General features: G+C 44.0%; 1 long non-coding RNA gene and 2 gene segments (V, D, J or C); 1 reads left to right on the top strand and 2 right to left on the bottom strand.

Moving 5' to 3' along the window:
- Positions 1-41511: 41511 nt before the first annotated feature.
- Positions 41512-124179, top strand: LOC109264355 (immunoglobulin kappa light chain-like). The segment is given in 4 exon segments: positions 41512-41581; positions 41706-42001; positions 120101-120134; positions 123651-124179. Coding segments are annotated over 4 exon segments (711 nt in total).
- LOC128773652 (uncharacterized) lies at positions 84632-119767 on the bottom strand. Its single transcript, XR_008418003.1, has 2 exons — positions 119409-119767; positions 84632-84833 (listed from the first exon to the last, which is right to left on the bottom strand). It is a non-coding gene; the product is annotated as an uncharacterized LOC128773652 (long non-coding RNA).
- Positions 103185-103990, bottom strand: LOC109264405 (immunoglobulin kappa variable 4-1-like). The segment is given in 2 exon segments: positions 103185-103676; positions 103880-103990. Coding segments are annotated over 2 exon segments (526 nt in total).
- Positions 124180-144179: the final 20000 nt, after the last annotated feature.

Below are 144179 nucleotides of genomic sequence, written 5' to 3'. Positions count from 1 at the left end.
CAGAAAGAGAAGGAGAAAGAGAATCCCAAGCAGGCTTCATGCTATCAGCACAGAACCCAACTCAGGGCTCAATCTCACAACCATGGGATCATGACCTGAGCCGAAATCAAGAGTCTGATGCTTAACTGGCTGAGCCACCCAGGTGCCCCTCTCCTCCTTTTCTTATAAGGCAACAGTAGGCACTAAGTGTAGGCCACCCAAAATGTGCCACTTAGGCATATTGATTATTTTAAGTAAGTTACTTGAAGGACAGCCTATGTAAGAAGGACACCTAGACCCTCTTCTGTTTCCCTGAAAGCAGGAAATAAATATCTCATGTGAAATGTATCCTCCCTGGACCAGGAGACTCCTTATCATCAGATACAGGAAATTTCTAACTGAGAGGGCTGTATAAACAACCTTTGTTACTTTTTCCTAAGTTACTACCACTGCCCAAGTCTTGTTTAGAATTCCTTACTAATCAAAGTTCTCAAAGTTCACTTTTCTTTGTCCTGTCAATTCCTCATAGATTTGTTGTTTCTTTGTCTAAGGGGTATGAAAACTGTCTGTCTTTTTTTCTTAGGCCTTTCTTAGGGCCTCAGTTTCATTATTGGGCCTCTGTGCACACGTAACAAAAGTTTTCCCCTGCTTTTCCCCATTTTTGTGCTTACTGTGTTTTTCTCTTGTAAATCTGTGCCACGTAAGTTTCTTAGTCCAGCTAGAAGAACCTTGAGCAGAGGAAAGGCTCTTCCTCTCCTCTGCCACCGATCATATTCATTGAGGGCCCAACGTACTATAGTATGACCACATCCAAATTAATTCTATCTGCAACGCTTTTTTTCCCCAAATAACGTCACATTCTGAAGTAGTAAGGGGCTAAAACTTCAACATAATTTTTGAGGGGACACAATGCAACCAATAATAGTGTATAAAAAGTTTTTAATTTCATACATTTAAAAATAGTCCAAGAAAACTAGCTTTATGATTTTCAATAGAGACCACGCTATGTTTCTTTGTTACTTTTTTTTCTTCAGCTGCTTATCTTTCTTTCACTGGTAAGATTCATGAAGAGATCTGGAATTTTTAGGATGGCAGCCTGTTACTTAGCAATAGAAACACAAGTATTGGTACCATCAGAGGCCAGGAGCAAGACCCAAAATTGTTTCGTTGAGCATCATAAGAAATGACCAGGTCCAAGAAACAAAAAAAAAAAAAAAAAAAAAAAAAAAAAAAAACCTCAAAATGGAATAAAATAAAAGGGTAATAATCTTTTAACTAGTGGATTATGGGACATGTGTAATTCTACATCTAAGTCTTCACCATGATTTATCTGAGCAAATGAGATTGCTACCATAGAGTTCAGAGTTAATGATCAACACAATTGTTACTCCATTATCTTTTTCAGCACTGTGTTAAAATCTTACTCTTGTAGATTTCCCAGAAGATATTGTCAGCCTAAGTAATGAGGTAAAAACTGAGGCAAGCTTAAATGACCAGAAATTGAGTTTTTTCTGGAAGAACGGGGAAATCACAATTTGGACCAAGCTACTGGTGAGTCTGCTGAGGGTTTGGGGTAAGCTGTATTTATGGGCAAGAAATGGAAGAAGGGGTAAGGCCATCTGGAGTCCCAGCAGTGAATTCATTGGCTTGAGGATGGGGAGAAATTCTTGGTGGATGTTCACTGGTCAGCAGATAAATCTGGATCTTCTGTAAATCAGGCATTTAATGAAAATCTGTCTCTCGGTTCTCAATTTCCATTCTTCTGAAGGCCCATATGTGAAATTCTCCATTTCATATCCCCGGTTCTATATTAAATTGAAATCCTTTCACAATGTTCAAACCAAATATTCTTGTGGAATCTTACCTAGATTAGTATTTGTTAATTTGTTTCCTTGGTCAGTTCAGTCTGACTCTGGATTTAAATTACCCAAACTATAATAAGATGGCCAAATGGAGTTTTTCAACTGCTCCAGAATTTAGTTTGCAGGACAAACGCAATTTGACACAGGCACTGTTTATCAGGAACTGTTCAATTCAACGTGATCTGTTGACACATGAAGAAAAAAAATGGGTTATTTCCCTGTTTGCGAAGGGTGGTGGGATAGATTGACATCCCAGAGCAGCTCTGACCCAGCACCCTAATCCATAGGGATCACATTTAAATGAGAGCCCAGGAATGGATCAGTGCCCTGAGATATTAAAATAATGGAGGTAGTCATTGCTCTTCTCAAATATGGGATCTCCTATTGAATTGTACAATCATAGCTATGGCTTCCCCACATACAAGCCAGGTGAGAGCCTAAGGTTCTCCCACAGAGCTAACAAGAACTTCGAATATCCTGATAGGGCTTTGCTCTGTTTGATGGAAAAGAGCATGAAAAGAGGTTTTCTGGTTTTCTATCCAGGAAAAAATAATATAAAATCATGCCTTTTTTATTAGGTCCCATCATTCCAAGGGAATTATTTCCTTAAGAACTCTTTGATTGGCCTACTATGTGTATATGCGTGTGTGTGTGTGTGTGTGTGTGTGTGTGTATACCACATTGTAACAACTAGTTTCTAGGAATTTCATATTCATAGCCAGAGACATGAATTTTTCACCCTTACTATTCTCTGTACTGGGCTATAGGCTGTCTCTACAACAGACACATTATTTTTTTCCCTGTCTACTTCTTTCGACCTGGGTGCTCTATAAAATTCAATTCACTGAGTCCGAGGGCAAGACCATTTATGCCATGTGATTCTAACATTCTTAAACAATTAGCCTACAAGAGTAGATACCAGAAAATTCTCAAACTAGCTCAACTCCATGTTGCTATTGGGGAAAAATTCTAATGAGCAGTACTTGTGGGGTGGGAGCTGTCTCCTTAACTAGATTAGGTGGAAGAACGGGAGCGAGATGGCCATTCGTCTCAGGAGACTGACCCTGGACACACATGTGTGCATTTCAGGGTCTCTGATTCCTTCTCAAGGGGCAGAGCCCTGTGTGCTGTATCCTTACAATACATTCACACTTGCAGAGTGAGATTCGTCTTTCCATTACTGCAGGTAGTATGGACTTTAGCTTTGTATTTTCTTCCAAATGCAGAAGACCTTTTATTTCACTTGCTTGAAGGTAGGCTCCTCCCACCCTCTCCTTGGCTCTTTGCACACTGCTGTACCCACCAAGGGATTTGCATATTGTCCCCTAAGGAGGACCTTCCCCTTAAAGTCTAGATAAAAGGTCAGCTTGAATCTGGCTTTGACTTGTTAGGACTCATAGGTTCAACTTCTCAAAATGAGGTTCCCCGCTCAGCTCCTGGGGCTGCTAGTGCTTTGGTTCCCTGGTAAGGACAGACGGGGAAAGAAAAAGGAGAACCAGGTGGGGAGGGTGAGCTACAGGGGTACCACTGTCTCCAGGTGTATTCTTTGTGCATGTCTGACATGTGTGACTTGTCCTCCAGGGTGGGGCAGGTGACATTTAGATCTGTGAGTGAGGAAGTTTCCAGAAGGAACAAGGGCTTGTGCTCTAGTGAGGACTGTGACACAGAAGGTGGGGATGGTGTCAGCGATGGTTAGAGACCTCTCTCCTCTTCATCTTCATAGATCTCAGGTTCCTTATTGTGATGGGACATTTTTGGTGGATGCTGGACATCGCAAGTACTGGGAGTAAAACAAAGTAGTATTTTAGCTAAAGTAAATGAGAAGGAAATAATGAAAGTTGCAAAGAATATTTGTATGTAACTTAGCACTTCTCTCTCCTTAATTTAGGATCCAGTGGGGATGTCACGATGACCCAGACCCCTCTGTCCCCGCCTATCGCCCCTGGATAGCCGGCCTCAATCTCCTGAAGGGCCAGTCAGAGCCTCCTGCCCAGCAATGGAGACTCCTACTTAAGTTGGTACCTGCAGAAGCCAGGCCAGTCTCCACAGCGCCCGATCTATCAGGTTTCCAACCGGGCCTCTGGGGTCCCAGACAGGGTCAGTGGCAGCAGGTCAGGGACAGACTTCACACTCAAAATCAACAGAGTGGAGGCTGAGGATGTGGGAGTTTATTACTGCTTGCAAGATATACAACTTCCTCTCACAGTGATTCAGCCTTGAAGATAAACCTCTGCCTGAGTGGGTCCAGCTGCCCGAGCATGTGGCTTCTCTGGGGAACACACGGGACGTTCTCTGAGTCTGTGAAAAAGGAAGGTGCTGGAGAACCCGAGGAACGGCTTGCAGCTGGATATCGGGCTCCACATGTCAAGGGCCCGTCAGCTGCACAGGCTGGCAGGCAGAACCAGCAGGGAAAGGGAGGGTCCTGTCCCGTGAGGGACCGGTTACGGTGACAGAGCTAATGACAGCTCTGCCTGGTCCTCCGTGTCGTGCCCGTGTTTGTCAAATACACATAGCCAGTGTAGTAATGAGACAAGTGACACAGATGTGTGGCCAAAAAAGTTAATACCTTTTGGAAATGAATAGTGTGGGATGTATTTTTCACAGGACCATATTTGTTAATCTTGGTATTTTCTCACTTTCTCCTTTTCCTACTTCTCTACTATGTATACTTTCCCCTCCGTTAATATGTACAAGAGAGCAATCTACACAAGCTGCCCTCACAGAGAGAATGGGTGAGAAAGATTAGCAAACATGTTTAATTCTGCTCAATCCAAGGACCTTTGCAAATTTTTAGTAAATATAAGATTTCGATGCCAAGTGTCTTTGATTTGCCTCCACCACATTTGCCTCCATTTCAAAAGTGGACTTCGAACTAAACAGAGAAAAGTAATGATGGAGACAAAAGTTGCATTTCTACACCACAGGAAAATCCAGAATATATGAGGTATTCCTTTCTCTCCTCAATGGTAAGGATGTTAAGTATACTGAACCCAGACATTGCTTTAGATATGATGAATTTGGAATCTATTGCTGTGAAAAAGATTTTAAATAATAAATAAGTGCATTTTTTTCACATGACATTGTCATGGGTTGAACATGACCCTGAACAGTATGTTTTTTGGAAATGTACACAAAATTCATGCTTTGAATAGATCCCCTTCAAAAGAGTGCCTCAAAGGGACACGTGCCATAATTACTAGTCATGCCCTTATGGCATCACATACCTGATAAAAGCAAGAGTGATTAAATTCACAAAATACACAACTTTGTAGGTAAGAAATAAAGTGTGTTGGGGATGATCGCCTATTCTAAGATAATGAATATCATGACAAGTGCAATTCAGTCTGATGTGTCAATTCTGATAGTTTTGATAGTGTGTGGAAAATGTCTATAGAAATCAAGTAACCAGGAGCCCACAGATCATGGGACTTTGGAATATTGATGAATGCATGATTGAGATGGACAGAGATTATGCAAAGCACTGGGAGGAAACGCAGTGAGAGCAGGAAGACCAGGCTTCAGCAATGCCACAGTCATCTTACTCCGCATGATTCATAGCAACTTGTGATCTGGGTGTTCTACTTTGATGTCAGACTGTAGAGAAAGCCAAACTCACTCCGAGTGTTGAGATAGTTAAAGGAATCCACATGATGCCCTAATCCCACAGGTGCTATACTCAAAACAATAGTGAGAAATAAATTACCCCCCACCCCAATTGAAAGGGGCCACCAAAAAGAATCAGAAGACAATCTAATTGGCTGTTCCAAAGAAATCCCAAAATACTCATGGTTGAATGTGGCAAGATGACTCTGTCTCTAATGAAACAGTCCCAAGGTGGGCAGGCTAATTTGGTAACGTAAGCGGCTCTGCTCCATTAGGTCATTTGGGTTTTCCCAAACTGGTCAATGTGTGTAGTGATTAGTGACCCTGCTTTTTATTTCACTCCTTGGCCTCAAAACCTATTCATTCCTTTTCTTTATTACATGTATATATATTTTTATTTTGAAGTAATCTCTACATCCAACATAGGGCTCGAATTTACCCAACATAGGGCTGAGGTCGCGAATCGTATGAGCTACTGACTGATCCAGTCAGAAGCCCCAAACCTATTCATTCTTAGGCTGATGGTCACTATTTCAAAATACACGTCTTGAGAGGCTAAGAGAAAAATTACCAAGTGTACTCACAACTGCAAAGAAAAGATCTCCCCCCACCGCCGTTCCCGAAACCAGCCAAGGCGTGCCCGGTTGTAGTCTGACATAAAGGCGGGAACCAATCAAGTTCTGCTGAATGGTTTAAAATAAAGGCGGGAACCAATCGAGTTCTGCTGAGCGTTCAAATTTAAATGTTAACCAACAACAGCTCTGTAACCTCTAAAAAAGGGTCCCTAACTTGTTTGTGAGGGGCTATAAAAGAAGCTGTAAGATCCTTACTCGGGGCCTCTTAGCGTCACCAGCAACGAGTGCGTGGAGGACCGCGTTCGAACCTGCAATAAACGACCCTTGCCGCTTGGCTTTGACTCTGGACTCTGGTGGTTTGTTTTCGGGGGGTCTTTCGAATCGGGGCATATCAATCTCACGATAGCACATCTCAAAGGACAGTCTTTGAAGTCTATAGGATTTAATACCCAAGCAGTCCTCTTTGTGCGTTGTCGTAGACAGTGTGATTGACGGAGGCCACAGTCCTGTGTCTATTGTTACTCGATCTTCATCACAAAATGGGTTCCCTTCCCAACCAACTCTCTCCCGTGAACTCTTGGATGTTGATAGCAGCTGAGCCTCAGTGGACAGGGAGGGCTTCACTGTATCTGGAATACAACGAATCCCGGGAATGATGCATGACACTCTCTCGAGGGGAACTGGTATGAAGTGTAAAATTACCAAGTGGTTGGTAGTGTTAGTCCCTCGGTTTGAGAGCTCAGATACCCAGAGGTGACAATAATTAGCTCTACACCAGTAGAGATGGCGGTGGTGGGCTCATGCCTTTGGGCCTGTGCATAGCCTCCACCCGTGTCACCATGGCTATGTCTCTCCTGAACAGAATGAGCAAGAACTCTGGAGCTTGAGACAAAGGTTGAGGCCTGTTCATCTGCTCAGAGGTATAAGCTTGTGTTTGTTTGTTTGTTTGTTTGTTTGTTTGTTTTAGGTCTTATCTGTGGTGGATTCTCTGCTGAATTTTGCTATGACATGAAGTCCTAATGACTGTACATCCACGATCTTTTTTCCAGATCTCATAATTGGTGACCTTCTGATTTTCTCTTCCTAGGCCCTTCATTAAACAGTCACCCAGGAATCCATATCAACCTTTATCTCAAGCCAGTTCTCTATCCAGACTAAGTTCTCTGTGTGTGTTTGTGGTAGACAGAGGCATAAAGACAAGAATGCTTAGTAATGGAGGATTCCTGGCGTGGTAATCATGCTGCCTTCGGCTAGGGAAAAACCAAACACTTGGAAGAATTCACGAATTCTACTCTTTTCCTGTCAACATCTCTCTTGTCATACCCTCAGGGCCAAAGCAGCCACATGTTCTCCTTTATTTTTCTCACCTCCAAGCACCTTAAAATAGAATTGTATGCAAGAAAAGTCAGCTACAACATAGAGAGTAGGGATTCCCTGGGTCTCCTCAACCCCAACCTGGGTTTTAGGTTTCCTTCCTTGTTTAGGTGTTTTTGAAAAGGAGGTGCTGTCTCATCCAGCTGGGTTGTCACCTGAGGGTGCACTTTGAGGATTTACAAAGAAATAGGATGCAGGACAATGGCTCTGGATTCCCAGCAAAGAGGCCAGAGTGAGTCCTGAGAGGCTGTGTATGTGGAAAACAAGAACTTGGCCCTCAGACCTAGGGCCACAGCCTTGGAAGCCTGAGGGTGAGGACTTCTTATCAAAGAGCCACAGGGGTCTGAGTTGGGGTCTTATCAGGATACCCGATTTTATCATGACCATCACAGCCTGTCATACATTTGGGGACCCACCTTCAACAATGCATCCATTAGGCCCCCAAAACAAGGACTCTCAGGTGCCTTGGTTGAGGTGGGATGGACCTCACTGGATGAAGCAGGTTCGCGGTGGGAGCCTGTGGGTGAAACACCATAGTCCCCATTCAGAAGGCTCATAGTCACCCGAAGTAGGAAACAAGTTTCTCCTAATTGTACTGATGGCTCTTACACTTGAGGGCCCCTCACTTACTGACAGAGGTTCTCCTCTGGAGTTATTGACGTCCAGCATCTGGAGTGGGTCTGTGCAATCCAACTAGAAATGTATCATGGAGAGAAGACTCTTCCTTTCCCTCCAGGAACAGCTTCATTTTCTGTCTGGTCCTTATCAAGGATAAGAAATTCCTTTCATGACAGCTCTGATTTCTCACCTACAATTCCAGTCCCCTCTCAGGTCAGAAGCTATTCCCAGGAATCCTTCCCTGGGAGCCTTTTGCTCTCATCTCCCTCCCCATCTCGTCTCCAGCACCTCCAGCCCATCTTTCCTAAAGTCAGGAAACATGGACTCCGCTAGGAAGTGGTCCTCTGAGTTTCTGGGTCACTGAATCCTCATGTTTCCCCAGTTCTGTGATGTCAGGAACATATGAAACCTGCATTTTACCTCTTTTCTGTTTTATTTTGTAACTTTTGCAATGGTTGGGACTCTAAAGTGTTCAACATTTAACCTAGGAATGAAGATTCCTTTCATTTTTTTAATCTAAGAATTGTTTTGGGGGCGCCTGGGTGGCTCAGTTAGTTAAGCGGCCGACTTTGGCTCAGGTCATAGTCTTACGGTTCTCGAGTTCAAGTGCCTCATCTGGATCTGAGCCTAGAGCCTGCTTCAGATTCTGTGTCTCCCATTCTCTTTTTGCCCCTCCCCCCCCTCTGTGTTTCTCTCTCTCTCTCAAAAATAAATAAACATTTAAAAAATTTAAAAGTTGTTTTGGAGATTACAACCTTGGTACTATTTTGTCATAAAAAGAGATTTTTACAAAAAACATGTACTGTTTTCATGTATCATAGTCATTACCTATGATTGAATATGATACTAATGTAATAATATTTGTATAGAAAATATATACTTTGCCTAGATACCATTTATTTAAATGCTCTAAAATTATTTCTGAACTAATACTGGCATGTCATTTACATATCATAGTACAAAAAAAGGAAACCAGTGTTTGGATAGCAAGGATAATACAGACTTATTTATGTTACAGAAATAAATCATATTAGACATTATTTCCCTTTTCAAAATGTCGATTCCATAACGAGTGCAATAAAAATGTATTGTTAACCGAAAAAAAAGGAAAGAAAGCAAGCAAGCAAGAAAGAAAAAAAGAAAAGAACGAAAGAAAAGAGGAATGCTTTACGTTAATGAGTTTATAACACATATAAAGAACGACAAGAGGGGCGCCTGGGTGGCTCAGTCCGTTAAGTGTCCAACTCTGGATTTCAGCTCGGTCACGATCTCACGGTTTGTGAGTTCAAGCCCCACGTTGGGCTCCGTGCTGAATTGAGAAGCCTGGCCGTGGAGGCTTTGAGGAGAAGACCACGGAGGCCTCTGACACAACCACCGGGTCCTCTTCTGTGTAAACAGGGGCCAGGCCATCACAGGACAGCCTCCCAGAGCCTCTTCCTCCCTCCTCACATACAGAGTTCATGCCCCACAGACCCTCCCGGGAATGGCCTGCCTGGTCTTCCTGGAGAGTCCGCTACCTGCTTTCACCCGGTCCTTACCCCAACGGAACACTAGGGGGCGGCCAAGTCAAGGGTTCAACTCACACAGTTCTCCTGGTGTAGGTCCTGGTCCAAAGTTGTTTTGTATTTTCCTATCACATCGAAGATTATTGCTGTGAGGGTGTTTATTCAAAGTAAGCCTCTCATATCTCTCTCATTGTCTCTCATTCTCTCCCTGTCTCTCTTTCTCTGTAAATGTTAACTGGAGACAAATTTGGTAACGGCTGGTGCATGATCTTTCTTTTGTCCTTCATGTTCTGTTGTTGAACTGCTGTTGGGACCAGTACTACAAGGATAGTTGGAAACAAGGATACTGGCGGAAATGTTAAAACCTTGGAATTAAGGCAAAAACAAAGGCTGTTGCTCTCGTCTGCCCAGGCTCATCCTCAGGGTTGTCAGTGACTAGCAAATATTTGCTTTATTTTTTCCTGAAAATCAGTAGATTTCTCCCGTTTATTTTGCCTTAAGTAAATCATCTTGGAACAGAATTACCATTATACTAGATTAATATACACCCTCATAACTGGTTTCAAATTCCATCCAGGCCTGCTGGATTTCCAGAATATGAGAGAGCCACTGTCTGGGTTGAGGATGTTCCCAATTTCCTAGTCTAAGAGTGTGAGATGCGAGGAAGCTGTGTCCCAGTGAGTGCCTGACAATTGTCATAGCCTTGAACTTGTTGTTCAACTTTGAGATTTCATTCTGTGTCTGCTCCAGGCAGTTCAGAATTTAGTTATATCATAACATTTTATTTTGCTAGTGATCCTTATTCTCAGCTGGGGATACTGGTGATGTAGAGGAGTCAACGCACACATTTCTGGAAGCATCGACCCCGACCCCATCATGACAGGTGATACTTCCAACAGCATTTGCCCTTGGGGTTATCCTTGGCTCCAAGTCAACAAGAGACTGAGGACATGTGAAGTTCACACTGAGAGGCTGCTGCTCTCCTAAGGCAGAAAATCACCATTTTCATTCACTAATTAAAATTCGCAATGACCCTTTGTTTGCAAATGTCACGTCTGAGGAACTGGGCGCTAAAACTTTAACCCTACTTTAAGGCGGGTAGAAGACACAATTCAACCAATAAGATTGTGTAGAAACAATCCACACAACTTTTGAAAATAGTCCTACAAAACTAGCTTTACAATTTCTAAAGAGTCTTTTGTTTCTTTCTTTCTTTCTTTCTTTCTTTCTTTCTTTCTTTCTTTCTTTCTTCTTTCTTTCTTTCTTTCCTTCTTTCTTCCCTTCAGCTGTTAATGTTCTGACTGCTTTCATTGGCATATTTCGTAGGAGGCTGCCATTGTCAGGATACAGACAATAATACTGGTAATACGTGTTTGTATAGATATCGTCAGGAGCCAGAAGGAACACCTAGAATGACTTTGCTTATAATCATAAGAAATGACCCGGCCAAGGCAGCTCCAAACCTGAGCTAAGGTAGTACAATGAATGGTGAACAATATTGTAAGTAGTGAAATACAAGGCATGTATGGTTCCACATCTACTCCACACGCTTACTTTTCTCTGCAACCAGGATTCTTGCCCCGAGTTCAGAGCTGAAAGCTCTGTAATGCCTGAAGTTCCAAAACCTCCCACAAAAGACCACCAGAGTCGTAAGTCAAAGCCAAGCGGCAAGGGTCGTTTATTGCAGGTTCGAACCTGGTCCTCTGCGCACTCGTCGCCGGTGACACAAGAGGCCACGATTAGGGTTGGTATAGCGTTTTTATAGACAGAGACAAATAGCACAGGGGAGGTTTTTTTTTTACTTGTGGCGGGAGGAAGAAAGGGGGAAGGGGGTAGGTGAGGAATGTGCTAAGCAAGCAGGTTTACAGAAGCGAGAAATGCCGGTTAGTTTGTATACAATCACTCATTCCATTACATATCAGACTACATTTAGGAAGTTTTACAGCCCATTCTACAGTGGGTTACAATCAGGAAAGGTCTCACAATGCTCGTAGCAAACAGCAAGCAAAACAAACTTCTCAGCAATTGTATTTCTTATCAAAGATCCATAATAAGCAGAAAAGAGAACCTAGCTTTAAACTAAGGCGGGGCTGTCATTTGGATTCAAAGCTGTTCCTTTCATTCCCCCCTTTTCCTTGTGCCTAAAGAGCCAATCTTGGATCTTCAGTTTTTTATTTGTAATGTCTCGAGCGGTTGGTACTGAGTTCGTAAGACCATTAATTGTACAGCATTGAACCTGTCTTGGATAAAATTAATAATTTTGTTTATGATGCAGAGGCCTAACGTGAGAGCGAGAAGTAGAATGGCCAGAGGCCCGAGTAAAGCGGAGAGCAGGATAGCATTATAGACTTTCTGGGTTTTTAAATTAGAAACCTCCCAAGTTAAAGTATAGGGTATGTGGGGGTTGCCTGCAATACTTATGAGTCCGTAGGAGGTGAACAGGAGCACGCTAATGAGTGTTCCTCCGATTATTGTGGGTCCAGAGCTGCTGCAACAGTCTTGGTATGGGACACCCAGGCCTTTGGTCTCAGCTGGTTTTCGGGGTCAGGTTTTCGACGCAGAGTCAATTTTAAAGGATGGGTCTTACTCTGGTCAACCGTCCAGGCGGCGTTGGCTTCCGGCACGAAGTCTTCTCGAACCGCAAAGGGATCAGCTGGTCGGGCGTGGGTGTAATGGATCCAGGTAGCAATCCTATCGACTTTGAGAGCAGTGGGTGTGGTTAGGATCACAATATAGGGTCCCTTCCACCGTGGTTGGAGGGTCTCTTGCTTGTGTTCCCTGCACGTATACCCAATCTCCGGGTCGGTAGTGATGCGGCTCAGGAGGGGGCCCGTTTTCATAAATGGCTCTCAATCTGGGCCAAACTTCCTGGTGGGTGTGCTGGAGTTCCCTCAGGGAAATAAGAAGTTTATGATCATCAAATTCAGTTAACACATTAGACTGTAGGTTGGGAATTATGGGGGGGGGGGCACTCCATACATGATTTTAAAGGGGGTTAATCCCAGTTTGTAAGGGGAGTTCCGCACCCTGAACAGAACATAGGGGAGTAAGACTACCCAATTAGCGCCAGTCTCTATGGTCAATTTAGTTAAGGTCTCTTTTAGAGTTCTATTTATTCTTTCTACCTGTCCTGAGCTTTGGGGTCTATATGCACAATGTAGTTTCCAATCAGCCCCAATAAACTGTGCTATCCCTTGTATTACCTTTGAAATGAATGCTGGTCCGTTGTCTGATCCTATTAGGGTAGGGAATCCGTACCTGGGCATGATGTCTTCTAACATTTTCTTTGCTACTACCTGCGCAGTCTCATGCTTGGTGGGGAAGGCCTCTGTCCATCCTGAAAAGGTATCTATAAACACTAACAAATATTTATATTTATATTTTTTAGGCTTTACCTCGGTGAAGTCTACTTCCCAATAGGCTTCCGGCCTGGTTTCGCAGGTTCTGGAGCCAGGGTTTTTCCCGTGGTTGGTGGCGTTAGTTAATTGACAAGCTTTACAGCTAGTAACTATCTGCTCAATTTTTGTCCTGGAATCTTTAATGGTGATCCTAGCATGTCTTATTAAGTCTTGCATTTTTCTTGTGCCCATATGAGTGGCTCGGTGCATCTTGGATAAGACTTTATTTCCCATTTCTTCTGGGTTGATTATGCTACAGTCTGCTGCTCTCCACCATCCGTTAAGGCACTGAGTTAAAGGTAATTTTTGGATCCAGTTTAGGTCTTCTTTACCCCAAGTAGGTTACCTCGGATCTGCAAATTTGGGCTTTCTTTGCTGAAGCCCGGTACCCCAGGGCACCAAGTGTCCGGAGATTTTTGGTGCCTTGCAAGCAAGCTTCGGCAGTCTCAGCGGCGATTAAAAGATCGTCAACGTACTGCAAGAGAGTCGCTTTGGGGTTTTGATTCCGGTACTCACCCAGATCCTCGTGAAGTGCCTCATCGAACAAGGTGGGTGAGTTTTTAAATCCTTGGGGGAGCCGGGTCCAGGTCAGTTGCCCATTTATGCCTCTCTCAGGATCGGACCACTCGAAGGCGAAGAGCTCTTGACTTTTGGGGGCCAGAGGCAGGCTGAAAAAAGCATCTTTTAAATCAAGGACAGTATACCATTGTCTTTCTGGGCTGAGGGCACTTAGGAGGGTATAGGGGTTGGGTACTGTTGGGTGTATGTCCATGACTCGGCGGTTAACTTCTCTCAGATCTTGTACCGGACGATAGTCCGCACTGTTAGGTTTCCGTACAGGCAGCAGGGGGGTGTTCCAGGCTGAATGGCAGGGACGCAAGATGCCTAAGTCTAGGAGGCGACGGATATGTGGCGTGATGCCATTTCTGGCCTCCATTGACATCGGGTATTGTCGGACCCGAACTGGATCTGCCCCCGGTTTCAGCTCTATGAATAGAGCTGGGCGATGTTTAGCCAACCCCATACCCCCGGTTTCAGCCCATGCTCCTGGAAACTGTTGGAGCCAGGGCTCTATGTTTTGACTTTGTGAGGGTGGCCCCTGGTGGAGTCGATATTCATCTTCTAATCTTAGAGTAAGTGTGGTAATGGGCTGGTTGTGAGGGCCAGTCACTTGGGGGCCCCCTCGCGTAAAATGAATTTGGGCCTCCATTTTAGTGAGTAAGTCTCTTCCTAATAAGGGGCATGGGCTGTCGGGGATGACTAGGAAGGAATGGGTGACCTTTCCATTTCCTAGATCCACAGTCCTCTGGGTGGTCCAGGGATATTTTTTATTCCGGTAGCCCCTTGGACCCAGGAAGATTTTTTAGAAATTTTTCCATGGGGCCTGATCAAGACCGAATGTTGTGCTCCTGTGTCAACTAGAAATTGAACTGGGTTCCCCTCCACTTGTAGCGTTACCCTAGGTTTCGGGGAGGGGATCCGAACCCCGTCCCCCCTATTCTGCATCTTGAGTGAAGAGGGCGAGTGTGGTTTTTGGCTGCCACGGTTTTTGATCATGACGTGGCTTTTTCTTTCTAGGGCATTCTCGGGCCCAATGGCCTTTTTCTTTGCAATAGGCACATTGGTCCTGATCTAGGGGCTTTTGGACAACAGCGGCCAGGACTTTGGTCATTTTCTCAGTGGCTTTAAGTTGCCTGTCCTCTGGAGTCTCTCTATTATTAAAGACACGCTGGGCAATGCGGACTAAGTCCTGAATCTGTTTTCCCTCCAGGTCCTCTAGTTTCTGGAGTTTCTTTTTAATATCAGTGGCTGCCTGATTTACAAAGGCCATTACAACAGCAGCTTGATTTTCGGGGGCCTCGGGGTTCATGGGGGTATACTGTCTAAAGGTTTCCGTTAATCTTTCTAAATAAGCGGCAGGGCTCTCTGTCTTACCTTGTATCACTGAATACACTTTTGCCAAATTAGTGGGCTTGCGTGCAGCAGCCCGGAGACCCGCCATTAGAGTCTGGCGATAAATGCGTAGCCGTCCCCTACCTTCTGCCGTGTTGTAGTCCCAGCCATCCTGTGGGGGTCGGGTCAAGGGAAAAGCTGCATTAATGAGATCAAGGTTAGCAGTGGGTTGGCCGTCATCTCCAGGAACCAGCTTTCTTGCTTCCAATTGAATTCTTTCTCGCTCCTCAGTGGTGAACAGGATTCGGAGGAGCTGCTGACAATCATCCCAGGTGGGTTGGTGGGTAAACATAACGCTGTCTAAGAGACTTATTAAATCTTTAGGGTTGTCAGAAAATCGGGCATTCTGGGTTTTCCAGTTATATAGGTCACTGGTAGAGAAGGGCCAGTATTGAAGTCGGGGGTTCCCCGTCTCATCGGGAGGCCCTTTTTCCCGTAAGGGTAAAGCTACGGTGGAGTCAGGAAGGCGGAGTCCTGGCTCATGTGGGGCCCGCCTACGGGTATGTCCGGCAGCCCTTGGATTTTGCCCCCACTAGGCTTGGGCGCGGGTTGAGCCTCCCTATTCTCTAGTTCTCCTATGGGCTGGGCTACGGGAGGCTCTGCCAGCGCAGCAGGGATAGGGGCAGCTTGCGGAATAAGGAGGAACCTGGTAAGGGGGAGGGTCAAGGGAAAGTAAATCTTGGTTGTCGGGGAGAACAGGGGGTGCAGATGAAGTTGGCGGCTTGGGAGGGTTGATAGGTTTAGCCGCTAGGATTTGGCATGACTCTGCTATTAAGGAAGTGGCCATCCAAGGAGGTGGGTTTTCTACTAAATCTTGCCACACCAGAAAATAGGGAATCTGATCCGAGTGACCTTCTTTCCCTGGTAGGAAAATTTTTTATTTTACTTTAAGGACCACAGGGAGGCAGAAGGTTCCCTCTGTAGGCCAATTGACCCCAAAGGTGGGCCATGCAGAGCGCCAATAGGTGATCAACTTCCTTTTGCGAATGTCTAGGCTTAAGTTGTGTCCTCTAGCTTTTACATCCCTGAAGTTGGCGAGAAGGAGGGAGAGAGGGGTGCTCTGCGTTTGGCCCATGTTATGATTCTGAGGAAGAGGAGAAGAGAAGGGGGCGGCACGGAGGGGGCCCTGAAGCGGCTGAAATCAGCGATGGAGTTCGCACAGGCGACCTCCGAGGGTGAGACCCCTGGCGGCCTGGCTGGGCCCCGGGGGGAGGGGCGGGAGGGAAAGCCGCAGGCAGCTGAGGAAGGAGGAAAGAGGAACAAAGGATGGAATAATTAATTCTGATCAGCCGAAAAAACACTTAATTCCAATAAAACATCCGACGCAAGAAAGAAAAACAAGAGCCAACAAGAATCTCTGACAGTGGTTTCAACTTTCTGGGGCCGTCTCGGCCAGCCCAACAGAAAGGGTTATGGCTAGGACGGCGGTTATTACAAGGGCCCAGGGGTGACAATACATTTAGACTGACATAGAAGCACTCGCGTACTCGCCCGTCCGCGTCCCTCGCGGGAACTTAGGTGCCTCTTAGCATGGGCGGGCAGGTATAAACCCCCTGCTTGGATCAAAATAAATTTTGACCGCCTTAAGCCGTATGAGGATCACCGCGGAAATCGGGTTAGAGCCCACTCGAATCCCGTAGCTTATGCCATGGGACTACACATAGGGTAAGTCAGGCGCGTGCCCCTGACTCCCAACAATCATTCCAGTCGATTTAACAGACAGACACACAGACACACATCACATCAAAATACGGGTAACAATTGGCATGCCTAGATGGTTTTTTTTTTTTTTTCTTTTAGACGCCTAGAGATATTTCTTAGCACTCTGGAAGTTCATAGAGAAAATGAAAGTATTTAGTTCGCAGGCGCGTTGGGCATAAGCAGCCCACAGAAAAGAATCCTGATGGGCCAAAAAGGCCCCCCGATGGACCAGGAAGGTCCCCTGATGGACCAAGAAGGTCCCCAGATGGGCCAAGAAGGCCCCCAGATGGGCCAAGAAGGCCCCCAGATGGACCAAGAAGGTCCCCAGATGGACCAAGAAGGCCCCCAGATGGGCCAAGAAGGTCCCCAGATGGGCCAAGAAGGTCCCCAGATGGGCCAAGAAGGCCCCCAGATGGGCCAAGAAGGCCCCCAGATGTCAGTGGACGTCTCCAACTGACCCCGGCCGGGTGCCCTATAGCGCGTCCGCCAGGGTCACACCAGCTTCCAGACAGAACCGGTTCTCCAGAGAAGAAACACAGATCAGAGAGAAAAGGAAGAACGTTAGAGCCCGCTTACTTACCGATCGGAATCAAATACGACCCGTTGACCAGAAGTCTGGTGGGCTCGGGGGAGATCTCGGTGGGACCTCCAAATGTAATGCCTGAAGTTCCAAAACCTCCCACAAAAGACCACCAGAGTCGTAAGTCAAAGCCAAGCGGCAAGGGTCGTTTATTGCAGGTTCGAACCTGGTCCTCTGCGCACTCGTCGCCGGTGACACAAGAGGCCACGATTAGGGTTGGTATAGCGTTTTTATAGACAGAGACAAATAGCACAGGGGAGGTTTTTTTTTTTACTTGTGGCGGGAGGAAGAAAGGGGGAAGGGGGTAGGTGAGGAATGTGCTAAGCAAGCAGGTTTACAGAAGCGAGAAATGCCGGTTAGTTTGTATACAATCACTCATTCCATTACATATCAGACTACATTTAGGAAGTTTTACAGCCCATTCTACAGTGGGTTACAATCAGGAAAGGTCTCACAATGCTCGTAGCAAACAGCAAGCAAAACAAACTTCTCAGCAATTGTATTTCTTATCAAAGATCCATAATAAGCAGAAAAGAGAACCTAGCTTTAAACTAAGGCGGGGCTGTCATTTGGATTCAAAGCTGTTCCTTTCAGCTCCACAGAATTGTGGCTCAGTTGTGTTCTCAGCTTGTTTTAACATATGATTCCTGAAGATTTCCCGGAAGATATTCAGGCCAAACACCCCTGAAGAATCTTACATAATACCGTCAGGTTAATCTGTTGTCCCGATCGACTAAGGCTGAGTTTGCGATTAATATTCAACATAGAATAACATGGCAAATGTGTCTTTTTCAATTGGTCCAGAATTTGATTTGCAGGGAAAAGCAATGTGACACGAGCACTATTGTTCAGGAGCTGTTCATTTCAACGCCATCTGTGTCGGGCTGATGTGAGAAGTAAAATCACATCATTTTCCTATTTAATAAGGCTGGTGTGGTAGACGGACGCCCCAGGGCACCTCTGACCCAGCACCCTATCCCCGAGTGATCTGATTTAGACAGAAGCTCAGGAAGTTGTCAGTGATAGGCTGAGGCTCCGTGAATAAAATACTGGATATAGGCATTGCCTTTCTCACACATGTAATCTCCCTTTGAATTGTAGACTCATGATGTTGGATCCCCAACCTTTAGGGCAGGTGAGACCACAGGGTCCCACACAAAGCTAAGGAAACTGGGATGTCCTCATAGGACCTGGTTCTGCTTGATGAAAAGGCATCAAAGGGTACCATTCAAATACAATTATTGTAAAATCATTTCTTTTTCTTTATTTCCCATTATCTCAAGGGATTTTTGTCTCTGAGAAATCCTTGGAATAATTCTATCCAACTATCTAGATGTGTGTGTGGAGTGAGAAAATAAGATAGGCTAGACACCGTATTGTAAAAATTGCTTTCCCAGAATTTCATGTTTTCACATTCATAGCCAGAGATATAATATTCTTTTACCTTTTCCTCTTGTCTCACACTGGGCTATTAACTCTCCCTACAAGAGACCCATCATTACGTCCCTGTCAAATTCATTTGTTGTGAGCACATTTGGGAAATTCAATTGCCAGGTTTCAGGAAAAGACCATTTCTACACCTGATTCTTCCATTCTCAACACTTCACCTGATGACAGCAGCTACCAGACAATCTGGAAAGAGCTCAGCTCCAAACTGCTATTGGGAGAAGTGCTGATGACCATACTCATGGGGCGGGAGCCACTTCCTTATCCAGACCAGGTGGAAGAATGTGAGCAGATGTCCATTCACCTCCCAGAGATGGACCCAGGGCACACATGTCTTCTCCCATCTCCGTGCTTTCTCTAGTGCAGGCACAGTGAGCGCTGTGTCCCTGCCGTGATTCACCCTTTCACGTGGGATTATGTTCCCACTCCAGCAAGTTGCATGGACTTGACTTTATAGGTTTTCTCCCAAACACAGAAAACCTTATATAGCACTTTGCTTAAAGGGAGGCCCCTCCCACAACCTTCCAGCCCTGTCTGCACTGTTACACCCACAAGGGGATTTGCATGTTGTCCCCTCTGGAGGACTTTTCCCTTAAAGTCTAGATAAAAGGTCAGCTTGAATCCTGCTTTGACTTGTCAGGACTCATCAAGCCAACATCTCAAAATGAGGTTCCCTGCTCAGCTCCTGGGGCTGCTAGTGCTTTGGTTCCCTGGTAAGGACAGAAGGGATGAGAAAGAAGAACCGGGTGGGGAGGGTGAGCTCTGGGGGCACAACTGTCTCTGGGTGTTTACTGTGCACATGTCAGACATGTGTGACCTGTCCCCCAAGGTGGGGCAGGTGAGGTTTAGATCTGGGAGAGTGCGGAAGATTCCAGAAGGAACAAGGGCTTGTGCTCTAGTGAGGACTGTGCCACAGAAGGTGGGGATGGTGTCAGCGATGGTTAGAGAACTTTCTCCACTTCACAGATCTCAGGTTCATTATTGTAATTATGCATTTGTGGTGCCTGCTGGAAGTCACAAGTAATGGGAGAAAAACAAAGTAGTTTTTTAGCTAAAATAAATGAGATGGAAACAATGAAACTTGCTAAAAATATTTGTATGTAACTTGGCACCTCTCTCTCTGTTCCTCAGGATCCGGTGCGGATGTCGTGATGACACAGACCCCTCTGTCCCTGCCCGTCACCCCTGGAGAGCCGGCCTCAATCTCCTGCAGGGCCAGTCAGAGCCTCCTGCACAGTAATGGAAACACCTATTTACATTGGTACCTGCAGAAGCCAGGCCAGTCTCCACGGCTCCTGATCTATAAGGTTTCCAACCGGGCCTCTGGGGTCCCAGACAGGTTCAGTGGCAGCGGGTCAGGGACAGATTTCACCCTGAGAATCAGCAGGGTGGAGGCTGACGACGTCGGAGTTTATTACTGCCAGCAAAGTACAAAGAAGCCTCCCACTGTGGTTCAGCCCAGAACACAAACCTCCCTTCCTGGGGGTCCAGCTGCCCGAGCATGTGGCCTCTCTGGGGAACACACAGGACGTTCTCTGCGTCTGTGTAAGAGGAAGGTGCTGTAGAACCCGGGGAACAGCCTGCAGCTGCACAGTATGGCCCCGTCAGCTGCACAGCCTGGCAGGCAGCATCAGAAGGGAAATTCAAGAGGTCCTGTCCTGTGAGGAACCGGTCAGGGGGAAGGGAAGAGCCAATGACAGCTGCACCTGATCCCCGGTCCCCGCCTGTGTTTTCAATTAAATGCAGCCAGTCTAGTCACCAGACAAGTCACACAGATATTTGGTGACAAATTCATCCATAATGCAGATGAACAGTGTGGGGTATGTTTTCCACAGCATCGTAGTTGCTAATATTGGTAATGTTGGTATTTTCTCACTTTCTCTTTTTCTTACTTCTCTGTGACTCCCTGTCCCCTGCATTCATATGTTCAAGAGAGCACTCGGCACAAGCTGTCCTCACCGAGAGTACGGATGAGAAAGGTTCGTAACGATGTTTAATTCTGGTAAAATCAAATTAGCCTTTTGAAAATTTTCTGTAAATATAATAAGATTCCAGTGCCAAGATTCTTTGATTTCCCTCCATTACATTTTTCAGAGTGCAAAGGGGGTTCTCGCAATTTCAAAAGTGGGTTTTGACACTAAACAGTGAAAAGGAATGATCGAGACAAAAGTTACCTTTCTGTATCACAGGAAAATCCAGAATACATGAGATTTTTCTTTCTCTCCTCTATGGTAAGGGTGTTAAGTATCTTGAACGTAAACACTGCTTTGGATATGACGAATTTGGAACTCTGTTGCTATAAGAAAAGGTTTTGTACAATACATGAGCGCATCGTTCCATATGGTGTGCTCATTAACCAAAAATGACCCCGAATAATATATTTTGGGGGAATGTGTATTAAATTCATGCATTGAATACATCCCCTTCAATAGTGCGCTTAAATGTGAATCCTGACTAATCACGGGGTCATACCATTGGTTCATGGCACATACAACAGAAGCAAGAGAGATTAAATTCACAAGCATCTAATCCTATGCCTAGTTAAGAAAATAAGGTGTACTGGAGATGATCGACTCTTCCAAGATAATGAATATCATGACAAGTACAATTAAACCCAATGTTTCAGTTCCGGTTGCTTTGACAGGGTGTGGAAAAATGTATACAAAAATCAAACTGACTGGAGCCCACACATCATGGCAGCCTGAGTGATTGGTGTGAAACTCCTTTGCTAGCATGCATGTTAATCGTTATCAATTCAGACCTATAAACCCACTGCTTTCTTGTCTCCCGCAAAGTTTGGTATACGGTATATTCTTTCAACTCAAAAGACGTTCCAGTTTCCCTTTTTGTTCTTTCTGGACCCGACTGTTGCTTGGTAATTTCTTACTTGGTTTCTAAATGTTTGGGGATTGTTTGATAACTTTCTGCTACTGACTTTGAATATACGTGTTTTCATAGAATAACATTTTATGGCTTGTATCCATTTTAATTTTATTGACATACCCTGTGGCCCCCACTTGTGGTTTATCACAGCGAATGCTTTGAGGGAACATGTATTTTATGACCTTCAGCACAGCATCCTCCAAGTGTGAATTATGTCCCTGTGGGTGATGTCACTGTTCGGGGCGTCTGTGTCCTCACTGGCCCCAGGGTAGGGCTGTCTGCACTGGGGACTGGACCTGCTGAAGCCCGTCCCCTGCTGTGGTCCCCACTGGAAGCCACCTGACTTCATGTCACCTGGTCCCCAGGCCACACCAGTCCTCCTAGAAGTGGATGGTCTTGTCCCAGAGTCAGGGATGCCAAAGGTGATTCCTTCTTAAAGTCAAAGATAGACACTGAACACAATGGAAGGGAAGGTACCCTCCAGTCCTGTTCATGGGGTGCCCAGGCCGGGGTCTCTCACCAATGGGGGAAAATATTTTATGAAAATAAACATTCTGCTGGAATCCAGAACTCTGTGGGTTGAGGTTGTTCCCCACTTACTAGGGTAAGGATAGGAAATATGGGGGAAATGTGCCCAAGGAAGTTTCTCCTAAATTATTGTACCTAGTAGTTTTTTGTGAAATCTTATGCTTTCATCATGTGACTGCTCCAGGGGACTCAGAATTCATTCATTCTATTTTTATTTTATTTTTTTATTTCATTTATTGTATTTCTGATCCTTATTCTGCGCATGGCCGAGAGGTGCTTTAGAAGAGTCGATACGCAGATTTCTGCAAGCCCTGCAGAATGAAGGCAGTTGAAGTTTCAAACAGCACTTGAACCTTGGCTTACCCTTGGCTCCTGCCTAGAAAAGGCCACATGGATGTGTAGGTCACCAGTGTGCAGCTGTTGCTCCCCTGGGGCCGGAAGTTACTATTTTCACTTACAGATGCGGACAGAGACTGTACTTTATGATCAGGCCAGGAATGGCCACTGACTACTCCATTCAGCCCTTGCCTCTTTCTTGTTTGGTACAATTCGTGTTAACAACTGGAATAAAAAGAGGGAGTCAAAGGGAATTTCAGTGAATTAAAAAAAATCAGCTTGAGTGATTGAATTCTGATTTTGTTTCTCCCAGAGGGTATAAAATTCTCTTGTTCAAAATTTGTGTAAGCATTTTGTAGATTCTTGCAATAGCTGAATATGGAAGCAACATTGAATTTGGGATTCTCAGGCTCCATTTTTCTGCGAGTAGACTAGCTTTTCTAAATAAAAAAAAAAAAAATCCAAAGAAAATTATTTTCTTTTTTCTCCTGGAATATTAAATTCAGTTTCTCTCTTTCAATTCCCACATTGTATGTTCAAAGGCAGCGTCGATTTAAACTTAAAAGACTGGAATGCCCATGTCTCAGGAGAACCAGGCTTTCTTACAAGGTCAAACGGATTATGAAAACAGCGATTAAATTTGCAGACAAGCTGTGGCTTCTAAGAGACCGTTAGAGCAGGGACTCCCATTTCTGTAAGGGCGAGCCTAGGGAGGGTCTTAGAGGAGGTGAAAAACTTACCAGGCAGAGATGCTCAGTAGGCAATAGAATTATTGTCTCACTTTGTCCAATCAGTCTGGACACGGCAGCGAGTTTCACATTGACAGACAAAATGCCTTCATCTCCAGCACATGATTTTCTCACCTGAGAGATGAATCGTATATCTCTATAGGATTTTTATATTGATTTCAAGAAAAAGGAAACAAAACTAAATCCAATAGTTGGATACAGATTCATATGAAGCCGATGAAAAGTGACATCTTGAGAATTCAGAAAAGTCAGGTATGTAAACATATCTGGTTCTCAGTGCTTTCAGAGAACCTATACACTCAGAGGATTAAGCACATGCACTGAGCCTTCCCAGACCTCCCTGTACATCGGGAGTCGTCCTCTCATGGGTAAAACATTGTAGTTATTCAGAAGAGATGGACACATTTAATCCCAGGGGCCTCAGGGGCAGGAATCCCCTCTAGTTCACCTATGGTTGGGGGTGCTCCTCAATGGCTGGGTTGATCTCAGTGCTCTGACAATGACATCACTGGGTCTTTAATCAGGAAGAACCTCTATTCGTGTCCATGGAGGGAAGAGGCCTTTGTGTATCTCTAAGCTTGGACAAAACAGTGTGGGTTTGGACTGTTTGGACCGACAAAGTCTACAGAACACGGTGCCCACAATGTGTGGGAGTATCTTACTCCCCACCTGTGACGGGACCACAGACTCAGAAGTTCCATCTGCAAGACCGCCTTCCCACATCACCCTACCTCCACACCAGCTTTCAGTTTCACTGAACCCAAACTAATGTCCTCCGGCAACACAGACAAAATTACAGTAAAAGCCACCCGTATAAGTTTTCTTCTCATTCAGCTGATGATGGTCACATATAGAGATACACAGAGCCGCTCTGTTCCCCACTCAGACCCCATATGTCCCTTCACCAGATGTTATTATTTCTGTCCAGGCTGGAATGACGGATTTGGTTCAAGGGCCGATTTGTTGTCCAGGGCACAGAATGGTTTGTTAGAATTCAGAGTGTCACCCTTTCTGTTTACAGGTAGTAAAGGAAAACCGTGAAGCCTGTGTGACCAATTCTATAGGATGTTACATGTGTTGTGTATTTCAGAGCAACAGACTATGTGACAAAACAATCAGCCAGAATCAGAGACTCTTAAAAGACTTTTTTTTACATTAATTTCACAGGAAATGACAAAACTCTCTGATACTGAAGTATCGCAAAGAATACTTTATAAAAGTAACCTTTTCAAGAATTGCCTTGTAACAAAGAAAACACATGTTTCTCACAGTTACTACCTTTCTCACAATGCAAGTTTCAGTTTGGGTGATCAGTTTCCAAGCCTGCCATAGCAAAGCTCCACTAATTTGGTGGTCAAAGGGGCAACATTCTCTGATGTTGGAGCCCTGGTGGCAAGAAGTCTGAAATTAATGCTGTTGAGCAGCTCTGACCCAGCACCTAGTTCCCTGGTGACCATCTTCCATGAAAGTCCATGGAAATGTACAGGATACACTGAAACTTGAAAGGAATGCTGTTTCTCTTGTTCTAACATCATGGAATCTCCTTTTAAACTGGGAACTCATGGCTGTGGCTGCCCAAAATACATGACAAGAAAGAGTAGATGTGGGAAGAGATTTTCTAGAACTATTCGGAAAAAAATAATTTAAAATGATTCTTTGTTCATTTGAAATATCATTTCATCATATTTACTGCTAGAAACACATTTCTTTTGCCCTTTTCTCTTGCCTTAAACAGTCAATGGAAAACACTTTTGCACTTTTGGGGGAATTCAGACTGGTGCAGCCACTGTGGAAAACAGGATGGAGTTTCCACAGAAAATTAAAAATAGAGCTGCTGTAAGAGGGAGCGATTACACTACTAAGAATTTATCCAAAGGATACAAAACTGCTGATTTGAAGGGGCACATGCATCCCGGTGTTTATAGCAGCACTATCAACAATAGCCAAAGTATGGAAAGAGCCCAAATGTCCTTCAACTGATGAATAGACAAAGAAGATGTGGTATATAGATACAGTGGAATAGTACTCAAACATCAAAAAGAGTGAAATCTTGCCATTTGCAACAAAGTGGATGGAACTAGAGTGTATTATGCTAAGCATAATAAGTCAAGTCAGAGAAAGACAAATGTCATATGACTTCACTCATATGTGCAATTTAAGAAAAAAACCAGATGAACATAGGAGAAGGGAAGGAAAAATAAGATAAAAACATAGAAGGAGGTAAACCATAAGAGACTTCTAAATGTAGAGAACAAATTGAGGGTTGTTGGAGGGTTGTTGAATGGAGGGACAGGCTAAATGGGTGATCGGTATTAAGTAGGGCACTTGTTGGGATGAGCACTGGGTGTTATATGAAGGGATGAATCCCTAAATTCTACTCCTGAAACCATGTAACACTATATGCTAACTAACTGGGATTTAAATTTTAAAATAAGTCGGGGCGCCTAGGTGGTTCCCTTGGTTAAGCGTCTGACTTCCGGCTCAGGTCATGATCTCACAGTTAGTGAGTTGGAGCCCTGCGTTGGGCTCTGTGCTGACAGCTCGGAGCCTGGAGCCTGCTTCGGATTATGTGTCTCCCTCTCTCTCTCTGCCTCTCCCCCACTTGTGCTCTGTCTGTCTGTCTCTCTCAAAAATAAATTTTAAAATGTGAAAAAAACTTTTTTAAGTTTTTAAGTAAAACAAAGCCTTGTTTTTGATCAAAGAAGAATTCTTATAGTATTTTGCATTTCCTGAATTCTTAAGGGCAACAGATTATGAGATAAAAGAACCAGTTAAAATGGCAGACTTTTAAGGGAGGTATCAATTAATTTTCACAGGAAGTAGCGATATTTTATAGAATTCAAGCATCTTGAAAATATTTTGTAAAAATAACATTTTAAGAATCAATGTGTAATGAAAAGGAAACATGACAGGTTTCTTGCTGGTACTCATTTTCCCATAAATTGGGGTCCATACTGGAGTGTAGGTAAAACCGATTAATTTATACCTTTACAGAATGATCCTTTAAAACTAGGTTAAGGTATATGATATTGTTCTTTTTCTGTTTTTATCTTTGTTTTCATGTTCAATTCAATTGTTTTTTTCTTTTTCAACTGCATCTTTTTGACTTCTTACTCCAGGATGGTTAATTAGGAGTCTGACATATTCTGAAGTAAGACCCAGAATTGAAGTAGGTAGCATAATAAATAAAAGTCAAAGAAATACAGAAGTTCCAAAAGGTAATGAAAGAAAAGATAAATAAAATTGTTGGTAGTGAAATATGAGACATTTATTGTAATCCTGTCTCCTTACCATAATTTGTTACTGGCCACCCAGATTCTTACCATAGAGCTCAACAGTGAAAAAACCGTATCATTTTTACCCAAGATATTTTCCAACCTTGTTAAAAATTCTTATTTTGTTTATTTTTTCAAAAAAACCAACTCTTGCTTTCATTGATCTGCTCTACGGTTTGTTTAGATTCTATAGTGTTTATTTCTGCTCTGGTCTTTATTATTTCTCTTCTTCTGCTGGCTTTGGGGTGTCTTTGGTGTTCTGCTTCTATTTCCTTTAGGTGTGCTGTTAGATTTTGTATTGGGGATTTTTTTTGTTTCTTGAGATAGGCCTGGATTGCAATGTATTTTCCTCTCAGGACTGTCTTCACTGCTTCCCAAAGCGTTTGGATTGTTGTATTTTCATCTTCATTTGTTTCCATATATTTTTTAATTTCTTCTCTAATTGCCTGGTTGACCCATTCATTCTTTAGTAGGGTGTTCTTTAACCTCCATGCTTTTGGAGGTTTTCCAGACTTTTTCCTGTGGTTGATTTCAAGTTTCATAGCATTGTGGTCTGAAAGTGTGCATGGTATGATCTCAATTCTTTTATACTTATGAAGGGCTGTTTTGTGACCGAGTATGTTATCTGTCTTGGAAAATGTTCCATGTGCACTCGAGAAGAAAGTATATTCTGTTGCTTTGGGATGCAGAGTTCTAAATATATCTGTCAAGTCCATCTGATCCAATGTATCATTCAGGGCCCTTATTTCTTTATTGATCATGTGTTTAAATGATCTATCCATTATTGTAAGTGGATTATTAAAGTCCCCTGCAATTACCACATTCTTATCAATAAGGTTGCTTATGTTTGTGGTTAATTGTTTTATATATTTGGGAGCTCCTGTATTCGGCGCATAGATATTTATAATTGTTAGCTCTTCCTGATGGATAAACAAAATTGATAAACCTCTAGCCAGGCTTCTCAAAAAGAAAAGGGAGATGACCCAAGTAGATAAAATCATGAAGGAAAATGGAATTATTATAACCAATCCCTCATAAATATAAGCAATTATCAGGGAATACTATGAAAAATTATATGCCAACAAACTGGACAACCTGGAAGAAATGGACAAATTCCTAAGCACCCACACACTCAAACAGGAAGAAATGGAATACTTGAACAGACCCATAACCAGCAAAGAAATTGAATCAGTTATCAAAAATCTCCCAACAAATAAGAGTCCGGGACCAGATGGCTTCTCAGGGGAATTCTACCAGACATTTAAAGCAGAGATAATACCTATCCTTATCAAGCTGTTCCAAAAAATAGAAAGGGAAGGAAAACTTCCAGACTCATTCTATGAAACCAGCATTACTTTGATTCCTAAACCAGACAAAGACCCAGCAAAAAAAGAGAACTAACTACAGGCCAAAATCCTTGATGAATATGGATGCAAAAATTCTCAATAAGATACTAGCAAATCGAATTCAACAGCACATAAAAAGAATTATTCACCATAATCAAGTGGGATTCATTCCTGGGCTGCAGGGCTGGTTCAACATTCGCAAATCAATCAATGTGATACATCACATTAATAAAAGAAAAGATAAGAAGCATATGATCCTGTCAATCGATGCAGAAAAAGCATTTGACAAAATTCAGCATCCTTTCTTAATAAAAACCCTCGAGAATGTCGGGATAGAAGGAACATACTTAAACATCATAAAAGCCATTTATGAAACGCCCACAGCTAATATCATCCTCAATGGGGAAAAACTGACAGCTTTCCCCCTGAGATCAGGAACACGACAGAGATGTTCACTCTCACCACTGTTGTTTAACATAGTGTTGGAAGTGCTAGCATCAGCAATCAGACAACAAAAGGAAATCAAAGGCATCCAAATTGGCAAAGATGAAGTCAAGCTTTCGCTTTTTGCAGATGACATGATATTATACATGGAAAACCGATAGACTCCACCAAAAGTCTGCTAGAACTGATACATAAATTCAGCAAAGTCGCAGGATACAAAATCAATGTACAGGAATCAGTTGCATTCTTATACACTAATAATGAAGCAACAGAAAGACTAATAAAGAAACTGATCCCATTCACAATTGCACCAAGAAGCATAAAATACCTAGGAATAAACCTAACCAAAGATGTAAAAGATCTGTATGCTGAAAATTATAGAAAACGTATGATGGAAATTGAAGAAGATATAAAGAAATGGAAAAACATTCTGTGCTCATGGGTTGGAAGAATAAATATTTTTTAAAATGTCAATACTACCCAAAGCTATCTACACATTCAATGCAATACCAATCAAAATTGCACCAGCATTCTTCTCGAAGCTAGAACAAGCAATCCTAAAATTTGTATGGAACCACAAAAGACCTCGAATAGCCAAAGTAATTTGGAAGAAGACCAAAGTGGGAAGCATCACAATCCCAGACTTTAGCCTCTATTACAAAGCTGTAATCATCAAGACAGCATGGTATTGGCACAAAAACAGACACAAAGACCAATGGAATAGGATAGAAACCCCAGAATTAGACCCACAAAAGTATGGCCAACTAATCTTTGACAAAGCAGGAAAGAATATCCAATGGAAAAAAGACAGTCTATTTAACAAATGGTGCTGGGAGAACTGGACAGCAATATGCAGATGGATGAAACTAGACCACTTTCTTACACCATTCATAAAAATAAACTCAAAATGCATAAAGGACCTGAATGTGAGACAGGAAACCATCCAAACCCTAGAGGAGAAAGCAGGAAAAAACCTCTCTGACCTCAGCCACAGCAATTTCTTACTTGACACATCCCCAAAGGCAAGGGAATTAAAAGCAAAAATAAGCTATTGGGACTTCATCAAGATAAAAAGCTTCTGCACTGCAAAGGAAACAATCAACAAAACTAAAAGGCAACCAATGGAATGGGAAAAGATATTTGCAAATGACATATCGGACAAAGGGCTAGTATCCAAAATCTAGAAAGAACTCACCAAACTCCACACCTAAAAAACAAATAATCCAGTGAAGAAATGGGCAGAAAGCATGAGTAGACACTTCTCTAAAGAAAACATCCAGATGGCCAACAGGCACATGAAAAGATGCTCAACGTCGCTCCTCATCAGGGAAATACAAATCAAAACCACACTCAGATACCACCTCACGCCAGTCAGAGTGGCCAAAATGAACAAATCAGGAGACTATAGATGCTGGCGAGGATGTGGAGAAACGGGAACCCACTTGCACTGGTGGTGGGAATGCAAACTGATGCAGCGCTCTGGAAAACAGTGTGGAGGTTCCTCAAAAAATTAAAAATAGATCTACCCTCTGACCCAGCAATAGCACTGCTAGGAATTTACCCAAGGGATACAGGAGTGCTGATGCATAGGGGCACTTGTACCCCAATGTTTATAGCAGCACTTTCCACAATAGCCAAATTATGGAAAGAGCCTGTATGTCCATCAACTGATGAATGGATAAAGAAGTTGTGGTTTATATATGCAATGGAATACTACTTGGCAATGAGAAAGAATGAACTATGGCCTTTTGTAGCAACATGGATGGAACTGGAGAGTGTTATGCTAAGTGAAAAAGTCATACAGAGAAAGACAGATACCTTATGTTTTCACTCTTATGTGGATCCTGAGAAACTTACCAGAAGACCATGGGGGAGGGGAAGAAAAAAAAAAGGTTAAAGAGGGAGGGAAGCAAACCATAAGAGACTCTTAAAAACTGAGAATAAACTGAGGGTTGATGGGGGGTGGGAGGGAGGAGACGGTGGGTGATGGGTATTGAGGAGGGCACCTGTTGGGATGAGTACCGGGTGTTGTATGGAAACCAATTGGACAATAAATTTCATATTTAAAAAAATAAAAATAAATAAAAAATAAAAATAAATTCGTATTTTGAAGGATTGCCCCGAAGATAGTCAAGCCAAGATCTCTTTGAGAAGCTTATTGAGAACTGTGTTTATTTGTTTGTGTTCTTTGGCAATTAAGTATGACTTTGGGTTAGTTACCCAAGATTACCCAAAGCCACACACTCGACTTTTCAATCGCTCTAGGCTGGTTTCTTTGTTTTGTTTTGGGTGACAAAGGACAGTGACTACCCTTGTGAAACAATTTAAAATAAGCTCCATTTTTCACAAGTTGTTCAATCCATCATGACTGGCATCACTGACGAGGGAAGGAGATTCAGGCGGATGTCCTCTTTGAATGACCTGAGGTATGGTGACCTGATGCCCCTGAGCCATGGTTATCTTTGAGGGAAATCGCAGGGAAATATCAGTCATAGGAAAGGGTTACCCCAAGATGTTAAAACAACATCTCCGGTTCTTGCTCTTCTCACGTACAAATCTCCTTTTGAACTCTAGGTTCATGGCCATGGCTGTGACTCATTCAGGTCGGGAAGAGACTCAGGTTTTCACACAGAGGGAACAAGAACCTGGAAGGCCTGAAAGAACCTGTCCTACATGATGAGAAAGACTGTATGGGAGGAGTTTTTCTAAACACCAAGTAGGAAAAATAGTCCTTGTTTATGTTATGCCATTATCTTAGGCAGCTCTTCCGTTAAGAAATTCCTTTGATTAATCTGGTACATGACGGGTAAGTATGATGGGATACAGCCCATCAGTTGATGTCCAAGAATCCTACATTCACTGCCTGATACATAAAATCTTCCCTGCCTTCCTCTTACTTAAATTGAGCTATTAGCTCTCTATATGTAGGAGATGACCTCGTTTTCCCTGTCAAGTCCTCTTACAGAGTGCTTTTACGCTGTTTAACTCCCCAGATGACTTACAATGGCGGTTTCTAACACTGGCATTTTACATTCTTAACCAGCTATCCTGGCAACAGCAGATAGCTGACGACACTTGAACTAGCAGAATACCATCTGCCAGTGGAGACACCCCCCTGGTCACCACCAGAGTTATGGGAATTATTTTCTCTACAGATGAGCTGGCAGGAAGCCAAGAAGATGGCCATTCACTTCCCAGTGGTTGAACTTAGCTAGATACACATCTCTACATAGTCAATGTCCCTATGCTTTCTTAGAGTGTCAAGGCCGGTGCCCTAGGTCCTCACCACAGACCCAGATCTCCACGATCGGATCTTCACACTTCCACAGGCAGCAAGAACCGTATCTTTATTGCTTTTCCTCTGACACCACGGCATGCTTTATATGAATTTGCTTACATGATAAAGCCTTTACCCTTTTGTTGGCTCTTTCCACTCTGCTGCAGCCACAGGAGATTTGCATATTGTCCCCTAGGGAGGACCTTCCCTTGCAAGTCTGAGATAAAAGGTCACCTCTAAACTTGCTTTGACTTATCAGGGCTCATCGTGTTCAGCTTCTCAAAATGAGGTTCCCTGCTCAGCTCCTGGGACTCATCATGCTCTGGATCCCAGGTGAGTGCAAAGGGGGCGACGAGAAAGGAGAATGGGGTGGGGAGAGGGTGCTAGAGCGACACCCCTGCTCTCCATGTGTATTCTGACCATGTATGTTCATGCTCCAGGGAAGAGAACTTGATATTTTGCCTATGAGAATTAGGAACTACCTAAAACAAACAATGACTAGTGTCAGATGAGTTCCTTGAGACAGAATCATTTTTATGCCTTGTAAATATTAATTTTTTAATTATGATATGGGTCATTAATAAAAAGAACCCAGATGAACCTGAAATAATTAACAAAGGAAAATCAAGAAAATTGCTTATAATGTCTGTATGTAACCTTGAACTTCTTTCTCTTTAATTTAGGATCCAGTGGGGATATTGTGATGACGCAGACCCCTCTGTCCCTGCCCATCACCCCTGGAGAGCCAGCCTCAATCTCCTGCAGGGCCAGTCAGAGCCTCCTGCACAGTAATGGAAACACCTATTTAAGTTGGTACCTGCAGAAGCCAGGCCAGTCTCCACGGCTCCTGATCTATAAGGTTTCCAACCGGGCCTCTGGGGTCCCAGACAGGTTCAGTGGCAGCGGGTCAGGGACAGATTTCACTCTGAGAATCAGCAGGGTGGAGGCTGACGACGTCGGTGTTTATTACTGCGGTCAAGCTTTACAGTATCCTCCCACAGTGGTTAAACTTTGAACAAAAACCTGCCCGTCTGGGATATTTCAACTGCCCAAAAGTGTCGTTTGTCTGGGGAAGCCACAGCAGATCGTCTGAGTCTGTGTGGGCGGAAGAAGTTGGACAACCCAGGGGAATAGGTTGCAGCTGAGGGCCCCAGACCATGAGGGCTTTGGCTGCCCCTCAGGCTCCACGTGTTAAGGTCCCATCAGGTGCCACAGGCTAAGAATGGCAGAGCCAGTCTCGCGATGCTTCTGTGGACTTAGACATGCGCTTATCTTGGGTGTATTGTTAGCAATGGAGTCTGCATCACAGGGCTGGCATATGTTTGGCTCTGGCAAGCACTGCCGAATGGTTTTCCAACGAGTCAAACGTACACTCTGTCAACTATGTACAAATTCCAGTTGCTATAAATCCTTTGCAACACTTCTTATGCCACACTTTTTATCATATCCATATTGCTAGATCCTGAAATGGTATGGTGGTGAACATTTATATTTCCTTGATGAGGAAGACGTTGAGAAGTTTTTCGTGTTTATTTCCGATTAGCTATTTGGATATTCTTTTTCTTGGGAAGCGCTTGTTTTGTTTGTTTAACTGATATATACACTTACCTATCATCATATTGATATAATAGGTAACTTGTATGTTTATACATAAATATATATGGCTTGTCTATTCTCTTTTAGGGAGTTCTTTATACATTCAGAAATAATCTTTTTGTCAGATTGGAGTATCCTCTCGTGTTTTACGACACGTCTATTCACCTTGTAAATGATTATTTGAAATGAAATTCTTAATTTGATGAAGTCTCATGTATCGAATTTTTTCCTCCCACAATTATATGGCCAGGTTGTTTAAAATGTATCTGCCTCCCTTTCTGGGTAGGTGGGTGACTCAGTCGGTTGAACGTCTGATTTCAGCTCAGGTCATAATCTCACAGTTCATGAGTTTGAGCCACCTGTCCAGCTCTGTGCGGACAGCTCAGAGCCTGGAGCCTGCTTCAGATTCTGTGTCTCCCTCTTTCTGCCCCTTCCCCACTAGTGCTATGTCTCTCAAAAATAAATAAAAACATTTAAAATTTAAAAAATATATTAAAACATCTTTACCCCCCCTTTAGGGACCAAAGATACCCTCCTACACTTTCTTCATTAAAGCATAATTACTTTAACGCTTACATGTAGAAATATGATCCTTCACTAACTCATGCTTTTGCTTGATATGAGTTGGGCCAAGGTTTTTATTTACATTTTTATAACTTATTAAAAGGTAAAAATGACCAATAATCCACCTTACTGCCTTTGTTAGAAATCAAGGGACGGCATACATGTGGGTCATTTCTTGGACTTTTTGTTTAGTTCTCTTTGTTTGTCTATCTTTATACCCAGCATACACTACACTGTATTATGCAGCTTTGTCATAAGTTTTAAAACCTCTTATTATTAGTTTTCTGACATTATCTTACTTCTTAGGAGTTCCTTGGAGATTGTAGATCATATAAATTTCATGTAAGTTAGTTTATCAATTTCTTCAATTTTGAAAAAAAGTCCTTTAGGAATTTTAATTGGATTACATTAAATATTTATATCAATTTGGGAAAAATTTAATCTTAATAATGTTGACTCCTTTACATTATCAACCTAGAAAATATCCCTAGATACCAAAATCTTCTCTAACCCACAATAGATACTATATATGTTTTTATTTATTTATTTTGAGAGAGAAGGAGAGAGAAAGAGAGAGAATCTGAGTGGGGGAAGGACAAAAAAAGAGGGAGAGAGAGAATCCCAAGCAGGCTCTGTGCTGTCAGTGCAGAGCCCGACGTGGGGCAGATTCTTATGAGCCGTGAGATCATAACCAGAGCCGAAATCAAGGGTGGGATATTAACTGACTGAGCCACCCCGGCACCCCTAGGTATTTTAGAGATCGACACTGAACCCAAAGCCTTTGCTAAGATATTTCCAGTGTTTTCTTTTAGATTTTTAAAGATTTATGTAAACAATTTGTTATCATAAGTAAGGATAGTGTAATGGAACACATTTTACAAGGTTTTACATTATGAAGATGAAATACAGAGGCAGGTAACACTGCATCCTTATTTCCTGTCTTTTTTTGATTCATTTTTAGCCTCAGGTATTTATGGTGACATTATGTTTGACTGAGTCCCCAGTCTCTGTCTGGAGCTTCTGGAGGGAGAATTATCATTACCAATGAAAGGCCAATGAAAGTCTCAAGGACACTGATGGGAAAACCGATTTGAACTGGTCCCAACAGAAAAGGGGAAAACCCAAGCACTTCATTTACCATGTTGCCCAGTTATAGCCTGGGGGTCCCGGGATGGTTCACGGGCAGTTAGTCTGACAGGGATTTCCCACTGACCATCAGCAGCCAGGAGGCTGAAGCTGCCGCCATCTTCCTTCCCTCCTCCCACGGTGATGCAGTCCCCAACAGAGACCCCACAAAACACATCTCCACGAGACTTCACTCTCAGTTGCTTCCCCTGCTCAGGCCCCTACTTGCCTGGTCTTAATCAGTGACTTGATTAATCTGTGGCTATTTAACTGAAACAGAAAACCAAAACCCAAACCAGAAACCCCAGGTCTAGAAGGAGCCACCTGAGTTTTAGTCAAGGACCATCCAGTGCCATTTCAATAATCTTGTAAATAAATAATTAATGCCTTACAGTTATTTTCAGTCGCATGAAGGTAGAAAAAAATTTCTTGTCTTGAAAGAAGTCAAGAGATGAGGTACATGTAAATCACACTTGAAGCATGACAAACACATTTTATCCATTTTAAACCAAACCCGGTTACGCGTTAGTACTTTCTTCGTTACTGGGTGAAAGGTTTAGTGAGGAGAGGAATCATTTCATGTTCCCTACAGACTCTGGCCTAGTGATGGATGTCATAGTGTCAACTTCATGAATAACAGTGAAGAGTCTCACAGCCCAGACTCAAAGGGACCCCACATCAAAAAATCCTTTGAGTTGCTATATCATACCAGAGCCATTAGATGGCAGGCAAACCCCACAATAAACAACAAAGAAGAACCCTAGTCCTGATCTTCAAATACTGAGAGAGCAAGAGTGATATTGCCCAGTTATGACCCAGGAGCTCCAAAGGCTGAACGGGTTCTCTGGTGCGATGGGGACACCTGAGAGGAGCTGTCTCTGTGCTGGGTGGTGGAGAAAACCCTCTGTGTGGCTGTGCTCTAGGCCAACGTGGCCTTGGCCCATCCCCTCTGTGATGGCTGTGTCTCAGAGCACTTCCCTACCTTCTTGGAGCAGGGTCAGCTTCAGCAGGAACCTCGGGGACATGGGGACCCCGGCTTTGCTCCTTCCTTCTTGCTGACTGACTCTGGTGAGGAAGGAGGACTCAGGCTTCATCCTCAGCTTGTTGGCATTAAACTTGGACATTTAAACCTGGACTAGTAATACATCAAACTGAATGAGCTATCTGCTTAGTATTAACGCTTGGGGACGTCCATGTTGGCTTTCCCACTTAGGTGCCAGTGGGGACACTGTGTGGACATCTCCTGTGTCCCTCCCTACGGTCCAGGAGAGAGGGTCACCATTCCCTGCAGGGCCAGCTAGCAGAGGAACACTGCCGTAGCCTGAAATCAGCAGAAACCAGGAAGGGCTCCTGGGCTCCTGTTCACTCACGCTGCCCCCTGGACGCGATGCCTGCCTGGTCAGGGGCAGCGGGTGGGGACAGAAGTCACTCGCATCATCAATGACCGAGATGCTTGCAGGAACACAGGTCCTGTCCTCCTGTCGCCTCTTGGGGGCACAAACCTCACCCAGCTGTCACTCCTGCCCTGGGGCTGCTGAAGGTCTGGGACCTTGTCGGCCACAGGGGTAGGGCCGACAGCTCTGACATGGCATCCCCCCTCCTCTTCCTGCCACTGGCTCCCAGGCTCCTCATCCGGGCACGTCCAGTGTGTCTCCTCTTGGTCACCGAGTGGAAGTGCAGGGTGTGTGTGCAGCTCCTGTTCTGGATTCACCCACCCCAGGTCCCCTTACTTCCCGCACAGGCCATTCACGCCTACAGACGACAGCCTTGTTCCCTCACACATCCGGGCCCTTGTTAACCTGCGGTTCTGACTCCACCTCAGAACTCTCTGTTGGTAAGTGCTGGTTCTTGGAAACCAGAAAGTAAACTATAAACACTCAGAATCTTGCACGTGGGGACAGACCCGCCCACTGAGACCCGTGTCCTGGAGGCCATGGGTGGCAGTGAGAGCTGGGCAGGGAGATCACGCCTGGCAGGGAGTCAGACACGAGGCTGTGACCAGGCCATGGAGAGGTTTTGTCTGTGAGCTTGGCTACAAGGGAGGGACTCGTCCATCTGCCTCTCAGGGTGGGGCTGTGCCCTGTTGGGTCACCTTTCATAACTTGTCCCGGGCCCCAGGACGCATGGACAACTACATGAATTCTTGGACACAGGCAAAGGTGGGAAGGCTCAGGGGCACTTGATTTCCGGTTTGTGCCACGTTTAAGCATGATGTGGCTCTTCTGAGCATCCACGTTTCCTCGAAGGCTTTGAGCGAAATAATACACTGCGGTGCCCGGGTGGGGTGTCATTGCAGGCAGCCGAGGGTGGCACGTCCTGACTCAGGCCCCAGAGACCCTGGCAGCGTCTCGGGACAGCTTTGTCTCCATCACCTGCAGAAGCAGCACGGAGGTAGGTACCTCCATGGCGTGGTACCAACAGAAACCCAATGAGGCTCCCAGGCTGCTCATCTTTGGGGCGTCTGCCCGGGCCGCCGGAACCCCGTCCAGGTTCCGGGGAAGTGGCTCTGGCTCGGACTTCTCCCTCACCATCCACGGAGTGGAGGCTGAGGACATCGGGATATATTACTGTCAGCAGCACTTCAGCTGGCCTCCCACGGCGACACGTCCCCACACCCAAATCCCCTGTCTGGGTCGTGGATGCCGCTTTTCGAACCAAGACACCTGCTTCCTGCAGGAGGCCACGGCGTGAGAGGTCTGACGTGCCTGTATTTGAGATTCCACACCCTGAGAGTCTCTGTCTCCTGACCTGGTGATGCAGGGGCGGGCTCTAAGGGGGAATTGACTGTAGAAATTTATAAATTGATAGCAATGCTACTTTTATTATGATTGTCCACTGGCAATTGTGAACAATGCCAATGACAAGACACTTGTTCCCACAGGAAGGACCACGCCCCCCAGCACACCACACTCCCTGTCACGCCACTGGATGGCCCACCCACATGTCCGGTCGTTGGTGCGGGCTGTTGGCCGGGTGCCTCAGGGCCCCACGTGGCCTCTCATCGGCCATGAGGCTAGATCGGCTTTCTTGCACCCTGAGATGGAAGGTGAAAGCTGCAAAGCCTCTCGAGGCCCGGACTCCAGAACTGGCCCGGGACCCCTATCACCACATGCTGTTTGACACATCCCAAGGGTGCACTTCGATTCAAGAAATCAAGAAATAGTCTCGACAGTCCTAAAGAGATCAGTTCCACGCTCGATGGGAGGAGCAGGTGGCAGTGTTCTTCTCACCTACCATAAGTGCCTTGAATTATAAGTTTAATAACGGCCAAGAGAAGAACGGCTGAGATATGTACTTAATGCTTATTATGTGCCATAAACTAAGTCTTAATATGAGATGTTTTATTTGCCTCTTCCAGTAGAAGGCTGTGAGGCAGAGAGAGGTTATGAAATGTGTCCGAGGTCATTCAGACAGTAAGCCAGGATTCTAATCAGAAAATCTGAATCATAGAACGGGGTGGGTGGTGTCACCACCCAGAGGAATTCTGCATAGCTAGCCGTGGAAAAATTCCCTGAGAAGAACTAGCACTGGGGGGTAGCCAGTCACATAATAAATAATCTCAAGCCTCAGATATATCCCAGATCGGACCAGCTCTCAGCGTCTCCACTGCCTGACCTGGAGCAAGCCTCCATCATCTTTCACCCGGACCAGGGCTGCACCCTCCTCAAAGATGGCCAGCTTCTTCCCTGGTCCACCTGCAGTCCGTTCTCAACTCGGCAACATCCCCTCGCACCTTCTGCTGACACAGGTTTGTCGGTCAGGTAGCATGACGCCAAGAATTTTGTGAGCCACAGACCGAGGTGCTGACAGTAGCATGGTAGACAAGGACGGCAAGCAGTAGCCAGACGTAGGGTCTACTGTAGTGGCGACAAACGGCTGTCCCCTTCTTGGTGGAGGGGGTGCATAAAATATAGCTACTACCAGACGGGTAGCTGGATCCCCTGGGCACTGAAGCCCGATAAGGGTTCAGGGATAGGATTAATCTTTTCCTTTAAACTGTTGTGCAATTACCTGGTAGGAAAATGCCACGTAAGTCCCGGTTAGGGGACGTCTGTGTTGTGGAGCCCGGGCATCACCTCCATTCTCCTCGTCGTGGCCACCGGATGCCTGAGCTCAACGAACAGGCACCGCCGTGTCTGGGAAAGAGGCTAACTGACCTCCACGGAGTTGGTCATCTCGTCTGCCTGACGATTGAGAGCTCCCTGTACAGGGCACGTGTTGTCATGAGCATTTGCATAGGACACAAATGCTCTTACAGTAAGTGCCTGGTCCAGAGATCCATTCATAAAACTCTACTTTGGAGCCTCTCGTCACCAACCTCCCAGGTCGTTTTATCCAATCTTCTGACCATCGGACCACACCGTTAATGAGTGCCCTTGAATGTTGTAGATGTCTGATTTGGGTTCTCTCTGAGAGGTAACATGGATTGGAAAACACAACCCCAAGCTCTGCCCACTAGATGAATTTCCTCCCACGTGTTCTCCTCTCCACCCCCCCCCCCCACCCCCGCCATTTTTAAAGTGGTCATTAAAGCTAAAAATCTACTTTGGAAGGCTGACAGCATATCCCACGTAAATTAAATCTCAACTATTTTCTTTCTCATTCAGTGTGTAGAGAAAATTCACATAAGGCTGTGGGTATAGGATGAGGGTAAAGGAGGAATTCAGCAAGTGCAGGTTCCAAGACAGTTTGAACAACTTCTACGTGTATAGCACGTGTGCCCTGGGGACTTCGTCAAGGACCAGCCTGTGTTTCCCACTTCTACCTGATGATAAGAGGTTGTTGTGCACGTATGCATTTATATCTGGGTGCATCAGATCCCACTGAATTCATAAAGGACAATGCAGATCACATGGCTTCTTTGTGTCCTAAAGACTACAGGTAGTCTCTACCAGGGCTCAATGAGAAGTCAGGACTATTATCCCACAAGGGATAGGTTATCATTAGGAGCGACCATAACATTGTTGTTTCGATACCCTAGAGGTCTGTACTGTGGTTCTGGAACCTCCAAGTACTGTCCCTATGTGCCACAGGCACTTTAAGCATCATTGGCTTACTGAATCATAAGTCCACTGCATGCTGAACTTGGTGCGGACTCCTCTTCTGTTCTGGGACTCACTCGACACAGCCAACTTTACTACTAAATCAATAAATGAGTCAGAGAAAGTCTCTCAGAAATGGACGTGTTGCCTTCAGAATCCAAAGAGGACCGCTACCTGGGGTTGACTGTATCTTTTAGTTATGAGATTCATGTCTTTATTTTAGAAACAATTTCTCAATATTCCCCAGATCATTTGACTACGGGAAACTTAGTTACAACCACAACCAGGACCATGAGGGAGCTAGGGGCCAATTGTAGGGTTTATCTTGGGTTTGTATACTTAGCCACAGTATTTGATCTGTGACAAAGGAGGCAAGAATATACAATGGGGGAAATACAGTCTCTTCAAAAATGGTTATGGGAGTCAGTTAATCATCCGACTCCTTATTTGAGTTCAGATCATGTAGTGCTCTGAGCTGAGCATGGAACCTGCTTAAGATTCTCCCTCTCCCTCTCCCTCTGCCCCTCCCCCTCCCAAACACAAACAAACAAACAAACAAATATTATACACACACACACACACACACAATGATACTGGGGAAACTGGACAACTACTTGCAAAACAATGAAACTGGACCACTTTCTGGTACCGCACTCAAAAATAAACTCAAGATGGATTAGAGTCCTAAATGTGAAACCTGAAATCATAAACCACCTAAAAGAAAACATAGGTAGTAATCTCTTGGACATTGGCCCTAGCAACCTACTTATAAATGTGTCTCCTCAGCCATGGGGAAAGGAAGCAAAATAAAGTATTGGATCTACACCAAAATAAAAAGCTTTATTACAGCAAGGGGAACCATCAACAAAACCAAAAGGCAACCTAATGAATGGAGAAAGGTATTTGCAAATGACTTATCCAACAAGGGGTTCATGTCCAAAATATATAAAGAATTCACACAACTCAAAACTAAAAAAAACAGACAGTCCAACCGACTCTGGATTTTTAATTATATAAGCCCTAGGAATGAGTTCTTAAAATTGGAAACAATTTAGCCAATATAGTTACAAATATTTTTGTACTCCTCTCCTCACGTTCTCTTCTTAGACCTCCAATTATATGCAAAATAGACTGCTTGAAGCTGTCACACAGTTCACTGATGCTCTGTTCATTTTACTTTTTTCCAAGTTCAGAAAGAGTTTTCTACAAACCCAGTAGATTCTTCACGTGTATATCAGTCACTGTGTGGTCACATGTGCAGGGGAACTCTGTAGATACTCTGGGTTCTGTCTCCGCGCTGACAACGGACCATCCCGAGGCCATCAGCAAATCAGATCAAAGAGAAAGATTGTCTGGCCTCGGTAATATCCCAACGTACCAGATGCAGAGCTTGTTAAATGGCTTGCAGTTTCTTAAAATGTGTCATTCTCAATCGAACCTATCTTAGATGGAGGGGAGGCAAAGAAAGCATATCATGAGCATTGAAGAGTACACAAGACACTTTCCTCAAAGGACAGTAGACTGATTCTATGCCATGGCCCCACAGAGAAACACGTTCTCTGCAGGCACGTGTGTGCCACCCTGGTCAGGCTCGGGCATCTGGCGGACAGGAGCCTGGGTTGTTACTGAGATTACCCAGCCCCGAAGCTGTGCCCAGCCTGTCCCTTCCTCTGCTGATTTGCATATTACTCAAGTACAGCCTAACTGAACACTGATTAATGGGCCAGTCACACCCTGTGCAGGACCCAGTCCCGGTCAGGACACAGCACGGACATGAAGGCCCCCGCTCAGCTCCTGGGCCTCCTGCTGCTCTGGCTCCCAGGTAAGGAAGGAGAACACTGGGAAATTACTCAGCCAGCGCGCCCCGTACTGCCTGGCCCGCCAGCCGCGTCCTCTTATGACACGATTCATCGTGTGGGTCTTTGTTTCTCTGTGCCCCATCTCAGGAGCCAGCTGCGAAATCCAGATGACCCAGTCTCCATCCTCACTGTCTGCATCTCCAGGAGACAGAGTCACTATCACCTGCCGGGCGAGTCAGAACGTTAACACGTGGTTAGCCTGGTATCAGCAGAAACCGGGGAAAGTTCCTAAGCTTCTGATCTATCGTGCATCCACGTTGCAAACTGGGGTCCCCCCGCGGTTCAGCGGCAGTGGGTCTGGGACAGATTTCACCCTCACCATCAGCAGCCTGGAGCCTGAAGACGCTGCCACTTACTACTGCCAGCAGCATAACAGCGGCATCCACAGTGATTTAACGAGAGACAAAAACCTCTATAACCTTCAGTGATTATCTCATTATACCAGGTGCTTCTTTATCAGCAGCTGCTGTGGTGCTCAGCTCAGCATGTCTGTTCTGTTCGGAAATCCTGAGGTTCTGAAAAGCAAGTCCATGACAAGATTTGAACTCTGATCCCTGGCTGTGCCTCAGCCTTCGCTGCACAACTAGGTTCAAACACAATTTCGCCACTAAGGGCATCAGATCCGATTCATATGAATGGACGCCTCCGATGGTCCCGGCCGGCGTGAGAAGACACCCACATCTGCAACAAACAGACACAGGCAGGGAAGAGTGGAAACCAATGTAATTCGCAGATGGCAGGATTGTATGCAGAGAAAATTCCAAATATTTTACAAAGAAGCTACTAGAAATAATAGGAGAAATAGGTCATCATTGGATTCAAATCAACATGCAAAAGTCAGTTTGATTTCTATGCAACTGAAAGAAATACTTAAAAATTAAACTTAGAAAGCGCATGAGTTCCAAGTGCCTCAAAAGCGTCCAGTATTTAGGAAAAATAACAAAATACACTCCAAGTTCCAGAATATCCTTTAAACACACACACACACACACACACACACACACACACACACACAATCTACATAAATGGAAGGCTGTATTATCCCCAAGGATTGAAAGTCTCCATATTGTGAATATGTCAATTCTATCTTCCCTTTCTGTCCATGTCTGTGTAGAAGCTGGAACGTTCACCCCTCACAAGTCTCCAGCTCAAGCTAGGGTGCTTCTAGTGCCTATAATCCCACTCCCTAGCGATTATAAATGCTCAATATGCTGTCCTGTGGAAATCAGCCTGGACCTGCTCGTGCACATCCTGCTGTCTCCAGGAGTCCCTCGTAGGGATAATAAACACCCTCTCGACTTCTCTTGGTAGGTGGCATATCGTCAGCCTCAAAAAATGCCTATTAATTGGAAAAGGAGTACTTCCCACCTCCACGGAAAAACGTTAAAACATAAATATTGAAAGATATAAGGAAAGAAGGAAAGCCCATAGAGTCGAGCCCCACTTTTCTCTTTTCCGGCGAGAATCTGAGATAAAGGACAGGCCAAGAGGCCTCAGAGCTGAGCAAAGCCTTCAGCCATCTCACACAGCCATAGATAAAAATTAATCTCGGGGCACCCGGGTGGCACAGTTGGTTACGTGTCTGACTCTTGATCTTGGTTCAGGTCATGATGTCACAGTCTGTGAGTCGAGCCCCACATCGGGCTCTGCGCTGATGGTGAGGAGACCAGTTGGGATTCTGTCTCTCCTTCTATCTGCCCCTCGCCCACTTGTGCGCGCTCTCTCTCTCCCTGTCTGTCTCCAAATAAACTTAAAAAAAAATTTTTTTAATTAATCTTCAAGGACTATAAAGAAGGAGGGATTCTGACAAATTTCAAGGACTTCAGTTGGAATCCTGGCAGGCCCACCCCCTAGGAGGAGGGAGGAACCGGGCAATGTATGACCCATGCTGGAGCCCAGACTCAAAGCACAATGCAATCCTTGACTGGATGAGGGTGACATACCTTAGCGTTTCAGGCTGCCAGACTCAAATGTAATCTCTTTCTGGATGAAAAAAATCATTCCAGAGCCAAAAATCGCCACTAAACTGTTTCACGGCCACTATGTGTGTAAACCGACAAAAGGATTAAGTACACACAACACAGTATGGTTTTCAGTCAACAATTCTAAGCCAACAAAATCAAGGAGAGAAAAAAACAGGCAACAGAAACAGACCCCTCCTTTTGCAGATATTAGGTAATAGGATGTAACATGCGTAATGCAGGAGGTGACAAGATTGAGAGTTAGAAAGCCCGAAACTATTATAAGTCACCGTCAAGACGACCCAGGTCAAGGTTCTCCCTTCCTGCACACATGACAAAGTGTAAAACCTGGTTCTCCCCAGGCCAGGGGTCATGGCTTTGGAGACCTGCAGATCACACTCACATATTTTTTAATGTTGTTCGATTATTGAGAGAGAGAGAACACAAGATGGAGAGGGGCAGAGAGAGAGAGAGAGAGAGGGAATCCCAAGCTGGCTCTGCACTGCCAGCACAGAGCCCAATGCGGGGCTTGAACTCACGAACCGTGAGATCACGACCTAGCTGAAACCAAGAGTCGGACGCTTGACCAACCGGCTGAGCCACCCAGGCGCCCCGAGATTCACGTTTTTAAAAAAATGTTTATTTATTTATTGAGAGAAAGTGACAGAAAGAGAGAGCACATGAGAGGGGGAGGGGCAGAGAGAGGGAGAGAGAGAATCCCAAGCAGGTTCCACACTGCCAGCCCAGAGCCTCACGCAGGACTCGAACTCACGGAACTGTTGAGATCATGACCTGTGCAGAAACCAAGAGTTGGACGCTTCACAGACTGAGCCACTCAGGTGCTCCTGGTACATCATTTCTTTCTTTCAGAACTATTTTTTCCTATTTGCATTTCCATGGTAAGTTTCTTCCCTTTTCCAGTTTCCCATGGGTGGCTGTGCTGAATCAGGCTCTATCCCTCTTGTCGGTGGCAGTGGGAGGGCATGTCTCCATCTCCTACAGGGCCAGTCTCAGTCCCATCCATGGCACCGGTTCCAGCAGAAGCCACACCGATCTCTGGAACCACTGATGCAGAGGGTGTCCACAAGGCCCCCCGGGGGCCCAGCCTAGGTCAGTGCCAGTGGGTCAGGGACAGATTGCACACACATAATAGGCAGCATGGAGCGTGGGGACACCACGCACACTTGTGCACACAGAACCCTCACTACGACCCTGCGCAGCGTGACGACCCTAAACACACCCTCCCGCGTGGGGGCGGCGGTTCTGCTCAACCCAACAGCTGCCTCCTCCAGGGATCAGTCAGGGCAGCTGCTCCTCTCAGAGGAAAACCAAGCTGGGGGGGGGAGGTGACAACAGTGGGGGGCCCTCGCAGGAGGGCAGTGAGGCAGAAATATGGGTTTAACGCTAGCTAATAGCACAGGATTCGTGTTAATTTTCAGGTTTGGTAAGTAGGCTGTGGTTATGCAAGGTGATACGTTAGGGGAAGCCGGGGCGGGAGTATATAGGAACTCTCTTTTGTGTGAAATTTTGGGTGAGTCTAAATTATTCCGAAGTAAATGATGGCATAGAAATAAAAATAACTCAAAGTCAGGAGAGGGCATAGTCTTACTGAAGAATTCTGCAAGCCCCATTCTGTTTTTCCTTCAGTCTCCGGTTGTAATTCCAGCGGCTGCTGGTGATGCCCGGCTCCCATCATCTGCAGGGTGTTCACTTATTGGAGCAATCTTGAAATACATAGAAGGTGATCAAACTTGCTAGTGCCTACTTCTGAGAATAAAACTCCAAGTGACCAGAGTTCAGTGTTTGCTTAGAATCCCATTTCTTTTTGTGGCACCCGGGTGGCTCAGTCGTTTAATCATCCGACTGTTGATTTCAGCTCAGGCCATGGTCTCACACAGTTCATGAGATCGAGCCTCGAACTGGGCTCCGCACGGACAGCACGGAGCCTGCTTAGGATTCTCTCTCTCTCTCTTGCTTTCTTCCCCTCCCCTGTTCTCTTTCTCTCTCTCTCAAAAAATAATACACATTAAAATAATTCTTTAAATTAACATGAAAAAAGCTTAAGGTTCACCAAATATGTGTGGAATTCAGCCTTATTTAGAAGTATAAAGGTGACCGGGAAAGTTCTAGAGAACTACAAAACTGGTCGAGGAAAAGAAGGAAACATTTAACACAAGTTACTATTTTTTTAAATATGTATTTATTTTTGGGGGGTGAGTGCAGGTGGGGAGGGGCAGAGGGAAGGGGACAGAGGATCTGAAGCAGGTTCTGGGGCTCGAACTCACGAACCTTGAGATCATGACCCGAGCTAAAGTCGGGCGCTCAACCGACTGAGCCACCCAGGTGCCCCAGTGTGTGCCTGTACTCTTTAGGCAGCATCGATTTTATCTCTCAATTTCCCTTCAAACACAGACATGTTATATTACTTTGCTCACGTGGGAGTGCCCGCCCACCCCCACTGCCTCCTCCCAGCTGCTGTGCCCACAGGAGATTTGCATATTGTTCCCTAAGGGAGGGCTAACGTACACAGTCTCAGATAAAACCTTTGCACCTGACATAAAAGATCAGCTCTAATCTTGCTTTGATTGATCAGGACTCACCAGTTCAGCTTCTCAAAATGAGGTTCCCTGCTCAGCTGCTGGGGCTGCTGATGCTCTGGATCTCAGGTGAGGACAGAGGGGGGATGAGAAAGGAGAGCGGGGTGTGGAGGGAGAGCTCTGGGGGCGGTACTGCTCCCCACATGTGTTCTGCCCACAGGTGGGACTGCCCTCCAGCAGGGGAATTTAATTTGGGGGCCTGGGAAATCAAGAAGAAACTGAAAGGAACAAAGAACAGTGCTTTAGTGAGATGCTGAAAAGGAAGAGGCCACTTTGTGCCTGCAATTCTTTGGAAACTGGATACATTTAGAGGATGAATCAAATCACCAAAAGTGATTTAGCCTTAAATACAAAAACATTTTAAATCATAAAAATGGCTTCTAAGGTTTCTGCATAACGTTGTGCTTCTCTCTCATTATTTTAGGATCCAGTGGGGATGTCGTGATGACGCAGAGCCCTCTGTCCCTGCCCATCACCCCTGGAGAGCCGGCCTCAATCTCCTGCAGGGCCAGTCAGAGCCTCCTGCACAGTAATGGAAACACCTATTTAAGTTGGTACCTGCAGAAGCCAGGCCAGTCTCCACGGCTCCTGATCTATAGGGTTTCCAACCGGGCCTCTGGGGTCCCAGACAGGTTCAGTGGCAGCGGGTCAGGGACAGATTTCACCCTGAGAATCAGCAGGGTGGAGGCTGACGACGTCGGAGTTTATTACTGCCTGCAAGGTACACACAGACCTCCCACAATGGTTCAGCCCCAAACACAAACCTCCCTGCCTGTCACTGCCCAGCTGCCCACATGTGCTGTTTGTCTGGGGAGCAGGCAGAGCAGATTCTGAACGTGTGTAAGAAGATGCTAGAGAACTCAGGGGATAGGTTGCAGCTGAGGGCTCTGGGCCACAAGGGCCTCGGCTGCAGCTCAGGCACCCCACACCGAGGCCCTGGAAACGGCATGTCCTTGCTGGGTGGAGGCAGCAGGGGCGTGGAGGGGCCCGAGAGCCTTTGGAGCCAGCAGTCATGAGAAAAAGGGAGAGGTGACTGAAAACTCATCGCAATTTGCCCTGCCTGGCCTACGGGTGTCAACTCAGTCCGCATGACAGGCAGACAAGCGGGTCAGATTTGTGGAACACAAGTTAAATACACGTTGAAGTTCAGCAATTTGGGTCTATCTTTAAGAAGATCAGATCTGGTAATATTATGAAATTGATATTTACCCACTTTCCTATTTCTCCTCTTAGTACTTATGTTCCCACTCCATTGACATGTTTAAGGGAACATGCTAAACAAGCTGGTGTCAGGTGGGATGAACCGAGAACAATCAGTAAAAGTGTTGGATTCTGAGTGTGCAAAGAATCTTCCGTAATTTCAGAGCAGGTATGATATTGTGAGAGGTGACTGATGTGTGACTTTTACAAATAATCAACACATTTAATGCTATAAATTAAGTGTGACAAAGTCCCTGTTTCTGGCAAACGACCAATTTTGGGTTTTTTCTTTGTTAAAATTTTTATTTTTTTTATTTTTAGAGAGAGGGTGCACGCAAGTAAGGGAGAGGGGCAGAGGGAGAGAGAGAATCTTAAGCAGGTTCCATGCCCAGCTCAGAGCCTGATGCAAGGCTTGATCCTATGACCCTGGGGTCATGAACTGGGCCAAAGTCAAGAGTCAGAACCAACTGAGTCAACAGGCACCCCACAATCCACCGATTTCGATACACTGTTTTCTTTAGTTTTAAAACAATATCTAATTTCTCTTTTCATTTCTTGTTGGGCCCAAGTTTCACTTGCTGGGTATACTTTCTAGTGAGAGCAGATACTTAGGAAAGATGACCAACTTCAATCACAGGTGCCTCAGGGCCTAGGAATCCACTCCAGGGACCTGCGTTGGGAAGGTCCTTCTGCTGGATGGCTTGACCTCAGTACTCATGCAAATAGAAAGTCTCCCTCTAAATCAGAGACAAGTCCCTTTTGGGCCGATCAGGGAACAGGCTCTGTATATCTCTCATGGTGGCCAAAGCAGTGTGGGTTTGGAATATCTGAGCTGACAAAGTCTATAGGTCATCAAAGTCTATAGGTCATCTGAGCTGACAAAGTCTATAGCTGACAAAGTCTATAGTCTATAGCCTGAGAGTATCACATTCTCCGTTCACAAACCCTGATTCTAAAAAAACAGATTCAGACTGTTTCACCAAACCTGTCTTCCCACCCACATCACACACTGTCTTCCCATTTTATGGAACCCAAACTAATATCGTCTGACAACAGAGACAAATCTACATTAAAATCCACCTGTGTAAGTCCTTCCTTATTCAGCTGATGATGGTCAAGTATAGAGAGACTCACAGAACTGCTCTGTCTCCACGAGGATGCCTTGCATCCCTTTACTTATCACGTGTGTGGACTCACGGTCAGTTTCGTTGACCAGGCCACAGCATGGTTGGTTATCAGGCAGGAGACATTCTTTTTTAGAACTAGGAATATTATGATCTCTGTATATAGATATATAAGGACGTTTCAAAGCCTCTTTGTAACCAAGAAAGAATTCTTATAAGATTGAACGTTCTCAAAAATAGTAATTTGAACATATATGATGCATATCAATGCCCGGGTGAGTGCTTTGGGGGGACATCTTCCTCACTTGGGACACAGAGTTAACCCTGGAAGCCCCAGCTCATTTTCTTTGCCTCCTATTACTCTGGCTCCCCGGGGAGAGGAACATGGGATTATTCTGCATGTCAATGAAAAGTTTCTCGATGTTGTTGAGTCCTGTGCGCCTGTGCACAGTCAGCCCAATAATTAAAGCTCCACAGAGACCAACCATCCTAGCTCTGCTGGGAAGACAACAGTTAAGGTCTAGGTTACATGGACGACTTTTGTGTTTCATGGCCAACCTCGGCTACCGTCAGAGAAACCATGATGATGTAGTCCGCAGCCTCCCTTTCTCTGTCCCCAGGTGACAGGACAATCCTGACCTAGCCCTAGAGGCTAGTTTGGTACCAGCAGAAACGCGGGCAGACCTCCAGGCTCCTCATCTATGGGGCACCCCCCAAGGCCATAGGCACCCGAGGCCAGTTCAGGGCCGGTAGATCTGAACCGACTTGACTCTCGCCACGGGCAGCCCGGAAGCGGAGGATGCGCCGGTTTGCTACAGTCAGCCAGACCCCAGTGAGAACCACAGTGACCCCGTCTCTACCACAGCCCTTAGCAGCCTCATCTGCCTTCACCCTCTTTCACCCCTAGTGAACAGCTGTTTCCTCCAGAGGCAGGGACATATATCTTCGGCAGTTTTCTCTGTTCCCTTTGTCACCCCAAAGAGGAGGTTGTGAGCGTTAGAACCATACTTCATTCAGGTCTTATTGAATTCCCTGGGCTTTCAGACTCTCTTTTGCTCCCCCTCACAAAATGTCAGATGTTAAAGAAACATGGAAAACGTCATGTTCACATCTACACTTTTTATCAGGAGGAAACTGAGGCTCGGGGAAGGTCATCAACATCCCAAGTTTGTGCAAACAGTTAATGGTGAATAGATTAAGGGGGAACCTCCTCTCTCAGATTCTCCAATTCCTCATAGTTTGATCTGAACAAATGATGGCCTCATCTGTGAATGTGCAGTCCCTGACAAAATGGTTCCAGAAATGTTCCCCAGGGGCCCTCAGGGGATATTTTCTCTCAATCACAGCAGTAAGGTCTGGAGCCTGAAAATCTATTCTTGGCCAAGTCCTTTCAAGGAGAAGTACACGTTTTCTTTGCCGAAGGCCCCTTAAAAGCAACTCTGAGAATCGTGTGGTTTCAGAGGAAGAGAGACGCAAGTCCCCTGCGCGTAGGGGAGGAGGTCCTGGCTTGTCAATCCACGTGGTGCATCTGCTTCCTTGTGTAAGTGAAGTGGATCTCCGAGAGGGAAGGTTCTCGGTGCTTTTACAAAGTGAGCATCCACCTGGTCCGGGGTATCACCTGTCTGTCCCTGTCCAGACGGGTTTAATTTGAACTTCTTAGGAAGGAAAGCTCCATGGACCAGTTATGTGAAGTGAATTTCCTTGGCGATAAGAATCTGTCAAGGAAACATTCGTGTAATTTGTATCAGAAAATCCCAACCCCACAGATCTGCCTCCTGTTTCCTTGGTAGTTGCCCAGCTAAGACCTTGCCTATCTGTTGAGTTCTCTTCAAACACCCCTGAACCCTCAAAGCACTGGGAAAACGAGCATCCCAGTGTGTGACCTGGCATCTAATTATCCTCAGTATGAGTTTCCACAAAAGACAGGCACTGGTTCCATCCAGAGAAGAGAACCCACCGGCAGGCAGGGCAAAATAGATCTTTCTGTCAGAAACTGAAGGACACTCAGCTATTGATTCATTAGCACAGAAATTTATCCAGCACTCTAACTCATTCTGGGTTTAAAAGCCTCCTATGCTTTGAGGACCTAGAATTGGGGCTCATATTAAATAACTACACATTGAAGTCATCTTTTTAGTCACAAGAGGAACGCTGTTCTGTTACTGGAACGTTTAGCTGAAAGTCATGTCTGTATCTATGAATGTTAGAGCAGTTTTCAAAAAGTTACATATCACTTATCAAAGAGTAAGTGAAAATACTAGAAGCAAGAGATTTTATGTAAGGATTTGTTCAAGGCAAGGTGATAAGAGATATTATTTCGTCTCACAGCAAATGTGGATCTATCCCTGTGTACACTGAAGAGATATCATGAAGGGACCGTGAGGAAACGTGGAAAGAAATACCTCCCCTGCTTTCCGGGGATGAGGAACTGCCTCACTGATTCTCTCCAGAAACAATTCTCCCATTGTTCGTCATTGATTCTTAAAGATTATTAATGAAAATTACTTAGGGTATTTGTGAGTAAAGGCCCCATGGCCAGAGATACTCATTTCCCAAGTTGTCTTGAGTTTACATAAATTCTTTTTTTTTTTTTAATTTTTTTTAACGTTTATTTTTGAGACAGAGACAGAGCATGAACGGGGGAGGGTCAGAGAGAGAGAGGGAGACACAGAATCTGAAACAGGCTCCAGGCTCTGAGCTGTCAGCACAGAGCCCGACGCGGGGCTCGAACGGACCGTGACATCATGACCTGAGCCGAAGTCAGACGCTTAACCGACTGAGCCACCCGGGCGCCCCAAGTTTACATAAATTCTTGAAGGACACTTTGCTGAGAACTGAACTCTAGTATGTGGCTTCTTTTTCTTGTCATTTTGAAGATGTCTCAGTCTCTGCTTCCCTCTGTTTGTGTTTGAGAAATTAACTGACAGTCTTCTTGTTCCTTCGAAAAGGGAGGATTTTCTTTCAGGTTTGTTAAGATTTTTTTCTATGTCATCAGGAAAGAGACTAAATAAAGAATGGTGTTCCTCATACAATAACATGTGCGTGCAGAGCAACAACAATCAACTTCAACGAATGCCAACAGCGTATGAACCTAATATGCGGTTGGTGAAAGAAGCTTCATTCGTGCAGAGTCCAAAAAAAAAAGGAAACATTGAACCGTTTGTGAGACGCCCTTCGGGGGCAAAGCTGTAAAGCAAAATGAGGGAGTGATTATAGTGGAGGTCAGGGTGGTGGTGTATCAGGTGTTCGTTCCTTTTACTGCTAGTTGGCATGGCATCGAATAGACAGATCACATTTTGTTCATCCATTTATAGGTTGATGGACATTTGTGCTGTTTCTACTTTGGGGCTCTTATAAATAAGGCCTGTTTATCTAGCATCGACTGTAGAATACTTCACGATGGAGAACCAAATTTTAAATATCACATAGGATGCTGTCAGTACAAGTAACAGAGGGTTAGAGAAAGTGTGGGTCCCAGAACGGACTGAGTCAATGACTTAAAGATCAAACAGTTTCGGGGCGCCTGGGTGGCTCAGTCGGTTGAGTGGCCGACTTCGGCTCAGGTCATGATCTCACAGCTCGTGGGTTCGAGCCCCGCGTCGGGCTCTGTGCTGACAGCTCGGGGCCTGGAGCCTGCTTCGGATTCTGTGTCTCCCTCCCTCTCTCGCCCTAACCCACTCGCATTCTGTGTCTGCCTCTCTCAAAAATAAATAAAGATCAAACAGTTTCCACGTCATTGCACTGCTGTCCTCAGCCTATTAATAACAGGCACCCTCGTGATGGGAAAGTGGCTGACATGCCACTTTGTGTCCAAACCACAGGAGAAAAACACTGTCTGTTCACTGAAACGTCAGATACAATTTTTGAGTCTGTATTTAAGTCCTATGGAGCAACCCAGAACAACCACAGTAACTGCATATACTGCTTCTCTTCAGGCAGTAAAGGTTGGGGTTATGTCAGCTTGCCACAAATCCAGAGAAAAGGTAGAAGCTGAAAGCATAAGGTACTGAGATGTTTAATAATGAAGCCTGTCTATATGCTCAGTAAGCATTCGATCCTCCTTCCACACTCATGGTATGCCTTGAGATCAGGGTAGTGAGAATGGGTGAGTCTTCATAACAGAGCCCCCGTGGCAGAGAGGAGACACAGCCCCAAGAGTCCAGAAGAATATGCAAGTATTTTCACACTGAAGAAACAGGAAATGCAGAGATGCCCTAGAGATCCTGGAACCTAAATCCAGACTCACTGTCAGATATCGAACTATGAAGTCACCTCCAGCCCTACCTGTGAGGTCTACGCAGCTTCTCTAAAACTCACATAGTCCCGCCCCTTCTCAGTGTGACCTTAAATGCTTTTGCAAGTCTTTAGCTGAGATCCAGTGAGATATTATTTTTCCGTTTCCATTTTCCCTTTTCCTGATAGCCTCTTGCCAGAAGAGAGAAGAGAAGCTGAGTGAAGGGCAGTCTTCTGAACTCACTGAGTAATGGTTTCTTGAGTTGGGCAGTGATGCAGGTGATGGGATGGTTACAGGGAACGCTGACGTGCCACATTCCAGGAGAGCATATCCTGCCGCGAAAGCACACTGGTCCCCTCTCCACAAGATGCAGCCGAAGCCATGAGCGGGCCAGTGATATAAATCTATCTGTGAGAACAACTCAGATTCAGGAGATACAAAAACTCTTGGGAAAGGTAGACAAGGGTCCATGGGAAGTCATTACAGCCTTCACAGAATGACTTCCTTGCCCAAGAGACATAGAAGAGGCTACTCAATCTTTCCTCGAGCCTTGCACGTTCTTCCACGATGAAGCCAGAAGACCTGCAACTCACACAGCTTAGGGAGAAACAGGGCTGAGCAGGGAGGAAGCAGCAGGTGCAGCAAAGCCTCCCTGACCCTCGGCCCCGGGAGAAGAGGTTTGTGTGCGAGACTGAAGCACTGTGGGAGGAGAGCTAGGATACTGCTGACAGTGGTAACCCGCCACGTCTTCAGCCCGGAGGTTGCTGATGGTGAGGGTGAAATCCGTCCCAGACCCACTGCCACTGAATCGGTCGGGGACTCCCGATGCCCAGGTGGAAGCCCAGGAAATGAGCCGTTTGGGAGCCTGTCCCAGTTTCTGCTGGTACCAGGCTGAGTAATTCTGGTTGGAGCTGTATAGAAGGCTCTGGCTCCGACTTGCAGTTGATGGTGACGCTCTCTCTTGTAGACCTAGTCACGGAGCTGGGAGACTGGGTCATCACGATGTCCCCAGACACACCTGCAATCACAAATGGACAGTGGCCGTACACGGCATCACTAATATAGTAAAATATGTATTCGGAAAATGTACGTTTTCTTATTTCTCGTAGGAAATCAGACCGTTCTAATGAAATGTTTTATCCACGCCACGTGGGAAAGTCATCGGCCAATTTTATAAAGATCTTTCTCCTCTCGGCCTCTCACCTGAGACGCAGAGCACCGGGAAGAGGAGCAGTTGGGCTGTGGCGCCATCTTGCTGCTGGTCACCGGTCTGATGCACCCAGGCCCCATCCCCAGGAAACCCTATTAATAGAGCTCAGAGCAGCCAGCCTAGGGCGTCAGGAGCCTATGCAAAGCATCAGAGAGTATGAAAGGGTCTGCTCGGTGACTTGTGAAGCACAGAATGGAAAGAAAGAGACAAAATACCACGACCGGAGGGAATGTGACCGTCTGCCACAAGAGGTCCGGAAATCACCTCAAACTATGATTCGCAATGGTATCCAGCCAGATCCCCAAATGTAAATGCTTGTCAGCACCAACTGTTCTATTTCAAATCAGCTGAAGTCAGCCTAAAAACATAAATCACTCTTTGTAGTAAAATGTATGTTTCTGAGTATACAATTTTCAGAACCTAATGGAAACAATGTAAATACGATGTCAGGACATGGAATATACTCATGCTGTTGGATACAATGAAGATACAGGGCACACGTTTATGTCTCTGTCTCTGGCTCTCATCCGAATTTTAAATACGTATTTGAAGTTGCTTTTGGACAACTCAAAGGCGCCTCGGTTCATCCAAAGCAGACCTCTTATAGGTCCCTCTGCACAAACACCATCTCAGAAAATGTGTCACCACATACTTATGAATCACCCCTGTCGCTGCTCCGCAGGTCAACCAGTGTCTGAAACAACATCTCTGATCCTCCCCACCCCCCATTCACTGACTGACTTATGGGGTCATCGCTCCTCTGGGGGCGGTAGGGGAAATAGCTTCAGCTCCCAGTTCTGTGGGGCAGTTTTCATTTATTCAGACTCCAAATCAACAATACTTCCAGAATTACACGAGGAACAGCATCAGGAACTCTCCTGGGCATAGAGCAGTTAAAACAAATCAAGCAGAACCTCCGACCTCCTAGCTCTCTCCTTTCAGTGGGAGGGACAGATAACAAAGAAACAGATACCGTGTCTGCTGCTGCCACTCCTACCCTATGAGGTCCCTGCCCTGGAGCAGTGTCATCACTCAGGGCGAATGGGGCAGTGGATGTCCAAGTCCATTTGGTGTAACCTCATCCTTCAGCATGAACAGAGTCAGGAGAGGACGCGTCTGTGCAAGCTAACACTTTTGTTCTGGAAAAATAAAGTCAACTGTAGTCTCACATGTTGTCACGTATCTAAATCATCTCTTGATCACGGACAGTAGTCTTTCAATTCACCACTTCCCTACAGCCTGAAACTACCCCGGACACAGGCCAATGACGAAAATTAATACCCTAACACCGTATATAAAAATGAACTAGACCCAGTTTCATCAGAGCACTTGGTATGGTTAATACTCATTTCTAGCGAAGAGAACCACCTCTCATTTTATCTTTTTCCATTTTTTTCTTGAAACATGAACTTTATCTGCATAGAAGAGGTAAGCATTGATTCTTAATTTGCCTCAGATTATAGTGACTTGCCCTTTGAAGCGCTCACTGTTTCTTCCTATAATCCTTAACTCAGAGCATTGGGTAGAGATGGAAGAGTGGACATCTGTATTCTTTCCTCCAAGCCATCTAGCTTCTCTGCTCAAGACTCTCTGTTACTCTTTGGTAAACTTGGTTTGGGTAATGCTGATTCCAACCTGATTCCAAGGATGAAATGCAGGACAGTAGATTTTTTCTTTCAGCAAGTTCTCCTCCTTGACTGCAGGGGTCTGTAGAAATCTGTCAAGAATGGTCATTACTGAAGCTTGACCGTCTGCAGAGAATCTCAGAATTCCCGGTAGGATGTGAGGAATGAATACTGTATGTACAAGGAGCATACAACACCAGAATCCGTTGGCATCCATGCTAAAGCTTCCCTTAGTATGGAACTAGCACCATGGCAGTGATCGTGGAATGGTAGGAGGGAACTGGTAGTGACATAAATAAGTGACAGGATCAAACCTTTCCTGAAGCCTTCCACTCTGGACTTTTCATTAGCTTAAGTGCCCAGATTCCCTTTACTATTTAATACAGTGCAATTTGAGGTTCCTGCTAATTGCAACTGAAAATTTGCCAAAAGATTTTGTACTCGGGACCAACCTAATAAGGTAATGAAATTGGAAATATCTCCATTTTATTTTTTGGCCTGCAAAGTGTCACCCCCAGAAAATATGAAAGAAGCATTGTTTCCAATGGTCTGTTCCTAACCTGGAAAACCATGAAAAATGCAAGCCAATATGGTGATATCAGCCTTTTCCAGGGAAAAGATCATTATTTTCTTTAGATTGTCAAAACTTGTTTTTTAAGCCATTAACAATCCTTTACTTAAAGTATAAATTCAGTTATTTTTATCGTAGTTACAATCCTGAAAGAGAGCATGATCTCCTTCAGGAATGAGCACAGCACATGGGAAGGATCAGACCATATACACACGTGCGCTCACCTGCACACACACATATCTACACGTTGTCATCAAATAATCATAGCCAACTTGATAGCAGGTATGGTTTATCCACTAGCTGTATATGTTCACATACATTCCATGAACTATTCCTCATCATAAATTATACCATCTTTAAATCAGTAATCAAAAACCTCCAAATAAACAAAAGTCCAGGACCAGACAGAGTCACTGGTAAATTCTACCAAACATTCAAAGATTTAAGATCTGTTCTTCTTAAGGCGCCTGGGTGGCTCAGTCAGTTAAGTGTCTGAATTTGGTTCAGGTCATGACCTCATGGTTTGTGAGTTCGAGCCCCGTGTCAGGCTCTGTGCTGAGAGACTGGTGCCTGCTTCAGATTCTGTGTCTCCCTCTCTCTCTCTGCCCCTCCTCTGCTCATGCTCTGTCTCTGTATCTCTCTCAAAAATAAACATTTAATAAAATTTATCTATTCTCCAAATTCCAAAAAGTTGAAGAGGAAAAATGCTTCAAATTTGTTTTATGAAGTCAGCATCTCCCTGATACCAAAACCAGACAAGGATGCCACAAGAAAAAAGAAATTACATGCCAATATCCTGGACGAACATAGATACAAAAAGTCTCAACAAAATAATAGCAAACCAGATTCAACAATACATTAAAATGATCATACACCACGATCAGGTAGGACTATTCCAGGGATGTGAGGATGGCTCACCAGCCATCAATCAATCAATATGTTGTATCACATTAACAAAATTAAGAGTAAAAACATAGGATTGTCTCAATAGATGCAAAAAGAGCATTTGATAAAATTCAGTACCCATTGATCAAAAAGACAAGAAATAACAAGCGTTAGAGAGGGAGGTGGAGAATGTAAATTGGTGGGAATGTAAATAGGTGCAGCCACTATGGAAAACAGTATGGAGTTTCCTCAAAAACTTAAAAATAGAACTACCATATGACCCAGCTATTCCATTTCTGGGTATTTATCTGAAGAAAACAAAAACAGTAATTCAAAAAGATATATGCATCACCATGTCCGTTGCCACCTTATTTAAAACAGCCAAGCTATGGAAACAACCTAAGCGTCCATGGATGGATAAATGGATAAAGGAGATGTGATACACACACATACACACACAATGAAATACTACTTAGCCACGAAAGGGAAGGAAATCTTGCCATTTGTGACAACGTGGATGAAACTTGACGGTAATATGCCAAGCGAAATAAGCAAGACAAAGACATTCCTGTATAATAATCACTTATTGATGTGAAATCTAAAAAAGTCAAGTACGTAGAAACAGAGAGTAGATTTGTGGTGGCCAGGGTGAGGCCAGGGCTGGCTGGTGAGATAAATGGGGAAGTTTAAGTGCTGATCAAAAAGTACAAACTTCCATATATAAAATAAATAATTTCTGAGGATCTAATGTACAGCATGGTGACTGTAGTTAATAGTATTGTATTGTAAAAAAAAAAAATAGTATTGTATTGTACTTGAAGGTTACAAGAGGCTAACTGAACATGTTCTCACCACATGCACACACGCACACACACACACACACACACACACACAAAATTAAAAGGAAAATTATGTGAGGAGATGGTCACATTAACTATCCTTATTGTGATGATCATTTCACAATGTAAACGTATATCAAATTATCACATTTGGTAAAACTTAAACTTACACAATGTTGTATGTCAATTAAATCCAGAAAAAAAAAAAAAGTGCCGCATCATTTCCTCCTGGCCTCTATGGTTTCTGAATTGAATTCCTGTCATTCAACTGGTTTTCTCCTATGGCTAAGCGCGATCTCACTCCTTCCGACTTTCAGATTTTTTTCTTTTCCTTTGGTGCTCAGAAATTAAAATGTGATTTGTCTTTACATAGATTTCTTCAGGTTTATCTTGCCAAGGGTTCGCCAAATGTGGAAACCTTTCAGCGATTTTTGTTCAAAATATTTTTCATCTCCATCCTCTCTCCCCCCTCCTTCTGGGATTCCAGTGGCACAAATGTTAGATCTTCCGTTTGGTCCCGTGTATCCCAGAGACTCTGTTCTTGTCTTGTCTCTTCTTTTCTTTTTGGCTTAGTTTCTCCTTTTCATTTAGACCGGGTAGTTTCTTGTCTCTGATCTTTCCTCCTTTATCATTCCAGCCTTCTCCTTCCAGGCCCTTACTGGCCACCACCCAGTAGTGCGTGCACGTCCTTGAGGCCACTTCTCCAGCCCCATTACGTCGACGACTCTTCACACTCTTTGAGTATCTACTATGTCAGCATCTTACTTCACACTCTGTGGTTACGGCTCCAGTATGGAAACTGTCCGATTTTACTTACACCAACGTATGATGCCAACCCGGACGGAGCCTGGAGTTCTTTCTCTGGCGTCAGCCGGTTGGGAAGCCCTGCGTCTTTGACCCGATATTTTAAGAAACAAAGACAGGAAGGTTATTATAATGCAGTAAGTAGTTTTTACTATACGTACAGAAACGGAACACACAGCAGGGTCCCAAGGCGACACGGCAGCACGGAGGTGAGAGGGGTGGGCAGAGAGAGGAACCGTAGGCCGTGTACTTTACTGTGTATTTCGTGAGAAGAAATAGGGACGCAAAGTAAGCAAGCCACTTAGGCCTAAGATTGGACAGTTTGAAAGTTGCAGCAGGCTGCACACCACAGGGGTGTCCCCTGCAGCCGGGTACCTGGGGTGATTAGGGCAGGAGCCACCTCACAGACCGCAGGTCTGACTGAAAGGAGGCACGGGAGGATGTGGGGATTGTCCGGCCTGCGTATCAAACGTGTGTGCTCAGGCAAGACTTTTACTGTTTGGGGGAATGCACTAACCTGGGGAGAGGCGGTTCCTTCATGGCCGAGGCATCAAGAATGCAGAAATACGAACATACATTTGATATAAACCCCCGTGAGGCTAAAACCATGAGCTGAGGCAGAGGTGTTGGGGCAAGAGTGGCAAGTATTGTAGAGAGGTGAAACTCCTGTCCTGTGAGTTGAGTGTGTCCAGTGAACCGGCTTGGGTCCAAAACTAAAGACAGTGAGCTCCACCCAATCTTACCATTTGGGGTCTCTGACATTTCCAGTTTATGCTGGGCAGCTGAGACACACGGTCACTTGATGAACCACGGACATGTCCACCGGGGCCCGTGCCATTCTGGGAACCGCTTTGTGAACAGTGAAGAGTTGATTTTGCGAAGGGCCAAGTCCTGCTGTAGAACCCTTGACGTCTATGCTACGGCTCTTTGTCTGGGCCGGCCAGAGCGTCCACACAGTGTCCTCATCTAACACAGATGCACGTGCCACCAGGCGATGGGCCCAAATGCTAGAGCCACCTGCATCGTGACCTAAACCTGACAGAGGTTCCCTCCCGGCTCTGCGCCCACTCTAACCTGGTGACCTCAAAGTTGGCTGACACGCGGAACGGTGTAGTTTCCCCAACGTGTTGCTTCAACACTCCAGAGATGCCTACAAAATATTGTGCTTCCTTCTCAGTGGCCGGAGGTACAAGATGCGATTTCTATTCCTTTACCTTGAAGAGGATGTGCCTGCCACGCTCGGACGTCTGGACCCCTGACACAGCCACCAGCGAGGCGGGCCCAGGGGTTTTTGTAGGATCTGCACCCCCCTGTCGGAGCACATGTGTTTTTGCAGGATATCTACGTCCTCGCCGTTTCTTGCCCATCGGGTCTAATGACCATGAGTGCGGTACGGTGGGACGCTTCGTGTTGTGTTCACACAGTGCACTGTGACAGAGAGCAGAGAGTTCACATAGCCCCGGGCCAGGACTCAGGATGTGACCTGCTGCTCACCGCGGATGCATGGAGACTCCAACAGAGGACTGCGTTAGATGAGGTGTCATTACCCTGCTGGGGGATCTTGCATTTGGTCCAGCATGGGGTAAGCTCTTTCAAAACCCCCACAGGCCAGAAGAGGGAGCCTTGATCCAGCCAGAGAAGGGCAAGGGCTTCTGCGGACCCAACATAACTTTGGAGCCTTTGAACAATACCAAAGGCCCGTAATTTGCATATACTCTTCCCCTTAGATCTGAAGTGTTTCTGCCTCTCAGGAGCTTATAAGAGAGAGAGAGTCTCTCTCTGGGTAAGTGGCCCGAGCAAAGTAGACCCAGCGAAAACAGCAAGATGGTGTCTCCATCACAGCTTCTTGGGCTTCTGCTCCTCTGGGTTCCAGGTGAGAATATTCGGACCGAGGTAAAAGTGGGAGGATTATTTTCAATCGCTGATTTTCTTTCTTCCTGAGACTCTTTCGACAACAAATGTGGCGTACTAAGTCTGAAAAATGTTAAAATAAATAGTATTCTTTCTCCTCCCTAACTAGAGAATGTGGGCTTCTAGGCTCTGCTAATGTTTTTCATGTGTGGTTTCAGCCTCCAGTGGTGAGGTTGTGCTGACCCAGTCCCCAGCCTTCCTGTCCAGGACTCTAAAAGAAAAAGCCACCATCACCTGCCGAGCCAATCAGGGCATCAGCACCAACTTGCACTGGTATCAGCAGAAACCAAATCAGGCTCCGAAGCTCCTCGTGAAGTATGCTTCCCAGTCCATCTCGGGAGTGCCGTCGCGGTTCAGCGGCAGTGGGTCTGGGACAGATTTCACCCTCACCATCAGCAGCCTGGAGCCTGAAGACGCTGCCACTTACTACTGCCAGCAAAGTAACAATCTCCCTCGCACAGTGTTACAGACCAGAACATAAACCACCAGGGACGCAGATGTGAGAGGCCGGGCTGCCCCCGCGGCTCCTCCTGTGCCTGCATCTGCTCAGAGAGTTTGTCAGACGCAGCCCCGCTCTGGGGGGTCACTGGGTGGTTTGGGAGAAGGGCAGGGAGGCGCCTCGCGCCCCTGACTGCCCTTCCCCCTCCTCAGTCCAGCGGCACAGACACGACAATGTCTCTTCCGATGTAATCCAGACGCAGATGTGGGCAATGGCATCCATCAGGGTTCACACAGCAGAAGAGAAGCCACTCTAGATTTCCAAGCAGGAATTGCTTAATATAGGGAAGTAATATCTAAACTTCACTCTTTCAAAGGCCTGGGTATATAATAATAAGGGGAGCAGATACTAAAAATAGGTGATTCCTCCGTGGTCCCCCATAAGCCAGAGAACATATGCCACTGCCTTATACACTGCATAAGATGTAAGAGGCTGCCTAACTACGTGGTCCTCAGGACTGTCTAGGAAGGCCAGGGATGGGGGTGCTGATGCTGTAGTCTCTGCAGCACCCCCCAGGTGATTCTCTGACCCTCCCTTGTCCTCGCCTCTGCCTGCAGGTGCTGATGGACGGTCCTGAATCTTCCTCTGCTGACGTCCATCTAAGGTAGGGCCCCTCCGCGAGCAGCCCCGTAGGAAACCACGGAGGGAAGGGGCTGGCTCTGGGAAACGTGCTTCCGGAAGTGATGGTGGTGATGGGGGGCGGGGGGTGGGTGGTGACAGCAGACAGCCTGGATGGCCACCATTGTCACATCTCTCAGCATTCTCCCAGTCAGGGGAAGGCCCCAGATACATTGGGACATGCTTCTAGCTACCATCAGCAGGTGTGAATTCATAACAAGAAAATTTTGTCAAGCGGCCCAGAAAACAGAAAAGAGGAAATCGCATCACATGGTATAAGAATAATTTGACACACCGTGAAAGACTTGATTAAAAAGCAAACTAAATGTGGATGAAGCATTGTGTTTCCTTAATATGAAAATATCTCCTTGCTCAAAATTTTCCAGAAGCCAGAGCATCATGGACACCCCTGGAAGCCGTTACAGATGCAAACTAGCAGGCTCTGGCTGACACTACTTCCACGGAGCTTCATCTATCAAGATACAGGAGATGTGTATAAGGTGTAAGATGCCCCGCTTTAGAGCACATTTACTTCTGCTAAGCAGTCTTTTCTATTTTCATTTATGAAATTTCTGTTTAAAAGCACATGTTAGGGGCGCCTGGGGGGCTCAGAAGGTTGGGCGTCCGACTTCGGCTCAGGTCATGATCTCGCGGTCCATGAGTTCGAGCCCCGCGTCGGGCTCTGTGCTGACTGCTCAGAGCCTGGAGCCTGTTTCAGATTCTGTGTCTCCCTCTCTCTCTGACCTTCCTCCATTCATGCTCTGTCTCTCTCTGTCTCAAAAGTGAATAAACGTTAAAAAAAAATTTTTTTTAAAACCACATGTTAACAACATATCCGATTTTATTTTCTAATTCACACAAAATTAAATCTCACACCTGTTTTTATTTTATTTTTTTAATGCTTATTTATTTTTGAGAGAGAGCAAGTATGCATAAGCAGGGGAAGGGGAGAGAGAAAGAGGGAGAGAGAGAATCTTAAGCTGTCTCCCTGCTTATTGCGGGGACCCACGTGGGACTCAATCTCACGACTGCAAGATCACGATCTGAGCTGATACCAAGAGTCAGAAGCTTGACCTACTGAGCCACCCAGGTGTCCCATAAGCTTCTATTTAGGCTGTAAGCACTGAAACATATAATTATTTGGAAATAGCATGACCGTATGACTTAAAAATTAAATAGCATAATGTGTTTTAACTACTTAAAGAATTATGAAGAATTAAAAATAAATCAAAATTATATGCGATTGTGTTGGCCATGATTGGACTTAAATTTGCTGGGCTTGGGATTCTGTACCTTCCTACAACTTGCCATGAGAATGATGTACCGTGGGTAATCACCACACCCTCAGTCTTGGCCAGATCAAACACAATCTACAGGCTGAAGAACAATTCGTCTGCCTGCAGAAGAACCACACACTGAGCCCTGTGTCCATCATCCAAACCACTGTTAACATGAACACCGTGACTGTAGAAACAAATGCTTAGTATTATAAGCCATTGAGTTTTTGGCCGATTTGTTAAAATCCTGTGTAAAATCTGACTAATACAATTTTTACGCATCTTTGCATGGAGATCAACAGGTTTTATTGAAACCAATGGCATAAAAATGAATACTTGTCAATCCCTTCATAAGAAGATATAAAAACATAAGGAAATGTTTATAAAATTAAATATTTGAATTAAAAGGGTAAAATCTATCCCTTGGTAGAAACATCTAACTAAGGTTACATAGAGTAATAATAATGACAATTTTTATAGATCATTCAGACTTAATTAAGTCTAAATTTTATAAATAAAATTACATATGCAAACACGTGTCCATACGCATGTATGTGTAATTGTATATAATATACACACATGGGGGTACATATTTTTGATGTGTGTATACAGTTATCTTAGGAATCAAATGGGTTAATATGACTCCAGTAACTCCCCATCAAAAATTGGTAGGGAGTATCTCCACCAATCTCTTAAGTATCTCAAGAGATATAAATCTGTGGACTGTTTTATTCCCCTGGTCTCTTTGAATATCTTTGTGACAAGTATAGAGTCCTCGTTACTGACTAGGACTAGGAATAGTACCTAACCTGACTTAAAAGAAACTTTGTGATCTTTGTTTCTAAATAATACACCAGTTGGCATACTTACCTGAATATATGTTTTCTAACTCTGTGGAGATCCAAGAGGTATGAATGGAGGTATTTTTTTCCTACTGTGAGAAAGTAAACATCACAGTCTATGAAAGTCCCATGGTCTCTATGTCCTCATTCATGCTATGAGTTCCAGGTACAAGATACTAACAAATCATTTTTTTCATTATGGCGAAATCTATTAATGCCCTCATGACATAGGTCACAGCTCCTGTAATTCACAGAGAGAATAACAATAAGCGACCGACTCTGGATTTTGGCTGAGGTCATGATCTCACCATTTGTGAGATCGAGCCCTGGGCCGGGGCTCTGCGCTGGTGACAGGAAGACTGCTGGGATTCTCTCTCTCCCTCTCTCTCTCTCTCTCTCTGCCCCTCCCTCGTTTGCTCACCAGCTCCCTCTCTCTCCCAAAATAAATAAATAAACACAAAGAAAAGCATGGAATGGACACCTAAATTATGATCCTTGCAAATTTCCTTCTCTTCTCGGTACTTAATCTTATCAATAGTTTTGAAACCTGTGACCATTTCAATGCAGCCCAAATTATCAATCTTTTATGTGTGGTGCTCTTCAAGGTTTATCTGAAAAGCCATTTCATACACCAAATTGATGAATACATTACTACTTATTTTTTTATGAAGCTTTATTACTGTACTTGAGATTTATAATCTGGCTGGATTGTTTGATATGGTATAAAGTAGGGGGGTCAGATTTAATTTTTCTTTCGGTATGAATACCCACTTGAGCCATCACACTACGTGAGGAAGAATGTTCTTTTGCCAGTTGCCTGAGGAGCCACGTTGATCGCAAATTAAGTATCTCAAGAGATATAAATCTTTGGACTATGTTTTATTCCCCTGGTCTCTTTGAATATCTTTGTGACAAGTATAGAGTCCTCATTACTGAGTCTTTAAATCAGTCTTAATAGTCACTAGAGTATTCTCCCCACATTCTTTCTTCCTCTTCAAAATTGCCTGGATTCTTTTTAGTTCTCTGAATTCCCTATACATTTTAGAATTTGCTTTACAGAATACATAATAACTGGGTTTTTATCGGGAATACATTGAAGCCACAGATCACTTTGTTGAGATAGATATATTGGGTCTTGAGATGCATGAATGTGTTTTATCTCTCTGTTCATTCAGGTCTCCTTTACTCTCTCTTAGCAAAGTTTTATTACCCTCAGGTCTGTATGGTGCCTGGTGCCTGGCACGTAAGAATGCATTTCCTCTCAATTGTACATTCAGCTTACAGTTTATTTCTAATTGCCAACATAATCAATTATCCTTGAAAACTTTTGCTTTGAATGTCTGTCTCCATTACGAAAATTCAGTTTCCCATTTAGACAGGAACCTTGCAGCCTTGATAATCGCTGTGGTCTCAGGCCGTAAGAAAGTGTCTCCTTGTGAATATTAGGTGGTAGGTCGATATGTATTCTTCTAGTCTATGATTAACCGAATCACTAGACTTATTCAGGAAGCTCATTATGCTTTATTATCTTTCCTCTGTGACAGTAGTGTGAGGTCTTTAGATAAAGAAGGACTATAACCTCATTGATAAGGAAGGAATTCATCCCCCGCTGCAAGACCAAGGAGGTCCCGCAGGAGAATGGCAGTCATACCTAGGAAGCTGGGACCCATGCATTATGCAGGAAACCGCTGTGCCCCGAAGCACTGCAGACTTTTGTTTATGAAGGTCACACTGTGGGATCCTGGCCACTCGTGACTGTCATAGGTAGCAGCATCAGCTGTCCCCACACTGCTGAGAGTGAGAGTAAAGGAGCTACTACCACTCAAGGGTGTTGGGACACCTGAGGCCCCTGGGTAAGTGTCATATAGCAGGACCTGAGGAATCCTGCCTCGTTTCTATGGGTACCAAGCAACCTTGCTTTTGTAATTGGGATGTGTAATTGGGCGGCTGGAGAATGCATCATACTATTGCCTATTTTTAAAGCTACAATTTTTAAGACATCCACAACTCAACACAAATACAGACCCTGACTTGGTCCATATGAATACGTGCATATATTTGAATTCTCAAAGGACACACTTTTGGACGAAGGATCCGTTTCCGTGGAGAAAAATTCTCTCAGGCACATACCTAATGTGATGAGACCCTCCGGGACTCCCAATCCCAGCTCCCATGGCAAGGATACTCAGAGTAACATTTCTGCTGTCCTCTTCCTCTTCTCAGCGGGGACACAGAGCAGCAGGAAATACAAGAGCAGGGACAGAGATGCCATCTGGCTCTGAGATCTGACGGACTCCGGCTGTCTCCTCCCTCGGGGATCCATTAATAGCAGCTCAGCAAGATGAGAACTCAGGGTGACTGTGCAGATAGACTCAGTTAGAGCAGAAACTGCAGTCACTACGCAGAGATGCTCTTTTCCCATTCTTACACGTCAGCCATAGTATTGGACATGGTTGAAAACATGTGTAGTGGTGCCCTGTGCAGGGACTACCGAGGCCAATCTGAGCGGGACACGGACACGATGCCTCCCCTGCACTATTCGTGCTGCACACGAAGCCACAGCTGTCCTAGGGGCCAGAGGGGGAAAACCCTAGAGGCGTGAGGGCACAGTGAACAAGGAATGTACCTAAAGAGGCGTCAGAACACAAGATTCGTGCAGCATCTCGTGCCTTTGTGCCTCATTTGAAAGAAATGAGAGTGTAAAGCGTGAGTGAAGGAGTGTGCATCTCATCATTTGAACCTGAACACAGCCCACTTCTTTCTTCTGGCACCTGTCGTGTAGGGCGTTCGGAACAGGCCGTGTTTCCCCGAGGCACGCCTCGCTTCCACTCCTAAAGGCCACTTTGTGGTCCCAGATGCTTTCTCCCTCAAAGGTTACCTCAGTTATGATTTTTCCTGTTGAACTACATGTTCTAATGATTTTCTTTACAGAACACTTTCTCATTCCCTTATTCCCTTTTTTGTCAACAAATGGCCTATGCCTTGTATCAGAAATGTGAATCATGAGGGGCGCCTGGGTGGCTCAGTCAGTTAAGCAGTCCACTCGGCTCAGGTCACAATCTCACAGTTTGCGAGTTCGAGCCCCGCATTGGGCTCTGTGCTGACAGCTCAGAGCCTGGAGCCTGCTTCGGATTCTGTGTTTCCTCCTGTCTCTGCCCCTCCCATGCTCATGCTCTGTCTCTGTCTGTGTCTCTCAATAATAAACATTTTTTTTAATTAAAAAAAAAAAGAAATGTAAATCATGACACTCTTTAAATAGAATTCCAAATAAAACAAAGGAACTTAGATATTTTGCAACTCTATTGGTTACAGGTGTGTCATCAATATGAAGAAATTCAGGTTGGCCTTTTGAAACCATCGATATACTAACCACTGTTAGCTGTTTGGAAACTCCTGCAATCTCTGCCTCAGTTAGAAACCACTGCATGAATTTCTGGAACAGCAGAGAAACCTGGATCTAGGCATTTCTCATAAGGAATCGTGGGTCACTAGGGGATTAGCTGGGTTTTCTCACGAGGGTTAAAAAAACTCTACTGGCGACAATTTTCCAGCTTTAAGTGTTGGGCGTCCTGGTTCCACCGCTGGATTCAGAGTTTCGTAGGTATATGTAACCTGTGACCAGAATATTTACCCGTGAGTTTATCCTCTAGTGGGTGACAATTTGCAATTACTTAGAAAGGTTGAACAGTTTCAATCATTGGTCCCAGCAATCTACTCAATAGACCTAATGCTGGGGAAGCTCCCTCTGCTGGATGGCTTGATCTCAGTTCTCATGCAGGAAAGCTCACCTTTTATCAGAAAGACCTTGCATTTGGGCTCAGTCAGGACACAGGCTTCTGTGTGTCTCTCATCCTGGCCAAAGCAGAATGAGTTTGAGCCGTTCAGGCTGATAAAATTTATAGATCAAAGTCTACAGGATGTATACCAGCCTCATACACTCACCCCTCGCACTCTGGCTCCCGGATAATGGACTCACACACTTTCACTAAAAAGACCTCTTCCCACGGAACACAAATCACACCTTGGCTTCCAGTTTCACGGATCCCAATGAACAGCCTGTGACACAGAAGCAAGACTGCGATAAAAGTCACCTGCCTAAGTCCTTGGTCTCAGTAGATGGTCATCAAGATTAGAGATGCCTGGAGTCCTGCTCCCTACTTGGATCTCATGGAAGTTCTTCTTACACTGCTCACGAATGTTTATTATTTGAGTGTAATGTGCAGCGACCAGCTTTGATGGCATCCATTTTATTGTCCAGGGTACAACAGAGTTTGTAAACACGCAGGAGAGAAGGGTTCTTTTTTGGAATTAGGAGCCCTCTTCTTCAGTCTACAGGTAGTGTAGGAAAATTACAAAGCCTTTTCCTGATCAAGAAAGAATTTTTAAAAGATTATATATTTCCTGGATGTGTTCAGGCAAGAAAATTAGAGATAAGCCACCACACAGGAGACTTTCAAAGTTTTCATGTTAAGTTTCATAGGCAATAGTAATACTCTTTGAAAAATCAAGCATTCTGAAGAATACTTTGTAAAAATAACATTTCCAAATGGATACACAGTAAAAGAAACTCGACAGATGAATAATTCTCAGCCATATTTCCACGCTTGGAGGTTTCACACACAATAATGTGGAGTGTGATTTTTCTCTCGGTATAGTTAACACACTTTTCTATAATGTGACTCGTAATCTAACATCTGTACTGAATAGTTCTTCCAACTCAGCTAGGATGTCTAAGATGGTCTTGTATCTTTCCTCTCTGTTTTTGTCCTTGTTTTTTTCCATTTTCAACTGCATAACTTTCTGAACGAATTCACTATCAGGATTCTTTAGGAGCGCTAGAACTGCCAAGAATAAAATTCAGCATGCCTTGGCTAGGGTTGTAAATAAGATCAAGGAAGGAAACACACAAAAGGGTAAAAAAAATGTCAACCAGCAAAATATGGAACATGGGATATTATACTCTTATTTCTATCACAATATGTCATCAGCAACCAACTCCCTCCACAGAGTTTACTTTTTTTTTTTTTTTTTGTGGAGAGAAGAGAGAGAGGCAGAGAGAGAGAGAGAGAGAGAGAGAGAGAAATGACAAAGCACACTCAACAAGGGGAGAGCAGGAGGACAGAGAATCCTAAGCAGGCTTCACACTCAGCACAGAACTGGACATGGGACTCAATCCCCCGACCCTGGGATCATTGACCTGAGCCCAATTCAAGACTCCAACACTTAATGGACTGAGCCACCCATGTGTCCCAGGGTTCACTCTCCATATCACTTTTACACCATATCTCTCAAACCTTGGTACAAAATCTTTTTCCTGGAGGATTTCTGGAAGATATTCACACTGACCTTATTTCTGTATCATGCCTACAATTGTATGTATTTGTGTTTTTTTCAGTTCAGTATGACTAAGTTTAAATTACCTGTGATCTAATAAAACAACAAATCTATTCTTCCTGTAGCTCCAGCATTTTGGTCATAGGACAGTGACTCTCATTGTGAGGTCACTTGAAGCTGACACAATTGTCACGATTCAATATGACATACGTCAGGCTGACACAGGAAGAATCATCAGGTCGTGTCCCTATTTAATGAAGGATGGTTGGTAAACCGATGCCCCCAGCAGCTCTGAACATGCACCCGATTCCACAGTGACTGTCCTTAAATGAAGATCCAGGAAATGTCAGTCATAGATACAGGCGACACCCGTACATTAAATAGTTATCCCAGGTTTTGCTATTCTCACATACGCAATCTCTTTTTGAACTCAGTGATTCATGGTTTTTGCTGCCTGACATACCCGTGTGAGACTTAGCTTCTCAGACAGCGCTAACAAGAAACCAGAGCCTCTGACAGAAAGTGGTTATGTGTGATGAGAAGCCTCCATATAGGAAGGGATTTTCTAAGCATCAAATGAAGAAAATGATACATTACAAAACAAAACATCATTCATTCTGTCCAATCTACTTAGATTTTGCTTCCCTTAAGAAATCTCTTTGAGGGGCTCCTGGGTGGCTCAGTCGGTTAAGCGTCCGACTTCGGCTCAGGTCATCATCTCGCAGTTCATGGGTTCAATCTCCATGTCAGGCTCTGTGCTGACAGCTCAGAGCCTGGAGCCTGTTTCAGATTGTGTGTCTCCCTCTCTCTCTGACCCTCTCCCATTCATGCTCTGTCTCTCTCGGTCTCAAAAATAAATAAATGTTAAAAAACATTTTTTTAAATAAAAGAAATCTCTTTGATTTGGGGTTTGTGTGTTTCTGTGTGTGTATCCATATCTCACATATACCATATGGTGTGTGTGTTGTCAGTCTTTCTGTCCATCTATCTATCTACCTACCTACCTACCTAAATATCTAGGGGGAAAGAGAGAAGAATGACAGGATACACACCATGTTGTAACAAATGGTTATCACAAATTGCATACTCACTGCCTGAAGCATAAAATTTGTTCTCCTTTCCTATTCTCTAAAGCAGGGCTATTAGTTCTCTACCTGTGAGTGAGAGATTCTTTTCAGTCAAGGTCTTTTTACTTTCATCTTCTCGAAAGGTCCCAGGGTGAGTTTAATTCATTATTTAATCATGATTAAATTATCTTAAACCATTAACCTGGAAACAGCAGATACCAGAGGCTCTAGAACTCTCTGCAGCTCATCCTGTCGTTTGGAGATACTCTGCCAATCAGCTGGATTGGGGTGACACTGTTTTGTCCCGGACATTAGCTGAGAGGAATCCAAGCAGGACGGCCATTCACCTGCCAGAAACTGACTCTGGACACTTAAGTCTACATCTTCCGGGTATCTGGAGCTTTCTCAGAACCGTGGGGCTATGGGCACCGTGTACCCCCAGAGATCCTGACCTTCACAGTTAGAGCCTTCTGCCCACTCAGGCAGTAAGGAATTTGTCTGTTGGTTTTTCCTCCCAACACAGAAGACATTTGCAGTTATTTTGCTCACGGGAGAGGCACCTGTGCCCCCTGCCTTTGGCTCTTTCCACTCTGCCACACCCACCAGGGAATTTGCATCTTGTCCCCTGGGGAGGACCTTCCCTCTGACATAAAGGCCAGCTCTGACCTTCTCTTTACCTGTTAGGACTCATCAGTTCAGCTTCTCAAAATGAGGTTCCCTGCTCAGCTGCTGGGGCTGCTGATGCTCTGGATCCCAGGTGAGGGCAGAGGGGGGATGAGAAAGGAGAGCGGGGTGTGGAGGGAGAGCTCTGGGGGCGCTACTGCTCCCCACGTGTGTTCTGCCCACGGGTGGGACTGCCCTCCAGCAGGGGGATTTAATTTGGGGGCCTGGGAAATCAAGAGGAAACTGAAAGGAACAAAGAAGTGAGACATTTAGTGAGTTGCTAGAAAGGAAGAGGCCACTTTGTGCCTGCAACTCTTGGGTTATCTTTGGAAACTGGATATATCTAGAGTAGGAATCAAATCACCAAAAGTGATTTAGCCTTAAATACAAAAACATTTTAAATCATAAAAATGGCTTCTAAGGTTTCTGCATAACGTTGTGCTTCTCTCTCATTATTTTAGGATCCAGTGGGGATGTCGTGATGACGCAGACCCCTCTGTCCTTGTCGGTCACCCCTGGAGAGCCGGCCTCAATCTCCTGCAGGGCCAGTCAGAGCCTCCTGCACAGTAATGGAAATACTTATCTGTATTGGTACCTGCAGAAGCCAGGCCAGTCTCCACGGCGCTTGATCTATCTTGTTTCCAACCGGGACTCTGGGGTCCCAGACAGGTTCAGTGGCAGCGGGTCAGGGACAGATTTCACCCTGAGAATCAGCAGGGTGGAGGCTGACGACGTCGGAGTTTATTACTGCTACCAAGCTACACATGCTCCTCGCACAGTGGTTCAGCCCCGAACACAAACCTTCTGTCTGGCGCGTCACCTCCCTCCACACGTGTGGCCTGAGTGGGGAGCAGACACAGCAGAGGCTCTCAGTGGCCCTACGAGGCAGACGCTGGAGAAGTCAGGGCATAATGTGCAGCTGCGGGCTCTGGACCATGTCGTGGCCCCTCAGCTGCGACAGCCCAGCGCGGCATGAGCCGCACGGGAACGGAGGTGATCACAGTGCCCTCTGAGCGGTAAGACGAAAGGGATAGCAGACCTGCACCCCGTCCAGACGCTCCCCGCTGTGTGCCTGGGTCAAGTACATTTCGTCACTGAAGGGTCAGCAATGGAGGCACATTTGTGACAACACAAGTTGAATACATTTTGGAGCTAACAAATTTTGCTGTTTTTCAATACGGTAATATTTGGTATCGTGTAGAAATTATTTTTTGTTTTTGTACTCTCTGAACTTCTTCATTACCACTTACACTAATCCCTCTTGTACAATATTCTCCAGATGGCATTACATACACACTACCCCCACAGCAAATATGACTGAGAAGAATTCTTAAAAGTGTCTGGGGTTCGAGCACCAAATAGACTTTTGTAAATTCACAGCACATATGAGCTTCTAATCCTGTAAAGAAGATGTGGTCTACATATACAATGGAATTTTACTCAGCCATTGAAGAGAAGGAAATATTGCCATTTGCAACAACGTGGGTGAACCGTGACGGTATCGTGTAGGTGAAATAAGTCAGACGGAGAAAGACCAAGGCCATATGATGAGGATTTCATTTATGTATGGAACCTGAAAAACAAAACAAACAACAAACAACAAAAGCATAAATAGATACGTGAATGCAGAGAACACACTGATGGTTGCCAGACAGGAGGTGGCCAAAGGGGATGGAAAAAACAGGCGAAGAGGAATGAGAGGGACAGGTTCCCAGTTATGGAACGAATAAGTCACTGTGATGAAAGCATAGGGAACACAGTCAGTGCTCTTGTCATGGTGCCTGTGGGGACAGACGGGAGCTACACTTGTGACTTGTGGTGACCACAGCATAGCGTACAGACTTGTCTAGCCTCTGTGTCGTACACCAGAAACCAATGTAGCATTGTGTATCTCCATACTTGAATAAAACAACAACAACAACAACACACGCGTGCATGCATGCCTGTGCGCACACACACAGAAGAACCTATTCTAAAAGAGTGTATTTGTCTCAATGACCTTTCTCTGAGAGAAAAAGGGAGTTCTTAGAACTCCAAAGTAAGATCTGAGAAAACAAAACAAAACAAGCGGGAAGATGTAGAGCAGAGAATGTCCCTCGTATACCACAGGAAGTGTACAGAATGATATGAACTTTGTTTCCCAAAAGGGAACATTTTAGGATCACCTAGCCTAAATATTATTTTGGAGATGACAAATTTGGTGCGATATTGCCAAAAAAGATTTCGTGTGATAGATAAATACGTTAGTTTTCCAGAACATGGTCTTACCTAAAAACGAACCTGTATTGTATGTTCCATTGAAAAAATATATAAATTATATGTTTTGAGTAGATCTCAATTAAAACAGTGCTCAAAAATTCTATGTGACCTAAGTTGGGCTCATGTCAATTTCCTGTCATAACACGGTGCACTAGAAGTAAAAGAACGATTAAATCACCACAATAACGTGATCCTGATTCTGGGTGAGTAAATAAAGCTTCTTTATTGCCTATAAGTGCCTATTCCAAGATACTGGACTCCATGGCCTATGTAATTAACATTCGGGGATTCGCATGTACTCCCTGCCTCCACATATGCACAGCCCCACCACCATCAATATCCCTTTCCAGAGTGACACATTCGTTACTGTCAATGAAGCTACACTGACACAGCATTATCACCTCAAATGTACAGTTCCCATCATAGTTCACTCTTGATGTTGACAATTCGAAGGGTTTGGACAAATGTACCATGTTGTGTATCCAATACAGTATCACACAGAATAATCTCACTGCCCTAAAACTCCTCTGTACTCTGCTTATTCACCCCTCTCTCCCCTCTAAGCTTTGGCAACCGCTGAACTTTTTACTGTTTCCATGGACAGCAGATTATGCCTTTTCAGCTGAATCACGTTTCATTGCTTAACGCACCATAGTTTATTTATCCATTCACCTTTGGAAAGACACCTTGATTGCATACGAGTTTTGGAATGATGACCAAATCTCCTATATACATCGGCGTACAGGTTTTTCTGTGGCCATAAGTGTTCAGCTCCTTTGGGTAAATACCAAAAAATTTGACTGCCGAATTGTTTGGTAAGAGTACGTTTACTTCTGTAAGAACCTGCCAAACTGTGTTCCAAAATGGCTGTTCCATTTGTGCATTTCCACCAGCAATGAATGCTAGTCTGCTTCTCCTCATCCTCACCAGCATTTGGAGCTGTCTGTGTTCTAGATTTTGGATATTTAAAGAGGCGTATAGTCTTGTTGGGATGAGCACTGGGTATTGTGTGTAAGTGATGAATCACAAGAATCTCCTCCTGAAGCCAAGACTCCATTGTATGTTAGCTAACTTGACAATAAAGTATTTAAAATATATATGCAAATAAAAATAAATGGGTGCATAGTAGCGTCTCTAATTATATTTCCTAATGACACATAATGTTGATTATCTTTCCGATTTCTGTTTGATATCTGTATATCTTTTTGCGTGAGGTATGTGTTCAGACCTTTTCCCCCTTTTTGAATTGGATTGTTTCTTTTTGTTGTTTTAAGTATTCTTTGTGAATTTAGATAACAATCCTTGGCCAGATGCGTTTTTGCAAGTATATTCTCCCAGTCTGTGACTTGTTTCCTTATACTCTGGAGAATGCCTTTTACAGAGTAATTTTTCTTATTGCAACTGGACCTTGTTATTTCATACATTGATAAAGAATATATCACTATATTGTTAATTTTTGAAATATTTTGATATCAGTATTTAAATATAATTAGTTTATTTTGTAATCTTATGCGTTTTTTTGTTTTGTTTTGTTTTGTTTTTGCTTTTAAAAACATTTCTATGAAGGGCACTGATGTGACTAGGTCGGTTAAGGATCCAACTCCTGATTTCAGCTCAGGTCATGATCGTGTGTGGTCTGTGAGATCGGTTCCAAATTGGGCTCTGTGCTAATGGTGTGGAGCCTACTTGGGATTCTCTATCTTGCTCTTTCTCTCTCTGCCCCTCCTCGCCTTTGTCTCTCTCTCTCTCTGTCTCAAAATACATAAACATTTAAAAAAAAAAAAACTTTTTTTTGTGAGTAGGCATCATAGATTAAATCTGACTACACAGAGGGAGATCTCACTTCGTATGTGACTAAACAGTGAAGAGAAGACACTCTCAAAATGGTTGGGACACATGAAAAACAGAAGGTTGCTGGCTGGATCACCTGATAGAAGTCACTTCTATAAAACCCTAGTGTGTTGCAGATTGCTGTCTCTTCTCCTTGGCTATTGTCAGTAAACACAGCAATTCGTTGAAATGTCATTTCCTTAGAGGTTATTTATTTACTTATTTTTAAAGTTTATTCATTTATTTATTTTGAGAGCGACAGAGACAGTGTGAGTGGGGGAGGAACAGAGACAGAGAGGGAGAGAGAGAGAGAGAGAGAGAGATAGAGAGAGAGAGAGAGAGAGAGAGAGAGAGAGAGAGAGAATCCCAAGAGGCTCTGTGCTGGTAGTTCAGACGTGATGTGGGGCTCGAACTCACAAAACCCTGAGATCATGACCTGAGCCGAAACCGAGTCTGAGGCCTGACCGACTGAGCCACCCAGGAGCCCCAAGGTTATTTATTTTTTATGGAGGTGATCAACTAAGTCTTTCATTTGCCAACACATTGAATAGTTGAGTTCTTCTCGATTTCTCTCAACCTATCTGGGTACATTGTATCATTACCTTCCCCCAAGCACCACCCAGAATGGAGCCTAAGTTTGCTCATAGCTTGTGATTCATGAGTCTTTTATCCAACTTACTTGCTGGAATAGGAGTGGAAGGGAGAGCTGGGCTGCGGACCCTTTAAGGTGCTCCAGTTTGTCTCCATTTGACTCCATTCCATCTGGAATTCCCTTAATGATCAGTCACCTACATTACCTAATAAAGATTACAAACTCTTTCTGCCAATCACCTCTCTGTCCCTTCCACCTCTGTTTGTTTTCCTGCTCCCTCCAGCTTCAGGTGGGGATGCTCCGACATTTCACACGGGAAAATAATATCTGGGGTTCAGAGAATGCCTTGCCATGGGTCATTAGGTAAAAGCAACGGAAACTGGAGTAAAAGGACAAAATCTTCTCAATGATTGTTGTTGTTTTCAGTTGAACCCCATAAAAGCAGAAACCCGTGTAAAGTTTCTCTGCTCTCCCACAAAAGAGAACATACAAATAACTTTTGATCCTCCCTTTTCTCTCTCTTAATTGGACTTCATAAGCAGAAGTTTTAGAGGGAAAGGGGACTTGGAGATCTCTTCCAAGCAGAACTCATTCCTTTCCTGACAAGAACCTTTTTTGTTTACTTAGCATACTTTCTTTTAGATACAATACTTGCATTCCATATTTCATTTTTTTAATACACAAATACATCTGTGCTACCAAAAAGCGCTCCAAGTGAGGAAGGGACCTCAGGCAGCGCTGTCCCTCCAGGCAGTCCACAAGGAGGAGGGCTAAAGAACCACAGTCCAGATCTCTGCTCTGGCGCCCTGGAGACTGTGGTAGAGCAGCCAGGCGAGGCCACCCGACCTCTGAAATGATGGCGACCTTACAGAATTCCTGACTTATGCCTGAGAGATAATGGAACATACATGTATTTGTCTCTGTGCCCCATCCCTGGCACAGAGGTCCTAACCCCCTTCTTATTTCCTAAGTGATAAGGGCACTAGGAGCAGGTCTTATTCTGGGAAGATGACTCTGAGTGGGCTCCTAGATGGGTGCTGCTCATCAGAAACACCGAACCATGATTAGAAGCATGGAATTTACAGCACCCTCCCCCATCCTCTAGAGAGAAGAGAGGGGCTGGACACAGAGATAATAACGGATCCTGTCAATGTGACCAAAGCCTCCATAAAATCCCAACAGTGCGGGGCTCCAAGAGCTCCCAGGTTGGTGAACGCATCCACCCTGGAAGGTGATGCACCCAAACCATGGGGACAGAAGCTGCTGCCCGCAGGACCTGCCTAGAGCTCACCCGTGTGTCTCTCCATCTAGCTGTTCATCTGTAACCTTTATCATATCCTTTACTAAACTTGGAAACATAGGTAGGTGTTCTCTGAGTTCCGTGAGCTGCTCTAGCAAATTAATCACCTCAGGGAGAGATGGTGGAACGGCACCCACCCCCATCCACGGCTGGTGAGCGGCAGGAGTTTCTTCTTCACCTACTGGTAGACGCTGAGACTCCTTATGGGCTGGTCCTTCTCAAGCTGGGTCTCCAACCCGCCTTGAGGAGCCACAGGCAGCTGCCGTAGCAGGTGAAGTGCGGACACACAAGCTGCCCAAGAGCAGACCCGGACCCAGGAGGCTGTGCTCCTTGCGAGACTTCATCATGTATGTGCTTGGTGGCGTCTACACAGCAGGTCACACACAGCCACCTGGCTTTTATGGACTGGAGCGTCTCCACCACCGGGTGGTTATCGGTGCCCTGTGTCTGTGAGTTGTGACACCTTCCCCACAATGTGCAGGGGGCACTCTGCCTCCTCCCTAAACATTCACATAGGATGCACCTGGAACCAAATTTGAGGTCTTCCCTGAAACCAAGTTGAAAGTCATTTTTCTTGCCCATCACAAAGTTCAAAACGTGCCCTAATATATAAACAAAATGCTAGAGTGACGGCAAAAATAATATTATAAACTCTTCTTGCTTTCAATAAAAAGCAAAAATAAAAGTGAAAATGAGGCAACCTGAGAGGAAATTAGGAACCAATATTAAAGGGCCTGCTTCTCTGACAAGTGGATCAAAGAGGCATAAAAAAGGTACAGGATGAAGAGGAAGACATGATACCACAGACAAGGGTCTGGCCCATGGGTTCCAATTCGCGTCAACTCTGGAGAGCCGTCATAGCTCTGCACCTGCCTGCGGAGACGGCTTCGGCTTTTGTCCGCCTGCATCACAGCCCAACTTCCTCCTCTCCCCAGTCCTGCTTTCTCCCTCCGGAGATGTTCATCCCAAGAATATTCCCCAATCAGCGTCCCATGTGCTAAATTCGATGTGAGTCTGCTGTCCAGGGAATAATGCCCGTGACCAAGGACGTCAGAGAGTGACACAGGCCAGAATGTCATAATGACCTTCATACACAAAAGGTGTTCATTTTCCAAAATGAGCAGGGGCAGAATATGGCAGAAATAGGGATCTGTGGCAATAGACAATTGATCACATGTTGTAGGATATTAAATCAATGTGTAGACACTTAGAGAATTTTGTCTCTCTTACTGGAAAACTCTAAGTCAGGTGGGCTGACACCTAAAAAGTCACTGCTTCTGACTCAGGTCCTCGACCTCAGCCAGTGCAACGTCTCAAGCTCACCGACTGAGGGCAAGGCCAGGTCTTGGAAGAAGGACCCTGAAGTGTTGACAGAGATATATTGAGCAAATTTTGCTTCCTTATTTTCTCTAAGGAACTATGAGCTCAGGGCTGAGCTCAGAATGTTCTTTCTCTGCACTGATGAGGGAGCTCTCTGCTCAGAGGAGACAAGGGGGAAGGCCATGCGCCAGTGGGTGGAGAAGGAAACATTTCTCTGTGCTTAGTGTTTAGTGTTTAGTGTTTGAGAAATTAGAAGGGACAAAACTGACGGTTCTAATGTAAATAGTTGTCTTAATGGTGCCAGAACTTTCTTCTGGAGTGTTGCATTGACAGGATATGCTACTGCTGTGAAATCTGCACTCAAATCATACCTCTCTTATTTATAGAATAGACAGTTTCAATACATCACATAAAGATCAAACAGATTAGTGTCCTCTTCAAGCATTCTTTCCTCTCTCTCGCTCACACTCTCTCAGTTGAATCAAACTTTCCTGTAGACAAAAAGCAAGCATACAAATAAAAAAAAAACAATCTATCTATCTCACACTCAAACAGTGGAAGATGGCACAAAAACAGACACATAGACCAATGGAATAGGATAGAAACCCCAGAACTCGACCCACAAATGTATGGCCAACCAATCTTTGACAAAGCAGGAAAGAAGACAGTCTTTCCAATGGAAAAAAGACAGTCTCTTTAATAAATGGTGCCGGGAGAACTGGACAGCAACATGCAGAAGGTTGAAACTAGACCACTTTCTCACACCATTCACAAAAATAAACTCAAAATGGATAAAGGACCTGAGTGTGAGACAAGAAACCATCCAAACCCTAGAGGAGAAAGCAGGAAAAGACCTCTCTGACCTCAGTCATAGCAATTTCTTACTTGACACATCCCCAAAGGCAAGGGAATTAAAAGCAAAAATGAACTACTGGGACCTCACGAAGATAAAAAGCTTCTGCACAGCAAAGGAAACAACCAACAAAACTAAAAGGCAACCAACGGAATGGGAAAAAATATTTGCAAATGACATATCGGACAAAGGGCTAGTATCCAAAATCTAGAAAGAGCTCACCAAACTCCACACCCGAAAAACAAATAATCCAGTGAAGAAATGGGCAGAAAACATGAATAGACACTTCTCTAAAGAAGACATCCAGATGGCCAACAGGCACATAAAAAGATGCTCGACGTTGCTCCTCATCAGGGAAATACAAATCAAAACCACACTCAGATATCACCTCATGCCAGTCAGAGTGGCCAAAATGAGCAAATCAGGAGACTATAGATGCTGGAGAGGATGTGGAGAAACGGGAACCCTCTTGCACTGTTGGTGGGAATGCAAATTGGTGCAGCCGCTCTGGAAAGCAGTGTGGATGTTCCTCAGAAAATTAAAAATAGACCTACCCTATGACCCAGCAGTAGCACTGCTAGGAATTTACCCAAGGGATACAGGAGTGCTGATGCATAGGGGCACTTGTACCCCAATGTTTATAGCAGCATTCTCAACAATAGCCAAATTATGGAAAGAGCCTGTATGTCCATCAACTGATGAACGGCTAAAGAAATTGTGGTTTATATACACAACGGAGTACTATGTGGCAATGAGAAAGAATGAAATATGGCCCTTTGTAGCAAGGTGGATGGAACTGGAGAGTGTTACCCTAAGTGAAAAAAGCCATACAAAGACAGATACCATATGGTTTTACTCTTATGTGGATCCTGAGAAAGTTAACAGGAACCCATGGGAGAGGGGAAGAAAAAAAAAAGAGGTTAGAGTGGGAGAGAGCCAAAGCATAATAGACTCTTACAAACTGAGAACAAACTGAGGGTTGACGGGGGGTGGGAGGGAGGGGAGGGTGGGTGATGGGTATTGAGGAGGGCACTTTTTGGGATGAGCACTGGGTGTTGTATGGAAACCAATTTGACAATAAATTTCATATATTGAAAAAAATAAAAAACAAAACAAAAAAACACTGGAAGAATATTTTTTAAATGACAAGAAAGTCGTGGGATTTCATCAGACTTCTCAGAGCAGAAGTTCCAGCCCTCACGGGAGAGGCTTTGGGGTTCAGAATAAAAATTCCTACAGAGAGTAAAGAGTTCATAAAAGTAGAGAGATGACGAGGTGGCATATGGTCAAAGGAAACTTCTGTCTCACTTTTCCCTATTAGACTGTGGTGATTGGGGCCTCCCGAGGGAGTAGCATCCTTATAAGAATAACCTTCACAGGCAACGTAAGACATTGCAACCATTTCTCCACAGGACTCAGATGAATCTCAGGTATCTCGACCACATGTATTTCCTTATTTATTTATTCCAAGGAAAGAGAAAAAAAAGAAATTACCATATTGGGAAGTAATTCAGATTACGCAGGTAGAGCCAGGGATGTGAAGGTTCTAGATCACTGAAGCTCATAAGTGACCTGCTTCACATGGCTGAGACGTCACGCATAAAGTCAGAAGATCAACACATTCGTAGGTGTATGTGAGCTGCCTGTGACCAGAATATTTATCTGTGAGTTTGTCCTCTAGTGGGTGACAATTTGCAGTTACTTAGAAAAGGTGACCAGTTTCACGCAGGTCCCAAGAATCTACTCAACAGGCCTGAAACTGCAGAAGCTCCCTCTGCTGGATGGCTTGCATCAGTTCTCAGGCAAGAAAGCTCCCCTTTTATCAGAAAGAACTTGCACTGGAACTCAGAACACAGGCTTCTGTCTCTCATCTTAGCCAAGGCAGGAGGGGTTTGAGCTGTTCGGGTAGATAAAATGTATAGATCCAAGTCGACAGGATGTATAACAGCATCACACTCCCCACCCCGCACACTCTGGCCCCGGGATAATGAACGCACATGGTTACACCCACAAGACCTCTTCCCAAGGTACACAAATCCCACCCTGGCTTCCAGTGTCACGGATCCCAGTGAACACCCTGCGGCACTGAAACAAAACTGCAGTGAAAGCCACCTGGGTAAGTCCTTGCTCGTTTGGTGGATGGTGGCCAAGACTGAGACGCCTGGAGCCCTGTTCCCTACCCGGACCCCATGGAGATTCTTCTTACACCACTTACAAATGCTTATTCTTTGCACGAATGTGCAGTGACAAGCTTTGATGGGGTCCGTTTTATTGCCCAGGGTACGACGTAGTTTATAAACACACAGGACAGAAAGATTCTTCTTTGGAATTAGGAGCCCTCTTCCCTCAGTCTACAGGTAGTATAGGAAAATTTCAAAGCCTTTTCCTGATCAAGAAAGAATTCTCATCAGATTTCACGTTTTCTGGATATTTTCAGGCAAGAAATTTTGAGATAACCAAAACCAAACGGGAAAGGAAACTTTTAAAGTTTTCATGTTAAGCTTTGTAGGAAATAGTGATACTCTTTGAAATTCACGCATTCTAAAGACTTCTTTGTAAAACAAACATTTTCAAAACTGAAACACACAAAAAAGAAACATGATACATGAATAAGTTTCAGCGATTTTCCACACTTTGAGGTTTCATATATGATAATGTGGAATGTGATTCTTTTTTTTTTAGTATAGTTGACAGTGTTATATAATGTGATTCATAATCTAACACCCGTAATGAGTAGTTCTTCAAACTCATCTTAAGGTTTACAATATTGTGTTGTATTTTTCCTTTTTTTGTCGTTATTCTTTTCATTTTCAATTGCTTATCTTTCTAATTCATTCACTAGCAGGATTGATTAAGAGGGCTGGAATTGCCAAGAATAAAATTCAGGATTGCATTGGGTACCACTATAAAGATCAATGAAGAAAACACACAAAAGGGTAAATAAAATGTCAACTAGTATAATATGGGACACGGTCTATTATACTCTTACTTCTATGACAATATGTCATCAGCAACTGGGTCCCTCCAGAGTTCAGGCTTTCCTTTTTTTTTTTTTTTTTTTTTTTGAGAGAGAGAGAGAGAGAGAGAGAGAGAGAGAGAGAGAGCACACGCGAGTGGGGGAGAGGCATAAGGAGAGATAGGGAATCCCAAGCAGGATCCACACTCAGTGCAGAGCCTGCCGCAGGACTCAAGCCCACAACCCTGGGATCATGACCTGAGCCGAAGTCAAGACTCCGGCACTTAACTGACTGAGTCACCCAAGGGCCCCAGGGTTCACTCTGAATATCACTGTTACACAGTATCTCTTCAAACCTTGGTTTGAAAATCTTATTCCTGGAGGATTTCTAGAAGGTATTCACACTGACCTACGTTGTGTAATCATGTCCACAATTGTACATATTCAGCTTTTTTTTTCAGTTCAGTATGATTTGGGGTTAATTTGCCTGAGATCTAATAAAACCACAAACTCTATACTTTCGGTTTCTCCAGGATTTGGTTTATAGGACAGTGACTTCTGTTGTGTGATCATTTGAAGCTGACACAATTCTCACAAACGAGTCAATATGCCATACGTCAGGCTGACACAGTTAGAATCATCACATCATGTCCCTATTTAACGAAGGATGGTTGGTAAACTGATGCCCCCCAGTGGCTCTGAACCGTGCCCGATTCCACTGTGACTGTCCTGAAATGAAGATTCAAGAAAATGTCAGTCATGGGTACAAGTTATACCCACACATCAAATAATTATCCCACGTTTTGCTATTCTCACATGCAGAATCTCTTTTTGAACTCATTGACTCATGGTTGTTGCTGCCTGACATAAACCAGTGCGAGACTTAGCTTCTCAGCACTAACAAGAGACCAGAGCCTCTGACAGAAACTGGTTATACATGATGAGAAAGTCTCTGTATAGGAAGGGATTTTATAAGCCTCAAAAAGAAAATGAAGGGGTGCCTGGGTGGCTCAGTTGGTTAAGCGTCTGACTTCAGCTCAGGTCACGATCTTGCCATTCCCAAGTTCGAACCCCACGTCGGGCTCTGTGCTGAGAGCTCAGAGGCTGGAGTCTGCTTCGGATTCTCTCTCTCTCTCTCTCTCTCTCTCTCTCTCTCTCTCTCTCTCAAAAGTAAATAAATATTTTTAAAAAAGAAAATGACAATAAAGTAAAATATTTCAAAACAAAACATTGTTCACTCTGTCCAATCTACTTAGAAAGTGCTTACCTTAAGAAATCTCTTTGATTTGGGGTGTGTATATTTCATATATACCATATGGTTTGTGTGTTATCTGTCTATACTATCTGTCTGCTTAAATATCTAGGGGGAGACAGAGAAGTATGAGAGGATACACGCCACACAGTAACAAATGGTTACCACAAATTGCATACTCACTGCCTGAAGTATAAAATTCTTTCTCCTTTCCTAGTCTCCTAGGTAGGGCTCTTAGTTTTCTACCTGTGAGTGAGAGATTCTTTTCTATATGTCAAGTTCTTTTTACTTTCGTCTTCTCATACAGTATAATTCCCGAGGTCCCAGGGTGAGTTAATTCATTATTTAATCATGATTAAATTATCTTAAACCATTAACCTGGAAACAGCAGATACCAGAGGCTCTAGAACTCTCTGCAGCTCATCCTGTCGTTTGGAGATACTCTGCCAATCAGCTGGATTGGGGTGACACTGTTTTGTCCCGGACATTAGCTGAGAGGAATCCAAGCAGGACGGCCATTCACCTGCCAGAAACTGACTCTGGACACTTAAGTCTACATCTTCAGGGTATCTGGAGCTTTCTCAGAACCGTGGGGCTATGGGCACCGTGTCCCCCCAGAGATCCTGACCTTCACAGTTAGAGCCTTCTGCCCACTCAGGCAGTACGGAATTTGTCTGTTGGTTTTCCTCCCAACACAGAAGACATTTGCAGTTATTTTGCTCAAGGGAGAGGCACCTGTGCCCCCTGCCTTTGGCTCTTTCCACTCTGCCACACCCACCAGGGAATTTGCATCTTGTCCCCTGGGGAGGACCTTCCCTCTGACATAAAGGCCAGCTCTGACCTTCTCTTTACCTGTTAGGACTCATCAGTTCAGCTTCTCAAAATGAGGTTCCCTGCTCAGCTGCTGGGGCTGCTGATGCTCTGGATCCCAGGTGAGGGCAGAGGGGGGATGAGAAAGGAGAGCGGGGTGTGGAGGGAGAGCTCTGGGGGCGCTACTGCTCCCCACGTGTGTTCTGTCCACGGGTGGGACTGCCCTCCAGCAGGGGATTTAATTTGGGGGCCTGGGAAATCAAGAAGAAACTGAAAGGAACAAAGAGCAGTGCTTTAGTGAGATGCTGGAAAGGAAGAGGCCACTTTGTGCCTGCAATTCTTTGGAAACTGGATACATTTAGAGGATGAATCAAATCACCAAAAGTGATTTAGCCTTAAATACAAAAACATTTTAAATCATAAAAATGGCTTCTAAGGTTTCTGCATAACGTTGTGCTTCTCTCTCATTATTTTAGGATCCAGTGGGGATGTCGTGATGACGCAGAGCCCTCTGTCCCTGCCCATCACCCCTGGAGAGCCGGCCTCAATCTCCTGCAGGGCCAGTCAGAGCCTCCTGCACAGTAATGGAAACACCTATTTAAGTTGGTACCTGCAGAAGCCAGGCCAGTCTCCACGGCTCCTGATCTATAAGGTTTCCAACCGGGACTCTGGGGTCCCAGACAGGTTCAGTGGCAGCGGGTCAGGGACAGATTTCACCCTGAGAATCAGCAGGGTGGAGGCTGATGACATCGGAGTTTATTACTGCTACCAAAGTACACATGCTCCTCGCACAGTGGTTCAGCCCCGAACACAAACCTTCTGTCTGGCGCGTCACCTCCCTCCACACGTGTGGCCTGAGTGGGGAGCAGACACAGCAGAGGCTCTCAGTGGCCCTACGAGGCAGACGCTGGAGAAGTCAGGGCATAATGTGCAGCTGCGGGCTCTGGACCATGTCGTGGCCCCTCAGCTGCGACAGCCCAGCGCGGCATGACCTGCATGGGAACGGAGGTGATCACAGTGCCTTCTGAGCAGTAAGACGAAAGGGAGAGCAGACCTGCACCCCGTCCAGACGCTCCCGGCTGTGTGCCAGGGTCAAGTACATTTCGTCACTGTAGGGTCAGCAATGGAGGCATATTGGTGACAACACAAGTTGAATACATTTTGGAGATAATAAATTTTGCCATATTTGGATATATTAGGATACAATAATATTTGGTATTGTTCAGCATTATTATTTTTATTTTCCCACTGTCTGAACTTCTACTTTACAAGTTACACTAACCCCTCTTTTACTATGTTCCTTAGACAGCATTACATACACACTATCCCCACAGCAAACGTGGCTGAGAATGATTAATAAAAGGATGTGATGTTCAAGCATCAAAATAGACTTTTGTAAACTCCTAGCGCATATACGCCCCTAATCCTATAAACAAGATGCGGTCTGTGTATACAATGGGATTTTACGAAGCAACAAAGAAGAATGGAATCTTGCCGTCTGTGACAGCATGGATGGACCACGAGGGTTTTATGCGATGTGAAATAAGCCAGACAGAGACTAACAAACACCATGGGATTTCATTTATATGTGACATCTAAAAAACAAAACCCACAAACCAACCAAACAAAAGCGGAACCGACCCATGAATACAGAGAACAATCTGGTCGTTGCCACAGGGGAAGGAGACAGGAGGGAAGGGCAAAATGGCCGAATGGGAGTGGAAGGTACAGGCTTCCAATCATGGGATGAATAAGGTTCACAGAGAATATGGTCATTGATATCGTAATAGCGGTGTAGGGAAACAGACAGTAGCTACACTCGTGGTGAGCTTAGCGTTGCATATGGACTTGTCACATCTCTATGTTGTACACCAGAAACCACTAGAACATTGAGTATCAACTACACTGCAGTAAAACAACAACAACTACACACACACACACGCATGGGTGCACACACAAAAGAACCTAATCCTAGAAGTTTTTATTTGTGTCTCAATTCCCTTTTTCCAAGAGAAAAATGGAGTTCTTGGAATTTCAGAGTGGGTTCTGAGCATTCAAAACAACCTAAAAGAGGCAGAGCAGAGAATGTACTTCATATAGCACAGGAAGGATGCAAAATGATACGAAATTTTTTTCCCAAAAGGTAACATGTTAAGACCACTTAGCCTAAATATTATTTTTGAAGCAACAAATTTGGTACTATAATGCCAACAAAGGTTTCATGCAATAGACAATGGCATTAGTTTTATAGGACATGGTCTTATCTGAAAATGAATCTGAATTGTATATTCCGTTGAAAATGTATAGATCAGGACGCCTGGGTGGCACATTCGGTTAACCCTCCGACTCTTGGTTGGGGCTCAGGTCATGACCTCAGGGTTCAGGAGATCGAGCCCTGCATCAGGCTCTGTGCTGACCTTTGGAGACTGCTTGGGAATCTCCCTCTCTCCCTCTCTCTCTGTCCCTCCCCTGCTCTCTCTCTCTCTCTCAAAATAAATAAACATTAAAAAAAATTTTAATTAAACTCAGATTTACACAAAACTATTTGTATGAAGAGCTAAATCATTTTTAAACATGGTTCTATAAGCATCATCAGGTCTAGGTATATTAAAATTTATATTTCAAAATGATTCATCAGAAATGTATTGTAATGTTGTCATAAACTATAAAGTATTCCTCAAAGTTCAAGTGACAGTTGCAACAGCAAAAAATATTCCCTATCAGAATTAAAAATGATCAAAAGACATTTGTGGTCTTGGATTTGCCAAGAAAGACTCATGTCATTTTCAATCATATATGGAAATTGAATTTGCTAAAAGTACAAATTTTGATGCCATAATAAATGAAATTGCAGAAAAGCAATCCAGAAAAATCTTATAACCAGTCAAAATGTCACATTAATCAAGTATTATCATCTATTATATGTACATATTTGTTGTATTTATAAAATTATAACACACAAATATTATTTTTGCAAGTTTATCTGTAAACTTACTGCAGGTTTATTGCAATATTTGCAAGTTTATTCCCAGTATTATTTTGCAAGTTATAACACACAAATATTATTTTTGCTAATATTTATTTGTCTTTGTTTGCGGCAGTCCTGTATGTCCTCGCTGGCCACCAGAGCCAGGAGATCAAGGAGCACATCCCCTGGATGACAGCTGTATAAGCAGAGGCGCCAGACAAGTGCAGAGGCTCTTTCCAGGGAGACCCCAGGCACCTGGAGCTGGGCAGAGAGAGAATGGGAAGACAGTGCAAACAAGGGTTTCCCTGATTTCCAGCGAGGAATGCAGTCAGCCCCTAGATGTGTTCTATATTAGAAAGCCTAACCTTCGGGCAGCAGCTTTTAAGATATGAAAATAGGCTTCTCTGAGGGTAAAGCTGGCAGGTGGGCGTTTCTGCCTGCTCCCTCTGTGCTGAGCCCTGAGATCGGTTTCTTTGTTTACTGTTGTCTTGTGGGTCTCCTGCAAGCCCCGCTGGCTTCCAGATCACAGTGTTTTTGGTGGTGTGTGGGGGAGGGGGGTTTCCTCAGGTAGAAGTCTTACAAACTGGGGACCTAGATGTTGGGTCCAAACTCTTCACTCTTCAGGGAAAAGCAGGGAGTTACAAGTTCCCTCCCGATCGTATGTTATTGTATTGAGGGTGGAGTTTATGGCAAGAATGGGTCCCAGCTTTGTGCACCTGTTTCAATCTGGGTGTTTCCTGCTTACCCCCACGTGTAGGAGTCCCTCCTCTCGTTTCTGGATTTCTTGCAGTGAGAGTTGTCCCACGTGTAGCTGTAGATTCCCGGTGTCCCTGGGAGAAGGTGAGTTCAGGAGCCTCCTACACCACTGTCTTGGACCAGAACTTCTTTCTCTTTGCATGTTTAAGGTAGAAGTTTGGATCATTGATATTCAATGTTTCCTCTTTTTTATTTGAGCATACGTGATGCACAATGTGATACTATTTCAGGTGTACAACATACTGATTCAACAAGTTTATACATTATGCTATGCTCACAGCTGTCACCATACAATGCTATTACAATATCACTGACTATATGCTTTATGCTGTAAAAGTATTAAATAAGTAAGTATAAGTAAATAAACATTTCCTGTTTCTGAATACAGGAATTTAATGCTATTAATTTCCTTCTAGGTATTGTTTAACAACATCCCACAAATTTTCATATGCTGTGCTTTTCTCATCATTTGGTGATACTTAGTATCATCTAATACTCACTTACCATTATTACAATTTATGATTCTACACATAAGTGATATAGAAAGGTATTGCTTCATATTTGAGGATTTTCTGAATAATTTATTGTAACTGCTTCTAACTTAATTATTTTGTTGCCAAAGAACATTTTCTGTCTGCTCTCCACACTTTTAAGTTTACTTAGACTGGTTTTACAGCACAGGGAATGGTTCATCTTGGTGCATGGTCCATGAACTGTACACCAGGATACACATTTTTCCACTTGTGCTAGACTGTTCTTTAGCAATTATTTCAAGTTGGTTGGTAATGTTGCTTACATCTTCTCTTCCCTAATAGTTTTAGTCTTGTTCTATCATGAGCTGAAAGAAGTGTGTTAGATATTTGACTACTTTTATGGAAATTGGCAAATACTACAAACCAGAATTTTATTTTTCTGGAGATCTGGTTGTCAGGCATTCACGAGCACAATAATGGTACAGTGTAGGCTATAATTGTTTCGTAATCGTTCTCTTTTTTCTGTTTCTACCACTGCTTTCTCATTGTTGGTGGTCCTAGGTCCTCTATCACATATAGTGACTCGAAATGATGCATAGAGCTGTCTGAATCACATACTTTCTGGCAGCCTTCCCTTAGATTCAGGCACCTCTTGCCAGCGAAAGTGAAAATCGCTCAGAGGGGACACTCGTATTCAGGCCTTGTGCCGAGAAAAGACGCCAGGGACAGCCAGGCCTTAATTAGACCAAACCAAAGGGTCCACAGTCCAGGATACTACCCCACCTGCTATCAATGAGTTTTATCATCTCAGGAGAGGAAGAAGGAAGAGTATACCAGGCACAGTATTGTAAGAAATTTGTCTGGGTGACTCAGTGGGTTAAGGGCCCAACTCTTGGTTTCCGCTCAGGTCATGACCTCCTGGTTCATGAGTTCGAGCACCGAGCCTGCTTGGGATGCTCTCTCTCTCACGCTCTCTCTGCCCCTCCCCTACTCACTCTCTCTCTCAAAATAGATAAATAAACTTTAAAAAAAAAAAAAAGAAGAGCATCTCCAAAGCATTGTATGTTTAAGCAGGACGATGATCCTGGAGCTCCAGTGAGCCCAGATGATTTGTCAATGTAATTGAACACAATAATGAGTTACAGAAAAAACTAATTCAATCATATGGATAAATGATCGGAAGCTAGCTGATAAACTTTCACATATATTTCTAATTTTTAATTACGAAGTCTCTTAGTATACTAGGAATAGCAAGAGTTAGAATGCATATACCTTTTCAAACGGACTCATTTGTGAAAATAAAGAGCAGGTGCTCTGGATGAGAACACTGGAGCTGTATCAGGCAAAAAAGAAGACACAATTACCTCAGCCATGATTATGCAAAGAGAGAAAGTTAATACACAAAATGAGAAAAAGGTAATATACGAAATAAATTCACCTCCACACTAAAGAATGATAGCGTCCATGGAAATAGGTGCTAGGAGGCTGTGAGCCTGCTTCACTGTGCAGGCCTCCAGGGGCAGAGCCCAGGCTTCCTCCAAACACGTCAGCTGTCTCCCTTCTTCTTTTCCCCCATAGCTCATAGTATCTATTCTAGGGAACGTATTGAACCAGAACTGGTATTTCACACCCATCTCCAGAAGATGGTTTTAATATATTCATATTAAAGCTTAAAACTTAGATGGCCATCTAACTTTTCTTCTCATTCTTGGAAGGTGCATCCTTGAAAGTGGGTGATGGATGGGCACTGAAGAGGGCACTTGTTGGGATGTGCACTGGGTGTTGTGTCTAAGCGATGAATCACGGGGATCTACCCCCAAAACCAAGAGCACACCATATACGTTGTATGTGAGCCAGCTTGACAAGAAATTATATTAAAAAAAAAAAAAAAAAGAAGGTGCCTCCTCGCTTCCAGTTACAAACTCTTAAACCTTGTGGACAAAAGAGGATCAGAAAAATTGGAGATGCTTTCTTCTTACAAACACGCTGGAGGAGCTCCTCTGGGACTGGATGTGAATCCTGCGTCCGATGAGAACCCCCAGTTGGCACTGGGCCCTACAGGGGCCCTGGTTCTGCGGCTGCAGCCAGACCCGCCCAACCCCTCACTGATTTGCATGTTTCCCCCAGAGAATCCACATTTCTGCTCTTCAGGATCCCCATAAATAGGCTGCTCAGTGAGTCGGGGCAAAAAAAGAACCTGAGGCAGGCCCTGGATTGAACATGGGGGTCCTGACCCAGCTCCTCTGCCTTCTGCTGGCCTGCCTCCCAGGTGAGGAGGGCGGCGAAGGGGACATCCCCGAGATGGTGGCCGTTCTCTCCTCCTGACTGGGGGGTCTCCCCAGGGCTCCGTGGATCTCTGACCCGGGATCTCCCCTCCCCGCGGAGACCCAGGTGCTCTCAGCTTAGGAGACCAGGACGCCAGAACCTTCTGGGAGGGAATGGAGTGGGATCTCGTAAACAACCGTGACTTTGTGTTTTGTTTCCTTGCCAGTTGCCGGCGGGACCGCTGAGTTGACTCAGTCTCCCACCCATCTCTCTGTGTCCCTGAGAGACAGCGTGTCCGTCATCTGCAGGGCCAACGAGAGCGTTAGGGATTACTTAAGCTGGTATCAGCAGAAACCAGGCCAGCCTCCCAAGCTTATCATCTATGATGCCGATAACCTAGAGTCTGGAGTCTCAGACCGCTTCTCTGGGATTCAGTCTGGCACAGAATTCATCCTCAAAATCAGCACAGTCGAGGCTGATGACACCGCCGCTTATTACTGCCAGCAGGGTTATGCGCTTCCTCCCACGGTGCTGCAGCCCCGAGCATAAACCCTCCTCCCGGGCTGGGGCTGCTCCTGCGGCGACGGTTGTCAGGTGGTCGGGGTTCCAGCAGCTGCACTGTGCCCTGCGGTCTGTTGGTCGGGGCAGGGCGTGCTCTGGGGAAGGGCTTGCGGGGCTCAAGGGTGATGGCCTGCAAGGGACTTTGTCCTTCCAAAGCTTTCTTTCTTGACACCCCCAACCCCTCAAACCTTCAATTAATCTAATATTGAGATCTCTAGGGGAGCCTGCAAAGAAATTTGTCCATGGTCCATGGTCTTTGAATCCCACCTCTGAGATCCACTCTGAGAACTGGGGGGGGAGCCTATATCCAAGAAAATGCTACTACCACTACTAAACAGCAATAACTACACAGTCTATTGCCATTTGCCGAAGTCTTGAAGACCTGCTATGCGTTCAACGATGCACTAAGGCCTTACCCATCTCGAGGAATCAGTCGCACAATAATCCTCTAGAGATGAGAAATCAGAGGAGCTCAGGGCTCAGGTACCAGTGCTTGTAGGGAAGAAGATGGAAAAAACAATCTGATCCTTGAGTCTGTAATGCCTACTCATTGGTGAACTCATTCATTTAAAAAATAAAGTGCATTTGCTGTGTATAACGTGAATTTAAAGCGTACACCTGGATGAACGTGACCATATGCATCCCCCCTCGCACGAGGACTCAGATAGACAGAGACGGTCTCCAGCGTCACACTCTTCCCTCATGCTCCGTCCGGTCAATTCCATGCTCCGTTCCCCCCTCCCCCCCCCCCCCCCAGGCCACCAGAGGCCACCACCACCTTTCTGTTTCCTAACCGTGTAGAGCAGACTTCCCCTGTTCTTGTACTTCATACAAATGGAATCATAAGGTACGTCCTTTCTGGTGTCTTGCTTCGTTGGCCCCAACACGTTCTTTGAACTTCCTCTATGTTGTTAGCGGGGCAGTAACTTGTTCCTTCTCACTGCAGAATAGTTTGTTGTTACAAGAATACTTCACGATGGCTGCATTTTTCAATTAATGAATTGTTTCAGATTTCAATGGGTTATCAACACAGTTGTGAAGAACACTCTTTCAAAGTCTGGTGGATTTATGCACTCACTTCCCATGGGTGTGTTCCTAGGCATGGAAGCGCTGAGTCACAGTGTTAGCCTAAGGTTGGTTTTGGTAGATACTATGAAACAACTTTCTGAAACGGGGGAACGTCTTTACGCTCCACCGACCATGTATAACATTTCCACTTGCTGTAGATCCTTTCCCAATAGTTGCTATTGTCAGACTTTTTATTATATCCATATTGGTGGATCCTGAAGGAGTATTGTTAAAATTTACATCTCCTTGATGACTAATGATTGTAAGTAACTTACCCTATTTACTACTGAGTTGCTATTTAGATAGTTTGTTTCTTGGGCAGTGCCTGTTCTAGTCAGACACACACATAGTTGGGTCTTTTTTGGAGAGTACTTTGTATTCTGAAAATGAATCTTTTGTCAGAAATGTGCATGAGAATATCTTCTCCCATCTTACGGTTTCTCTATTTACTTCCTTAATGATACATTTGAAAAGCAATTATTAACTCTAATGAGACCTAATCTTTTTTCATTTCTTTCTCCTGCCATTTGGTGTGGAGGCAGGTGGGTCTGTGTAACAGATCTGATGTCTATTTTGCTCCCTCTTGTTAGTAAACGGCTTCATGCGTGGCTCAGAATGTCTGAAACTTGCTTGCACTGTTTTCTGGTCATCAGATTGAGGGGAGGTAGCTTATCCTCACCAACATACCTCTCAGTGCCTACGGATATAACCACAAATGATAATAATTTCTTAGTTGTGCACGCCTGGATTGACATTGGTCCATTCACCCAGGGGATATTGGCATGAGATGCCTCCAATGACATGTGTTCACTGATTTAATGGGAATGGACAGAGAGGCGGGCCTGTGGTGAGCTGCTTAGATTCCCCTTCATGATAAAGGATTGCTGCAGGTGCTGTGAGGGCTTCCTGCAGGCCACCCTCCATTGTTCGCCCTCCGAGGAGATCACCTTGGCTGAAGAAGACCACCTAGCCTAAGGTTACACTTCTTTTCCAGGAAAGACAATAACTACTCGACGCAAGGGTACAAAGGCCCAGCCCTCTTACGCCAATCCAAATCAATTCTGTAGAGCCACTGCCTCTCTAGACCTCCCTATGGGGTTGGCAGTGGCTTTTCTCGAGACTACGTCACAGCTCAATTTCTCTCTGTCCAATCCTGCTTCCTGTCTCTCCTTTCCAGGGATGCTCATCTCAAGAACACTCTTTAATAAACAGTCTAAACTCTCTCTCTCAGAGTTGGTTTCTCAGGGAATCTTGGGATTCCTATGGGGAATGGATTTCCCATTGTCGCCCTGTGACAAATGGAATCAGGGAGCAGCACAGGCCAGGTTGTAGTGATAACCTTCACAGGTAACGTGTGTATAATTACCAAAAGGGACAGCAGGTGCCGACTGATGTCAGAAATAGGGATCTGTAGCAGTGACTAATCGACCATGGGTTATTGGGGATTAAATTGATGTGTAGACCCTTGGAGAATTTCATGCATATGACTGGAAAACTCTAGGTCAGGTGAGCTGAAGCCCGCACTCACATCTTCTGACTCAGTCCCTGGATCTAAGCCAGTTCATGTGCCAGAGAGCACTGCTTGAAGCTGAGCCCGCATCATCTTGAGAAACAACCCTGAAATTTAGCCACAGATGTTTGGAGAACATTTGCTTCAATATTTTCTGAGAGGAACTCAGGACAATTTCCTCAAAGCAAATGTGAACTAGAGAAAGGAAAATACCCGCATTTTCCCGGCCATGTAAGTTTGTCTAATATTTAAGTGTCAATATGAATTTTCATAAAAGCCAGTTGGTTATCAGAGGGACACCTGGGTGGCTCAGTTGGTTAAGTGTTGACTTCGGCTCAGGTCATAGTCTCACGGTCCATGAGCTTGGGCCCTGCATCGGGCTCTGTGCTGACAGCTCGGAGCCTGGAGCCTGTTTCGGATTGTCTCCCTCCCTCCCTGCCCCTCTCCTGCTCGCGCTCTGTCTCTCTCTCTCAAAATTAAGTAAAAACATTTTAAAAATTATAAAAAATATTACATCTTCATAAGAAACTGATTTGCCTGGGGTGCCTGGGTTGCTCCGATGGTTGAGTGTCCAACTCTTGATCTCAGGTCAGGTCATGATTCTAAGTTGTGGGATTGAGCCCCTGTCCAGCTCCAGGCTGAGCATGAAGGCTGCTTGGGATTCTCCTCCCTTTCTCTTTTTCTCTTTCTCTTTTTCTTCCTCTCTCTCTCTCTCTCTCTCCCTCCCTCTGCCCTTCTCCCCCACTCATGCACTCTCTCTCTCTCCAAAAAAAAAAAAAAAAATTAAAAAAAAAGAAAGAAACTGATCTTTGTCATTTTCTCAAAGCATGATGCTTTCAGTGTATCTTTCTTATTTTCTTCCCTAAACGGACATCAGGGCAGACACAATACTCACACAGTCTCCAACAACTTTTTGTAGTTAGTTTGTTTGTTTATTTTTGAAAGAGAGAGAGAGCACAAGTGGGGGGGGGGAGGGCAGAAAGAGAGAGAGAGAGAGAGAGAGAGAGAGAGAGAGAGAATATCCCAAGCAGGCTTCATGCTCAGCATGGAGCTGGACACAGGGCTCAATCGACCTGAGCCGAAATCAAGAATCAGACGCTTAACCGACTGAGCCACCCAGGTGCCCCGTGGTCTCCCACATTTGTCAATGGCTCCAGGAAACAGAGTCACCATCAACGGCAAAGCCGGCCGAGCCAAAACATTGATGATGATGTATACGGGCATCAACACAAACCAGGACAAGCTCCTACACTTATTCTTAAATGTGTTTCCACTCTTACCTCTGAGATTTCATCCTGGTTCAGTGGCAGTGGGTATAGAACAGACTTATCCTGAGAGCTGATAAGGTGAAATCTGAAGATGCTGCATATTATTTCTGTCAACAAGATGATCACGCACCTCTCACGGTGATATACTCTGTTACAAAAACCTCCGAAGCCATCAGTGGGACGGCCTTGGCTGCCAGTGAGAATGTTCAGTATGTGGAACTCTGTGACCCATTGGTACCTGCAAAGTTCCGGTATGCGAATGCACATTCGCCTTCTTCCTCTGTTTGCCAGGCTGGACCTGACACACTTGATAAGGGAGAGACTATTACAACTTTCCACGACATTGTCCAGCTGAGCCGATGATCTCATGTTGAAGCAGAGACAAATTCACGTGGCTGTGTCCCTGTCTTCTGCCACACCTATCGTTTCCACCCCGCAAAAAGGCAAAGGCACCAATGGATCCAGGTTAGGTTCCGAATTGCAGCAGTGAATGCAATCTTCCCTCTCTCTCTAAGCACACTCACACTTATCCACACGCTCATTTAAACTCTTCCCTAACGGGCGCCTGGGTTGCCAGTCGGTTGAGCGTCCAGCTTCCGCTCAGGTCATGATCTCATAGTTGGTGAGTTTGAGCCCCACATCGCACTCTCTGCTGTCAGTGCGGAGCCTGCTTCAGATCTTCTGTCTCCCTCTCTCTGCTCCTTACCCCTCTCTCTCTCTCTCTTTCTCTCTCTCTCTCTGTCTCTCCTGGTTTGCTCTTGCTATGATGACCACTAGAATGTCCATTATTATTATTTCTTAGATCTTTGTTCCTTTTGGAAACAGTTCAGTTCCATAATTCCAAGATTAAACAGCTATCCCCTACATCCTCCCCGAATACTATCATCTGCTGACTGGGCTTAACGCCTTTGTGCCGCTGCCTAAATTTCATCTGAAATCCCAAATACTTTTCCAAACCTGAAGGCTACATACATAAACATCAAAGAGATTACCTTAAATTTGTGAACTCCGAGTACCTGGGAGCCACAGATCTGTGTACCTTCTCCCTCTAGCATGGGGACAATGCTATTTCATCGAGGATCGGTTGCTTAAAGGCACTTTGCTTGGATCTGATGAGAAAGCAATAAGAGCACCAAAGTAATACCCATGTGTTGACCCCATCATTCCCAGCCTATGGCGGCTTTCATGCTATCGTACCATTACAGGCCACTACCAGGAAAAGCTTCGTGTGTGACTATAAAGCTTATGGCTCCTCATGGAGCTCGTGGACGCTCAACCGACCGAGCCACCCAGGCGCCCCAGTTAGGGAAGAGTTTAAATGAGCGTGTGGCTGAGTGTGAATGTGCTTCGAGAGAGAGGGAAGATTGCGTTTACCGCTGGACTTTATACTGCTGAAGTTACACCCGACTCTGAGACTGTTTACTGAGTACTCGGCTTAGTAGTTCATAACCACCAAACAAGGAAAGCAGTGGCGGCAACAATATTGCCCAGGAAGGAACTCGTTAGATAATAATGATGATTTCGTTTATGTTCGTGGTGTGCTGAAGGCCAGCAAGAGCCACTGTACCCAGTAATGATATGCTCCATAATAAGCTCCAAAGTAAAAGCACATTCCTAAATTAACCACCATTCAACGGGGCTGAAATCCTGGAGGCCAACGGTAGAGGGATGATCTCACGAGGGACGATCTCACGATTCGTGAGTTCGAGCCCTGCATCGGGCTTTGCACTGACAGTATGGAGCCTGCTTGGGATTCCCATTCATTCTCTCTCTCTCTCTCTCTCTCTCTCTCTCTCTCTCTCTCTCTGCCCCTCCCCCACTCGCATGCTCCTGCACATGCTCTCTCTCTCAAAATAAATGAAACTTGGGGCACCTGGGTGGCTCAGTCTGATGAGCAACCAACTTTAGCTCAGGTCATGATCTCATGGTTCACCAGTTCAAGCCCCACATTGGGCTCTGTGCTAGCAACTCAGAGCCTAGAGCCTGCTTTGGATTCTGTGTTTCCCTCTCTCTCTGCCCCTCCCCTGCTCATTCTCTCTCTCTCTCTCTCTCAAAAATAAATAAACATTAAAAAAATTTTAATAAAACTTTCCAAAAAAAAAGAAAGAAAGAAATGTTTCCTTTTTTTTTTTTTTTTTTTTTTTTTTTTTTAAAGAGCAGAAACCAAAAAACCCAAGTTGGGATCTCATTTTCTCTGACAGCTCTTTTCTACAGTAATTTCTCATCCTCTTCTGAAGACATTCATTGATAACAGCAGTCAACACAATATAAAGGTGACATAAATATTAATTTCTACCCTTGAGGAGTAAGTAGAAACGTTGGTGTTTGTCAGTTTTTAGAAATGACTTAAGCCTCTCTTGCCTAAAGTAATCTCTCTTCCTCTTTCTGGAATTAACATCAATAAGACCAATAAATAGTATGGTTCATCACAAAGGTGGTATATATATATAAACTATACATATATCTATATACATATATACAAATACACATGTCAGGGTGGGGATTATGAAGTATTTAGATCAAAAGAAAACTACCAATTTTTGTGAGTCTGTGCTCCCGTATACATGTGCTCACACAGGGGACACATAAATGCATTTCTACCTCAGGGGAATGCATAGGAAACCTTGGTTAGTGTTTCTTTATATAGATTCATCTAGTGCATGGCTGCAAGCTGTCTCCTCACTGAATCACTGCCTTGTACCATATATACAACCACCAGTGGTTTCTGATGAGAGGTAGCTATTAAAGTAGATAGCACAGATGAGGCTGTTTATGTGGGCAAGTGTATGCATCTGTCAGACATCCCCTGGGTCTCCCACACTGTTACTACAGTAGCATTATACGAATAGCAGCTAGGGGCACCTGGGTGGCCCAGTCGGTCAAGCATCCGACTTTGGCTCAGGTCATGATCTTGTGGTCCGTGAGTTTGAGCCCTGCATTGGGCTCTGTGCTTACAGCTCAGAGCCCGGAGTCTGTTTCAGATCTGTATCTCCCTCTCTTTCTGCCTCTCCCCTGCTCACATTCGTCCTCTCTCTCTCTCTCTCTCTCTCAAAAATAAAAACATTTTTGGGGGCACCTGGGTGGCTCAGTTGGTTACTGACAGCTCAGAGCCTGAAGCCTGCTTCGGAATCTGTGTCTCCCTCTCTCTCTGCCCCTCCCCACTCATGCTCTGTCTTAAAAATAAATAAAACATTAAAAAAATGTTTTTAATAAAAATAAAAACATTTTTAAAAAATTGAAAAAAAAAAAAAAGAATAGCATCTAGCTAGCTACCTATCCACCTAATCTACTGCACCTCATTACCAAGGATAGTAAAAAATGCTCAGAGGGGACACTTGTATTCTAGTCTTATGCTTAAAGAACACACTGGAGACAGACAGCCAGATCTTGATTAGACCAAACCAAAGGGTCCATAGTCCATGAATGTTACCCCACTCGCTATCACTGGATTTTATCATCTCAGAAGGAGGCATGAAAAATAAACCAGACATAATATTATAAGAAATTCGTTAGTCTGGACATTTTGTAACATCATAATTTTCTGTCTAACTCTGTCAGCTACTACAGGAGTTAGGACTTAATCAAGTATTCCAAAAATAACTTCAATATGACATTCATAATAGGAGAAGAAGAAGAGGCGTTGGTTTTCATTCATTACTCCTTCATAGGTGAACACATCATTCCAATCAAATAACACAAAAGATCCAGGACCTGTGTTCTGCCTGCCCCCAATCATATTCCTTTAATGGGAAGGATGCTGTGCAGCCAATTATGCCCATTTGAATTTAATTACAAATAATTAAAAAATAATAATAATTTAAAAAAATAATCTACCCCCAAATTAATGCTCTAACACTGTTGGTGGGAATACAAATGGGCACAACCACTATGGAAAACAGTATGGAGTTTCCTCAAAAAAAAATTAAAAATCCAAATACCATATGGTCCAATAATTCCACAAATAAATTCTATTTATTCCAAAGAAACAAAAACTAATTTTAAAAGATATATACACCCTTATGTTTACTGCAGCATTATTTACAATAGCCAAGATAGGCAAAAAAACTAAATGTCCATTGATACATGAATGGATAAGGAAGATGTAGTGTGTGTGTGTGTGTGTGTGTGTGTGTGTGTGTGTGTGTGTGTCTGTGTGTGTATGCAGCTTTCATGCTCTAGCCAGCAGGAGCCCAAAGACACCAAAAGCATCATGGCCACAGTAAGTTTGCCCAACATTTCTCCGTGTGCCCCTTCTCACCTGGAACCCAGAACTGCAGGATGAAGATCAGGGGAGCCCCGGACCCCGTCTCTGACAGCTGGACTAGATAGACGCTGCTCCTCAAGGGCCCTGACCAGCTCTGCCTTTAAGGATGTCAAGAGCAGCCTGGAGCTTTGTCTACTGACACAACATGCAAATCAGCTCAGAAGACCTTGAGGTTGTGCTCAAGGGGGACACCTGCTCTCACAGCACCCTGTGGGACTTGGGGTCACCAGAAATTTCCAAGTGGAGCTCAAGCATGTCCCAAGGGACTCTGTGACCAGTTTCCTGAATCTCTGTCTTCTAGTCTGTCTGAGAAACCCTGTATGGGAGTGACCTGGGGCTGTCTTAACGTTAGGATAGAAGTTGTTTCTCTTAATCCCTACAATTAAAACTTCATATAAGCACAATGATGTATTTCAAGTTGTGATTATTATCAGGAAGAGGAAGCTGTGGGATTATAAAAGATGGAAACAGGGGGCCTCGTTCAGATGGGGAGAGGAAGTCTGCTCCACTGAGTAGATGGCCTTGAAACCAAGTCCTGAAATGTCATGAGGACCTGGAAGGGTGGGAGGGGTGAGCATGGAAGCTTGGTGAAGGCTAGAGACCTACACTAATCAGTGAACTTGCCTCCGTTGGGTAAGACTGGGACTCTCCAGTTGCTCAGTCCTGAAAACCAATGTCATGCTTGGCACTTCTCCTTCTTTCCTGAATTATCAGCGTTCTCCCCTCTCTGGCATCATTCCCATCAGTATGTGAACATCTTTTAAAAAACTCTCTGGGGGGCGCCTGGGTGGCTCAGTTGGTTAAGCGTCCGACTTCGGCTCAGGTCATGATCTCACAGTTCATGAGTTCGAGCCCCACGTCGGGCTCTGTGCTGACAGCTTGGAGCCTGGAGCCTGCTTCATATTCTGTATCTCCCTCTCTCTCTGCCCCTTCCCTGCTCATGCTCTGTCTCTCTCTGTCTCAAAAATAAATAAACATTTAAAAAAAAAAAAACCTCTCTGACATCACATCTCCCTCCAGTTATGGCCTATTTCACTCTTCTCCTTCACTATAAAGCTCACTGACGGAGCTATCTACAGCCACCGTCCCCAGACGTTCTACCCTCATTCTTTCTCGAGCTTTCTACATTCAAGTTCTTACTTCCACCATCTCATCGAAACGTCTCAAGGTCCCCAGTGACCTCCATATTGCCAAGTCCAATGACCACATGCCAGTCCTCGTCTCGCTAGACCCATCAGCAGCATTTAACACACTGACAACACCTTCCTCCTTGATACGCCTTTTGCTCTGGACTCCAGGGCATTGCACCATCTTGCTGGGCCTCTGATCTAGGCAACGCTCACGCCATTGCTTATCACATTCCAAGCTCCGGTCCGATTCTCTCCCTGAACTCTAGACTCGTATATCCAATGGATACTTGACAGCTGCATGTGGAGATCTAATACGCATCTCAAACTTAAAATGTCCAACACCAAATTCCTGATCTCCTTCCCCAAATCCACTCTCCCACAGTCTTCTCTATTGGAACAGACTAGTACTCAGAGAAAAACTCTGGAGTCACCCTGAGAGCTCTCTTTCTCTCACACTCCCTGTCAAAACCATCAGCATATTGTTATCTCTGTCTTCAAAATATACCACTTCTCACCTCCTCCACTGCCACTGCCACAGACCCGAGCTGTCATCCTCTCCAGCTTGGAAGATCTCAATGGCCTCCCAACTGTTATCTTTCCAGTCTTGCCTCCCAGAGAGATCCTGTTAAACTATGTACCAAACTATGCCCTGCTCTATTCAAAACTCTCCCACTTACCACATCATTCAAAATGAAAGCCAAATCCTTAGAGGAGCCTACAAAGACCCGTATCAGGTGGCCTCCTTGTGATTTCTTTGATCTCATTTCTACTCCTCTCCCCCTTGTACACTCCACTTTGGCAACACTGGTTTCCTTCTACTTCCCCAACATGTTGATCACATTCCTGCCTCGGAAATGTGCTGTTTCCTCTACTTAGAACCAACTACAACTCTACTGCCTGGAGTATTCCGATGGTTCCTTTCCTCACCACATTGAAACATTGATTAAGTCACACCTTCTCAGTGCAGCCTTCTATGACCGTCTATAGTAGATTGACTGCAAATACAGATCCCCCACTCTCTACCCCTCCCTCTACCCATGCTTTTTGCAGTATAACTTTGCAGCTCCTCCTATCAAGAGCTGGGGTCTATTCACCTTCTTCTTCAACAGGATCAACTGTATCGATCTTTAGAACGCATCAGACAGGGAATTGTGTCAGCACTAAGGTTAGGCATCAAGATGCCTCATGTACTTTTACTTCCTCACTTCAGACCCTGCCACCTGCCACAGAAAGTTGGGATTAATCTGCCGCATGATGAGAGACATGACGCCCAGTCGCCCAGACAGCCCCAGCTGATAGCCAACCACGGCAATGTGAAAGACAGGAAAGAAATGTGAGCCTTTCTATAACCGGAGCACCTAGTTGACCTGTCAGCTAACTTTAAACACACGAGCAAGCCAGCCAAGACCTATCAGGATCAATCAGGCCTGGCCCATAGCAACAGAACTACTCAGCCAACCAGTAAACATGCCGGCAATAAAAATGCTACCATTTTAAGTCACTACATTTTGGGGGTGATTTATTACACGAGAATAGCTAACCGATACATCATCTGATTTTAAATTTCTACTCACTCTTACCCCAACAAGCTTTGATCCCCTTCATTTTTCTTTATAGCACTTCCAAAACAACATAGTAAGTATTCACTGATGCAGGTTATTTATTGTCTGTCTCCCCTGGCTGGGGTGAAAGCAAATATCTCTGCTCTTGATACATAGTAAGCACTCAGAAAACATACCTGGGGGGGGGGGGCACCTGGGGGGCTCAGTTGGTTAAGTGTCTGACTTCAGCTCAGATCATGATCTCACAGTTCTTGTGTTCGAGCCCCAGGTCGGGTTCCGTGCTGACAGCTCAGAGCCCAGAGCCTGCTTCGGATTCTGTGTCTCCCTCTCTCTCTCTGCCCCTCCCCCATTCACACTCTGATTCTCCCCCAAAAATGAACATTAAAAAAAAAATTTTTTTTTTAAAGAAAACACATCTGGAATGAATTATATGGATTCCTTAATATGGGTACTTTAACAATATTTCTAATCATTATGAGAAGCTGTTCTGTAGGTAAGGGTGTTCAGAGCACCCTGATCAGGTTTGTTGTGGTCTTTTCCTGAACCCATGTATCTCAGAAGGAGGTAAAGAAATCATACTTAAAAGGCTTGGGATTTTTTCTGTTTTTACAATGAAATGGGCAGGTCAATTAAATGTTTCCCAAGGGACTCAGGTTATGCAACACTTAGAGCCATGATTTCCTTCAGTCACAAGGTTCGACCTGAATGCCTAAGGGACGACTTTAAAGAAAGAGGTGACAAATGATGAGAACGAGGTGCTGAGGAACACTAGCTCATATTTCTAGAGTGACGGGGTGAAAGAATTAGAGAATTGCCTTTGTGAGAAAGAGCACACCTGGAAGAAATGGAGAGGAGAGAGAAGGGAGGTACGGAAGGAGACAGCAGAAACAAACGTCAGGGCCATTGCTCAGGAAAGCTGGAAAATAGGGTCCACTGAAGGAAAAAGTGAGAGAGGGATGCTACCTTCCACGTAGGAGGTTCTGAATAGGAGAGGTCAAAGGTTTAATATTGGGAAGGTCCTGAGTTGGAAGGTCCTGATTGCAGGTGAAGAAAGGAGACCAAGAGAATAAGGAAATAAAAGAGAAATGTTCCAGAGTCAAGGAGGCACAGGGAAGAGAGAATTCATCCATCAGGGTGTAAAATCCACCGGACCCTTCCCCAAAGGGTAGAGACAACCTTACTGGGTCAATTATGCCGTCCGTCTGTGGGAAATGCACAGGTTCCTGCGACACAAAAACTCCTGACAGCTTCTCTGAGACATCTTTACGGCATTTGTCTTCACTAATCTCCCACCAAAAGGGATCCAGAAAAAAGCCAACCCCCTTAATTTTCCCCTGGGCCCTGAACAACCCTCCAAGGAATAAGTCGGGAGAGGTGGCTTCTCAGGCAGATACAGGAATGTGCATGTTCAGGGCCGAGCAGGGAGGAAGCAGCAGGTGCAGCCAAGCCTCCCTGACCCTCGGCCCCAGGAGAAGAGGTTTGTGTGCGAGGCTGAAGCACCGTGGGAGGAGAGCTATGATACTGCTGACAGTAGTAACTCGCCACGTCTTCAGCCTGGAGGTTGCTGATGGTGAGGGTGAAATCCGTCCCAGACCCACTGCCACTGAATCGGTCGGGGACCAGATGCCCGGGTGGAAGCTGAGTAGATGAGCAGCTTAGGACGCTGCCCTGGTTTCTGCTGGTACCAGGCTAAGTAGCTGCTAACACTCTGACTGGCCCTGCAGTTCATGGTGACCTGCTGACCTGGAGACCCAGCCAGGGAGCCCGGAGACTGGGTCATCGTGATCGCCCCACGGGCACCTGCAAGCACGAGTAGATAATGATGATACATACGCACTTTATCGTGACACCGAAATACGTCGTCTGAAAAGCGTTGTACCTGTCAGTGCATAATTGGGTCTATTTTGGAAATCGCCGGTATTTCTCATTATACCTTAAAAAAATGTTTTTAACTCTAACCGATACTACTCCAAAAGGATTGTGGCAAATTTTAAGTTTCTCACCTGAGACCCACAGCAACAAGGATATGAGGACCTGCCTCTGGGCCACCATCTTGCTGTCCCTGCCTGCCCAATGCAGCTTAGCTCACATGGCAAAGGCCCCTTTTATCAAACCTGAGCAGCTGGTCTGGGCCTGGAGGGGCCTATGCAAAGCAGCTGGTGAGTAAAGAAGCAAACTGCATGAGCAGTGGGTTATGAAAGTATCCAATGTAAATCTAAAGAGCCAAAAATACCACCAAAAATATAGTTGTAGGACTAGAAACACAGAAGTCAACTTAGAAGCTCCTAGAACAACTCAGAAGTTCTAAAATGACAAACTGCTACAAGATCTAATGATGAGTTTCTATTTTATTTTATTTTTTAAATTTTAATGTTTATTTATTTTTGAGAGAAAGAGAGAGACAGAGTGTGAGCTGGGGAGGGTCAGAGAGAGAGGGAGACACAGAATCCAAAGCAGGTTCCAGGCTCTGAGCTGTCATCACAGAGCCCGAAGTGGGGCTTGAACTAGTGAACCGCAAGATCATGACCTGAGCCGAAGCCAAACGCCAAACCAACTGAGCCACCCAGGCGCCCCGAGCTTCTATTTTAAATTCAAGAATGTTTTTAAATGGGTTGAGTTTCCAGAAATGATGAGCTAGGCTCTTCATATCAATAATCCTGGTAAAATTATAAAATATGCTGGGAAACGAAGGAAGGAAGGAAGGAAGGAAGGAAGGAAGGAAGGAAGGAAGGAGAGAGGGAGGAAGAGAGGAAGGAAGGAAGAAAGGGAGGGAGGGAGGGAAGAACGGAGGAAGGGAGGCAGGGAGAGAGGGAGGAAGGAAGGGAGGGAGGGAGAAAGGAATGGAAGGCACAAGAAGGAAATGGAGAACTTTGGGCCCAACTTTTTATAAAATCTCTGACCAAAGATATTGGGACTCTAAAGCCATTTTTATCCTGCAGATATGTAAGGATGCCACAAACCCCTGAGCTCGGTTTTGGGGCTGTACAAAGGGCCAGAGAGATGGGAAGACAGGACCAGAACTTACTCACTTAAGGAGAAAAGCAGGACCCTAATTTGAGCTAAGGGAAGTCTGAATCCTGAATTTTAGTTATTCTATTTTTTCAATTCAATATTTCCATTTTGCGTTAAATTGGCGAATTAATTAAATCTAGGTTCTTTCAAGAAAATTTAGTTCCAGGGTGCCTGGGTGGCTCAGTCAGTTGAGCATCTGACTTTGGCCTCAGATCATGATGCTGCAGTTCATGAGTTCCAGCCCCGTATCTGTCTCCAGCCCCACAGTGGGCTTGCTGCTGTCAGCACAGAGCCTGCTTTGGATCCTCTCTCCTCCTCTCTCTCTGCCCCTACCAGGTTCACACTCTCTGTCTCTCTGTCTCTCTGTCTCTGTCTCTCTTTCAAAAATAAATAAACATTGAAAAGGAAAGGAAAGGAAAGGAAAGGAAAGGAAAGGAAAGGAAAGGAAAGGAAAGGAAAGGAAAAAGAGAAAAGAAAAGAAAAGAAAAGAAAAGAAAAGAAAAGAAAAGAAAAGAAAAGAAAAGAGAAAAGAAAAGAAAAGAAAAAAAATTTAGTTCCATCCAATGGTTTGAGAAGTCAGCTCAGGGTTGCCTGTTCCTGGTCCTGCTGTTGATTCCCCAGCAGAGGGAAGAGTGGGGGTGGGGGTGTGCAATTCCCTTAAGAAACTGAGCGTGCATCCCCATAAGGACGGCATAGGTTTCTGTGGCTTCAGGTATCCAGCTACTGAAACTCTTCCAATCTTGTCTCTGAGCGCGGCAGATGCCTGGTGCTCACTCCGTGAGGTGGTACGTTGGCTGTTCTGTGGGCATCCACGTGGCCTCTGCACTGCTTCTTGATGTGAGAAATTTCCTAAGACCCAGCTATACTCTGTATCAAGTAGATCCAAGCTGGGGATCCATACCTCACCCTGACAAAGGGTCAATTCTCCCATCATTCAGCCCCCCAATCCGCCCCTAGTGATGGTTAATTTTACGTGTCAACTTAGCTAGGCTATGGCGCCCAGTTTGTTTGGTTAATTGCCAGTTTAGATGTGGTCCTGAAGGTAGCTTTTTTTTTTTCAATATATGAAATTTATTGTCAAATTGGTTTCCATACAACACCCAGTGCTCATTCCAAAAGGTGCCCATTTCAGTGCCCATCGCCCACCCTCCCCTCCCTCCCACTCCCCATCAACCCTCAGTTTGTTCTCAGTTTTTAAGAGTCTCTTATGCTTTGGCTCTCTCCCACTCTAACCTCTTTTTTTTTTTTCTTCCCCTCCCCTATGGGTTCCTGTTCAGTTTCTCAGGATCCACATAAGAGTGAAACCATATGGTATCTGACTTTCTCTGTATGGCTTATTTCACTTAGCATAACACTCTCCAGTTCCATCCACGTTGCTACAAAGGGCCATATTTCATTCTTTCTCATTGAAGGTAGCTTTTGGTGTGATTAACATTTAAATTAGTAGACCTTGCATAACACAGATTACTCTCCGTAATGAGGGTGGGGACCTCATCCAATCAGTTGAAGGCTTTAAGAAGCAAGACTGAAGTTTCCCAAAGGAGAAGTGATTCTTCCTTAAGATGCGACATAGAAACTCAGCCTGAGTTTCCTGCCTACAGATTTCCAACTCAAGGCTGCAAGATCAACACTGACCTGAATTTCCAGGCTGCCAGCCTGCTCTACAGATTCTGGACTCACCAACCCCCACACTCTCAGTTCTCAAAATCTCTCTCTCCATGGATATCTTATTGGTTCCGTTTCTCTGGAGAACCCTGACTGGTAACACTCTTCACATCCCTCAGGTCCCACCTGTAAGAATGCCAGGCATAGGGGCACCTGGGTGGCTCAGTCGGTTGAGCGGCCGACTTCGGCTCAGGTCATGATCTCACGGTCCGTGAGTTCAAGCCCCGCGTCCGGCTCTGTGCTGACAGCTCGGAGCCTGGAGCCTGTTTCGGATTCTGTGTCTCCCTCTCTCTGACCCTCCCCCATTCATGCTCTGTCTCTCTCTGTCTCAAAAATAAATAAACATTAAAAAAAAAAAAAAAAAAAAAAAAAAAGAATGCCAGGCATAGCATTCATTTCTGCCTCCCCACTGTTCTTTCCATAGACCATTCTTATTCCTTCTCTTACTTTACAAAGCTCTCACGGGGTAGGACTCAACTGCTGGGCTGTATATATGGGAAATCCAGGCAAGACAGTGTGGGACATGTCTGTACTCCCCAATTCTCTCCCCCTGGGGGGAAAAATTTAAGGGAAAATCCAATTGTATTTCTTTTCTTTTAAGTTTATTTATTTATTTTGAGAGAGAGCACAAGCCGGGGAGGGGCAGAGAGAGAGAGAGAGAGAGAGAGAGGGATGGAGAGGGAGGATACCAAGCAGGCTCCACACTGTCAGTGTAGAGCCTGATGGGGGGCTCAAACCCAGGAATCCTGAGATCATGACCTGAGCCTAAGTCAGATGCTTAACCTACTGAGCCACCCAGGTGCCCCCTGATGTTCTGGAATTACAAGCTTTATGACTGCCTCTCACACTCGCTGACCACACCTAGTGGCAGAATAAACAAAATGGGTATCTTCTAGGATTCTGAGGACTTACCCTAAAGCTTTCTAAGGAAACATTCCTTCGGTTCTTTTTTTTTTTTTTTTTTTTTTATTTCTTTTAAACCTTCAGAGAAATTTTGCATTCTTTCCCACAATTGGTCCATTTGCATTTTACTATAAAATATTCTCATCACAAATGTTATACCTCTGAAAATCCCTATCACCCTAGCTTGAGACACAACGCCCAAGAAAGGGCACAGAATCAAATTCTCTCAAGTATACTACAGCCACAAAATAAACAGTCCCCACTGACACTTCTTTTAAAAAAAAAAAAAAAAAATTTACTTATTGTTGAGAGACAGAGTGTGAGCAGGGGAGGGGCAGAGAGAGAAGCAGGCTCTGAAGCAGGCTCCAGGCTCTGAACTGTCAGCACAGAGCCTGAAGCGGGGCTCGAACCCACAAACTGTGAGATCATGACCTGAGCCGAATTGGAGGCTTAACTGAATGAGCCACCCAGGTGCCCACTCCATTGATATTTCTTTATTCACAAGCTAGATCCAGTCTTTACTTCCAATTCTCATATTTTTTATCATGGATTTTTGCATAAATTTTGATTTTTAAATATTGCATTAAAAGATTATTTTATCTGAATTACTGAGCGGTATGTGTGTGTGTGTGTGTGTGTGTGTGTGTGTGTGTGTGTGTGTGTATCTCCCTAAGTTTTGTGCCTGAGGCGAGCACGTCTTCTGCCTCACTCTGGTTCTGATCCTGCATAAAGGACTCCAAAGAGCCTGGATGACTTTTAACACCTCAGACTCCACATCTTCACTGTGAAGACAAAATTAGCCTTGTGAATATTGTAATTGATACCTAAAGATGCACACGTTCCCAAGTACAACCAGGGATGAAAGATTCTAGCTGCTAAACTCCCCGCCCTCCAAAGTTCCAGGTTCCTGATAGGAAAGAGGACCCCAGGGGCCAGGACCGTAACAGAGATGGAATCTGGGGTTGGCCTTGAAGGGCTCCTGGCATCTGGCTCAGCAGTGAGGAGGCTCTGGGTCCCCCTGAGGGGAGAAAGAACTCAACCCAAAGATCAGAAAGAAGGCCTGGGGAATGGAGCAAAAGGAGAGGGGGCGGAGTAAGAAACGCAGTTAGACAGTAGCCAGGGGTCAGGTCAAGTCACCCTGGAATGACCTGGAGAGTTCATGAAAATCCCGGTGGCCAGTGACCACCCAGACTGGTTCCATCAGAATCTCCAGGGGTGGAAACCAGGCATCAGTAGTTTTTAAAGTTCCCCAGGAGGTTCCAATCACAGCAGCCAAAAACGAGAACCATGGGTGTAGGCCTAGGAGGATGTGACAAGGGGTTTGTAACTGCAATGAGAAACCTTTGAAGAGTTTTAAACAGGGAAATCATTACATCTAGTTTTTTTTGTGTGTGTGTGTTGAATCTTTTTTTTTTTTTTTTTATTTTTTAATATATGAAATTTACTGTCAAATTGGTTTCCATACAACACCCAGTGCTCATCCCAAAAGGTGCCCTCCTCAATACCCATCACCCACCCTGCCCTCCCTCCCACCCCCCATCAACCCTCAGTTTGTTCTCAGTTTTTAACAGTCTCTTATGCTTTGGCTCTCTCCCACTCTAACCTCTTTTTTTTTTCTTCCCCTCCCCCATGGGTTTCTGTTAAGTTTCTCAGGATCCACATAAGAGTGAACACATATGGTATCTGTCTTTCTCTGTATGGCTTATTTCACTTAGCATCACACTCTCCAGTTCCACCCACGTTGCTACAAAAGGCCATATTTCATTTTTTCTCATTGCCACGTAGTATTCCATTGTGTATATAAACTTTTTTTTTTTTTTTAAGGATCACGCCGGTTACAAAAGAGAATCATCCAAAAGGCTTGTTGCTCATCAACCACTTATCTGTAAATTTGCTTCCCCTGTAAGTGGGGCTGACCACTGAAAATCAATATACACTAAGAAATAGAGCTGGAGGTAGAGAAACAGAAAGAGGGGACGGGGGTGGACCAAATGTTTATACAGGGGTAATAAGTTTACAGGGGATTTTATTTTACTATCCTACCTAAATTCTCAGTAAGACTTATAAATCGCTTATTTTAAAAATAATTTAAGATTGCTCTATACCTGCCTCTTTTTTTTTCTCTCTTCAAATATTTCCATGACTTTTTGCCTAAAAACAATAAAATCTGACCTGGCTTGTAACAGTTTTGTTACCCAGAAACCTCAACCATCCCATTAGACCTATGTAGGTTTGTTGGCTTATACAACACTGCCATCTACTGGCATAACTTCACAACTGCACCCTGACTAGTGTGTGGTGAGTCACTCTAGGAAATGTGACACTGTTTCTTTTTATTTTCATTTTTAATGTTTACAGCAATGGCCAATCATATACAAAGATAGATCATATACATGTCCACACATGTGCGAGCGCGCGCGCGCACACACACACATACATACACACACACACACACACTGGAGTATTCTGAAGCTGATCCGTTAAGAATTTTAGTACATTGCTCACCGAAAAGGACTTTAAAAAATTAAGTGCTATGCTACTATGGTACAGAACTAAAAGTAATTCTCTAATATTATCTAATTCCCAGTTTTTATTCAAACCACCTTGATCATCTCTACACACTGTTGTTTCAGTAAGTTTGTTTGAATCATGGTCCAGGTCCAGGTAAATGTATGGTTAATTAAGTTTTACCAAAACCTCAAAAAAAAAAAAAAAAACCCTCTATTTTACAAAACCTATCCAGGAAATAGTAAAAGAGTGCGGACCACCATTATTTAGAAATATAAATCATGTCACGGGACGAGGATAGCCTTGAGACCAAAATCTTCACCCCTCCCTCTACCCATGCTTTTTGCAATATAACTTTGTGGCTCTTTCCAGTTTTAAAAACTGTTTGGTATCCTGAGTCCTACAGCAGCTGACATGCTGAAGAAAGACACATACGTTCATGTTGCTCAGGGTCATTTTTCATTCTTTCACTGGATTTCAGAAAGTGCATTAAAAATGTCCCGTCAGACTTGGACCAGATGGCAACTGCAGAGAATTTTCCTGGTCTGCAAATATTTTTCCAAGTGCCTCAGGAAATGTAATAGAAGTGCTTTAACTGGGAGGCAAAACATCTGGTTCTTCCCCCATCCCAGTCCTTCCCTACCTGTGTAGCCTTGAGTGAATCACTTCCTCTCTTAGACACCTAGCCTCCTCCTGTTTGTTACCAATGGGGAGAGACACAGTTCGTCTCTGCCAGTTCAAACAGTCCACAAACCTACAAAACCCCTCCAAGGAGGCACCCAGTCTATTTTCTATTCAGTCTAACATGGTTTCTGGGTCTGCTGTCATGAAGACAATCCTGGTTTAAGGCACCACTGTCCAGTTTCCAGGGCTTCAGAAACTACCAAAGACAAACACCAGAGGGGACCATAGCAAACAAAGAGAAAACAAGAAGGATTTCCCGTGACTCCTCAACAATACTTGTTCATTTCATTCATTTATTCAATAAATATGTATTGGGCACCAACTGGAGGCCAGACACTTGTTAGTCACTGAAAGCACAATGGTGAGTAAGAACTCTTTTATCTATCATCAAAATACCATAATTCACAGACTTTGGTTTCAAAATACATAGAAGGAACAGAGAACTATGGACGTTCCATTTCCTAACTGCATCCCTACATTTTCTAAGAACACACTGACCTCACCTTTTAAGGAATTTCTCCTTTCTGATTGGATACATTTTTTTTTTTTTTTTTTTTTTTTGGAAAGAGAGTGTGAGCGAGGAAGAACAGAGAGAGAGGGAGACAAGAGACAGGGAATCCCAAGCAGGCTCACACTGGCAGCACAGCCCGATGTGGGCTCAGACTCATGAACCATGAGATCGTTAAGATCATGAGATCATGACCTGAGCTGAAACCAAGAGTCAGATGCTTTTGCCTCCCCAGACAAAAATAATTTATCATTTTCATGACATCAGTTTTCTCTAGGTTAACATGCAACTCTTTGAAATCTAGTTTTTAATTAGGTATAATTAGAAATTTTTAAAAACTTCATTTCTCTAGCAAGTCAAATGACCCTGAAAGGACACATAGTGTTAAAGAAACAATTACTCAAGACATTTGTTGAAGAAAAGTAAGGCAGACTTAGGATCATCAAGATAATGTGTAGGAAACACTGCACAGTGGGAAGGAGAGATTGGGCCCCACTCCATCTACAAGGAAAAGTGGGAGTTTATAGCCAAGGAGCAGAGTGGGGGTCAGCGGATGGAAAAATGACTAAGAGAAAACATCCAGTTCAAGGGAGGATCTGGTAAAATCGACCTAACAGGACTCTTGCTGAAGGCACGATGGGGTGATCAGACATCGCCTGGGAACAGTGAAGGTGAGGAGCCCATCAGATGTTGATGGTGATTGATTGGGTTTTGGAGTGTTGGTGGGGTTCGGAGCCTATGGCCAATTAAGAATTCTTGAAGACATCTTTTAGTGTAAAAAGATGATTTTGTTAAAGCATGGGGACAGGACCAGTGGACAGAAAGAGCTGCACTGGGGTTGTGAAGAGTGACTGCTTATACACAGTGGAGTTGGGGGAGATAAAGTCAAGAGGAAGTTTCTTGAAGGGATTTCCATATGCTGAAGAAGACTCAGGATTACTGGAGGCCTAGCTATTGTCAAACTAAAGTGGTTTTCCCTCTAGCAAAGCATTATCATTAAACCAGTAGGGAGTTCCTGGAGATTAGGCCCTCGGGATGAGATATTTGTAAACTGATGGAGACTCTATCCTTTAACCATTTGTTTTCTGTCTTTTCCTTTGTTTATGGGCAGCCAGGGGCCAGGGTACCTGAGGAATATCACACATATCCTACCTGGGGTGGGAGGTGTGGGGGCGGGGGAGGCCAGGGTTGGGGGTTGTTGTAAGCTTGTGCTTTGTCCTCAGCTTGCCTCACGCTCCCTCATCAGTGACCAGATATCAAGGAGGGGATTCTGGTTAAACTGACTTAACATGGTTCTTGCTAAAATTGGACAACGCAAAGATGAACACAGAAGCCCAAAATTCGGGGTCCACTTGAGAAGAGAGCTCAGAGGAGCCACAGTACAGTTTGGTCAAGGAAAGAGTCTTCATTGTCAGTCATCTTTGTGCCTCATTTTCAAGTTTTGAATAACTTAACAGCATTTATTACAGTTTATGACTATTCTGTTTGGACTTAGTCTCTCCATCTTATTTTGTAATTCTATTTATCTAACATTTTTCTCTTGATTTTTTATTTCCTTTTCCTGAATTTTGCCAGACTGGTTTAATTTTCTTTGTCCATTTTTTGTTTCTTTTAGTGGCCTGGAAGATTTTTATCCCATTGCCTTTGAATGCCTGTAACTTTGCCTCTTTTTCTTTCTATCACTATCACCATAGCCTGAAGGGTGCCTCAATGGAGGCAGCCCAGGTGTTATTCCCATCCCACACACAGGCCCAGTCCCTAATAACTCTGAGGTGCTTGTTTTCCACGGTTTTCTGAGGGAAAATCAGTACTGGCTACTCAAAGACCCCTTCTATTTTTGCAATGGAATGGAAGATTCTAGATTTCAGTTTCTCCATCAACTGAATCACAAAATTTAAATCTTTGTGATTTTCCACAACTGTTTTTTTCTGCTAATGGGATCCTGCATGATTCTCCAACCACAAAATAACTTTATTCTCATTTTTATATTTCTTCTGTCATTGCAAGGGGGATTTTGAACGAGTGATGGACAGGTCCATTATACTCAACTTAAAAGTCCAAATCAGGAGCTCCTGTGTGGCTCAGTTGGTTTGTTATGCCCAGAATTCGTGATCCCCAAATACTGCCAGGGAGCCGAGTCCGATGTAAAAGCAAAAGAGCCTTTATTCGAGCTAGCTCGAGCTCAATCCCCTACCTGCACCGACGCAGCGGTGAGATACCGGGGAGAGAGGGCGAGTTTCAAAAGGACAAAGGTTTTATTGGGGCCTAGGGGCAGTTGGTGAGGTAATGGCTATGGCCTCAGGCGATTGGCTGGGGAAGGGTCCTGGGGAAGGGTCCGGAGTCCTGTTAGGCAGGTGAGGGGGGGGTTACTCAAGGGGAGGAGGTGTGGTCAAGGTGAAGGACACAGAACAAGATGGAGTCGGCCGGCGTAGGCCCGCCCTTTCAGGTTAAGCATCTGACTCTTGTTTTGGCTCAGGTCATGATCTCAAGGTTTGTGAGATTGTCTCAAGATTCGTGAGATTGAGCGCCACCATATTGGGCTCTGCTCTGACAATGCAGAGCCTGCCTGCTTAGGATTCTCTCTCCGCCTTTCCCTCCTCTCCTCCCCAACTCCCTCTCAAAATAAATAAATAAACTTTTTTTTGTTTTTTAAGTCCAAATTATTCCTTGTTTCAATCTGTTGGGTTTCGGTTTTGCTTTTGTGTGTAAGTGCATTCGTTTTCCTGTAGGCCTGCCCTCTTCCCATCCTTCTGCCTTGTTTGTAACTCTGTGTTATCAGCCAGGATAATCAGGATACTTGGGGTGTTGGGGGGGTGGCAGTGATGGAGAAAGGAGTAATCTGTGCTTCCTCTTTCACCAACAATAGACTAATAGCCCTAGAATGTGTATGCTGATTAGGGTGGGAGAGAGAGCCAGGACCTGGACTAGTAACCCCATTTAGAACTCAAAGGAGTCAATTAAGAGAGGGTCCAGGTTAAGATGATGGATTAAACACATACATTCCATCACAATACCTGCTTGTTAAAAACAAACAAACAAGGGCACCTGGGTGGCTCAGTCGGTTGGGCTTCTGACAGACTTCGGTCCAGGTCATGATCTCACAGTCCCTGAGTTCGAGCCCCGCGTCAGGCTCTGTGCTGTCAGTTCGGAGCCTGGAGCCTGCTTTGGATTCTGTGTCTCCCTCTGTCTGCCCCTCCCCCACTCACACTGTCTCTATCAAAAATGAATATCGAAAAATGAATAAACATTAAAAAATTTTTTTGAAACACCCTAAAATACAAAAAAAAAAGATTTTTAAGAATATTATTTTAAAGAAATAAACCCACAAGAACAGGAAGAATAGGGCAAGAGGCAAAAACAATACAATATTAGGTCAAATGGTAACCAAGACCCACAGAGCTGAAAAGAAAAGCTAATGGGAACAGAAAGCCGTGAGAGATCAGAATCCTTCTGCATGGGATCAGGATTATACACGTTGAAGGTATAAGGCAGTTTGGGACTGTGGGCAGAAAAGATCCAGAGCCCAAGTCCTTACCCAAGATGAGCAAGACTAGGTGGGGGGTGGAGGGCACTCAGGGCTGGGTCCTGAGCCATCAGGGAGCAAAGCAGAGTGCCCATGAGGGACCTGAAGATTTGACAGTGGGGAAGAAAACAAGTATGAAGAATCAAGCCTGAAATCATCAATTTCACAACTGCATCCAGAGCTAGCCCAATCAAAGTAGTTGTCCATGATAGGTTTCTCAGTAGTAGAATAAAAGAGGACACAGGGCTAGGGCTAGATGCCAAGGGGACAAACAAAGGGGGGCAGGGAACTCCAGAGCAGAGTTCGAGGGACTCATCGCTTGTGTATAACCAACCAGAAACCACAACACTTGACATGTAAATCTGGGTGGCAAGCCTCTCCAAGGGTAATAAACCCTGCACTGTTACTGCTGTTTTCTTTTTCACTCTAGGAAGTCAGAAAATACCCGCAGCCTTAATGTCTTCTTGGAAACATGATGAACATCTACATTTTCCAGAGCAGGTCCAAAATCTTGGGTCATGTTTACGGCACAAGCATGTGCACATGTTAGAACAAAGGATTTTGCTTCTTTCAGCACCTCTTCCTTCAGAGATGAGTGGAAACAGATACAGCTCCAAAGGACTAAGGAAGCAGCAATTTCTCAAGTAACCTCCTCTGTCTCCCTTCTTCTTGCTATGGGGCCACCCTTGCCCCTTAGGAATTCAGGATAGGTGTCAATTTGTGGCACTCTAGCTGGAAGACCGCCAATTGATCAAGTTCTAGGCACCAGTGAATGTGGACTCAAGAATTTCATCCTTACCTTATGGGATATCAACTTGAATCAAGAATAAATGATAGCCATTACAATCCTAAGGAGGAGTAAAGCTGATGTAAAAGGAACCACCTATCTTGGACTCCACTGTGATTGATGAGGTAGAAAAAAATATTGAACCACAGACTTCAAGATGGATTATCAGACACAAATATTCCAGAGCCAGGTAAGGAAACCACCATCCTCAAACCTTGCAAAAAGCAAAACTATGCCATAGTGTCCCGGACAAGTCAGCTGATTTACTGTATGTTACCGGTGTGAGTGAAGCGGATGTCTCCAAATAGCCTGGTCAATTACGCCAACTAAAGGGCAAAAGTAGTGTTTCTTGAAATGGTAGATGTGAAAAACATTGATTAGACAGTTTAGCAATAGTTTTCAGGATGACTTACAGGTGGGCATTTGGTGTCTCTCGTTTCACTCTCTTTCCCTTGCTTTCTCTCTCTCTTCCACAAGCAGTTTAGAATTCATTCTAAGAATCTAACTTTGCTGGGGGTCAAATGGGAAACAGCTTCAGTGATGAGTTTGTTGGAATGCTCTCCCCAAATTTTCATTTCCATCACTCTTATACACAAATCCACGAACCTGTCAGACTCGTGTACTGACAGTGTGCCTTTCCTCAGTAAATCAGTATTATCAAGGTCCATCATGGGCGTTTTGTAGAATGGTAGATCCTGGCAGAACCTCACAGATGCTTTGAAGACAACCTTTACCTTCGAATGATGAACCATACACATATTCGGGATCTCAACCATTTCTCAGTGATCCGTGTTATGTTACAACATCACATCAGCCATTCTTATTGATCACAACTATATGGGATCGGTAAAATAGTTTCTGTCACAATAGTTCTTATGATAAGCAAATACTGTAGCAAATACTATATTAGTACAATAATTTAGACGCGCTCTTCACAGTAGATCCCAACTTCACATTAGTTCCCAATTTCACATTATTCACTGAGGAACATAATCCCCAATAGAGCCATGTCATCTTTATCGTTCCCACTTTCCAGCCCCTCCCTCACGCCCACCTATCCTACATTTGTATCTCCTATACAGAACCAGATTAATTCTTGATTTAAAGATTACAGAAAAACATTAATTGACCAAAAAAACCCTCATGCACGTGTATATATCATTTAAAATTATATTTATACATTGTACATGAATATTGAGAATCCTAGTAGGCAATGTCAGAGTTTACTTTTTATCAAAATTGCTGCAGCCTTATTGTTTCTGAAAACCACAAAATGAATGTATTCACCTAATTTTTAAAAATCAGATAATCTACAACATACAGAAGGGGGAAAAGGAAGTGTCATTGCTCTCCTCTTCCCAAACAACATACCTCTGTAAGCCCAGGAGATAACTACTGAGTAAAACTTGTTGTATTTCTTTCAGGAATTATCCTGTATTTATATCCATATATATCCATTAAAATGGAACAATATCACACAAAACATATCATTCCATGGCCTGTATTTTCACAAACACCTTCCTTGTGACTACATAGAAACCGACCTCATCCTCTTATTGGTTGCTTAGTGCACCATTGCAAAGTTCTATCATAATCCATTTAACCAAATTCCTATTGGTGAAAATTTCAGTTATTTTCCATTTCTTCAACTTCTAAACATTTCAATGATCAGTCTTGTATATACATTTGAGCACAGTCATCTACTCATTTCCATCCCTAGGACAGTCTAAGGAGATCCCTTTTCCTTCTCCCACCCCAATGTCATTGGCCATGCATGCTGCTTCCATTGGGTATTTCTACTCCCAGGGCCAATTAAGTGCATGAGCTCCCAGTGCTGCCACTCACTATTAGGGCGAAGTTACTTAACATCTCTGAACTCAATTTTCCTCACCTATAGAACAGGGATAATATCAGTTTCTTGTTCCTAGATTCTGGGGAATAATTAAATGTGGATGATTCATGTAAAATGTCTGACACTTTGTAAGTGTTCAATAAATGTCAAGTATTATGGCTAGTATTGCTTGTATCTCTGCAGAGAAAAATCACTCTGTCCTCTTTAGGATCTATGTTGACTATGTCCTCAGTCAACTCTTTTGCACACTAAATGTCCACTGGCCAGTTTCTCTCTTCTGTCTACCTCCATGATTCCTCTCTTTCCTCATCTTCTGGTGAGATCCACTGCTGATTTTGCTATTAAAGACAATAGCAAAACTCTTGCTGACAGAATCAAGGAAACCTACCCCTACCTTTCAGAATTACAGTTACAATTTCTCTTATGAAACTTATTATTTCTTTAATTTTTTTAACATTTATTTATTTTTGAGAGACAGAGACAGAGTGTGAGAGAGGGAGGTGGAGGGGTAGAGAAAGAAAAAGATACAGAATCTGAAGCAGGCTCCGGGGGCTCTGAGCTGTCAGCACAGAGTCTGATGTGGGGCTGGAAATCATGAAACATGGGATCAGGACCTGAGCCAAAGTTGGACACTTAACTGACTGAGCCAGCCGGGAGCTCCAAATATTTTCTTTTCTTTCTTTTTTTTTTTTATTAACGTTTAGTTACTTTTGAGAGACAGAGCGCAAGCCGGGGAGGGGCAGAGAGAGACAGAGGGGGAGACACAGAATCCAAAGCAGGCTCCAGGCTCTGAGCTGCCAGCACAGAGCCCCACGTGGGGCTCAAACCCATGAACTTTGAGATCATGACCTGAGCTAAAGTCAGATGCTTAACCAACTGAGCCACCCAGGTGCCCCTGAAACATACTATTTCAGTGGTTAGTATTAGTCTTTGGTTTATTATAATTTATTAGCTCTGGTTCATTATTGATTTTCAACTCTTCATTGTGGAATGTCTTTTTTTTTTTCATTCATTCATTCTGCAAATGTTTGTTGAACATTTGCCAAGTGAAGGTACTAGACTGGGCCTTCCAAATACAAGACAATGAAACATCAAACAATTTACAGTCCAGTAGGGTAGAAAGAATCTGACAGCCGGTAAGAACAACTAGGTGTTCTAGATCTGTCTCTGTAGTCTACAAAGCAGAGTCACTTGGCTGGGGGATAATCCAAGAGAAGGTCTCTCTTGAACTGAGTTTTGAAAAAATTCATTGGGCTCTGCACTGACAGTACAGAGCCTGCTTGGAATTCTCTCTCTCCCTCTCTCTCTGCCCCTCCCTCACTCTGTCTCTCAAAATGACACACACACACACACACACACACACACACACACACACACACACTTTGATGGGGTTACCACGGAAACACCATGGCATGGCACGATTCTCCAGCAGCTCCAAAGACATTCTGTACATGGTTCATCTCATTGAACATGGTGGGTACCCTCTGACAACAGATGACCAACTAAGTAAAGTCTACTTTCTACTCTATTGATCTTTGATCTTTGTTTTGGGCTCAGATGTCCTCTACAGCTTGATGCCAAAATATGTTTTAAAGTAAAACATGAGCCTTGATCTGATCTGATCTGATATACATTTAGTATACCTTTTTTGAAATATCATGGCAAAGGAGAGGTCAAATACAAAGACACTCTTTAATTATCCTTAACTGAGAGAAAACTAGAATCCCATAATTATACTGAATGAGGTTTATCATTTGCAAAAGCTCCCTGCCCCAGGAGAAGGTATAAAAGAGTGAAAATTTTAAAACTTATTTGTTTTCTTTGTCATTTCCATTCAGCCTACCTTCAAATAAATAAATAGGCAGTCCAGATAGGGTAGATGGCTAAAGAAAGGGATCATCAGCCCGTAGACATAAATATATCCTCTTCCAAGATTTTAGATCTTACCTAAAAAACATTCTCTATCAGGGAAGCCCTGAGGGTTCGACACCTGCTGGAAAACAGAGTAAAGCTTCAGCAGCTGACCCAGGGCCTCTGGTCCCCTTTAGTGAGAAGGGTTTTTGTACATTGACACAATGGGGAACTATCACTGTGGTGGACGTTTGGCCAAGGAACCAAGCTGGAAATCAAACGTGAGTAAAACCCAAACCTTCCTTCTTCAGTTGTTTGTTGTCTTGTGATTCCCGGATCTATGAAGCGATCTGTATAAGCTGACGTTTTACAACCAGGATCTGACATCCTCTAAGGCAAAGATAAAGTCTACAAACAAACTCAAAAGTGTATTACACATTTTCTGTGAGGAACGGGATTCAGTCATTGGGTGAGAATAACTTGTCTAAGTGATAGTTTCAGAAATCTATGGGGAAGCATAATTATATGTTCTACACAGAGCCTTGCTCAGTTGTCAGAAAAGGAAATTCAGTTTTCGTATAGGAAGGAGATTAGGAGGAACTACTGTGTGTACAGTTTCGGCCAGGGGACGAAGCTGGAGATAAAACGTAAGTATTTTTTTCAACTAATTCTTCACTGTTTTTGTCTAATTGGTTTGCTTTTTCTCCCCCCGCCCCCCTGCCTTTTCAAGTGTTCTAATTAATTACATGTCAGGGATAAAACAAATCTCATTCCCAGACCAGGTACAGAGGAGGGAAAATCATTCCACTGGAGGCTAGCTGACCACTGATTTTTAAGATCTCCAAATCAAGATAGGGTCACTGGGGAGAGAGACTACCGTTTCAGGGTGGGTTTTCATAGAGGTGGAGGTTAAGGGAAATCACTGTGGTTCACTTTCGGCCAGGGGACCGAACTGGAGATGAAACGTAAGTACCTTTTTGTTCAATTATGTGTGAGGTTTTCGTCCTGTTGTAATATTTGTTCAAGTTTGTGACATTTTGGTAAAATGAGCCATTCCTGGTGCCCCAAAAGAAAATAGCAGAAAATGAGAAAATAGCCAACTTTTCAGCTAAGCAAACAAATCGTTGAGTTTGTGATGAGAGTAGGCTTTGTGGGGAGAAGGGGAAAGACAGCTGGAGTTTTCTCGGAATTGGACTTTCTTATATGATCAGCGTCAGAAGGAGGTTTTTGTTGAGGGCTAAGTGTCAAAGCCCTCAGTGTAGCTCACTTTCGGCCCAGGTACCAAGCTGGAGATCAAACGTAAGTACACTTTTCTAGTCCTTTTTCTGGTAGTGTTGTGAAATTTGGGGGTTTTCATGTGTGGAGTGTGAGTTGAGGTCAACTCTGAAGAGCACGGGATTCTTCTGAAAATCAGATGAGTAAGGGACTGAAAATCAATTTGTCTCAAGGAAGAGCAAAGAGACAGTTAGTTGACATGGCATCTAAATTGCCAGATTTTCTCTGTATCCATCAATCTAATGAGCTTAGCAGCAAAAAGAGGTTTGTGTTGAGGGAAAAGTAATCAAGTTAATACAGTGGACCACCTTTGGCCAAGGGACACATCTGGAGATTAAACGTAAGTAATTTTTCTCTGTTGCCTGTTGAAATTTGGGTCTAAATATCAGTGATGACTTTCAGAGACTGAAGTATGAATTTTGTGCGGACGGGTACATGAGACCATTTCAGATTTGTCATCAATTTCAAAAGTTAAACTCAGCGCCAAAAATGGATTTCTAGACAAAAAGATTAATTTAATCTAAATTTCATTGTTCAAAAGGAAAAAAAAAATTAGTGTAGATGAAAAGGAATCTTTGAAGCTTGAGAGAAAAAGTGAACTAATTTTCGCTGAGTTTTACCAGATGTTATAGCGAGTTTTGCTTGTTCTGTGTGATACAGAAATTTACTTCTTAGTCTGTTTTCTCTCCTGATAAATAATTTTATAAGATAACAATTAAAATCCATAGAATGCATGAAAAATTGGTAAGAAGTTAGAAAAGCGTAGTTGTTTGCCATGTAAAACCTGCAGCTTAATTGAGAATCAGCTGCAATGCTATCTTTGGAGCCTAAAACGAGTGATTAACTGTTAATATTCAAAAATTCTACAGAAGTTCTATATCCTGATAGCTACCTTCTTTGTAAAAATCCATTTCTATGTTAGACTAAATGTGAGATGATTTCTTATTGTAATGGTGAAAAGATGGTTATCGCGAAAATCTCAGTTTTGAACACATTCGTTTAAATTAAGTAAAATAATTGCATGTTTGAATGCTCATGGACTTGTAGAAAAAATAGTAAATATTTTAGTGAGTGTGTTCTTTTATTTCCCTCCGTTATTACTTGGCCACTTTATATCGTCAAGGAAGCCATGGCACATCTTGCGTGGTCTATAGACCTCATGGCGGTCTTTTGTCATGACCGAATAACTTTCATGATCAGGCCACAGCACTCGTGTGGCAGTGCGCCTAGCCACTAAAGGCCGCGGCCACTCCACGTTCGTTCACCTGTTCAACTCTACTGTGGCGGCTTTCCCGACACAGTGATACGAATAATGGCAGTAACGAAAAAGAATAGAAATGTAGTGGGCACTGAGCTAACATAGAAGAAACAGGGAGAAGTCTGATTTATTAGAAATTTCAGAAATAAAATTCAGTCATTGTTATATGAAAATTTCCATTAGAGGACTATCAAAAAGTTAAAGCTACTTTTGTTTTCAGTGACATGTAATGATTTCAATATCCTCTCATCAAATATATTTAAATAATAAAAGTACAATCCTAAAGAAAGAAATATATATCATTCTTTCCGAGTAAAATCCTTACCAGCAAAAACTGAATTTAAGGCCGTCTGGCCATTCCAGTTTTAATCAATTAACTTTTACTGAGTTCACATTAAATACCATCAGATAAAAAAATAAATTTGTGACATGTTTTTAATTTTCAAAAAATTAATGGCTTGGGAAGGACTATTTTTCAGTTGTATGAAATATCTAATCATAGAAAAATGCCATTAATAAAAACTTGATATAAATATATTTTCCAATACTTTCATTCTGTGGTAGAAAATTTTTAATCTGAGTATTTTAATTCCATACCCTCTAAAATAGTTTAGTAATTTTTTGTTGTTTACTTCAGCTGATTTCAAAAGTGGTGCTTATGAAAGATTATTTTTGGTCTGCAACAGTTTTATAGGACTATTTTAGAGCTGTTTTAAAACTCTGAGAACTATTTTAGAACTATTTAAACTATGTAGCTTTTTAAAACTATTTTAGGGCCTTTTAAAAACATTTTTTATAAGCTTAAACTCCATTAAAAGCTAATAAAATGTCTTGTAAGACTTTCCATATCAATGTGCTAATCATTTAATATTTGAATGCAGGATGGATATTTTAAAGGCATCAAGGAGTCACCCGGTTAGAAGTATCTTCCTAGATACTTCCCTTCCTTTTTTTCTAGAATTCACACTCTTTTGCGGCCAATGCTATTTTATAAAATTCTCAGAGAAAAATTAGTAATGAAAGTGAAAAGAGAAAAAAAATCAAAACATAGAAAGTTCAGTATCTTACTTTGAAATGCTTTGTTAATGGAGGTTAGCTTTATAAAAACCTGTTCACTTATCTGCAGTCTTCTCCCAGCAAAGGATTCTAGATTTGTTATTTTAGCCCTTGCTCTCTGACCAGACAGCTTGAATGCCCACAGGGGGGGATTTCCCAGACGCCATCTGGCAGCTGCTCATGGTCAGAACCGAAGCTAGCTAGTTCCTCGTAGGCAGGTGGCCAAAATTACAGTTGACCCCCATTGTCTGGTCTGTTATCGCCCCATATCATGACAGCTGTCAGACGAGGGCTCAGTCTTCCTTCAAGGCCTTTGTAAGGAGGTGGGAGAGTTGCTAGCCTGATCACAGAAGGTAACAGGGCTGTGCCTCAGCCCAGGCACAGACTCGGGGCTTAAAGTCACTCTATTGGGGGGTCTGGCTCTAACACACTCAAAGAAAACCCAGGAAGGAAAAATCAGCCCGATATTGCTACACAGTTCTGAGAGAGGCACGGAGGAATGATCGCTGTAAGGGGGTCCAAGACCTGTTTTCTCTTCTAAACTTTGAGGGAGTCAGACTAAATGGCCTTTGTTTCTTTGCCTAAAGTACTGGGTGCATGGCAGGGGGCAGGGAACACAGCTGAAGGAAAGGTGAGGTCAGAAAAGCAAAAAAGCCCTTAAAATGGCTGCAAAGAGTTCAAACAAAACAGTGTAAAACTTTCTTAAGAGATAGGGACTAGAGAAACACTCAAAATCATGGAGATTATAAATCTGCTTCCTGGTCTCCCTCATTGCTACACAGAATAAATTGCTCTGTCTCCCTTATGGGCTCCGGGATTGCCCACAAACAATATGCCCAAATGGAGAACTTCCCTGTTACTTAACAACCATTCTCTGTGCTTCCTTCCTCAGGGAGTGATGCTCAGCCATCTGTCTTTCTCTTCCAACCATCTCTGGACGAGTTACATACAGGAAGTGCCTCTATCGTGTGCATATTGAATGACTTCTACCCCAAAGAGGTCAATGTCAAGTGGAAAGTGGATGGCGTTGTCCAAAACAAAGGCATCCAGGAGAGTACCACAGAGCAGAACAGCAAGGACAGCACCTACAGCCTCAGCAGCACCCTGACGATGTCCAGTACAGAGTACCAAAGTCATGAAAATTTCTCCTGCGAGGTCACTCACAAGAGCCTGGCCTCCACCCTCGTCAAGAGCTTCAACAGGAGCGAGTGTCAGAGAGAGTAGCCTAGCAGGCCTCATCACCTGCGCCTCAGTCCCAGACTCTCTGTCTCCCTCCTCAGGCCTCCGGACCTTTCCCCATCGGAGACCCACACCTATTGCAGGCCCTTGTCCCCACCTTACTGCCTCCCCCTCTTTGGCTTTAATCATGCTAATAATATTTGGGGGGAAATGAATAAATAAAATGAATCTTTGCACCAGTTGGTATAGTTTTTTTTTTTTTTTTCCAATTACCCAGTTTATCTTCTAAGGAACTAAACACCCAGTTGCTATAAAATCACCACCACGTATAAAAATCATCATCCCGCATTCTACCTGACCTTCCTGTCCTCTACGAGACACTCCATGAAAGCCATAAGCGACCTGTCTTCATATCCTGCCCACCCCCAGGGCCATGGTGTAAGAGGCTTGCTTCCTCATTTTCCCCTCCTCAGCAGACCCTCAGAGTCCTTTTAAGGGTGACAGTTTCTACAGTCACATATCTTCTGATCCAGTTGAACTTACCTAAGAATTTACTCAAAGCAAATTTTTCAAAAGAAAGAAACATCTATAAAGAGTCATTCACTGTGACATTATATAAAATAACAAAACAATGAAAATGATCTAAATGAACACGCAACAGGGAAATGGTAAAGTCCATTATGGCACTTTAATTTAATGGAATGTGATCTCTCTATCTGCCAAAAACCATACTGAGTGCTTTCCACAACCTAATTTAAACCTTACTTTACTGCAAGGTTAAAAATGTTCATTAAAATGTTGGGCAAGTTCTAAGGTGCACCTGGCTGGCTCAATCGGTTGGGCATTCCATTCTTGGGTTTGGGCTGAGGGCACGATCTCATGGTTTTGTGGGTTCGAGCCACGCATCAGGCACTGTGCTGACAGCACAGAGCCTGCTTGGGATTCTCTCTCTCTCCCTCTCTCTCTGCCCCTCCCCCACTCATGCTGTCTCTGTCTCTCTCAAAAACACATAAACTTTAAAAACTTTATTAAAAAATAAAAATAAATAAAAAATTTTAAATGTTGGGCAAGTTCTAGAAAGCGGAAAGAGATTCATACAGTATAACCTAGCAATCCCACTTCAAATGACTGTGTCTCTGTCCACCGGAAGACCTGTGCACATTTTCAGAGCTGCTTCATTTATAAAAGCCCAAAACCAGAAATAATCCAAATGCCCACAAACAATAGAATGGGTCACAAAGTTGTAGTATGTTTACACACTGAAATTCTATTACATAAGGAGAATTTTAAAACTATAACTATACCGAATGGCATAGATGAATCTCATAAACATGACAACAAGCAAAAGAAACCAAACACAAAAGATAATTTTTAAAATTTTTTTAATGTTTATTTATTTTTGAGAGAGAGGGACAGAGCATGAGCAGGAGAGGGGCAGAGAGAGAGGGAGACAGAGTCCAAACTAAAAAAAAAAATTTTAATGTTTATTTTTGAGAGAGAGAGAGAGACAGAGTGAGCACGGGTGGGGGAGGGGCAGAGAGAGAGGAAGACACGGAACCGGAAGGAGGCTCCAGGCTCTGAGCTGTCAGCACAGAGCCGGACACTGAGCTTGAACGCACAAGCTGTGAGATTATGAGCTGAGCCGAAGTCAGATGCTTAACCACTGAGCCACCCAGGCACTCCCAAAAGATATATTCTATATATTTTCATTTATATAAAGTTCCAAGCCAGTTAAAACCACAATTAGAAATTTGGATGGGGATTACTTTTGGGCATGGGGTGAGGTGGTGCCTAGCAGGAGGGCTTCTGGAGTTTTGTTAAGTAATGTGTACCACTGTGGAAATTTGTCAAACTGTATAATCTGTGCACTTTTCTACATATAGATAGATAGATAGATAGATATAGATATAGATATAGATATAGATATAGATATAGATATAGATATAGATAGATATATAGATATAGATGACTGGTACTTCAAAATAACTTCACATCAAGAAATATCTTACACCAGGGGCACCTGGGTAGCTCAGTCGGTTTAAGCGTCTGGCTCTCGGTTTTGGCTCAGATCATGATCTCACAACTTACGGGTTTGAGCCCCATGTCGGCTCTGCACTGACAGTGTGGAGGCTGCTTGGGATTCTCTCTCTCCCTCTCTCTCTGCCTCTCCCCGACTCATGCTTCTATCTCACAAATAAATAAACATTTAAAAAAAGAAGTATCTTACACCCAATTTATGGATAAAAGAGGCTAAGGTCAAGACCACATGGTCAGTGGTGGGCCTGGGATCAGATCCCCACCCGCCTAACTCTGCTCTCTGAAAACGTATACAATTCTGCCTTCCTGTGCTTATGGTGCTGCATAGAACAAAGAGTCAAACATTCCATCTTCCTGAGGTCTCTCCTCTTTTCATCCTTCTAGAAGGTGCCATTCGGCCTGGGCACCTATGCTGGGGGGAGGAGAGGGAGGGTTGGTATCAATGTGAACAAGGTGGGACCTTTTACTAAACCGTACCAGTGGCCAGAGTGGCCACTGGAGGACCTAAGGCTGAATCTCAAAGACAGAAGCCAGGGATTCTGTGCTCTCTCCCTACTGGGTGAGCACTGGTGAGTTAGCACTAGGGTTCAAGTCACCCATTACCATGAGCCTGGCTAGATGAAGTGGACACATTGTTATGTTCTTTTCCCACATCATTGTTCATATATAATTGCCTGGGAAGATATGCTCACAAGTCATAACAGAAAGTTACTTGACGTTTGTGCCTCAGTTTTCTCATCGGAAAGTCTTACTTGTAAGACTGTTGTGAGACTTGAATGAAATAATTCATGTGAACCACTGAACACCCAGCCTAGCATGTATTGAGGAAGGCACAAGTATTAGTCATCGTCATAATAATAGTAGCTCAGTTTGGCTACTATTTGATTTCTTTCAACTTATTCTCCAGCCATAATTCTTTTAACCCCAAAGACTTCCCTTTCCCCAGTCGGAGTGCTTTGATACCTTTGTTGAAAATCAAGTGACCATAAAGTTCGGTCTACTTCTAAAATCTCTATTCCCTTCCGGGATCTATTTGTCATTAGACACTGCCTTGATTGCAGAAGCTTTAGGAGTTTCACTGTGGATGTGCCAAGTCTGAGATGCCTATCAGACAACAAAGCAGAGATGACAGGTGGACAACTGGATATAAGACCCTGTAATGTGGAAGACAGAGGTCAGTACTAGAGGCATAAATGTGGTCATCACCATAAGGATGGTGTTAAAAGCCCTCAGACTGTGACAGAATAGACACCAGGTGTGCAGGGATAGAGAAACCCAAGCACTAAGATGGGAAGCACTCCAACATTAAGAAGTTGGTGAGATGAGGAAGAACCAGAAAAGAAGACAGAAAGGATTGGTCAGAGAAGGAGGAAAATCAGGAGAGTGGTGTTGTCCTGGAATCCAAAAGAAGAAATGTTACACGGAGGAGAAACTGATCAGTTGTCAACTGTTGTCAACTGGAATGAAAATGGACCACTGGATCTAGAGATGTGGGGGTCATTGGTGAACTAGATAAAAGCAGTGTCTGTAGAACAGCAAGGGCAAAAATCTGATCAGAATGAGTTCAAGAGAAAATGAGAAGAAAGAAATTGGATACAGTTTGCACGGCCAAGTCTTTGGAGGAAAGAGTTGGAAAAAGGCAGTATCTGGAAGAAGAGAAATGACAGCCTTTTGGAATGCTAATGAGAATAATCCGGTAAAGAAGAAAATCTGGTGTTGCAGGAAAGACAAGAGAAACATGCTAGAGTGATGTCCTTGAGTAGGTGAGATGGGGTGGGTGGAACACAGGTGGAGGTGCTGCCCCTCGCTAGGAACACGGTTCAACCACAGATAGAAGTGAAGGGAGTGTCCACACGCACTGATGCAGAGAGGTCCACAGACATGCTGGGAATTGTTCATAACTTCTTCAATAAATATGTAGAATTTAGATTGTGGAGGTTTAGCGATTCAAGAAGACTGTGTAGATAGAAGTACACAAGTAAAGGCTCCAGGAAGGGGGAAGCTAGGAGAAGATGGAGAAGATTGGAATTCACAAGGGAGTCCCCTTATCATCCGCCACTTCCTGTACCCTAGGTTCCACATGCCAATTCCTTCCATGAATTCTTAGAGACCACTGGCATGGGAAAGACCCCCATAGATACCTCTGGTCTCTCCCCTTAGCTCCTCTCAGCCTTTCTACCCCTCCATTGTCCTAACAATCTCTTCTTAGGACTTGAATGGTTCTTACTACCCCTACCATGTGGTTACTTATCTTTTAAGAGAAGGTCCTACCTCCTAACTCTGGAACCTTCTGTATCCCTGAAACCAGCAAGATTCTCTGCATAGAGGGAGAAAAGGGAGGACGGTGAGGACAGGGGCAATGGGGTGGGGAAGGCAGAAGAGGGGAGAGTACTGTCATTTGCTAGCACTGTCACTAGCACGACCACCTTGATTCTCATACCACACACTGAGGTATTTATTAACCTGGCCTCATGGATGAGGATCCTGAGGCTAAGGAAGGTTATGTAGTGTGCTTAAAATCACAGAGCTCACAAGAGGTAGAACCGTAACTTAAACCAAGCTTATCAAGCCCAAACCACCATGTCTTTCTTAGAGTTTGCACTCAGCAGGTTCTGTGCAGGTTTTCAGTAACACTGGTTTGTCATAGTAATAGTAAGGCCTCAAGCGACTCTAAAACTAACAAAGAGATTGGACTAGAGAGTGGATGAAGGTCTTCCCTCTCTCTGAGTCTTTCTTAAAAAATTACACAAGCTTTTGTTTCACCATGGGGTCAAGGAACAAATAAGGAACAGCCTTCAACTTACGACACCATGATAAAATGTTGATGGTCAATGTAGGAACAAAAAGTACACAGAGAAAACCTTCTGTAATACTCCTTCTGGCTCAACACATGCCAGCTTGTAACAGGTTTTTACTCCATAATAATAGCAATGCATACAATGTCCAACACTGACAACGATGATCGTGTCACTGAATCCTCCAACAACCCCACATGTAGTCTGTATTACAAGGAAACTAAGACTTAGTGTAAATACCATGTCCCAGGTCACACAATAGGTAAATACCAAAGTCAGGCCTCAAACTCAGGCAGCCTGATCAACAGCCCTAACTGCAACACATTGTGGTCCCTTCACAACTTCTATTCACAGCTGCCATTCTTAGGGGCAAAGAAGCCCTGGGTCTTTGACCAAGTAAAGAGCTTGGAAGTCAGGTCAGGAGACTGAAGAGCAGAGGCTGGATGGCATGGCCTAATCACCTGGAGACAGACTGAGATTCAAGGCTAGAGTTCTTCCCATCTGTTACCAGATGCAACAATGAGCTCACTATGGACATTTCGGGAGAGAAATCTGTGATCCTCAGCAAAACTGGAAAGTCAGCCATGCCGAAGATAGCTAGGAGTATTGGTCTCATTTGGAAAAATAACTCATTAACCAAAGGTCCCTCTCAGTACCAAAACATCTTCCATCATCATAGTGCTCAGACCCCAGACAGGCCCTGCCCATCCCCACCCCAGGTGGGTTAGTATCGAGTTTCATGGTGACTGGCCTAAGAAGATTAAAAAAGTAATGCCACCTTTTGAGGGAGAGTCCCAGGGACCAAGATAGCAACTGTCATGGCAACGGTCACACTGCTTTGGTCAAGGAGAAGACCTTTTGGGGAACTGAAAATAGAACCTTGAGCACATCTGTTGGTTTCACTCCCATCCTCCTCCAACAGGCTGGGCAGTGCACTCCACGCCCTTCCAGTAGTTCCTATGGCCCCCTGCACCTGGGTCCTCACAGTACCTGGTCAAGTCTGGGTCCAGCACTTGGCTGGAAGTAACACTGACCCTAACTTTGCTTGATACATTTCTACCTAAACCCACTGCCCCGGCTCTAGTCCCAGGGTTCTCTCCCTGGAAAACCTCAACCCAGAATAGGCAGCACCCTCTCAGAGGTCTGATATGTTGACAGGACCCATACAGTCTGCATGTAAGAAAGACACTGTGAGCAGGTAGATGCTTCGTGAAGCCCACAGAGGTCCTGGAAGTATTTGAGGGCAGCAAGAAATGATTCATGTTGAATAATAGTTTGGGCACCTCAGGGATAGAAGGCCGGGAAAAACAGGGATGAGTCATGGCAACATTACAGAGCACATTTCAGTAAACTTCCTAGCACCCATGACAGAAACATTCTCTTCTCCTATATTCCCCTTCCGCCAATACATATACCAGGCCACACAACCACTCACTCATCCATTGGTCCTTACCCAAGTCACCATGTTAATTGCTTGCCCTTCTACACCATGCAACCCTAACTACTACATACAAAACTCGTTTATACGATTGGATGTATGGACGCCCACCTTCATTCATTCTACAGACATTGATTAGCATCTTCATGTACCTGGCTCTGTACTATGTTCTGCAGGTAACACAGTGAACAAGAGACAGCTCTCAACCTCAAGGAACTCCCAGCCTAGTGTGGAAACAAGTTAACAGAAATTGCAACATGGAGCAATGGGATGGACAGCGGGGTGTCTAGGGAGCTCTATGGAACCACACATAACACATGCTGGAGGTCAGGAAAGGTACATACCTTCAACCTCCTGCCCAAACATTAGCCAACCTGGGGCTTACTGACACTAAGGGTGTCCTCATAAATCACTGCAGTGCTCCAGTCCTCCAACTGGGAAGCCATAGCTTCTATCAATGAACTCTGCCATGGGGACTCATCACTTATAACTTATATTGGAATTAACACCCTCCTGGTCTCAGGTTCTCTGTCTATAATAAAGTAATAGTAATAAAACCTCTGTCTCCACATCACTATTGACATTAAATGAAACACTGTACATAACCCACTTAGTAGAAGGCATGCACAGAATATATGCTCAATCCATGATCTTTTCTTGTTCTTAATTATTAATAGGTTCTTGGATTCCATGACTGAGTTCAATGGATGTTCTCCTTGCAGTCATTCCACAAGGAAGCCTTTTTAAATTTGGCCTGAAACCTTCATTTCTTCTAATTTGCAATAATACATCACAATCCTTCTGTTCCTCTTTACCTATCTGACATGTCAAGGCAAAAAAAATCTCTGTCTGAAAGATGGAGAAACTAAGGTACAGTGAAGAACTATTTGTTGACACAATATCTCACCCACAGGCCTAAGGATCAAGTTCAGTTCAGTGTATTTCCCCTGAGCTTGCCTGACACCATAATGGAATGTAAAAGTGTTGCAGGGATTTAGGTGGAAGGTGCGTTTCCCAAAGACCAATATTTTATACTGAAAGAAAGGAAACATGCTCCCAGTCATCAGCATGTGATTTCAAGTGGCCCAACCATTCAGCAGTCTTCCCAGCCAGAAGGAGAGTGAGCTGAGGGTGTCTTTTATATCCTTGTGGAAAAGAAGGCTCTAGAATCTGAGACATCATAAACTCTTCTTGGACTACATGCCAACTGAGACCCGTCTTCCTACCCACTTGGTTCATGAGCAGGTGGGCAATGGTTCATTTACAGAAGTCCTCTACTCTCTGGAACTGGTTTGTTGCCCTTCACTGTGCAAAAAAACAAATATCAAAGGAAAAAACAAACATCACAGATAGAGAATAAGAAAATACACAGGGGCGCCTGGGTGGCTCACTCAGTTAAGCATCCAACTTTGGCTCAGGTCATGATCTCATGGTTCATGGGCTGGAGCCCCACACTGAGCTCTGTGCTGACAGCTCAGAGCCTGGAGCCTGCTTCAGATTCTGTGTCCCCTTTCCCTCTGCCCCTCCCCCACTCGTGTTCTGTCTCTCTCCTTCAAAAATAAGCATTTTTAAAAAAAATACATAGATAAATAACCTGGGAATCAGACTATATTCAACCCAGTCCCTTACAACTTCTGATCCCACAGGTATTCCTGGATTCTTTCATTCTGTAAACATTTATGAGTACCTGGTCTGTGTGCTGGCAGTTGGAGGACACAGAAGTCCCTGTCCTCTAGGGCAGCAGCATGACCTATGAACACTCACCTTGAGCCCTTCAAGATCCTCAGTCACCAAACAGATGCTCAGATCTGCTCCCTGAACCTGGATAATGTGAGAAGAACTCCTACCTACTCCCATTCAATTTTCACTGTACTCTCCACAAACCTGAAACTCCACATATGGGTTTCCAATATGTATTTTCTTCTGTTGTCCACCAAAGACAATAATCTAGACATGAGGAAATTCTGGATTGAGGATCACTGATCCAAACAAATACAGTTGACCCTCAAACAATGCAGGGGTTAAGGGCCCTAACCCCCACACAGTCAAAAATCCACTCAAAAAAATATAACTTTTAACTCTTGGAAAACTTATCTACTATTAGCCTACTATTAACCAGAAGCCTTAATGATAACATAAACAGTTGATTAACACATGTTGTATGTTAAATGTATTATATATTGTATTCCTGTAGTAAAGCTAGTGAAAAGAAGATGTTATTAAGAAAAGTATAAGTAAGAGAGAAAATGCATTTACAGCACTGTACTGTATTTATCCAAAAGAAAAATGTATGTATAAGTGGACCCACACAGTTCAAACCTATGTTGTTCAAAGGTCAACTGTAATCTGCTCTGGGCTTCTACATTTTGGAGAGATTTTTCAATTCTGTCTTCTTTTTTCAAGAAATAGAAAATAATGTGTGTGTGTGTGTGTGTGTGTGTGTGTGTGTACACATTTTATTTAGCAAACCAATGTCTATAATTTAATTCCATAGTGTGTTCAATTAAAGTACATTTACAAAAAGATTAGAGGGGAAAGGATAACAAAGAGAGCTGGAAGAAAGACAAAAGAGAAGAGGGATGGAAATAGCAAGGAAGAGAGAAAAGACTATAGAAATAGAGAAACGGGGTAGGCTCTGTAGAGATCTAATCAGAGGTCTTTCCCCTGAGAGCCGGGGCTATGGGCTCTTAAGAACCGCTGTGCACTGAGATACTGATCAGCTGGCCTGCACTCACTGTATACCTCCTGTTGCTGGATTATATCCTTCTGATGAGTCTCCATTGACTACACTAACCAGAGCAGCCACCTAGGAATGGAAAGCTTTCCTCCGAATGCAACACTAGTGACAAAATCCACATCAGCCACAGGACTAGAAGGGTCTGAGGCTTTTGCCCTTGTGTTAGCTTGCCTTCTCCTTCCTACGCCCTCCCTGCTCTTCTAAGATTGTAAATGCAGTGTCTCCTAAACTGACTGTAAAAAAAAAAAGGCAAAGTTCTTGAAACAGGAGAAGCTAAATAGACATTTGTGGAAAATGACATAATCCAGCCTTCATTGCCCTCATCCCAATACACACCTACCCCCAGATATGTGCTTCTGTCTACAGTGTCTCTCACCCCTGCCACTGTCTCTCTCCACCTTCAGCCCTTGCTTCGTTTTTAATACACTGTCGCTCAGAAATATAGTAAACCCTAATTATTAGGTAAGAAAGAGGAATATACTCTTCTCGATTACTGTATTCTGTATTAAGAGTTTGTAAGTAAAATTTAATAAGTTCCCAGAGCTTATGTTTTCATAAAGCCTACCTGATGTGACAGTTGCAAATAACTTTTTCACTCATGTTGACAGATTCATTATACACTCCAAAATAACAAGTCACATGTCAAATGTAAGGCCATCAAATTTATGAACCTGGTAACTCTTATTAGCTATTTTTCTGTAGGTAAGTCTGAAAATTAATGAAACTGGTTTTATTTCCAGCTGACCTAAAAAAATTCCACCTCCTCCAAAAGATCATCTGTGAAAAATGAGAAAATCTGATTTCACCCAGAGTCCACTCTCCCTTGATTTCCCACCTTATTGAATTCACTATGTCCCATCCATCACTTACGTGTTTGATTTGCGTGAGCCCCAAGTATCCCTGTCTTTATTTCCCATCAAAAGTTAGTCTCCTAAAAGGCAGGGCCTTTTGTCTATTATAAAGAAACCAGCAATGTGGAATTTGGAAACTGTGCAACAAAATAACACTTGAGAATCATAATAGTAGCTGGAAGACCTACAGAAAGTCACTCTTTATTTCCATGCTTCAGTTTATGATTCATCTACCATTTATTGAGGACCTGAACTAGAATTTCTACACCTTGATCTTTATACAATTTTTTACTTGTTGCAGTGCTTAGCACAAAACACCGGGCCTTGGTTGTTCAAGCATTTACTGAAAAAATAAATAAGCAAATGAATAATGAATTGTTGATGCTGATATATGTTGGTAGAACTATCATACAGATTGTTTTTCTGTGTGCCTGGTTGTGTTTGTTTGTTATTTGGATACGCTAACTCACAGAGTGTGACAATACCACCCTAGTTTACAGATGAAGAAACAGGACCAGAAAGACTGAAAGACTTGCCCAAGTGGAAAGGCCAACTCTTAGATATTTGTCCTCTGATTTCAAGCCCGCTGCTCTCTTTGCTCCACACCGTCACCTGCCTGGAACCACCCCCATTGGATCTGATGACCCAGGTCTTCCTGAAAAGCGGCGCTGCCCTTGTAATCCGCTTTTCCATCTGTGACTTTCAAGGATGGCCTGTTTATTCCTTTTCTGTCCTTGTACAGCGTGCCCGCTCTGTGCTGCCTCCGGTCACACAGAACGTTACATGGAAGCATAGGAGACCGTACCTTCTAGAGCCAGCCAACTGCAAGCCAAGTTTCATTTCTTATGACCTCAGATAATCTAATCCAGTCCAATTCCACCAGCACCCCGCCCCGTCCAGCACCACGGCCATTCTCACCACCTCTGTGATGGTAGCTCACGGTGGGCACTTCCACTTGGAATGGAAAGGATCAGTCCACTTTCGGGTACAGTGGTTCAACCAGAGGCAAGGAGTCATGGAGCTGACAGAAAAGAACTGCGTGTTTGGACTGAACGACTTGCAATCACTGCTCTGCCAACAACTGGAGGATTATCTTGTGTCCCTCTCCACATAAATTTGTCAAACAACCTTATTTAGTTAAAAGAATACATCTTTTAAAAAAAAACGTGTGTGTGACATTATTTCCAATGTTAACTCTAAAAAGAAATAGTGCATCTATGAAACTTCCAGAATGTATTTAAAATCGTGATACCTTCTTAGGCTCAGGTCATGATCTCACGGTTCATGAGTTCCAGCCCTGGGTCGGGCTCTGTGCTGACTGCTCGGAGCCTGGAGCCTGCTTTGGATTCTGTGTGTGTCTCTCTCTCTGCCCTTCCCCCACTCATGCTCTGTCTCCCTGTCTCTCAGAAATGAATAAATGTCAAAAAAAAAAAAAAATAACTTGTTATAAAGATGTGAGAGATACCCTAAAAGAAAGGACAGAATCACCAAGAAGATGTTGTTTTGACAATGGTTCCAAGAGTTCGAGTCACCATGAGGAGATATAAGGATGTGAGTGTCACAAGCCCTGTCCTCAAGAAGTCTGTAGAAAAGTCTGCAGAAAAAAACATAATCCTTGCCCCCCCCCCAAAAAAAAATGGGTACAAATAAGGAAAATAATTAGAATAGTGCTAAACTGGACACTGATGTTCTGAGGAGAGCCAACTAAAAGTATCAGAGTAGTGGAAATTTGGTTTCAATTAATCAAAAAGTTTGTATAAAAGAGCTGAAGGTGAATTCATAGACTGCCAGGACTGGAGAGAAGTGCTCAAAAAAATTAGACTACTGTCTTTATTTGAAAAATTAGGAGATTAAGGCCTCAAGAGGTTGACCACTTACTCAATGCTGTTAGTAGTTGAAACTGAAATAAGCCTAGAAGCCAGGCATCGAGGCTCTGTCCAGTTCCCCTTCCTCCAATCTACATTCTTAAGCACACATAGGCCAGGAGGCCTTGAGAAGTTGGCACACAAGGTGAGTGGAAAAGGGCCAACTCAAGCCATGCTGTTTTGTTTACTTCTAATTCGGGGGGAGATGATGTTCCTTAGATTCACTGACACAAACACCAACATGCTTTTTGGACTGGTTAGATTGGACTAGTTTGCACTGGATTGGCTTGCACAGGGTTGAACTGATTTGACCCAAATTAAATTGAAAGCTGGAGGGTCACAGCCATGTTGTATCTCTTCAGTTTCTTCCCCTTGACAAGAGCCCACTTATTCATGGTATGGAAGAACCAGCCTAAGTATACATACTACCTACAGGGTAAGTGACCACATGAAATCAATGTGTTCCTGAAAAGTCAATACATTTTTGAGGGACACTCATGAAGAATTCTTTTGAAAATGAAGGGTCCATCTGCCAAAATAAAATGTAAATCACCACCTGAATTATCCATTTGCCAAGTGGACTGTGGTATATTGGTTTTTCTTGAAGGGATGTGTGCCTCTATTAAGGCTGACTGAAGCTTGGGAGAACCAGGCATTTTCTAGAGAAGTAGCAGGCCAAATCCCTAAAGTTCAAAATCAGAGCTCCCAGGGCCTCTCCCTTCCTTTGGATTCAGTATCAGGTTGTAAGGAATTTGAGAAGGAAGATCTACAGAATGTAAATGTAAGAGGTCTTCATAATCTCCTGGTTTTGTTGTACTTTTTCTCTTCAAAAAAAAAAAAAACAAAACAAAACCAAAAAAAAAAAAAACAACAACAAGCCATATAAGACAGAGATTACAATGAATATCACAGAAGAAGTCCTACCCCAAAGAAGGATGGAACCTTCATCCAGGGACTGGCATAATATTCAGCACAAGTCATTATTCACTATGAAATTATTCAAAATAGTTGGTGTCAATTGTTAACACTAAAAGCCTACTAAAAGGAATGTTTTTGAAATTCACCCATAAATCCATAACCCTAACACATCTATTATTTTGATTCCTCACATTCTATTCTCATCTAATATTTATCTATGCATCTTCATACAAAGCTACAGGATAATCCACACCGTTAAGACAATTGTGTGTTCAACTTCTCTCGCTCGCTATTTCACAGCACTTCTCTTTTCTATTTACATGTTGCATTGATTGTTTTGAATGATACGCCTCATTCTCTCTTATTGATAGTGGACAATTTTCCTTAGCTTTCCCCTCACTGTTGGACCCCTATAACCTGTGGTCTTGACTCTTTCCTAGGATGGTCACATGTGCTGGCACCCCACTCTCCTTGAAAATGAGACTCAGAGACCATTGCTGTGAAAATGTGCCTGCTCTGTTAGGGAGGCATACCTTGTTCCCAGGCAGCGATCAGTCATGTCCTGACTCAAGCTGTTCTCGAATTGTTTCATATGTATTAATTTGGTCTCGTTAAAACGTTGCTAGCTCCTTGATATCAGAGGGCCAATTTCTCAGCCTCAAGGCTAACCAAGAGCTAGTACTCAGGAGCAGAAAAAAACGAACTTACACAATCCTGGGAGAACAAGCATTTTCTGAGTGCCTAGTTTGTATCAAGCAGTACCCCAACCTCTTGCTCAGCTAATTCCCACAACAACCCCATGAAGGAAATATTATTCCTACTCTACAAAACAGAAAACAAAAATACGGAGACTCAAGGCTTGGTTTGACCTTCAGTAAAACACACACACACACACACACACACACACACACACACACACAGAGTTTTATAAATATCAATTTCTTAAAATCTAGTCTCTTAAGATTTAGAACTTTGAAAGGAATCTTTAATTCCTTAAGACAGAAATGAAGAACAGAAAATAACCTTCCCTGATGTTAAATTAAATCTCCTTATTGTTTGGGGCACCTGGGTGGCTCAGTTGGTTAAGCGTCCGGCTCAGGGCATGATCTCAGTGTTGGTGAGTTTGAGCCCCATGCTGGGCTCTCTGCTGTCAGTGCAGAGCCCGCTTCAGATCCTCTGCCCCCCTCTCTCTCTGCCCCTCCCCTGCTGTCGTGCTCTCTCTCTTTCAAAAATAAATAAACATTAAAAAAAAAAAAAAAAGAACAACATGCCTTGGTACCAGTTTAGTAGAAAATCCACAAAATTTAAAATAAAATAAATCACCTATTGTTTTCTGTGATCCCAAACACATAATACATGGAAACTTATTCAAGCTTTTAAGTGGTTCCTGACACCTGCTCTAGAGAGGGTTGCTGATATAGAGCAAATGGGATGTCAAGATGGTGAGATGACATACTCTAACCATCAAGAATCATTTTGAGGCCCAGCTATTTCTGCTAGAATAATATTGCTGGGGGAACTAAACAAGAGAGAGATGGCGAATTCAAAGATCTGAGCCCTAATCAGAAACATGGACACAGAGGGGCGCCTGGGTAGCTCAGTCGGTTGAGCGTCCGACTTCAGCTCAGGTCATGATCTCCCGGTTCGTGAGTTCGAGCCCCGCATCAGGCTCTGTGCTGACAGCTCGGAGCCTGCACCCTGCTTCATATTCTGTGTCTCCCTCTCTCTCTGTCCCTCTCCCCTTCACACTCTGTCTCTTTCTCTCAAAAATAAATAAACGTTAAAAAAAAAAAAAAAAGAAACATGGACACAGAACATCAAAGCTAGGAAGGATACTCGTTGAGGTTGCCAAGAACAAGTCCTGTATCTTACAAGTGAAGACACTAGAAAGGTCAACTGACAAATGAAAGGTCCCACAGAAGTCAGGAAAATGCCACGATGAGGGCACAGATCTTCATCATGTCATTAATTTGAACAACAGGTAAAGAAGCAAGGGGGCTTCCATAGTGCCACGTCACATGGAAAAAAGGCTTCTATTTTAAGAACCCACCTCTGCACCTGCTCTATCCAGATGGGCCTTTGCAAAAGAAGAAATGAAAAACAGGGTTTTCTCACTATGGGGCTGGCATGAGGGTCCAGGTCAGGTGGCTTCAGCCACAGTGGAGGAACCAAATGTTGCTGATGTGCACCCCACAGAAGTGGGGGCCTCTCCTCCTAAGATTCCCAGTTCAGTTACTACAGAGCTTGTCCCCTACCACCAAGGGGAAAAGTAAGGCAAAGTCAGAGAAAGGGAATGTTTAAGACTCTGGCTCCTGTGAAGTTCCCCTGCCATGTGCTGATCAAGCAGGAGGAATGCGAAGAAGAGAAAGGTCCAGCCCAGCCACAGATTACAGACAGAGGAGTTAAAGGCCCACACTCCCTATTCAGCATGTCCAGAAAAAGGAAATCATTGGCTCTTGGAATCAACTGACAAGAAAAACAGGAAAAAAAAATAGTCATAGCTTCTTGAGTATAATAAAAGTGCAAAGGAAAGATCAGGGACTTCAGAGCTAGGTAGACTGGACTTCGAATCTAGCTCTGCCACTAACTTGGTTGATTGGCCTTGAGACTAACACTATCCAAACCTCAGTCTCTGCATCTGTAATTTTCAGATAGTAACAAAGCACCTCTTTGCAGGTTATTGTAAGGACCGTGACAACATGAAAGCACCAGTGAGGGCCTGAGTAAAGGTAACTACTCGTTACTTTTATGAACCCACATGCGAGCGTTGCTTTAACCTTTCAAAACCCTTCACTGCTGTTTCTTCGCTTAACCTTTCAAAACCCTTCACTGCTGTTTCTTCGCTTCGGAACGTGAGCGATCAATCCTGTCCTCAGGGACCCACGATGATACAGAGGCCACTCTCTAGTACCCTCCCCCTCCCAAGAAACTTCCATCCAAGTTCAAAGGATTCTGTGAGTTTTAGTTTTAATCATGTCATCAGACCTCCTTGTTCTATCACAGCCTGATGATTTAAAATCTATTATGTGCAGGGGCGCCTAGGTGGCTCAGTCCGTTAAGCGTCTGACTTCAGCTCAGGTCATGATCTCATGGTTTGTGAGTTTGAGCCCCGCATCGGGCTCTGCTGACAGCTTGGTGCCTGCGGTCTGCTTCAGGGTCTGTGTCTCCCTCTCTCTCTCCCCCTCCCCTGCTCACGCCCTGTCTCTCCCTGTCTCCCCCCACCCCCACCTCCACCATCTCAAAAATGAATAAACATTAAAAAAAATTTTTTTAATCTATTATGTGCAGTTATCAAAATCCACAAACCCCATTTCTTTAGCAAAAAATGAAATAAAAAATACCCAACGCAGGGCTAAGGAAATTGCCAAAATCTGTTAAGCAACCTCAAAAAATTCCCTGTTAACTGCTTTACTTAAGAAATGGGTTATTCTAATTAAAATAAACTGAATAGATTTTAAAAGATTATGGCTACAGTGAAATAAGACCAGTAGAGCAGACTTCCTTTCTTTAGTAATTTTCTTTCTTTAATAATTCAGAAGTCACTTCAACACCTAAAGCCGAGTTACTTTAGTAAGGGGCGCCTGGGTAGCCCAGTTGACCAAGCACCTGACTCTTGGCTTTGGCTCACGGTCCTGAGATCGAGCCCCACACGGGGTTCTGTGCTGACCATGTAGAGCCTGCTTGGGATTCTCTCTCTCCCTCTCTCTCTGCCCTTCCACCGCTCAAGCCCTCTCCCTCTCTCTCTCAAAATAAATAAACTTAAAAAAAAAAAAAAAGAATCCATTTCATAAAATATCAACTAAATTTCATTTTATGTATTCATACTTCTGCATCTGCAAGAGCTTCATAAGCTACAAAGGACTTTACAACTCTGTGGAGGCTCTGTAGTTATTATTTCCCTCTGATTTCTGACCTGGGACCTTTTTCCTCTTGTCTGCTTCCCTTTTGTAGAATAGCAGGCATCTCACGCTTGCTCCACCGTCTTTAAAAGCAGTAGACTGGAGTCCCCCCTAGGCCATCACCTTGCTAACAATCTTGAGCACATCACCAGGCCTCAGCCTCCCAGTCTGTAAGATGAGGGGGCTGCACTGAGCGATTAAGAAGGCCCCTTCCAGATCTACAATGCTATGATTTTTCACACAGAAATAGGAAAAAATTTTAAGGTCCTTTCTTTGAACCTGATTTTCTGTCTACAATGTAAAAATAACCACTTTAATATGAAAAGAGGCCGGGCAAGATTCACTGGAGAACATCGGTAAAGTTTCCCCAAATGAAGCGGCATCTGAAGAGGTGAATGGCCAAAGAGAAACGAAGAGAACACTCTGCCAGAGACTGGGCCCATGGTGCAGATTAAACTAGGACTCCCCTGACATGCACACCTTGTGGCAGACCTCCACAGACCCGTAGGAGCTTACCACCTACAACATGTGCTCACCCAGTGGGTGCTGGGACTACACCAACAGAGTCCGACAGCAAGATCAGGAGGTTACCCAGGTTATACAGACAATATAGTCAGAAGAAAGCATAAGTGAAATCCAGAAATCCCTAAGTATCCTGTTTGAGTGTCAACACTGGACAAAATCGCCAAGGCAACTGATCTAGTATTCCCTTTATCAGGGCACTGGATGCTAACTGAGAGATTTCTACCCTTTAATGGCATGTTTTGAAATAGACAAGCGGCTTAAAATGGAGATAAAACCCAGTAAAATGACACTGGACCTGAAGGCAGGCTTATACTTGGTTTTGGTTCGGCTCCTATGTGATGCTGACAGAGTCACTTCTCCCATCTAAAATAAAACTGAGGATAGAAAAAGCTTGCTTCGGCGCTATAGTATGTTGAGAAATGGCCAAAGTTCAAGGAAACTCTTGGGAAGCTTATTGTATGCAACCTTCTAAACAACAGCTCCCAGGGCTACACGCAGAATTCACTTCATGAAAAGCAACACCGTGTGCCTTTTTGCCCTCATCAGCATTGAGATGAAACTGTTTTCTCTACGTGTGGCGGGCGCACAGACCCTCTCTCCTTACTGACCCCATGCTGAGTATTTACTTAGTCCTCTGTAACTAGAACGGTGGGGAACGAGTTCCCTCAGCTCCCTCCTTCTGGAGAGACGCCTGCAATCACAGTCAGAAACAGAAAGTCAAAGTTTCCACTTTACTATGCAGGCTTTGTGACAAAAACTTAACAGAATCAGGCTATCATACAGGAACTAATGCCAGAATGAGGCCAGGAGCTAAGTGGGTTGTCTGTATTTCTCAGTGAGATGATAATGTAGAATTTAGTAGATGAAGTTTAGTCATTCACAGTAAACATACATGTATGTATGTATGTCCTGCCTCGCCTTGAACCACATTTTTCTGCTGAGTGGAGGGGAGAGATATAAAGGTGTGGAAATAGCCTGTAAAACAATCCTCATATGGTTGAAAAAAGAACACTTGTGAGACACTCAGCACTGTGAGTAGGTATAGCCTTTTGAAACGGAATTTAGTAACACGTATCAAAAGCCACAGAAATTCCACTCCCTTGCACTCAATAATTTTAAGTCTAAAAATCAAACATTAGAAAAATCCCACCCACCCACCAATCAGAGAAATGGCCAAGGAAATAAAGGAAAGCCAACTCAATGACTTACACTCATTTGAGAGGAAGGTTCTAAAGTCTACGAGGCAACGTGGAAAACTCAATGGGGCATTTGTAAAGTGAGGTGTGCAATTCTACACACTTAAAATTAGCTCTATGCAAAAAAAATATGTGGGGCGCCTGGGTTGCTCAGTCGGTTAAGTGTCCGACTTCGGCTCAGGTCATGATTTCGCGGTTCGTGGGTCCGAGCCCCACATCGGGCTCTGGGCTGACAGCTTAGAGCCTGGAGCCTGCTTCGAATTCTGTGCCTCCCTCTCTCTCTGTTCTCCGCCTGCTCATGCTCTGTCTCTCTCTCTCCTTCAAAAATAAATAAAAACATTAAAAAAAAATTTTTTTTAATGTGCTTATGAACAAAGACTGGGGAGAAAAACACCAACAAAAATGCTAAGACTACTGTGTTAAAGTGCAAGATTGTGAATTTTCTTCCTTTGAGATGTTTGTTAGAATATAATTTTTCCAGAAAGTAGTATTCAGGAACAGGAGAAGGTGGGGAACAACTTTCCAACACTGCACGGTGCAAGTCAGAAAGAAACCACTGTCTTATTTGCAGATTCAGATAATACCAATCCTTCCCGAGTACCAGCTCTGTGCCAGCCCCTGGTCAGATCATTCCACAGCCGAGGAGACCCTTCCCCAGCACCCAAGGTAAGAGGCTTTACTTAGCCAGATGAACATAAGAGCTAATGGCCTCCCAACAGTGTGAACTGATCTCAAAGGTAAAATTGCACGAGTTACAGCAAATACTTCTCAGAATCTTAAGTTGTCTTCTATTGACAAGTGACATGTGAACCATCAAAATATGTTTCGCCATTCTGGATTGAGGACCAACTGTCTAAATTAAAGTCACAAGGGCACGTTTGGGGACAGATGCAAGATTCAGTTAATCAAGTCACTTCTCTCGAATTGCTCACATCCATTTGTCCGGTTCCATTCTTGAAAGTACTTAAAAGGGCAAGAATACATTAATGAAAACACTAAAGTGGACCAAAATATTTTACCCACTTGATTGCTGCAAATGTTTCCATTTTATTTTTGGAACAGTAATACATGCCCTTGGTAAAACCTTCAAACCTCTCTCCTGCTCCATTATCCTCCAGATTAAGAAATTCTTAATAAAGCATTTTAGCTCTAAAGTAGATTTTTTTAATAAAAGTGGATTGAAACCAAAAGCTGGTATGTTAGAAGAGACATAACAAGCTAGACCTGGAGGTACAAGCTGTATAAACTCTCCTTGTAGAGCAAAAGAATTTTTGAACTAAATCTAGAACCAAAATTTGGGGGATTCATTTAAAATTATCCTTACTATAGGGGCACCTGGGTTGCTCCATCGGTTAAGCATCCGACTTCGCCTCAGGTCATGATCTCACGGTTAGGTTCATGAGTTTGAGCCCCACGTCGGGCTCTGTGGTGACAGCTCAGAGCCTGGAGCCTGCTTCGGATTCTGTGTCCCCCTCTCTCTGCCTCTCCCCCACTCGTGCTCTGTCTCTCTCTGTCTCTCAAAAATAAATAAATAAATGTAAAAAAATTTTTAAAAATAAAATAAAATTATCCTTACTATAAAATTCAGATTATAAAAGTGTTGATTAATTTAATTACAGAAAGTGATTCAGAAAAGTAAGTTCTAGAATCCAGTCTTTTATTTGGATGTTTTGGATCATTTACTCTCTGTCATTATTTATACTCTGATATACACTGAGACATGATCTAATAGAGTTCCTACAGAAAACACACAAAAATATATTTTGCCCCTTGAAACAAATTTATAATTCCTCAGTACTTACCACACGTGTACAATTTATAAGGTTACTTAGAAAAAGGATTCCTCTTTTCTCCCCAAAACTTTTAAACGTAAGTATAAAACTCCCTATGCCCACAATCTGATAAAATAGTGATGTTTTAGAAATAAGGATGCATTGTGGTGATTTGTATTGCATGTGAATTATATCTCAATAAAAAATAA

The sequence above is a fragment of the Panthera pardus genome, unplaced genomic scaffold (genome assembly GCF_024362965.1).
Source record: "Panthera pardus isolate Hobbes unplaced genomic scaffold, ASM2436296v1 HiC_scaffold_26, whole genome shotgun sequence".
NCBI lineage: Eukaryota > Metazoa > Chordata > Mammalia > Carnivora > Felidae > Panthera > Panthera pardus.
The sequence above is the reverse complement of the archived record's forward strand: the minus strand, read 5'-3'. Positions and strand labels throughout refer to the sequence as shown.